General features: G+C 38.8%; 1 protein-coding gene and 2 pseudogenes across 3 annotated transcripts; all 3 read left to right on the top strand.

The window, feature by feature from the left end:
* The first annotated feature begins 53808 nt into the window (after positions 1 to 53808).
* Positions 53809 to 54639, top strand: LOC307105099 (small ribosomal subunit protein eS4-like; annotated as a pseudogene). Its single transcript has one exon. The product of its transcript is annotated as a small ribosomal subunit protein eS4-like (transcript).
* A 39111-nt stretch (positions 54640 to 93750) lies between these two features.
* On the top strand, positions 93751 to 94236 carry LOC307110759 (nuclear distribution protein nudE-like 1; annotated as a pseudogene). Its single transcript has one exon. The product of its transcript is annotated as a nuclear distribution protein nudE-like 1 (transcript).
* A 4065-nt stretch (positions 94237 to 98301) lies between these two features.
* WDR36 (WD repeat domain 36) lies at positions 98302 to 138868 on the top strand. The gene is made up of 23 exons (XM_079788457.1): positions 98302 to 98566; positions 100958 to 100985; positions 102885 to 102985; positions 104327 to 104444; positions 106487 to 106619; positions 109437 to 109491; positions 110631 to 110763; positions 111019 to 111194; positions 111527 to 111647; positions 112179 to 112244; positions 113442 to 113528; positions 114551 to 114696; positions 118132 to 118246; positions 118714 to 118879; positions 119125 to 119233; positions 121261 to 121340; positions 128159 to 128266; positions 129683 to 129780; positions 130159 to 130304; positions 133003 to 133122; positions 133310 to 133391; positions 134503 to 134690; positions 135831 to 138868. Exons 1-23 carry the CDS (start codon positions 98405 to 98407, stop codon positions 135981 to 135983), a joined length of 2691 nt encoding a protein of 896 aa, XP_079644583.1. The 5' UTR covers positions 98302 to 98404; the 3' UTR covers positions 135984 to 138868.
* The last annotated feature ends 5311 nt before the right edge of the window (positions 138869 to 144179 follow it).

The raw sequence follows: 144179 nt of genomic DNA, 5'->3' as shown, positions 1-144179 counted from the left end.
CCTGCAAATATGGATTATGCTTCCGGTCCTTTTTGTGGGCCTTGCAAGAAGGCCCCCAGGTGTTGGGGGTCTCCAGGCCATATCTGATGGTTTGGCCTGGCGCCAGTGTTTAATAACCCTCCCTCTGGGGCAGTGCACTGTTCACAGTTTATGGCCTCTGCAACAGGTTCTGCAAGACCAGTATCTGGGAAGGAGGTAGTGACTTAATTATAGGTTATCAAGAATATATACTGAGCTTTCTGGAATGGATTCTAATTGCTATCCCCCAAATATCAGGGTTGCATTGGAATTAGCCTTTTTTTAGCCTTCTCATCCTGACCTCCCATATGTATCCCCACGACCCCATTCACAACAAATCTCATTATCCTATTGAATTCTCTTTAAATCCTTATCATTATCTGAATACATTTTAGTACTTTATTTAGTTTTCTTATTTATCTTCAGTCTCTCCCAGTAGAATATGAAATCCATAAGGCAATGATCTCTAGTCTCAAAATCTATAACAATGTTGGGCCCATAGTAAGTGCTGAGGAAATACTGATTTGATGACCAAATGAATGGAAGAATTAACCACAATCAATTGGAATTAAAGATTGAACAATAATTATCTATTAATTATTATTATAAAATAATGTATGGAATTCAATTTTTAATATAAAATAAGTGAAAATTTTAAATTTTAAATTTCAGAATTGAAGTTTAAAAATTAAAGTTAAAATTGTCCTTTCTCCATACTTTACACCAATCCTTTCCTTATAGTAAGCCATTATCTTGTTTTCTCTTTTTGGTTTTTATTTTGATTACCTTCTTAAATCTAAATAATATTCTTATAACTATACTTATTTATTTTTTAACTTCTGTCAATATCTTTTGACTCTCTGCTAGAAAGGATTTGAAATCTCTTATTATAATGCTTCCTTTATTCCTGCCATTTGTTTTTACATATATTTGTAATTATTTTTCCTATTTATCACTTTCACAACTGCATAATAAATAAAAGCCTTAATTTTCTATTGTTTTAATTTCAGAGAATAACTCCTAACTGTATTATGTAACATGATGAAAGTAGCATATTTATACCTCTTTTTATGTATAGCTTCTTCCCCTTAACACTTACAAAATTCTGTCAACTATAATGTTTTTAATATTGTTAGGTTTTCTAATATTTGCATTTTGTAATATAGTCATAACTATTTCTACTCTTTTATCATAGGTTGATTTGAGAAATCAAAAGCAAATAAACCACATAAAGAATATTACGACAGTAACTTCATGCATTATTCACTGCAACACCAGACAATATAATTGAATCTAAGAGAAGGATGAATGTGTCCTATTTCATGAAACCCTGTTCCACTTGAAAAGGAATATTTCACATAAAAAACTCAAATAGATTATCTCTAGTTATACCTCATTAATCATGCCTTACTTTGCTTTTTCCATAGTTGGACCTTGTGTGTTGTTGTTGTTTTTTTTTTAAGGATTTTGTTTGCCTTTTATTTTTCTTGACTGAAAAAAAAAAAAAATGACTTCTCTTAAATCACATCACTAAGACATTCCAAAATGTTACACATACTATTTGTGGAAAACTTCAATATGTACAAACTTGACTACAAGAACTGTCAATATGAGATTTTTTTTCATACCTACTGATTTTTGTATTCCATATTTATTTGTTTCTGATTCCTTCTTTGTCTTGGAGAGTATTTCCACAAGGATGTTTTTTGAGATAAGAAGCATGGGATAAAATTTTGAATGCATGCATGTTTGAAAGAATGATTTTGCTTTCACATTTGATTGAAAATTGCACTAATTATAGTGTTTTTTTTATTCAAAATAAGTTTTTGTCTTAACTTTGAGAGAATCCATTGTCTTTAAAGATCCAAGGGATGTGTCCACAGCCTGAAGAGATGTCTGATAGAAGCTTGACTCCTCTTCCTTTGTATGGGGACCTATTTTCGTTTGTTTCTTATGGAAAATTTTAGAATTTTCTCTTTATCCTTGTTTTCTAAAAGTGCATGAAAATGTGATCAGGGGTGTGTTTTGTTGTAGTTGGTCATTTTGCCTTCCTTCCTCTTCTACACTCTATGGTCTCTTTTATTAACTTTTATAGCACTCACCTTCCTTTAGCACTGGGAACTTTTCTGCTACTTCTTTGATAATATTATTTCCTGCTCTCATTTTGAAATAAAAATTTTTATTCTAAATATATTGTTATGACCTTGTGTCTTCTAGATCGAGAGCTCTCAACATTTTCTCTGATTTTATCTTATTTCTATATGTTGTTGATCTTAAACAAATAGACAGTCTGATATTTCTCCAGAATATTGATATTTGGGAGGAATAGGAAAGAATTGCACCTCAGGACTTGCAGTCTAATAGCAAACCACATACATGTCCAGAAAAACAATGGAGAGGAACACTGTTTTATGGACTTGGGAGGAATTGTTGTAAATTAAGAATTACATTGGCTGAGCTATGGCAGCCTCCCATTGGCTAAGCTGTTACTAAGCAAGGAGGAATCTTTTCTTTCTCATGCTGAGGTAGTAAAATAGTATCACTTCCTGTCATAAATGCAAGGTACTGTCTTTTTGTTGGGGTCAATAGTGTGCATTGAGTGACACATTAGTGAGAGTTTTCTCTTCCAGCCTCTTGACTCTATTTTAAATGAGGTTTCTATTTATTAATTTTCACATATCCCACTTTTTGATCAAGATCTTTCTCCAAAAGCATTACTGATCAAGAGTCAGGATTTCTAGATTCAGTGGCCTTTTGTTCCTCCATGTGGGGAAGGACTTTTCCTGGTGTCCTGTCCCATGTCAGAGGGAAAGTGCACAGGTATGAAACCTATTGTAGTCACATCTGAGTAACACAAAGGGGTGGGAGGGAAACCTCTCAGGTATTTTCCATCTAAAGTCTGTATCTTAGTTTAAAAATGGGCAAAGGACGTAAATAGACACTTCTCCAGAGTGGACATACAGATAGCCAAGACATATTAAAAAATGCTCAGTCATCAGAGAGAGATGCAAATCATCAGAGAGATGCAAATTAAAATGACAATGAAATCTCACCTCACACCTTTCAGAATGGCTACTATCAAAAAATCAACAAATGACAAGTGCAGGCAAGGATGTGGAGACAAGGGAACCCTAGTACTGGGTGGTGGGAATGCAGACTGGTACAGCCACTATAGAAAACAGTATGGAGTTTTCTCAAAAAATTAAAAATGAAACTGCCATTTGACACATTCCCACTTTTAGGAATATATCCTAATGAAAGGGTTAACTAGCTAGCTTAATTACTAGGCAGGTTTAGGGAGCTTTAGGAATAAAAATGGTCCATGGGAAGGAATGAGACTTGAAAGCGCCAGGGTGTTTATCTTGCACAGAGGATAGAGAAATGTCACGGGCAAATAGAAGTACATCTGGCCTAAGCAATTAAGACAGCAATAAACTGAGGACAGACAGAGGTATGTCTGTGTATACAGAGGTATTAAAGTGACCATAAGTTAGGCCAAAAGTAGATCTGACCTGAGTAGCTAGGAGGGCTATAAAATAAGGCTTTCTCTAACAGCACAACTGGGAGAGCTATAAGATAAATCAAAAGTGACCCAACCAACAAGATAAGGGGGAGAGAAAATAGGGGATATCACGTAGGGTTTAAGCTCTGAAGCTGCTATAGTGACCAATCAGAGGGGTTATCAGAACGCAAAGAACTGCAGCCTTTATAAACCTTAGGAAAGAGAGACTTAGATCCACGTGGGAGTCTGTGCTTATTTTCCAATAAATGTCCTATACCACCATTTTGTCTGTGGCTTCATTCTTCGAACCTGGACAAGAACCCAGGGAAAGCAATCTCTCTGCTCAATAAAACAACCCAAATCACTAAGAAGCCTGAAACACCAATCAGAGAGAATAAATGCACCCCTATGTTCATAGCAGCATTATTTACATTAGCTAAGATCTGGAAACAGCCCAAGTGCCCATCAGTAAATGAGTGGATTAAAAAGCTGTGGTACATTTACACCATGGGATACTATGTAGCTGTAAAAATAAGGATCTCTTACCCTTTGAGACAGCATGGAGGGACCTGAAAGTATTATGTTAAGTGAAATAAGCCAGTCAGAGAAATACAAGTATCACATGATCTCACTCATACGTGGAATTTAGTGAGCAAAATAAACTGATGAACAAAATAGATCCAGAGACATAGAAGCATGGAACAGACTGAGGAATCTCAGAGGGAAGGTGGGAATGGGTGGTGGATGGGAAGATATTAACTGGGGAATTTATATGCCTATATGCATAGCCCATGGACAAAGACAATAGTGTGTTGAAGGCCTCAGGGGCCGGTTATGGCCTGGAGGTGGTCAATGGAAAAAATAGAGAACATCTGTAATACTTTCAACAACCGAAGGACTTGTATGCATGCATATAAGCATAACCAATGAACGCAAAACTCTGGGGGTGAGGGCATGTATGGGAATGGGGTGGGGGTGGAGGGGCAATGGTAAGATATGTACACATATAATACCTTCATAAAAACATGGAAAAAATAAAAAATAAATAAACCTAGGTTTCTATGAAAAAAAAATTTTTTTTAAATAATAAAATAAAGTCTGTATCTTAGAAGGTACACTAGAACAAAAAGAATTGCCCACTTTGGGAAGATGCAATGCAAGATAAAACATGAAGCAATTAAACATTTTGTTATCTCAAAAGAAACTATTTGAAGTAAAATGTCTTATGAATAATACAGCCTATAGGTTGCATTCAGAGACTATGAATTGTGTAAGAATCCAGAGTCAGTTAATAATCCAGATGAAAGAGACTTCTATGAATTATTAACCTCCTAACTGTCTGGTCTGAATATGTTTTGTTTTGTTTTTTAAATATATTTTTACTAGTAGCCCATTTGCAGGAAAATCCTGCAAGCAGCTGTTGGTGCGCTGCCGCTGCCGCCGCCTTTGCGGCCACTGCGGCCACTACGCCTGCACCCACTCGCCACTGCTGCCTGCCCAGCTCCGCCCCGTTCCACCCCGCCCTGCTCCGCTCTGCCCGGGCTTTCCCTCTGGCAGCCACCTTGCTTTCCTCTTTTCCTCCCTCTTCCTTCTAAGTTGTCTTCAGTCTTCACTCCTCCCTCTCTCAGCGTATGCAAATTAACCGCCATCTTTGTTGGGTAATTTGCATACACACCCTGATTGGCTGGTGGGTGTGGCTTTGACTGGTGGGCGTGGCTTGGGCATAGCGAAAGTGTGGTCAATTTGCATATTACTATTTTATTAGGTAGGCTTGATTTCAGAGAGGGAGAGAGAGATAAACATCAATGATGAGAGAGAATTATTGATCGACTGCCTACTGCACACCCCACACTGGGGATCAAGCCAGCAACCTGGACATGTTCCCTGACCAGGAATCAAACCATGACCTCCTGGTTCATAGGTTGTCACTCAACCACTGAGCAACCTGGCCGGGCAGAACATCTTGGGAAAGCGGTCTCATCAGATGTCATCTGCTTCAATTTCAGATTTTCTGAAATGCATTGATGGTGTGCAGGTCCAGTCAAGGTTGTTTTCTTTAGATGTGTCATGTGAATCCTGGAGTCTACTCCTGGGGGGCCTTTGAAGTGAGGCTTAAGAGAGTCCTGCCAAAAATGTCTTTATCAATAGACAAAAGTCTTCAGGTTACAAAGTGCGTTGCTTTAGGTTGTCCCCATGGAGCACACTCTGTAAAGATTGCTCTACCTGAACATGGTTAATTTTAATAGGAGCAATTTGGCTTTTAAAACATTGAAGTACGTCTGCTTTTATCAGCTGTAGATTAAAAGAGGCCAGGTGCATTGGCCATCCTATGGATTCCTCGAAGGGTGAGAGTTTATGAGTTTCAAAGGGAGCAGATCTGAGATTTAGGAGGACCAATGGCAATGCCTTTGGCCAATGTATTTGGAGGGTCTCTACAATTTTTGTCCATTGTGTTTTAATAATGCTGCTAATGTGTTTGACTAAACCTGAGGATTGAGGGTGGTAAGTGCAGTGCGTGTGTTGTAAAACTGACCAAAAATCACAGGCATGTTGTAACACCTGACTGGTAGAAAGAGTTCCTGATCACTATGGAGCTTAAGAGAGGTTTCCAGTTAAGGGTAATCTTTTGCAAAAGAACTTTAGCCACAGAAGAGGCAGTAGCCTGTCTACATGGGAAACCAAACATATTTATATTCATGAGACAGAGAAACTTCTGAAACCCACTTGCCAAACCTCAAATGGTCCATTAGGCAATTTAAAATGTCTGGGAATAGTGCAGTCTTCCCTGGGTTGTACTTTGAACAAGTGGTACAGTGAGGTAGGATATTTTTGTGGCCTAATTATTATTTCCCATCAATTAATTTACTAATGCTATTGTTTTGTCAGTGGACCAATGGTTTAATACATTAGAAGTGAATATTTTAGAATCTCTGATAGGACTGAGTTGTTATTTAGCCCAAACCAGAGCTTTCTCTTTTTATCAAACCAACAACATTGGTTTTCTAATCTTGTTTTTCCTTTTCTGAGGCCAATTGTTGGACTTCGTTAGCCAGTTTTTCTGTTATTACATGGGAAAATATCCCTCAGAGGAATGACAGGTTTTACTGCTGTTGGTTTATTTAAGGGCAGCATTCCTTATGGAAGTATTAAAAAGGTGATGATTTCCTTTAGCTTCCAGACAGCCAAGTTTAGAATGCCCTGGGATTTTTTAATAATAGCTTAAACATCAGGTAAAAAGTATAGCATCCAATAATTTCTGAACATACTGGCCTTTTAAAATTTTATTTCCACTGGAAGTAAGTGAGCCACGTTGCTTCCACACATTCCCAAAATCATAAGCTACTCCAAAAGCACATCTATTATCAGTATAAATGTTGACAGTTTTGGCCTTAGCTAGGGTGCGGACCTGTGTGAGCAAGTATAATTCAGCTTGTTGGGCTGCAGTCGCCAAAGGAAAAGCAGCTGACTGAAAACATGTTGCGTGTGATGATACAAAGATAGTTAAAGAGGATTCCACAATAATTTCCTCAGTGGCCTTAACCAAAATGACAGTGAAAGTAATAGCTCTAAGACAAGGGAAATATTCCTGGCCACAGAGGCCAGTTGCTGGCTACAATACCCTATGGGTTGATGGTGTCCTCTCGGTTTTTGGTTGAGTTCCCCAAGAGCATTCTCATCCTTTTCATTAAAAAAAAAAAAAAAGAAAAGAAAGAAAGAAAGAAAGAAAGAAATTTGATCTTTAAGATGCTCAAGGGAAGGTGAATTCATTAAAGTCTCTTTTAAGGCTTTAAAGTTATGTCCTTGAAAAGGGGCTTGTGGGGGTCAAAGTATTTAGATAACAGGATTCCATTTTTCAGAGGCTTTTTCTCTAGAGCAAACGTTTAAACAGCCTGCAGAACAAGTATCAGCATAATTTCACTAGAAGAGTCCAATCATCTGACATCAAACCAAAGGCGGAACCACCCTGGTTCCAAAGGGAAGGAGACTGAGGCAGCTCAGTTTTTGCTTAAGCAGCCTGGTTCCTAACGGGGTCACACTGAAGGCCAGTACAGTTTCAGCGGAACAGCCTGATTTTAAGAGTTAGGCTGAAGTTCCAGCTGAGTTCTCACAGACAAAACAAGAAAAGGATAAAGCCTTAAATTAGATCCCAAATAGAACCTGGAGAGCTATAACACACAAAGAAAGCTGAAGCTCAGATCCAGAAGGGGGCATGCAGAAGGCAGTCGATTGATGATGTTTCTCTCTCATCGGTGTTTCTATCTCTCTATCCTTCTCCCTTCCTCTCTATCTAAAAATCAATAAAAACATATTTTAAAAAAGAAAGAAATTCTGAGCTGGGCATGGAATAGAGGTAGTAGATGAGGGTAGGTCACGGGGGTTTTCCTGACAGAAAAAAATAAATAGGAAATATATTTTAAATTAATAGTAAATTAGAAAACAGAATAGGAGAGAACAGCAATAGAGCTTTTGCCACAGACAGAAGGCAAGATGAGGGATAAGCTATGCCTGGCATTTGCTGTTCTGCTACAACCTACTGACCATTGCCAAGGAGATGCGACCACCAGGACATTGACTACAACAGTAATAGATTCATAAAGGCAAGACAGAGGGATCCTGGAGGGCATGTCTCTGAGCTATGAGCCCAATGTGTTTGTGGCTCATGTTCCCCTCAGACTACTTTAACCTAGTGCATTGCTAATCTAGGTCACTGTCAACCTAGTTCATTGACAAACACTCAATTTTTTCAATGAAATAAATGGTAAATTTTTAGCTTGACATATAATCTGAAATATAAAAACTTTTAATGAATATAAAGTGTTTAGAATTTAATTATTTACCTGTGTGAATAAAGTTTATTTTTATTTTTCAATTACAGGTTACATTCAATATTATTTTGTATTCGTTTCAGGTGTACAGCACACTGATGAGGCAATCATATACTTAACAAAGTATCCCCCTTGATATTTTCAGTACCCACAAAGTTTCTTGTTGATGATAATCTACAAGAATTGAAAAAGAACATCACCAAGCCTTCATCAGGAATTTGTGAGCAACCATTTCAAGCATAAATCCTAATATATATTTACAAAAGGAAAAGTAATGTCCATGGCAGCAAGAGGAACTTTCTCAATAAAAATTTGGAAAATGTTCCTTTGCAAGTTCAAAGTTTCATTCAAATTCAATGATTAAAATGTTTCCCAATGCATTATATTTTGTTTTTCTTATAATATAAAAATATAACACTTTTTTCCTTCGTATTCCATATAGACAGCCAAATGGCTAGGAGGAGAAGAAGGCTGTATAGAGAGGTTTGAAAATTATAACTATCTGTCTGCACTTTGAGAAACCATCGGGAATCTAGTATGCACTCAATCTGAGAGAAAAGAATGCTCTAAAGTGAGAAATATGACAAGAGTAACTGCCATCCTACTATATAATTGTAATATCATTATATCATGTTTATTTGCCAGACAAATAAATAACTTATTACAACTTTATGTATGAATTACTACTATTTTCTGCCTTACACTGGCGAAGATTAAAAAGGATGATCATTACAATTTGGAGTCGTTATGATAAAAGAACCACCATGACACACTTCTGTATACTACCTATAATTCCTAAGAATTCAATTTAAAATAATAATTGGACAAGCGCACTGACATGTATGTTCAAGGTTATAACAACTAAAACTTGAAAGAAGAAAAAACAAACACCTCCATTTCCAACAATAGGAAACTGGCTAAATATAACATACACATAATATTAAGAGAGATTCGGTGGGTGTGTTCCTGTTGATATGTAACAAAACATCCCTAAACTTTATTGACTTAAGACAGCAATAACATTTACCTACAATTTGTGCAGGGTTCAGCAAGGACTGCTTGTCTCTGTTCTACTTGGTAGCCTTGGTTGCTCGAAGGCCCTAGGGGTTTATGCTGGAGTGAGCCTCCCTGCTCCCTGCTTGTTACTCCACATGTTCTCTCCAGCATGACTGCTTCAGGATAGCCAGCCTTTTTCCTTGTCATGTGACTCCCAGATGTCGCCTTCTATAACCTAGCTTCAGAATAAACATAGCATCCCTCTGCCATGTTCTATTAGTGAGAATCAAGTCACTATGGAGGAGAATTAAACCCCAACTTTGGATGGGATGGGACTAACAAATTTACAAATATGTCTTAAAACATCTACATGATGCAAACTTACTGACTTTTTAAAATCCTTATATATTATGAGTAAAAATGTTACAAAGCATACATACATATTAATCACTTGCTATGTATATTTGAATGTGAAAAATATCTAGTAAACTAAATATCATCTCAAGGTTATGCACCAAAGTATTAGCAATCTTTATATGTGGGTAGAGGGTTCAAATAGCAAGTCCATTTATTTAGGTTGTTCTGTACTTTTTCTGTAAAATCTTTAAAACACTAAGTTGCTAGGCAAGCCTCTGGAGGTGGGTTCAGAGTTCTGCTTCTTCATTTTTACTATGGAGCTTCTACTTAATCTTTAACTCCTTAAAAATATGCCAGCTCTTATTCAATCAATGATTTGGACAACAAATATTTATTAAATTCCTAAAGCTTCAAGGTTCATAGAAAACTTTAAGTAGTGACATATCCTTAATATATTTTAAGGGAAATAGCAAAGAGAATTAATAAGGACAAAAGGGACAAGGATTAAAATATATAAAAAATTTTAAAAAGAGAAATAGCAGGTATTTTTATATAATTAACTAGATTCTCTGTTCTAATTTCTTGCAAATTTACCTTCTGTTCATCACCAATATTTCTGGTGGATAAAAGGAACAAGGCATTAAGCATAAGTGTTTATGCAAACTTCCAGAAAATATTACACATTGGGAATTTTCCAGTGTCAAAGGGTTTGTTCCAGAAAATGACCCTATTTGGAACCAACGTACAAGCTTCAGGCCTATCCCACACAGACCTGAGCCGTTGGGAAAGTCTGTTTCAGGTGCCTTGCCTCAACTTCTTTGACTGTACTTTTTCCCAAAGTCTTTCTTCTATGACGCCTCAGCCCAATGATCACATGCTGTATACCAGGATCTTCCCCTGCACTGCATTTTTTTAATGCCTGCCCTGATTTGGGAACTTCCCAGCCCAATTATTCCTTCCCATGGTCACCAACAAGCATTAGTTGTCAGGTGAGTCAGTTTCCTCAGGGTCTTTTTTTTACTCAGTGACATCCAGAGGTAAAAATGAGCTCAACATCTGTAACGAGTGAGAGGAATTCTTCAACTCTTCACTTACATCTTCATATATTGAATTAGTGTTCAAATCCCAACTATTTTCCATGTTTAGAAGTGAAGACATGGAGTTGAATGAGCCTGGCAGACAAACATAATTATAATGCAATAAAGCTAGCATTAAGAGATCAATATTAATAAAGATTTATTTTAAAACAGGAAATAGCTATGCCTTTTGGCAGGGATTTTTATTTTTCTATTTTTTTTTAATTTAATAAATCTTTATTGTTCAGATTATTACAATTGTTCCTCTTTTTTCCCCCCATAGCTCCCTCCACCCGGTTCCCACCCCACCCTCTGCCCTTACACCCCCCCCCACTGTCCTCATCCATAGGTGTATGATTTTTATCCAGTCTCTTCCCGCACCCCCTACACCTTTCCTTCCCCCCCCCGCAAGAATTGTCAGTCCATTCCCTTTCTATGCCCCTGATTCTATTATATTCACCAGTTTATTCTGTTCATCAGATTTTTTTATTCACTTAATTTTTAGATTCACTTGTTGATAGATATGTATTTGTTGTTCATAATTTTTATCTTTACCTTTTTCTTCTTCCTCCTCCTCTTAAAAAATACCTTTCAGCATTTCATATAATACTGATTTGGTAGTGATGAACTCCTTTAGCTTTTTCTTATATGTGAAGCTCTTTATCTGCCCTTCAATTCTGACTGATAGCTTTGCTGGGTAGAGTAATCTTGGTTGTAGGTTCTTGCTATTCATCACTTTGAATATTTCTTGCCACTCCTGTCTGGCCTGCATTGTTTCTGTTGAGAAATCAGCTGACAGTCGTATGCATGCTCCCTTGTAGGTAACTAACTGTTTTTCTCTTGCTGCTTTTAATATTCTCTCTTTGTCCTTTGCTCTTGGCATTTTAATTATGATGTGTCTTGGTGTGGTCCTCTTTGGATTCCTTTTGTTTGGGGTTCTGTGCGCTTCCTGGACTTGTAAGTCTATTTCTTTCACCAGGTGGGGGAAGTTTTCTGACATTATTTCTTCAAATAGGTTTTCAATATCTTGCTCTCTCTCTTCTTCAGGCACCCTTATAATTTGAATGTTGGTATGCTTGAAGTTGTCCCAGAGGCTCCTTACACTATCTTCATATTTTTGGATTCTTTTTTCTTTTTGCTTTTCCAGTTGGGTGTTTTTTGCTTCTTTGTATTATAAATCTTTGACTTGATTCTTGGGATCCTCTAGTATGCTGTTAGATCTCTGTATAATATTTTTTATTTCAGTCAGTGTATGTTTAATTTCTAGTTGGTCCTTTTTCATATCCTTGAGGATCTTGCTAAATTTATCAACCTTTTCTAGAAAATTCTTGAAAAACTTTATAACCATGGTTTTGAACTCTATATCCAGTAGTTTGCTTTCCTCCATTTCTTTCATTTGTGATCTGTATCTTTGTCTCTGCATTTTGGCTGCTTCCCTGAGTTGATAGAGTGGCTTTGTGTGCTAGGTGTCCTATAGGACCCAGTGGCTCAGCCTCCCCAGTTACCTGAGGTAGACACTCTTGGTGTACCCCTTTGTGGGCTGTGTGCACAGTCTTGTTGTAGTTAAGCCTTGATTGTTGTTGGTATCACTGGGAGGAATTGACCTCCAGGCCAATTGGCTATGAGGATCAGCTGTGTCTACACTGGGAGAACTTCTGTGCTGGAGACACCCTTATGAGACAAGACTTGCAAAAGCCTCTGTGCTCAGCTTGGATGGGGCAGAAGTCTCAGGGTGGAGCAGACAGCATTGGTTTCCTGTCAGCCATGCCCTAATAGGCCCCTGCATCTCAGTGTCCTGTGGTAATCACTAAAAGTACCTCTGAGAGAAAGCTGCCCTCGAGTTCTGCCCACTGCCAGACAGTCCAGTTTCTCCCCGAATGCGTCTGGGTCCCCAGAGTCTTGCCCGGAACTGGAGTTCAGTGCAGTCAGGAGCTTTTGTCTCCCTCCCGCTTGAGAAAGCCAGCCGCATACTCAGTTGCCCACCCTCTCCGCACGCGCGCCTCAATACCTCTGCCTTCTGCAGGTCCTCTGAGTCTCAGTGTGCTTTTCTCTTTCCTGACAGTCCAGTTTCACCCCGTATGAGTCTGGAACCCCGGAGTCTCACCCAGAACTGGAGTTCAGAGCAGTTGGGAGCTTTTGTCTCCATCCTGCTTGAGAAAGCCAGCCGCGCACTCAGTTGCCCGCCCTCTCCGTGCGTGTCTTAGTACCTCTGCCTCCTGCAGCTCCTCTGAGTCTCAGTGTGCTTTTCTCTTTCCCTCTAGTTGTAGAATTTCCATTCAGCCAGACTTCCTGTGGTACTGGATGATGTCCGTTTTGTCTTTTAGTTGTAGTTTTGAAATTGTTGTGTGAGGAAGCAGTTCAGGTGTTTACCTATGCCCCATCTTGGTTTCTCCTCAGCAGGGATTTTTTATAAAGATTGCAAGCAGAAAATAATTGAGATGTGACTAGAAGGATAATTTCTTTTAATTTATTATTCCTATTGTAGTTCAGTATTTTTGAAATTATGAAGAAAGAATAAAATGGATAAGGATATTTGAGGAAGAGAAAATTAGTTTATAAGCATGAAATAGCATGGCAAAATCAAATCATTACAAGTATTCCTGTGTGGCCCAAGGGTATAAATGGAAATCCTAAGAGAGGAGTATGATAAAGTAAGCCAGAGCCAATGGTACCCATTTGGACACTATAAGGCTTTATTAACAAAAGAATGATATTAAAGGATATATTTTAATGTATTTAGTAAGTGAAGAAACTTAGATATTGAATGTATTGTAGTAGTTGAATTAGAGGTAGCAGTTTCCAAGTAAGAGAGAAAAGTTAAGAGGCTGATGGGATAATCTGAGTAAAAGATGGAAGCCTGAAGTAAAGCAGTGCAGCGAGCGAGAGAAGTAGACTCAAAATGTTTAAAACCTGAATACAAGAACACTAATGATGGATTATATATACAGTATGTGAGGATAATTTATTATGTAAATAATCCATAGAAAAGAACATATTCAGAAAGAATGAGAAGAGTTTGATTTGGATCATGCTGGATTTGAGATGCTTAATAGACATTCACATTGAGATAGCTGTCATGCAATTGGAAGTGTAGGTCTGTAACTCAGGGGAACAGTTAAAAAGGAGATACAGCCGAAACCGGTTTGGCTCAGTGGATAGAGCGTCGGTCTGCGGACTGAAAGGTCCCAGGTTCGATTCTGGTCAAGGGCATGTACATTGGTTGCGGGCACATCCCCACTAGGGGTTGTGCAGGAGGCAGCTGGTCGATCATCGATGTTTCTAACTCTCTATCCCTCTCCCTTCCTCTCTGTAAAAAATCAATAAAATATATTTTTTTTTAAAAAAAGAGATACATTTTGGGCATTAATCATTAGGCAGTAGATGGAACTATGGAACAGGATGAAATCACCACACACACACACACACACACACACACACACACACACAAATTGAAAATTCCAAGAAGAATTATAGGGAACACCAATATGTATGAGGGAGGAGAATGGTCACTCAATGAAACATATCATGATAAACCAGAAACACAGGAAATCTAGAAGAGTGTGTCACTGGAGTATCAGGGAGAAGAGAATGTCAGAAAAGAATGGCCAGCAGGCTATAATGTTCAATGACAGATGAAGAATGATAAGAAACAAAGTCTTCTGACTGCAACCTGAAATAAAAAAAAACTTCAGTGAGAGCCATTTTTTAAAGAGGTATTAATAGAAGCCAGAGAACAATGATTGAGAATCTATATATATAAAAGCCTAAGCAACCATTATGACCAAATGACCAGACCAACCGGATGACCGGCTGATAGCTATGATGTGCACTGACCCAGACCTTGCTGCTGGGGCCCTGACAGCCCTGAATCTGGTTCAAGTGCAACCGGGACCCAGACAGGAAGGAGGAGGGAACCTAATTCCTTGCAGAATTGGCCATTGGTTAGCTTGCTAGTAGGGCCAACCTCCTGCGGTCCCTCCCCCTGGCAGGCTGCCTCCCCCTACCCCCGATCAGCCCCAATCACCAGCCAGGCCGAGGGACCCCACCCATGCACGAATTCATGCACCAGGCCTCTAGTTGAATATAAGCTGAAGAAAATGAAAAGGAAAATGTGGGTTACTAGTGGAGGTAGGATCACAAGAAAAACTTTTACAGCATTAAGACTGAAGTTTTCTGATCTATACCAAAAAAATGGCAATAGAAAGGAGAAGATTGAAATCAGAGAAAGAAAATATAATTGACTAATTAAGATCTTGGAAGAACTAGAAGATAGGTTCAAGAGTTTGGAGAAGCCCGACCACTGTGGTTCAGTGGTTGAGTGTTGACCCAGGAACCAAGAGGCCACCAGTTAGATTCCCAGTCAGGGCACATGCCTGGGTTGTGGACTCTATCCCCTGTAAGGGGTATGCAGGAGGCAGCTCATAGATGAAGTTTCTCTCTCTCATCAAGAGTTTGTGTTTTGTTTTGTTTTTTTTTGGGTGTTGTGGGGCGGGGGAAGCGGGGGGAGGCAGAGGCAATAAAATGGGAAGCTAGGAATTGAAAAGCAGGAAAGGTAATGTTACTCATTTCCTGTGGTCACTGCTTTCTCAGTTAAGTAAAGGAAAAACTAACTTTGAAGAATGAGGTATATAAAATAATGGGATTTCTGAAGTATTTGGAATATCCATTTAGGGGAAAAACAGGAAAGTGACTAGGAGCAGTTATAAGATTTTAAAAATTTTTCCATATTTCCAATTTCATAAATATGGCATGTCACTCAGCTACACACTGTGGGGGTTTTCTTTTTCTTGCAAAGTCCTAAGGCTTTGGAGCAAGAAACAGAAAAGCAGATAGTTACTGGGAGCCAGCATTGGGTGTGGCAGAACACTGGAGAGAGAAATTGAAAGTGCTAATGAGTTTTCCTGAAGTTATTCATGAGGGCAGACAGTTATTTAGCTTGGGGTGAAAATGATGTCAACTCAAAAAGGGAGAATAGGTTAGGAGATTCTAAGAACTCAAGAGTTCAATCAATTTCATTCAAAATTTACCTGCTGTTCATGTACTACATCCTGAGCCCTGTGCTAAGTACTGAGGAAGGAGCAGAATCCCTCCAGCGATGTATAGTCCAACAAGAGAAATAAACATAACAAGTTAGTGCCAAGATAAAAATACATTTGGAGTGTAAGTTAGAAACAAAGTAGAGAGTTCCTTACTTAGGGAAGAATAAAAAAGGAAGGTAGTTTAATGGAGACAAAAAAAAAAATTGAAAAAAATGTGGACAGCAGTTTGTAGTTGTATAGTTTATGTCTCCTTTTTTTTTTTTTGTAGATTTACCTATGTGATTCCAGGTAGCCTGTTAGGAGGATTATTTGAGGTTAGGATTTTTTATATTGGACAGTGAATATCTAGCAAAAAGGATTATTTTACTACTTGCTTCTGATGCAGCCATGCCAATATTTTACTAAAGTTTCAAAGCAAGAGAATGAAAGTTAATAATTATTAATATTAATTATGTGGTAGGCAGGATGCAGAGACCTATACATATATTAGCTCTTTTAATGTTCATAATTCCTTTACAGTACTATTATTATTACACTGATAGCACTAATCAGGAAATGGAGGAACAAAGAAGTTAAGTAATTTTCTCCTGATCACACAGTGGCAGAACCATGATTCTATCCCAGATAGTTTGGTCTGAAGAACATGATATAGTTGCCTCACAACTCATCATGTAGAAAACTGAGACCAATAAAGGTATTTCCAAAAGTGAATTTCCAACTTTGATGGAACTGAGGTGTTTTTAATTGTTCACTGGCCTCCCATTGTGAGAGGAGAAGAAAATCCTTTATCATAATCCTAAGTGGTTTAGTTAAGGAACAATAGCTAATTGCTAGTTTGCGTTCCAAAAAGGATGATTTCTGTTAACTTCGTTGACTTTGTTTTGGTGAGTGAGGTTTGCAAGTATAAGCTAGATTGCAAGACAGCTGAATTCTGGGAGAAGTTAAGAGCTACCACCCATAATCTTCCTTTTTACTCCTCTCTCTCTAGGCAGCCCTCAGCTTTCCCTCTAAGTAAATATTGTTAAGGTAGGAAACATTCAAACTTATGAAGAATTTTTGTCAGTTTATTTGAGGCAAACTATCTACAAATGCCAGGAAGCAGAATCTCAATGAATTGAGACAATGCTCCAGAGAATATCAGTTTTGCACCTTGTTTTATACATTACAGTAAAAAAGGAGACATAAGTGGATTACATGAAAGCCTTTGGTGATAGATTAGGGAGGTGGGGGAAAGCAAAGCGGAGAAACTTCTGGGAGTGATAAAAAGTAAAATGATATACACATGGTTCTTTTATTTAGGTGGCTGCAGGATACTTAATAGTCAACAACTAGCTCAATAACAATGAGGGGATTTGTGGTCTCGGCAGAGTGGTGCCTGTGCTTTGAGAGGTCCAGAAAAAAGAAAAATTACTTTGACATTCCAACGATATGTTGTCATAGATGCAAAAAGATGACAAACAGGCTCAGTTAAGGTACAGATTACTTTTGTCAGGGGAGATACTGGCCTAAGACATGACTACCCACCATAAATTGCTTTTAGTTGAAAAAATTTAATTTAAGACCACCCTTTGTGGTTACTTTAGGTCTCTGAATTTGCAAGGCCACCATGCAGGTCTTTCCTGAGCTAGTCAGGTTATTATGTGGTCCCCTTTTTGTCCACCAACATAATGGCAGATAATTAGCCTTTCTAGGAAGCCTATATATTTCATCTAAGTCCAGCCTCCATCAGTAACCACAACTCATCACTGGACACTTGTTCGGCATGGAACTTGTTTGGTTGGCAGAGTGACTTCCTTAAAATGCATTCACATTGATCCTCTGTTCTTGCATCAGAGCTCTGCAGTTAGGCTCTGGGCCAAGGCACAGGCACCATCTGCCTGAAGCCAAACAGGTCAAGATACCTGCTCACCCTTCCACTCTCACCCACTCCTTGGAAGAGTACCTGGCCACTACCTTCAGCTCTCTGTGAACCTGATGGAAACACCTTCTGCCAGAAAGCATCAAAACCCATAACTGGCGCCCTAGCTGCTTTGGCTCAGTGGATAGACCAAAGGGTTAGGGTTTGATTCTAGTCAAGGGCATGTACCTTGGTTGCAGGAGAGGAGGCAAACAATTGGTGTGTTTCTCTCGCATCAATATTTCTCTCTGTCTTTCCCTCTCTTTTCCTCTCTCTCTAAAAATCAATGGAAAAAGATCTCGGGTGAGGAATATATATCTATATATCTATATATCTATATATCTATATATCTATATATCTATATATCTATATATCTATATATCTATATATCTATATATCTATATATCTATATATCTATATATCTCCATAACTGGCAACAACACAACTCATCCCCACTCACCTAAATACTCAACCCAGGTGCACTTGAGGAAGAGGCAGCAGTGGCAAATGGCTGTTGTTTGGGTATTTTGGGTGTGTAGAGCAAAACAGACATCCTCGGAGCCTTCAAGTCTCTGGGTGTCTTAGCCTGCCTGCTCTCTTCTCTTGTGAATCTTGCAGAGGCATCTGGGAGGCACACACCTATTCACCCCACCACTCCTCCAACCTGAGGGAGGAAGTATTTTCCTCTCCTCTCCCATATTCTCTCTGCTGATCATATTTCATTTGGAAGCAGTACTTAATTAATAGTTTACTTTTCTATGGAACTGTTAGCATTCATAGGTATTATAAATCATGCATGTTTTCTAGTAAATGATAAAGTGAAATAGAGAAAGGAAGTTGGAATACAACTCTAAAGTACATGGAATTTACCCAAGTGCCATATATAGAAACAAATTTATGTTCAAAAGGTAAACCTATTGACAGAGCCTTTATTATCTGTTTTCAGATCATTTAATTTTTTAATTATTATTTCATATAAGGTGACACTTTCTTTTTATATTTTGTCTCTAATCTTTTATCTACCCTTTATTTTAGGCCAAGGTTTCTGGGACACACTACAAGACAGAACAAAAACAGGAATGGTAAACCTGAAATTTTTTTTTACCTTTGAATTTTTTGGAAGGCTTAAGGAAATTATTAGTTTGCAAGTTTTCTTAACTTTTCCCCCTACAAGACTTGCTAAGTATGAGGCAATCATGATGACAAATACCCTTTATTAATACTGTGGCCTCATTACAACAAGAAAGATCCCTTTCTTTGTTCTGAATTGAGAAGAATTTTCCAAATGGCAAAGGGTAACTGTTGAGTATGCTGGCAAGGGTTAGGCCATGTCTCCTAGCAATGGAACCTGAATAACAATATAATGACTGGCTACAAAAACACTTGGCTGAAGCATACCAGGGACATTCCCAAAGAGACAAAAGGCATAATTTTGATAAGTTGCATAGTTCAATTTTTACTAACCCCTGTGAAAAAAAAACACATTTTATTTTCTTCATGCTAAATATACAATATAGTCTTGTGCGAGTGCCCCACGTTGGGCACCAGTTGCGAGTGTCCCCCCTCCATGACCCATGTCGTTCAGGGTTCAGGTTCAGGGTTCGGGTTCTGGAAGAGGCCGCACACAAATGAAAGCGACTAGACAAGAAAGTATAAATTTGGGAATTGGGGGCCAGGCAGGAGCCCAGCTCAAGAGGAAGGACTCCACCCCGCTCTGGCCTTGCTATCCCTTTTATTCAGATTGTGGGATACACCCATAATCTTAGGCAATTTCAATAATAGCCAAACAGCAAGAATTTACATAAAACTAAAAGAAAACTAAAAGGTGGGAGTTGCTTTAGCTACCGCTGTCTCAACTAAACAGTGGGTGGTTGGCTCTGACCTTTCAGAGCTTCAAGGTTGACCAGCCTTCCAGGTTACTTGTCCACACCCCTCTGCTAGTGAAGGCAATGGGCGGCTTCCAACACTCTTGCACTGAGATGATCGGAAAACAATTATTTTTTCAAATACTACATGGATCTATGACAATTTTGAAAACTTAGGGAAGAAAGCAAAGGAAAAAGCATTCCATTAAATTCAAAATGAGTTCTTTTAAAATGAGTAATGTCTTTTAGAAATGACCAGATTGGAGGGCATATAATTTGAAGAAAGAAAGAGATGAAAGTAATGATATTAGGAATTTCCCTGGAACAAGAAGACTTAAAAGAATTATAGACCATTCATGAACACTTCAATAGAAAATAAAGAAGAAACAGGTATCTGTTGTGGGAGAACATATTTTGATCTTAGATTAAAAAAATATATATAGATATTATATTTATACAGTCATACAAATAGAGCAGTTCCTAAAATAGTCTAAATCACTCCTTCTCATCAAAGTTCCTATACGAGTTTAATAAAATTGGCCTCTTCAAACACCTGTGGTACACTTTTACTCTCCCTTGCAACTTGCATCCTATACTAGGCTGTTATTCTCTCAAGGTTTTGTATGTGTAAGCCTAACTTCCACAACAAATTGCAAGCTATTTAAGGTCAAAGAATATAACTTTGATAATTCGCACAGTATCTAATATAGCTACATAATAAACATTATATTAAAAATATTCTTTATCCATTCTTCCCTCCAGAAAAATTCCTTTTTAATAAACTCCATATCCAAAGTGCTATAATGTGATGTTAAGATAAATTTGTGGCAAGAAACTACATTCCCAGTCTGAAACACCCTAGGGATAAAATGGTTTCTGATCATCACTGCTGAATTTAATGAGTACAAAGAAGTATACACTCTCTCATTCACTGAAACCTTCAGCATCTAATTTAATGTCCCCCTCTAACCCCACACTTGCCAGTAACCTGGCAGACACGTATCTACATGAGTGACCCACCAAAAGCTTAGCATATGTTTTCTAACCTCTTCCTTTCATTGTATTTATTCCATGTTAGTAAACTACTTCCATGGCCAGGTACTAAAACTTCCTCTCTCACATAATTATATGCTTTTGAAACATTAAGTTTTCCAATTCTCTGACCATGACCTCTGACCATTTCAGCTCCATCACATATAATTTCCCAATAATCCTTTTATTGATCCTATGTTTTCTTTCGGGTGTTCCTCCTCTCTTCACCTCCTTTCATATGCACCTTTAATTAAATCATCCCCCATCTCTTCATCTTCTATTTTGCCAATATTACCAACTGTCTTGCCCCACTTTCTTTTTCCGTCACATCTCTCTGAAAGAAACAAATTTGGACCAATGTAAAAGCCCATCTGTATCAGAATTGCTGAATGTTACTGTTGAACATCATATAGAAATATATGTATATATTCTATTATTTTGTCTGCCCAGAATAGTATCTTCCCTTCTGGTTCTGGGTGCGCCACCCAAGAACTGCAGCTGCCAAATCACCACAGCTTGGCAGTTCCTGCACTGAGTGTCTGCCTCCTGGTGGTCATTGCGTGTCATAGCTACCGGCTGGATGGTCAAATGGTCGAATGGTTGCTTAGGCTTTTATATATAAAGACTAGAGGCCTGGTGCACAATATTCGTGCATGGGTAGGATCCCTAGGCCTGGCTGGTAATAAGGGTCAATTGGGGCCTTCCAGCTGCCGGCCAGGGCCTTCCTCCAGCTGCTGGCCAGGGCCTCCCTTCCCTGGCTGCCAGCTGCCAGCCAGGGCCTTTCTTTGTTCTGTGCTGCCCTGTGATGGTCAGTACGTGTCATAGCGAGCAATTGGTCTCCTGGTTGAACTCCCAGGGGGACAATTGGCATATTTGTTGACATTACTTATTTGTTGATGTCCTTTGCTCTCGTATTTATCGGAATATAGCAATTATTATGAGCAATGACTTTATTACTGCATACTATTGGAGAACATCAGTCACCAGATTAAACCTCAAACCAAACCCTCTCTTTTGGAATGAGCAGTCCTAGCTTTAGAGAGTCAGATAAGTACAGGTTTCATACCTCATTAAGTAACAAGTGTTTTGCAATATAGACCACCTTCTTGTTTAAATAAAGGAAACACATCTAGCTAACTCAGTGATGGGCAACCTTTTGAGCTTGGTGTGTCAAACTTCGCCAAAAAATGAGCATAACTCGGGTGGTGTGTCACTTTGAGGAAAAAACATTATTTCGCAAATGTTTCATCCTCAGGAGCAGCAAATGTTTCATCCTCGGCATGCGGCCGCCTCAGCGGTCGCGTGTCATCAGAAATGGCTATGCGTGTCAGTGCTGACACACGTGTCATAGGTTCGCCATCACTGAGCTAACTAGTTGACATGGCTGAACTTTCACAGGTAGGTTTTGTGAACAAGAAGAAATACTCTATTTTTTTAAACAACCCCTGTAAATCACAGCCACCTGGGTTTTTAGAGAACTTCTGAGTTAGAAATTTAAAAGTAATTTTTTCCTAGAAGTCTGCCACCAGCCCCCATGAATTTCATAAGGATTGATATTTTACTTCCAAACATTTTGGTTAGTCAAGAAGAGGAAATTGGTCATAATTTCTAATTTTTCCTGGAACAGTTTTTATGAGGTTGTTGTTGTTTTTTAGATCCTGATAGTGAAAAGAAATGTCTGTGCTTAGTCCGTGATACTATATTGAAATATCCTTTATTTTTATTTTTAACTGGTTCCTTGTTGGGTTGAAATAACTTTTTCCCAAGTAAATCCAGTTGTATTAATGCAATTAAGAGGTAAAAATGTTCAAGTCTTATCATCATACATTGGATTAATTTCTGATTCTGTTGGATAATTTATCATTCAGAATATTTTATCTCTCCTATTTATTCTTTTTATTTTTTTAATATATTTTATTGATTTTTTACAGAGAGGAAAGGAGAGGGATAGAGAGTTAGAAACACCGATTCAGCTGCCTCTTGCACACCCCCAACTGGGGATGTGCCTGCAACCAAGGTACATGCCCTTGACCGGAATCGAACCTGGGACCCTTCAGTCCACAGGCCAACGCTCTATCCACTGAGCCAAACCAGTTAGAGCTCTCCTATTTATTCTTTATACCCCACCACAACCTTCAAAGTTTTTGTGATAATTTGTATTAAACAATCACACCCCAAAAAGGTAAAATATTAAAAAAATAAAATAAGACTCATCTTCCCAGCACACATACATAAAGATTAGACAATTAGGCCCTGGCTGGTTTGGCTCAGTGGGTAGAGCGTGGGACTGCAAACTGAAGGGTCCCGGGTTCGATTCCAGTCAAGGGCACATGCCCGGGTTGTGGGCTCGATCCCCAATGGGGGGCATGCAGGAGGCAGCCAATCAATTATTCTCTCTCATCATTGATGTTTCTATTTCTCTCTCTCTCCTCTCCCTTCCTCTCTGAAAAGAATAAAAATATTTTTTTTAAATTAGACAATTAGAATAATAGAAAATGAAAATAGAAACACAGTTATGTTAGCCATTAAAAATTATTAATTGCTCTCATTGTTAGAGTGAGATAATAGAAAAAAAAATATGTATATCTCTGCACTCAGTTCCTGCAGAGTTTCTGAAACCCTTGTAATTTCCAGAGATAAGAGCACTAGGAAAATCTTTTGTTCTATTCAGATGACTTTGCGTGGACTTGTGGATGGGGGCTGGTCACCAGGAAGACCAAACCATGATTAGAAACTTAGAATTTGAAACTATGATGTTTGTCTGTGGTCTGTCCATATCACCTGCCCTAGAAAATAGAATAGGATCCTACATGCTGAAGACATGGATTTATTGTATAAACTAGGTAAGGATGACCTCAATTCAGTTTCTACCACAGAACTGCTGCAGCAGCAACAACAACAAAAAGCCTTAAAACCAGTTACATCAAAGTTCAAAATCAGTATTTTGAGTAGATATCCTCCAATACATAATAGACATATATCTAACAATCTAATATGGCAGGTCAATTTCATTATGAATGAAAAGGTACGTTTTAAATCTAAATCAACTTGAAAGAATTACCTAGAAATTATAATAACTAAAGTTAGCTACTTTGTCTTAGATTACTTGTGACCATGTAAAGTGTTTTTGAAATTCTCTTTTGAAAATTTAACAGCTAAAATTATTTTAACTGTTTTTGAAATGAAAATCAGGAGATGATTGGCAGTCACACTCCAACATGCTAGCATAAACCCAGAAACTAGTTGGACCTTTGCCAATCTCCATGTAGCAACAGATGGTCATTCACTATGATATAGATCTTAGATTAACTTAAATAAATATACCCCTGATTTTTTATAAAAACATATCAACCTTACTTTTTTCCCATTGATAATAACATTAATGGACAATGTTTGCTGTCTGCTTAAGTGTGAGACATATTATTCTTGGAAGAGTGCCTAAAATAATGTGTAATTTATACACTTCCATTCACTAGATTTTGTCTTGCATCCAGCCACAGCATCAACAAACTATACCTATAACACATTGCTTTGGCTGCTTAAAGATAATTCTTTCTGTATTGTAAGTTCAGATGTTTTCTAGTTTTTTTGTTTGTTTGTTTTTATTTATTTTAAATTTTTTACAATATACAAAATAATTCTACTATCAGATTGTAGATACAAAATAATTAGCCATTTACATACAATAAACATAAATATTTCAAGAAAAATGATTTTAAATATAACAATGCTACATGCAATTCTAGTTATTTTTGAGGAATAATGAAAAGCAACAAAATTCGTTATATTTATCATAGTGTTTAGTTGAGAATTTGCCCACCACATCACTTGGCACCTTATTGGGGAAGACTCATGGTAGAAATGCTTTCAAGTATGACATTGTCCAAAAGCTGAATTAAGCATCAAATAAAAATTGGCCTTCTCCTCAGTACATGGTTTGTGCTTAGTCCATGAACATTATGATTTCCCTAATGGGCTTGTTTCTCTGTTTTGTTATAGGGAAGCTCAGAACCAGGTAACACCATTAACTTTGATTACAATGTGAATGGTGGCCCCTAGGGAGTTGCATTATAAAGCTTGCTTAACCAAATGTGATGGTAGTGGGTTGGGGATGTGATAGGAGGGAGAGTGACATCCATAAAGCCTTGTTATTCACTACAAGGAAACTAAAATCACTTCACTATAAATTTGTTATTTGTAACAGCATGCAACTTACTGAAATTTTATCTGTATTACATTGCTTTGTCAATAGGACAAGAATCACAAATATCTAAAAACACATGACTTTGATTATACATCACCATCTAATCTGGTTGAAGCCGAGACCCAGGTCAAACCAGCAGTCATGCCTTGTTCATGACTTTCCCTAAAAATCATTCAGCCTCTTCTTTCTAAAATTGTGTACAGGCTGAAGTATAGTTCAGACAACATATAACCAAATGCTCTGACTTATCTCTTAGTAAACTGTCCAGAATTCAAACATCCAAGTGTGGGCCTGCTTTCCTTGGAGTTTCTAAATTGATCCTTACAACATGCTTGTCCTGCCTGGCTCTCTGCCCCTGAGTTTCTTCAGATCCCATTTATCATAAGCATGTTGACTCAGCTCTAATCAGAAAGAATAAATGCAACTATGCCAGGTTATTCTTGTAAACCTAAATGTGGAGGTTAAAGTCACAAGGTTATTAACTCATTCATTCAACAAATGTTTCGCACCTATTATAATGCCTTTTGGGTTTGTTTTTCCAATATCCTTTTTCCTTTTCTAACAGAAATGTGATTTTTTTTTTTGGGGGGGGGGGGCGGTGAGGGGGGAAGGAGGAATTACCTCTTTCTTACTTAATACAATCTGGTTAGACTTTACTTTGTATCATTTCCTCTCATTTGCATATTAAGAGACAAAGATACTCAAAGTGGTTGAAATGCCATCCTGACCAGAGGCAGCTTTCTGATCATTGAATGGAGGACCTGTGGGGCCTGTGGTTCTCTAGCCACCAGCTCCAAGAGCTCCCCAAATCCTTGACACAAGTTTTGCTTTTGCTTATATTAGCCATGGTTGTTTAATCTTGTTTGGAATCAAGGAACTCAGCTGATAAACTAACTCTCATGTATTCACCACTATGTTTGATGCTGGAAAAAGAATGTAAAATAATTAAAAGGCAGAGCCCCATTCTTCCAAAAACATCCTGTACAACTGAAACAGCAAGATATGCATATCAGGAGAAAAATACATAGGTCATTTATTACCAAATTGAAGACACCACCACTTTATTAAAGGCTAGTTAATAGAAAATGAGGACAAACAGCTGATGTGAAGAATGGAATGCTCACAGGAAGGTGGTAGGAAGAGGAAGCCAGCAAAGAAGCCAGAAAAATAAATAGAAATAAGATAGCAAAAAAACAAAGACTTTTGAAATGGACTTTAAGACAAATCCTTAATTTAACTTCTCCAGTCCTCAGTTTCCTCCTCTGTAGAATGGGGGTAATAATGATGCCACTTCATAGAGTGTGGTGATGACAAGATAAGTTCATATACATAAAACACTTAAAATATTTGGACTAGATTAACAAATGATACAGATCTGCCTTTTCAAGAAGAGCATCATTTCCAGCTCAAGTCTCCAAGAAGTTCAAGCCAAGAACATTCCATGAATTTAGTTAATAGTTGTCAACTATCAAAAAATACAAAACAGCCCTAGTCAGTTTGGCTCAGTGGATAGGGTGTCAGCTTGCGAAATGAGGATCCTGGGTTCAATTACAATCAAAGGCACATGCCTTGGTTTCGGGCTCGATCCCCAGTAGGGGGCCTGCAGGAGGCAGCCAATCAGTGACTCTCTCTCATCAATGATGTTTCTATCCCTCTCTCGTCCTCTCTAAAATCAATTAAAAAAAATTTTTTTAAAGAGTCTGTGTTATCACATGATTATGAAAAAAATTATTTAAAAAAAAACACAAAACAGTTTTTAGATAGAAGTGAGATTACAACAGGTTAAAAAGAGAATGAGTGGTGAAAACAAGGAAGATGTAGACTTTTGATTCAAAAGTTTGTCAGTGAAATGAAAGTAAGAGCAAATGTTTTATAAAGAGCAGGCATATACCACATTTGGAAGGCACAGCAGAAGGCTCAGGAAGGAGGAAGTGATAAGGACAAGAACAAAATGAGTCTGAGCCAAAGATTTTCATGCTCAATAAAAAGATTCAGGAAAAAGTTTATCTTAGGAAAGTGAAGTCTTCCTTTGAATCTGGAGGGGAAAATTAAAGTATATTCATGGAGAAAATGATACGTTGAAGTGGAGAGTAAAATCCATAATGAAATTCAGGGTCAGTGAACATAACCTTATCAGGAAAGTAGGAGAGACCAAAAGAAGTGAAGATGATGAAGTTATGAAAAGCAGGGAAATGCTAAAAAAAAAAATGACAAATTTTTGTGCCCCTTATTGAGACTCTATCATCTCAAGAATTTCTAATGGGAAAATTATAAGGAAACTATCCCTAAAAATTGGGAGAGTAAATTAAAAATTATTTTAAATGCCCTATTGAGTGTTCAAAACTAAACTAATTGGGGAAGAGAGAAACAAACGGTCATTGGAGGGTTCAGATTGGATAAAAGATATTGTGGAGTAGATTTCTGCACAGAATAGAAGGAAAGGAAAAGAGAACTTCCAATGTCCCAGACATTTATTTGATACTATGAATTTATATCAAGAATAGCAAATAAGATTTTATATGAGGAATACCAAATAAAAGCCCCTGGGAGTCAGGGGCTTTTGTATGATGCATGAATCACAGGAAAAGGAGTCACCATTCCCAGGAGGAGAATGAGCTTTTTTGATCTCACAGCAAGGCTTGCATGTTGCTAGCTATTCATTATTACATCGCTTTAATCCAGCGGTTCTCAACCTGTGGGTCACGACCCCTTTGAGGGTCGAACGACCCTTTCACAGGGGTCGCCTAAGACCATCAGAAAACACAGATATTTACATAACGGTTCATAACAGTAGCAAAATTACAGTTATGAAGTAGCAACGAAAATAATTTTATGGTTGGGGGTCACCACAACATGAGGAACTGTATTAAAGGGTCTCAGCATTAGGAAGGTTGAGAACCACTGCTGTAATCTGACCTACTAAAATGACATAATAAGGCTTTCCAAGATTGGCTAAGAAAAGGAGGCTGCCAAAGGACATATGACCGAAATTAATTTTACAGATGACTCTTTCTCTAGGATTAACAAAATTGTTGTTGGCCTCATTTTACAGAGAAAGAAAGACAGGATGATGGTGGTCACCTGACTAGTAACCTGGTGGAGTGAGGTCTGCCTATCAGTCTTTCTGCTATACTTTACTGTTTCACATAAATGAGGTGTCAGAATTCATTTCAGCAGTGTCAAGGACCATGCAGGCTTGGTCACCCCCAACTGCTCTCCCCTGCCTGCCTGGTCACCCCTAACTGCCCTCCCCTGCTGGCCTGGTTGCCCCTAACTGTCCTCCCCTGCAGGCTGGTCACCCCTAACTGCCCTCCCCTGCTGGCCTGATTGCCCCTAACTGTCCTCCCCTGCAGGCTGGTCATGCCTAATTGCCCTCCCTTGCCAGCCTGGTTGCCCCTAACTGCCCTCCCCCGCCGGCCTGGTCTCCCCCAACTGCCCTCCCCTGTTAACCTGGTCAACCCTAACTGCCTTCCCCTGTAGACCTGGTTTCCCCCAACTGCCCTCCCCTGCCTGCCTGGTCCTCCCCAACTGCCTTCCCCTGCTGGCTTGGTACCACTCAATTGCCCTCCCCTGCAGGCCTGATCCCTTCCAACTTCCCTCCCCTGCCGGCCTGGTTCCCCCCAACTGCCCTTCCTTGCAGACCTGGTTATCCCTAACTGCCCTCCCTTGCAGGCCTGGTCCCTTTCAACTGCCATCCCCTGCCGACCATCTTGTAGTGGCCATCTTGTGTCCACATGGGGTCAGCCATCTTTGACCACATGGAGGCAGCCATCTTGTGTTGGAGTGATGGTCAATTTGCATATTACTCTTTTATTAGATAGGATTAAAAATAGAGCAATCTGAACATCATTTTAAAATAAGTATTTTTGGTCCTTGGGGAGAAAAAAATAAAGTAAAAGGAGGAAGACTATAAGAAATGAACTAATATGAAATCTGCAAATTGATTTTAGATATAGTTATCAACTGAAAGTATAATGTATGGGACAAATATTGAATAAAGTTCAAAGAGAGAATCATCAAAATACAATCATGTAATAATGAATTCACTAAGAAAAAATCACAGAGAGACAAAAAGATTAAAAGTTAAGAAAAAGCACTCAAAATATTTGAATGAAAAACATGTTGAATGTATTTTTAACAAGCATTCCAAAAGAAGAGAATAGAGGGAATGACGAAGTAACAATATTCAAAAATATAGTACTGAGAATGTTCTAGAAGGATGTGAGCATTCATATTAAAAATGCATGATAGAAAAACCATCTACACTAATAAAATAGAAACATGCAAATTGTCACTCTGCTACGCTACCAGCCAATCAGAGTGAATATTCAAATTAACCCAACAAAGATGGTGACGCCCCTAGCGGCCAGGTGGTGCTGGGGCTGCTGTGTGCGGGGTGGTGGAGGCAGTGGAGACACAAACCCGCAAGAAACCTGTGGAAAGGGAGATAAACTATCATAACTTTATCTTTCTTTTCACAAGATGAGAAAACTGACCCTGATTTATTTAGTGATGTGGCCCACACCTTTCTACAAGCACAGGGTATGTTATGACCACTCCCAGGAAGGTCTGGTCAGAATACCGTCTCCAGGGAATAACACTACTGTGGCAAATCATCTAAGACAGGAAACAAGCTTTTGTTGGGTTTATTCTGAAGGTCAGAGAACATGCCACCCCAACATATGCTGTGTTGTTATATTGATGATCTTGAGCTGCAGATACTTGAAAAACAGCAAATGCATGCAGAGGCTTTCACTGAAGTCTCCTGATCTGCCTAAAATTGGACCCCCTAAAAGTAGCTTAAATGTCATAGGTCCCCTTGACGGGAGAAGTGTCATCAGGCAGAGAAGACTGACTCCTGTCCCAGGACAGGAGAGTAGAAGTTGACATCACACCTAAACTTTGTTACAAATTGTTTCCCCCCACCCCCATTCATCTTTCCTAAAAATCATTTACTCTTCTCTAAGAGGCCTACATCTCCCGTCCCCTTTCCCTAGGAAGAAGGTATTTAAATCTGCATATTAGCCACCTTGGGGAGTTACTCATTTTTCCCATCTCCCACATATACATGAGGTACACATGTTAATGAACTTTTGTTTTTCTCTTGGTGATCTGTCTTTCATTACAAGGGCCTCCACTAAGAACTCAGAAAGGTAGAGGAAAACTATTTTTCCTCCTCCATAATTCTATCTTGGGAAATCAAGTCCCCAGCTGAACAATGAGGTTGGCTCAAGTACCAAGAAGTCCTGGCTGATGGGAGGGAAGTTTCTAGGGAGAAATCAATGATATTGGCATCAAAGAGGGATGGAGGGCACACGCATGGTTGCTGGTGGGAGTTTAAAGTGGTTCAACATTTTTGGAGGATGATTTGGCAAATTCGATAGAAATGTTCAAGGTACATCCAAGAGTCTTCTTCTAGGAATTGTATCTGCTGAGATAAAGCACAAGCGCATAAGCCCTGGTCAGAACCCAGGATGCTACTGCGGGCTCCCCTTCCACTATAGGAAAACCTGGGAACAACCTGCATTTTTAGGACAAGGTGGCATCTATACTAATAAAAGGGCAATATGCTAATTAGACTGAACATATTCTGGACGACCTTCTGGAAGTCCTTCCGGACGTCCTTCCGGACAAAACCATGTTGGCGGGGCCAAGGCAGAGGAGGTTAGAGGCAATCAGGCAGGCAGGGGAGAGCAGTTAGCGTGAATAGGCTGTCAGGGGAGAGCAGTTAGGGGGATCAGGCCAGCAGGGGAGAGGCAGTTAGGGTGAATAGGCTGTCAGGGGAGAGCAGTTAGGGGAATCAGGCCAGCAGGGGAGAGTAGTTAGGGGCATCAGGCCAGCAGGGAAGAGCAGTTAGGGGGATCAGGCCAGCAGGCAGGTGAGCAGCTAGGAGCCAGAGGTCCTGAGGGGTCCCAGATTGGAGAGAGTGCAGGCCAAGCTGAGGGGACCCCCTTCCCGTGCACGAATTTCGTGCAACGGGCCTCTAGTAAAACTATAAAAGCATAAAGAGAGCTTACAAAGAAATGACCTTTACACAGAGCAGTCATGTCACCAGCAACAAAAGAACATAGGAGGAAATAAATCATTTTTATTCAAAATGATGAATTTATAAAACCTGCCAACCTAAATAAATAATTATATTAAGTCAATGGAAAATAAATACACTTTTAGGCATCTCATCTGAGAGGGTTTATCGTCCACAGAATTTGCTCAAAGAACTATTAATGGGAATCCATCACAAGAACATGTATTATAGCATTGTTTATAGAAGTAAATGTTAAAGCAAACTAAGATGCCTTTCAACAGAAAAATATGTTAATAAATTTTGTTGCATTTGCAAACATGGTATCCAACACTAGCAGTGAAAATGAATGAGCTATAACTAAAGAGTCAACTATAGCCCTAACTGGTTTGGCTCAGTGGATAAGAGCGTCGGCCTGCAGACCAAAGGGAACAGGTTTGATTCTGGCCAAGGGCACATGCCTGGGTTGTGGGCTCTATCCCCAGTAGGGGGTGTGCAGGAGGCAGCCGATCAATGATTCTCTCTCATTGATGTTTCTCTCTCATTCTCTCACCCCCTTCCTCTCTGAAATCAATAAAAATATATATTTAAAAAATTAAAAAAGAATCAACTATAACTACAGATTCTTACAAACTGCCAAGTGAAGAAAGAGTCTTCAAAGATTATATAGGATGTGATTTCATTGTTATAAAAATCAAAGGCAAACAGATATACAATTGTAAAGAAATCTGAATGCAAAATCTTCTTAGATTTTATTTTTTTCTTTTATAGCTATCTTGCTCATACAAATGATTCAACTTATGTGTATCACTATTACTCAAATTTTCTCAGCATTCAATCTAGTTATGAAATTGATGACATCCTTTCTTGCTCATATTTCACATAAAAGCTAATTATATAGTTTCATACTTAAGAACTATGTTTTCTAAAAAAAGAACTGATGATTCTTAACTGGAGGGAGAGGGTGTGTTCATAGTCTGCTAGCCACCCTTCTGTAGAGCACCATGACAATGAATATTATGCTGTGTAGAAGAAATAGGCAGCACCAATAATCTCATTCAATGAATCTTCAGTTAAGAGGAATTCGATTAAGAACTATCCTATTTGAACCTAAAATGCTAACAGTGGTCATTTCTAATGATAGTACTTTCATTTGATATATTTTTTTGCACAATTGTATTTCCTAATTTTGCAAAATTATATTTCCTAATCTATGAATTGAACATACAGTGCTTCTGCCAAAAGTACCATCTGTGGACTTACAAAATGCCTTTGCCTTTTCTACTGTCATCATATTCCAGACAACACTGCTTCTGATCAAGGAACTCATTTCTCGTAAAAAAAAAAAAAAGTGTGGCAATGGACCCATGCTCTTAAAATTCACTGGTCTAACCAAGTTATCCACCATTCCGAAATGGCTGGCTTCATAGAACAGTATAAGGATTCTTTGAAGACTCAGTTACACACCAGTTAGGTTATAATACCTTGCAGAGCAGGGGCAAGGTTCTTCAGAAGACCTATGCTCTTAATTAGAGTCCAATGCATGGTGCTATTCCTCCCATAGTCAGGATTCATGGATCTAAGGATTAAGAGGCAGAAATGGGAGTGGCACCATTCACGATTACTCCTAGAGACCACAAGAAAACTTTTTCTTTCTGTTCTGCAATCCTATGCTTTGCTTATCTAGAGGTCTTAATCCGGAAGGAGGAAGACTTCCCCCAGGAGACATAATAATGATTCCATGTAACTGGAAGTTAAGACTATCATGTGGCCACTTTGGGCTCCTTACGCCTCCAAATGAATAGGCAAGGAAGTGAGTTACTGTGTTGTCTGGGGTCCTGACCACCAACAAAAATTTGGATTACTACTCCACAATTACAGCAAAGAAGAACATGTCTGGAATGCAAGAGATCTCTTAAGGTAACTCATATTGCATTATGTTACCTCCTCTGATTTCTGAATCATTCCATCAGAGCCAGCCCAACTGATCAGTGTTTCTCTCTCCTCCCTCCCTTTCTTTGGCATCAATGAAAAAGAAATATATCCTCAGGTGAGAATTAAAAAATAAATTAATTGAAAAAAATACCCACATCTAGAGCCTAATTGTTAGAGATTCAAATTTAATTGGCCTGTAGTATGGCCTGGACATTTGAATGTTTTTAAGGTTTCCTGAATGATTCCAATAACATTGCCTGAGTTGAGAGCCATATCTTACTTAGTGCATTCCTTTATATTGACACAAGACAAGCATTGTGAAAATTCTCACCAGCTCTTAATGTCAGAGCAGACACAAAAAGGCTCCTTGAGATAGAAGAAAACATACTACCTCTACCTAGATCCAAAAGTGGAGGCCTGGTAATTGAGAACATTAAAGCCTTACATTCTCAGGACAGATGACCCTTAACTTTGAGGCCACTGAGTGACACTTGGGACATAGTCAGTGGAAATCTCTGATAGAGGCACCTATTTTCCTCTATTTGTATTTTCTGTTTTCTGACCATATCCCCATTCCTTCCTTTTCACACCTTTCCAGCCTAGCCTTTAGCTCTACCATTTCCCACCATTGCTTTAGACATTCTAAAGAAAAAAGTGGAAAATTGAGTTTGTTGTCCCTATTCTAGAACTTCTACACTTAGGAAGATGTCATTGATTCAGACTTCTCTAATTCTGACTTATGCTAATTGAGAATGGGCCTGAACTGATGACCAATGTGTGAAGAGTAAAAACATGATTATTGGGGTTCTTCAATCAGCTATATTTTATTTTCTGAATTATTTCTAATCCATCCCTATCCTATATAATAAAGAGCTAATATGTAAATTGTAGTCATACCCTCGTGCCCTTGCTCTGGGGCCAGGGCAACTGAGGCCAGGCCAGGGGACCTGAGGCTGCATCCCCTGCACTGCAGGGCTTGACAGGGGTGGGGCCAGCTGGGTCTGGGTCTTGCACAATTTCAAGGCACGCATGGGTGGGCAGGGACTTGACTCTGGGTCCCACGGCACACCCTAGACTCTTACAGGAGGGAGATTTTCATATACATTTTACTAATTTTCTTTCATCTCTGATACTTCTATTATAGAGAAAGGGCAAATAGCAATATTAAATATTTTCTCTAATTAATTTTCTTTTAATGTGCATGAATTTTGTGCACTGGGCCACTAGTTTATTATATAAAAATGTCAAAATAGCCTTCCAAAAAACTAGCTTTACACAATTTAAGATTGGCAGTTCTGATCCACTGTTTTAACATTTGTCTCTCTTTGGTTGTTACTAATATACTTCTTCCACATTATACTGTTATCGGAGGTCACAACCAGTATTGTAGAGATGGGTGGGTGAGAATGATTCTGTGGTCAAAGAGTTTGGAGATTCTTGTTCAAACACAAATTAAAGAGGTTTTTTATTGCAAAATTTCCCAAACATTTACAATGTTAGTGTGCATCACCATTGTCCAAAGAGGAGATATTTGACTGGTTTTGCAAACTTCAGTGACCACCAGGGGAACCTTGAAAGACTGATACTCCACAGCAAGCATGTCAAACTCAAAGGCTAACATGAGCCAAATAAACAAGGTTTAAGTTTATGTGGGCCGCAAAAAAACAAAAGCTTCAATTTTCATAGAAACGTAGGTTTATTTCAATAAAGACATGCTGAATAGAAGGGGGTGAAATAAATGGGTAATTGTTAACAAAATAATAGAACATTTTAATAAAAATTAATATTTTTCTTGAACATCAACTTACCAGACACTGAATAACTGCACAAATTAATAAGTGTAACCCAAATAAACCTATTATTGTTGCTCTCTGAAAGCAAAATATTTCCTGTTGTGCACACCAAACAAGTCAGTCCAAGACTAATGACGTGGCAATCGGCTGCTAAAATATTCGCTGCTGGTATTAGTGGAGAGAAATGGTGCACCTGCGCGTAAGGCGGGTAAGGGAAATGAATGCAACACGATTATAATAATCAGTCATTAGCGAACATTGTAGTTCATTATTAATAATTATGTATAACGGGATATTGTAAAAATTAAGTTATGAAAACATTTCTTACATACCGTTATATAGGCTGGGCCGCAAAAATATTCGTTGTGGGCTGCATGCGGTCCACGGGCCACATGTTTGGCATGCTTGTTCCACAGAATATACTTATGAAATTCTTCTTAGAGTTTTATAAAGATGAGAAAGAATATAGTCATACGAGTCTCAAAAGCTCTTCTTGGATCTCCCAGCAGAGAATCCTTCATTCCCAGGGACCTTACATCCTGGGAGGATGTGTAAACTTCCATGATGGGTTTTCATTGTTCTCCCCTCTCCTGTGCTCCATTAGCCTCCCAGGGCAAACTGCATTTTCTTAGAGTCAGAAAGGTAGTAGAGATCTGAAGTGGTCTTGTGGTCTCCATTTTAGGGAACTAAATATTGTCTCAGGTCCCAAGGACAAGGAGAGACAGAAGATTCTGGGGAAATGATAGAGATGAAAGGCTAAAAGGCATGAGTGCAGAAGAGAGAAGAGAGGTGGTGTTAGATGTTTGTGTGCATTTAAAGGTATTTATTTATTTTGAATAGGTTTATACTTCCAAATAGTACTAGACTCAGAAATACACAGGAGTATACAGTGGGAAGTACTAGTAAGTTTCTCTCTTTCCCATTCCTCCAGTTACCTTATTTCCTATTTCCTTTGTAAAAGTCATTACTATTACTAGTTTGTTGTGTATCCATCCAGACACTCTGTATTTTAGCAAATAAAAGTTCAGAAAATTTTTAATTAAGAAATTTTAATGTTATGATAAGAAAAACTAGAAAATAATATGATAATTTAATATATAACAGAGGTAACATTCCAAATTTGTGGGAGTAAATTGGATTATTTAACAAAGAGTATGAAGTCAGCTGGGCAGCAAACTGGAAAAAAAGTTGATGTCAACCCCAAAAATGTTTAAATTAAAACTACAAAAGTGTTAGAAACTAATGAGCAAGGCTTCCAGCTTTTCTGACTCATGGAATAAAAGATTATTAAATTTGACTATGGAAAAAAATTTAAAACAATATTTATAGATTAAATTCAATTAACAAACTGAAAAGACATAATGGCAAATAAAAAATATTTTCAACTTATCAATGAAAGAAAAAACTAGTTCAATAAGAAAATACAAAATGCCAAACAAAAACAGGCAAAGGAAATAAATAGGCATTCACAGAAAATGAAATACAAATAGCCAATATACACATGAAAACCTCATCTACAATTAGAGAAGTTGGGATTTTAAAGGGGAAAGAGCAGTGAATCAAAGGGCATAATTAGCAGAGTGAAAAGACAACCCAAGGAATGGGCAAAAAATAAGTTCAAATCATATATTTGATAAGGGTTAATATCCAGAATATGTAATAAACTCCTACAACTCAACAACAATAAAAACACAAATTATTCCCATTTTAAAAAACAGGCAAAGTGCCAGAGGCTGGAGGGTGGGGGAAATAAACTTTTAGGTATAAAATAAGGTCTGAGAATCTAATGTAAAACATCATGACTATAGCTGATAGTACTGGGTTGTGTAATTGAAGTTTGCTAAGAAAATAAAACTTAAATGTTCTTACCAAAAAAATAAAATTAAATAAAAAGAGGTCAAGGACTTACACAGACATTTCTCCAAAGAAGATACACAAACCATCAACAAGATAATGAAAAGATGCTAAATATTATTAATCATTAAGGTAATGCAAATCAAAGCCAAAATGAGATAACACCTACATCCATTAGCATCACAGAAAGAAAGAAGAAAGAAAGAAAGAAAGAAAGAAAGAAAGAAAGAAAGAAAGAAAGAAAGAAAGAAAGGAAGGAAGGAAGGAAGGAAGGAAGGAAGGAAGGAAGGAAGGAAGGAAGGAAGGAAGAGGAGAGAATAAGGGAGGGGAGGAGAGAGGAAGGGAGAGAGGAGGAGAGAGAAGAAGAGGGGAGGAGAGGGGAGGAGAAGAGAGAGGAGGGAGGGGAGGAGAGAAGAGAGGAGAGGGGAGGGAAGAGGAGAAGAGAGGAGAGGAGAGGAAAGGAGAAGAGAGGAGGGGAAAAAAGGCAGGCAGGAAGGGAGGGAGGAAGGAAGGAAAGAAGGAAGGAAGGAAGGAAGGAAGGAAGGAAGGAAGGAAGGAAGGAAGGAAAAGAAGAAACAGCAAGTAACAAATGCTTGCGAGGATGTATGCTTATGTCCAGCACACAGAATGCCTGGTATGTGGAAAAAAAACTCCTATATTTGCCTCTTTTCCTTCCCACTTTATGAAGTTTCTCAGACACCTATTGAGAAAGTAAAGATGGTGATAGTTTTTCAAATTTAGCATGAGATGAACAAGATATACTAGCAGTCTCATGTTAATCACTCAGTATTCTTGGGCTGTCTCATTCTTCCTCAGCTCACTTCCATGAGGCATTGGGATATGTGATGATAATTATGCAATCTGGTCACATTAAAATGACTATAATGCATAATAGGCTAGCTCACTCTCCCCAACCTCCAGTCCCGCTCCACCTCCCACCTTCATCACCCACATACAAACAGAGGAATCAATGTCGGGTAATGAGTAAGTTTAAAGACATAGCTCTGTTAGAATTCCTAAAGGTAGCTATCATGGCATTTATGAAGATTACTAGAGGCCTGGTACACGAAATTTGTGCACGGAGTGGGGGGTGTCCCTCAGCCCAGCCTGCATGCTTTCCAATCTGGGACCCCTCTCACAATCCAGGACTGCTGGCTCCCAACCACTTGCCTGCCCGCCTGCCTGATTGCCCACTTCTGCCTGCCAGCCTGATCACCCCCTAACCAATCCCCTGCCAGCCTGATCAATGTCTAACTGCTCCCCTGCTGGCTGATTGCCCCTAACTACCCTCCCCTGCCTGCTTGGTCACCCCTAACTGCCCTCCCCTGCTGGCCCGGTCACCACTAACTTCCCTCCCCTGCCAGCCTGGTTGCCCCTAACTGCCCTCCCCTGCTGGCCTGGTCCCCCCAACTGCCCTCCCCTGCAGGCCCAGTCACCCCCAACTGCCCTCCCCTGCTGGTCTGATTGCCCACAACTGCCCTCCCCTGCTGGCCATCTTGTGGAGGCCATCTTGTGTCCACATGGGGGCAGCCATCTTGTGTGTTGGAGTGATGGTCAATTTGCATATTACCTCTTTATTAGATAGGATAAATGCCAAAGAGAATCTTAGAGTGGGAAGAACTCCTGGGAAGCCAGCCAATATTTTTCCTCCTTTACTTCCCAGTTGTATTGCCTTGAACTACCCCAAGAAAATATTTAAGATGTTCTTCAAAGTGTCTTGAAATATATTACCCAGGGAAGGTCATTCATTACCAATGAGAGCAATACCTCTAATGAGGTGAAAAGGCTCTCTGCGAATAAGTGTGGTGTGAAGGTGAGGGAGGGAGTGGGGGTGCACAAAAAAAATTGTACTCTCTTTATTTAAAAAGCACAGATATACATACAGTACCTAAACAGAAATACAGCCCAAGCTGATAGCTCAGTTGGTTAGAGCATCTTCCCCATACTCCAAGGTTGCCTGTTTGATCCCAGGTAAGGGCACATACAAGAATCAACCAATGAATGCATAAATGAGTGGAACAATACATCAATGTCTCTCTTTCTTCTTCTCTCTCTCCCGCTTCATCTTTCTCTCTAAGATCAATCAATAAATTTTAAAAATTAAAAAAACACAGAAATATACTATACCCATAGTATTAAAATTTCATAATTAAAATTATGAAAAAAATATAAGTCTACTTTGAGAAGTAATAATAAAAATAATGCCAAGAAACAGTAGAGTACACTAAACTGTTATAAGTAGCACCCGCAAAATGTCAGTGGATTTACAAAATAAATATTTTTTTATTGATATCACAGTCTCATGCTAATTAGTGGGAGCTGTGAAGTGTGTTGTCTTCCACATAGTCATATAGGCTCCTTCCAGCTGGTGGCTCCATTATTCCCTAAGACATTTGAAGACCTTCCAGGATCCTCTACATTCGGCTTGTGAGAGTGAACCAACGATCTTTTCTGTCAACAAAAGAAGCTCTCTGCCATCTTCAGTTCTGCCATTTTGATATGACTTTCAGACTCTCAGGGGGCTGCCATCTTGGGCCCCGTCTTACCCCTCCCCTTCCTCTGAACTAGCCAATCGTGCAATAATAGGAACCCGAGCTCAGAGCCCTGACCAATCAAGTCAGGATCAGAGTGAGGGGCAGGGCAGACCCACGTCAGGAAATAAAAACCAAACGGACTTCCTATTCAGTGTGCTTTGCCAATGATTTCCAGCTGGCAAAAGCACCTTTCTGTGCAGAAGTAAATTTGCCTTTCCAATCCAGTTTCGAGTGTTTATATCATTCCCACAACACTGTCTATGAGCATTTCTAACAATTTGGGGGCTCATCCAGGATTTTGCTGCTCAAGATAGTCGTTTAGACCCTCTCCCTAGGGGACGTGAGCCCCATCGTCTTATTATGGTGACCTGTGGGAGAAGGGAACCTAGGACACTCCAAGCCAGCAACAGACTCCAGATCGAAGGCCGATCAGCAACACAGGGGGGAAGGACCCAGGAAGGGAAACTGGGTGACCAGGTAACTCTATGCATAGACCAAGGTTCGAAAAACTTCAGAGGGAAGTAAGTAGGGGCCTTGGCGGTCGAACATCCCAGAGGTTGTGTGTGTGTGTGTGTGAATAAGATGCATCCCAGACAGGAAGTAAGTGCAGAGTTCTAATCTGAAGTTCCATTCTCCCATGAAGGAAGTGGCCAGAGAAGGATGAAGCAGATCTTGGGGAGTGTAAGAAATCTCTAGTATGGGGGATTGAGTATAGTGCAAGAAATCTCCAATATGGGAGGTTGAGCACAAACAGACACAAGGAACTTTCTAAGGATGGGAAACAAAAATTCTAGGCCTAAGGAATACATCCCCTAAAATAGTCCATTGGGAGAATGCTGAGGTTCTGGGGAAGGGCAGTCCCCAAAACAGGGACAGGAGACATTACTCTGTTTTGGTGTTTTTTTTAATGCAGGTCATTCTGTGATGTCTGTGTGCGCCTGTAAATATTGTATATAAGAGTGTTTCTGTTGATGTTTTGTATCTCTTTGTTGTTTGGTTCAATATGTTTAAAGATGAGGCACATCCCACTTTGCCGGGAGCCCAGCTGCTTGTGAGCAGGCTAAACACGTGGCAGGGATTGCAGGAACTTTAAGTCATCAGTGGCCAGAAATTCAGGGTTTGAATTTTGAGAGACTTCTTATCTGTGTATCTGTAATGTAACTTTGTTTACTGATGTTCTTTGCTAGCTTAGTTTGCTATTTGCCATTTTATGAACATAGGGAATCCTCTGTCTCTGTGCTGTATGGCTTTGTGCCAATAAGAGAACCAAAGATCATTTTGCTGTGCTGGATTAAGATTCTAGATTCTAAGGCTAAAGTCCCAGTCCATCCTCTTGAGAGTACTCATTTATTTACTTTAGGGGTTTTTTGTTTGTTTGTTTGTTTCTATTTTTAAGATCTTATGTTGTTTCAGTCTACTCAGAAAGAAAAATATGGGAAATAAAAGCTTCTAACCCCCAAGTCTTTTTCCAAGGAGGACCAGCACTGCAGACTGCATAAATAGTAAGGAGAGGGGAGCACTCCTATTTTGTAAAGAAAATAAGCCTGCGAGTTATCCCTGTTTAAAAAAATGGTCAAGAAAATGCTTTGGGTAATAATAATTGGCTTTAAAATCTCAAAGTTGTTAAGATATAATAAATAGATGTAACTAAAATGAAGGGCTTATGACAAAGCTTTTCAGTATAAATATGTTAATAATAAAAGTTCAGGCACTCAAGAGGAGATTGACTATGCTCTCTGTTGGAGGAAGGGGCCAGTTGTCCTTCTCTCTATAAAGGCAGAGAAGCCTAAAAGAGAACAAGGGATCCCTTGTCTTGCCTTCCCCCTCCCTATGCGACAATATGAGGGAACATCCAAGATGGTCAATCTGCAATCCCAGACTGCCCCTCAGGAGGAGGGCTATCCTGATAAGGTTCTAACAGGCCAGGCCAAGGGACCCCACTGGTGCACGAATTCACCAGGCCTCTAGTATTTATTATAATCAGCAGAGGTTTGTCAATTACACTAAAGATGTTATCAAAGGAATAGCTGAGCAATTAGAGGCAACCAGCAGAATGACTCGGGAAAACCGATTAGCCCTAGGTATGGTTTTAGCAGGAAAGGGCAAAGTATGTGTAATGATAGGAGGTCAATGCTGTACTTTCATCCCTAACAATATGCACCTGATGGCACCATAAACCTCTCAGGTTTAACAACCGTAGCCCACGAATTAGCAGAGAACTCAGGTATAGATGACCCCTTTTCTAGTCTAATGGAGCAGTGGTTTGAGAAATGGAAAGGAAAAATGGCTTCAGAGAATGTGGAGGAAAAGGTATAATTACTACTAGTACAAATTGAAAACAGCTGTGAAGGACATCTTGGCAATGTCTATAACAATTTTGAATGCACATGCCCATCAATATAGCAATTCCTCTTTTAGAAATGTATTCTAGAGAATATTACCTGAAGTAAAAGTAGCTCACTCATGCATATTGTTCACAGTGTTTCAAAAGGCACAGAGTGGGTAGTCACTTACTCACTAACTAATAATTGGCCTAGCTGGGAATTTGCAGTCATCTCTGCAAAGAATGGAAAACAACCTAAATGTCCATTAATAAGTAAATTATAATATCCAAACATTCAACATACTACAAAGCTATTAAAAATATTGAGGCAGTTTTATATGTATTGATGTGAAACAATCTCCAGGATATTTATTTAGCAAAAAGATTAGAGTGGAAAACAATGCATATAGTAGACAATCGTTGTGTAAAATATTTAGAAATGAATCTCCTTGGGGGGAAAAATCACAAGAAAAGGGTAATATTGATAGACCCTTCAGAGAGGAACTGAGAATTTGGTGGGAAACTTTCTCGGAATATCATTTTGTACTATTGGAATTTTGCAATAAGTGCCAGTAATTTCCATTTGAAATAAAAATAACCTTTTTATTTATGTATAATATTCAAAGGTGATTAAAAGGATGACAATTATACATATAAGCATTGGTTTAATCCTTCCCAACCTGTGAACTTCCTTTGCCCAATCCTGCTAGAAACCCAGTCAACTAACTGATATTCATTACCTTCTCTTTCATCCCATTACCTTTAAAGTAGTAATTCACAGTTCCATTACACTGGGGAGTGCCTGGGGCTTTGAATTACATCTGCCCATTACACAGCTCTGACTTATTGCCTCAGCATATTTCTCATTACCTCAGTCATTTTTTTTAATCTGTGGTACCTACTAGCTCAGACCAAAATCCTAGCTGGGTCCTCTCAAACCTCTCCATTCTAACTCCTGGGGTTTCCCAAGGCCTGATTCATATTCTACATAATTCAAAAAAAAAAAAACTTCTTCCTATGAGTCTCTTCAGCATGGGTAAAGGCTTTCCTTAGAGTTGATAGGATGTGAATCAGCACTGGGTAAATCCCCTTGGATTAGGGTGAGCTTTTTATTTACACATTTTTTAGCATGTTATTTTTTTAAACCCCACAAAAATTGAAAAACACAACGTTTGACAGTGTTTTCCGGAATGGAGCACAGTTTTCATAAGGTGGGGACAGATCAAACAGAAGGTCAACATGAGGGACAGAAGAAGTAAATATCTTATAGGTTAGGCCAATTGGATAAAACCTATGACATCTTCTCTTTCAATAAGATCCCAACATCGCAACATTCTGAACGTGTTGCAAAATTCCTCTTGTAGACCCAGGAAGCTGAAGACATAAGAAGCATCTATGTTTGCTAAGAAATCTTCCTCACTTTTTTATTTAAGAAATGTTATACTGCCTTTCCTCTCCAGGTCAGAGCTGCTAGTGTTTTATGTGTTTTAATAGCCTTTGGAGTGCCCTAGCAAACACAGAGCACGCACATTCTGAAAACCCAAGCCTCACTTGGATTTTAGGACACAGCCAGTTTAGTAAAGCAGCTGGGAGTATCAGTAAACATATTACAGCACCTCAAACAACTATGAAAATTATCTCACTTTTCTAATGAAAATAATGTTCAGAACATTCCTTGGAGCATTTCTTTTGTTTCTTAACAAGAAACAAAATTTGTGCTGGTTTCTACATTGAACACTTCACTACCCTTCATGGAAGTTTGAAATGTCTTAAAAAGTAACACTGTTAAAAGTAATATAATTATGCCTTTCAAAAATATGTGTATTTATGGAGATTTTCATAAAATGCATTTTCTGCTGACATACCTCAACGTGGGGTTGGGGGGGGGGGGGGCGAAAAGAGATAAACCAAAGAACTTATATACTTATAAGGCCTAGCCCATGGACATGAGCAATAGGGTAGTAAAGACATGGCCGGGGGGGGGGGGGGGGGGACTGGGAGGAGGAGGATAAAGGGGGAGAAAGGGGACATATCTGTAATACTATCAACAATAAAAGGTATATTGTTAAAATGCGGTTTCTGAGTTTCTGATTTAGTAGTCCTGCATGGGACCTGGGAGTGCATTTCTATCAAGTAGTGCCAATGCTGCTGATCCACAGACTACACTTTGAGTAGGAAGACCCTAGCATGACCTTAGTGTTAAGAAGTCACAGCAAGCAGTACCGTTCTGAGTATGTGTGGTTATGTGTGAGGACATAGAGAATAGAAGAGTAGTACATAGTCATACATAAGGAAAAGTTCTATGGAACAGCATATGCAGGAGAATAGCATTTTGGTTAAAAGCATGAGGTCTTGAGACTGACAAACTTTTTTTTTTTTTTTGCCCTTTCACCTTTTTATTATTTCCTTTGGCTAAATTCCTTAAAATTGCTGAATCAGACAGGATACACACTTAAAAATAATACAAATTACCCTATAAAGATTATCCTATATAATAAAAGGCTAATATGCAAATTGACCGAATGGTGGAACGACTGGTCGTTATGACGTGCACTGACCATGAGGGGGCAAATGCTCAACTCAGGAGTTGCCCCCTGGTGGTCAGTGCACTCCCACAGGGGGAGTGCCACTCAGCCAGAAACCGGGATCATGGCTGGTGAGCACAGTGGTGATGGCGGGAGCCTCTCTCGCCTCCGCAACAGTGCTAAGGACCCCTTGGGGGATGTCTGCCTGCCGGCTTAGGCCTGCTCCCCATGGGGTCCCAGACTGTGAGAGGGCACAGGCCGGGCTGAGGAAGCCCCTCCCCCCAAGTGCATGAATGACATGCACCGGGCCTCTAGTATACTATAGGCAGCCCTCTCTATGGAGCATGCCCTGGCCTTTCTCCACCCCCTTCTCCATCCCCTTTTCTCAATCTATTCCCTCAGACCTATTTTCTTTTTTCTTTTTTATCTTTATTGTTGAGAGTATTATGGATGTCTCCCTTCCTTACCCTCTCCCCTCATTGCACCTCTCTACCTGGTTCCCATCCCACCCCAGGCCTCCACCACCCTATTCTCTGTGTCCATAGGTAATGCATATATGCATATAAGATTTTTGGGTAATCTCTTTTCTGCCTCCACCTCCCCTCTTCCTTCTGAGATTCATCAGTCTGTTCCATGTTTCCATGCCTCTGGTTCTATTTTATTCATCAGTTTATTTTATTCATTAGATTCCTTGTTTGTTTATTTTGATTCAATTATTGATAGATATGTATTTATTGCCATTTTATTGTTTATATTTTTTATCTTTTTTTCCTTCTCATTCTTCCTCTTAAAGAATATCCTTCAACATTTCATGTAATACTGGTTTGGTGGTGATGAACTCATTTAGCTTTTTCTTCTCTGTGAAGCTCTTTATCTGAACTTCAATTGTAAATGATAGCTTTGCTGGGTAGAGTAATCTTGGTTTAGGTGCTTGCTATCCATCACTTTGAATAATTCTTGCCATTCCCTTCTGGCCTGCAAAGTTTCTGTTGAGAAATCAGCTAACAGTCATATGGAAGTTCCTTTGTCGGTAACCAACTGCTTTTCTCTTGCTGCTTTTAAGATTCCCTCTTTGTCTTTAACCCTTGGCATTTTAATTATGATGTGTCTTGGTGCAGGCCTCTTTGGGTTCCTCTTGTTTGAGACTCTCTGCAATTCCTGATCTTATAAGTCTATTTTTTTCACCAGGAGGGGGAAGTTTTCTGTCATTATTTCTTCAAATAGGTTTTCAAGATCTTGTTCTCTCTCTTCGCCTTCTGGCACCCCCATAATGCAAATGTTGGTATGCTTGAAGTTGTTCCAGAGGCTCCTTATACTAGCTTTATATTTTTGAATTCTTTTTTCTCTTCTGATTGGGTGTTTTTTGCTCCCTCATATTTCCAATTGTTGATTTGATTCTCAGAATCCTCTACCCTATTGTTGAATCCCTGTAAATTACTCTTTATTTCAGTTAGTGTATGCTTAATTTCTGCCTGGTCCTTTTTCATGTCTTTGACATTCTCACTAAGATTCTTATAAGTCTCTCTATGTCCCTTGAAGCTCTCATTAAGTCCCTTGAAGCTCTCATTAATATCCTTGAGCAACTTTATAACCATTGTTTTGAAATCTGTATCCAGTAGTTTGCTTGCTTCCATTTCTTTTACTTGTGGCATGTTTCTTCTCTTCTTTCATTTGTGACATGTTTCTTTGTCTCTTCATTTTGGCAGCTTCCCTGTGTTTATTTCTATGTATTAGGTAGAGCTGTTATGTTTCCTGGAATTGGTAGGGTGGCCTTATGTAGTAGGTGTCCTGTAGTGCCCAGTGGCTCAGCCTCTCCAGTCACCTGAGCTGGGTCCTCTGGGTGCATCCCTGTGCAGGCTGTGTGCACAGTCTTGTTGTAGTTGAGCCTCGATTGTTATTGGGGTCACTGGAAGGAACTGACTTCCAGGCAAATTGGATGTGAGGACCAGCTGTGACTACAGTGGAATAGCTACTGTGCAGGAAATACCCCTATGGAGCAGGACTTGCTTCAGTAGAGCGTTGGTGCTCACTGGGTTTTCCACATCAGTTGTGGATGTGTAGAGTTGTAATCTGGTTTGATCTGAAGTTGTTCACTGCATGCACTGGCTCTGGGGCCTCCCAGGAGGTGCAAAGTCAGTCACTGCCTGGGACCACCCAGCAGTAGCTACAGAGAGATCAGCAGATGGCTGCTATTTGTATTGGGCTCAGAAATGCCCAGGCAAGGCCCATCTGTGAAGCAAGGCAGGCTGGTGCTAGTTTTAGGTCTTGGGCCTCTTATTGATAGGTTTGGGGCATGCTGATACCAACTGCTGCTTGTTTGAGAGATTTTAGAAAAGTCTGAAGCCTGAGCCAGGATAGGTCATTCATATGCAAAAGCCAATGCAAACGGTTTTGGGTGTGGCTGCAAATTGGACGGGGTGGGGTCTCAAGGAATCACCAGGGCGGAGCAAACAGTGTGGACCAGGCTGATGGAAACACAGATATGGGTGCCAGTCAGCCCTGGAATGGGGGAGGTCCCAGCACAGAAACAATGACTCCTGTGAGCAACCCCATCTGGGGGAAAGTGCCCCTGAGTTCCTGCCTCAATGTCAAACAATCCAATTCCTCACCCTATGTCCGTGGGACCCCCAAAGTCACTGCCCCAGCGCTGGAGGCCAGAGGGATTGAATCTGAGTAAATTCGTGCACCGGCCCTTTAGAGGAACTGCTGGGTCTCCAGCAGCCCCTGTGTCACTCAGCCACAATCCCCACAGTTTTTATGCCCGAAGTTATGGGGCCTTCTCCTCCCATCTCTGGAATCCAGGGCTGGGGGTCTGGTGTGGAGCTGGGACCCCTTGCTTCTCACAGGGGCCTCTGCAGCCTAGATATCCCACCTGATGAAAAAATGCCACATGTTGGACCAGCCTGTTCCGCACCTCTGCCCCTCCTGCATTCTTCTTTATGTCTCTGGTTGTAGGACTTCCATTCAACCAGCTTTCAAGTGGTTCAAATGATGCTTGTTCTATATTTGAATTGTAATTCTGATGTGGTTGTGGGAAGCAGTGAGTACTGGCATTTACCTATGCCATCATCTTGGTCTTGAGACTGAGAAATTTATTTCAGGCCAGCAGTGCCATCATTGGCAAACCTCGTAACCTTGGAAAAGTAACTTAACCATGTTCAGCTTCTGTTCCTACTGTAGTTAAAGGTAACAATATATATATATATAGGCGTAACCTTATGATATTGTCATCTTTGTAAGTCAGATATAGTCAAATGTGGGCAATTTTGTATGGTTCAATCTAATAGCACCACTTCCTAGAGTAGTTATGAATATTAACTTAGATAGTGTATGTGATGATCATAACACAGTTCCAGGCCCAAAATAAGAACACAATAAATTCTAGTAAGTGCTGCAGGTCTTTGAATAACATTGTTTTATTCAATGTCATTTTGTTCAACATTGTTTTGTTATAATGTTGGTGAAACTTAACTCTTGTTTACATCAATTAGCCTATGGTTAAATTGGTTTTATTATGTCTTTTCACCATCTAAGACCTATCAACCATGTTAAGTGAGGACTTACCATATTACTTTATTCTGAATTGTATTTATGTGAACATGTGCCATTTTAAAGGATGAAGATGGAAAGCAAGTGGATGTTTCTAGCCTTTGTCCTTTATTGCCTGAAAGCTTCTTGGGTACTTTTTTCTTTCCTGTTTTTTTTTTTTAATCAATAAAAAATTGTACTCAAAATCTCTAACTCTAGAGCCAGACTGCTTATCCAATAGATGCTAACTGTATGCCTTCTAGAAAGTTACTCTATGTCTCAGTTTTCTCATCTATAAAATGGGAAATAATGCTATCTACTTAATAAGATTGTTGTGATACTAAAAGAGCTAATATTTATAAAGTGATTATAGCAATGTCTGGCACATAATAAATGTTAAATAAGTAGACAGATAAATAGACAGACAGATAGGTAGATAAATAGATACATGCATGCATGCTCTACCTCTGACTATTTGACTCTTCTGCCCAAATTTGCCTATTGGTTAATTTCAATAAAACAATTACTGATCAATAAAACAACTGGCTAGTAACCAATACAAACAAGATAGTAAAAGTTTAATGTTTTTCCCTATTTTCTAATCCATTTGAACACAAATATAGAAAAAAGAACTATAAAAACATAGATCTGAAATTTGAAAGGCAGTCTGTTAAATATCTTCATTTTATAGTTAAGAAATCTGATACATAAGAAAATGAGATCTCTTTGAATATCCACCTAAGTGACTTGGGGATGGGAGATGTCCATGAAGTCATCCTAAAGCTTTCATCTTCCTTTATTTATCACTGTCATCTTCCATTCCCAACAAGTCTCTGACCAGGAACAGAATTTATTTATCTCAATTTTACTTCTTTCTCTACTTTTACTAATAACCCTCTGTGGAAACAGCAGAATAACCATTATATAGACTTTGAAATAAATCTCCTGCAGTCATATGTCAATAAGCCATACAATTTATGTGCATGTACTCAAAAGCAGTCCTGAGGTCCTGGGGGACTGCCCGGGACTGATACTTCTGGTTTAAATAATGTACTTATTTGTTGTTGTCTGAAACTGCTGCAAAGAAACAGTCTGGACTGGAGTCAATATTAAAATTACAAGAGAGAGTCTTAGTCATTCAGTACAAGTACAGTTTAAGGCATTGGTCAAAATTATTTCCTCTTCTTAAATGATTTATAATAAACAGTGTGGCTCAGAGGAAAGTAATAGAAATAAAAATCAACAGGAAGCACAATTTAGAGCTGAGAAGGAAAGGTACACTCGGCTCCTTTGACTATCTTGAGTTGAACGAGTTATTGATGGTGGCATCCATGATTCAAATCCATGAGATTTGAAAGAAACAGGTAAAATTAGTGTTAACAATTCTCCAAATAGAACATATCCCACAAAATTATATCAAAACATATAACAGTCTTACTTATCTTCGAGCTAGAGGATTTATTCTATACTTGTACTCTGTTTTAGTAGACCAGCAGCTGGAACAGAGATCATTCACATAAAAAGTAAATAATTTATTTATTTTCCATATAACAGCACATAGTATGCCTAGCTGCAAGGAAATACAGCTTATAGCTGATACTTTCCAGTCACACTTTTATTAATTTTAAAAAGAAAATAACAAATTTTGGAGAAAAACTGGAAGTCTCCACTATATTCACAAATAGGATTTAATGAAATGGTACCTCCATGAATCATAGTGAGAATTTTAAAATCATCTGAGAGTTTAAAGTCATCTGAGAGATAGATATCCTTTAAGATCCACATCTTCTAAGTGTTTTTGTAAACTAGTTTATATCAGAATCCAGGATACTGACCTTGAATCCAGTAAAAGTAATTCCTCCAATGCTACTCTTCACCAGTATTAAAAGTGGTTTGTTAATAAATAATTCCAATTCACATTGCTCTTCATTTTTTCTTATCCTATAATATTTATTCATACTAGTCTCTCCGGTGCTTCATTAGATGTTGTTGTCCTGCACACACCTCTAAAAGGCTGGAAACTTCTTAAAGATACCTTAATGCCAGTAGTACTCAGTGAGATGAAAATTTAGAGTGCACTTAATAAATATTTATTGATTTGAAGCAAATGAATCTGAGCCAGAATCTTTCCACTATAAACAAAATGGAATAGCTGCTAACATTCTAATAAGTATGGTAAATAATTCCATGCTACTAAATAGGAGTGGAAATAAAATGAAGATCAAAACCAAGCTTGACCACAGAGTAAAAGTTGGCCTAGGAAAGTAAAAAGCAAAAAAAAGAAATTACAGCAAAAATAAAGAACAGAAGAAGGAGGATGTGGAATTGAAACAGTAAAAAGCAACTGGCAAAGCAAAATGGTTCAACACTGTTAGGTCTGATCAAATAATCACATTGATATCCCCTTCCCTGGGAAACTGACCTTTAAATCATTTCTTTCTTTTTTTTTTTCCTGCTTTACTTTTTAAAAAATTCTTTATTGTTTGAAGTATTACATATGTATCCTTCCCCACCCCCACCCCCATTGACCTCTCTCCCAGCACATGCATCCCCCAGCACATGCATTTAACCCTTTCACTTAGACCACATTCCATTTGCTAAGACTGGTATCTTTCTCCTCCAGACTTGCCCAGGATCTGGACCCGCCCAGAGAATTCCCCTGCAGGAAAAGCCCGCCTCGAGTCCTTTAATACCTCTGACTCTCAGGTCCCTGGGTGCTGACGCCATTTAGGGACTCAGCCCATCTGTTTTCCAGATGACAATAAATTCATAATTCTTTACCCCTTTCAGCCTCGTGCATACCTCCTTTAGCGACCCTAACAAACACAATCTGAACTTTGTATAATACAAAATTAAACTTGGTCAAATCAATCTGAAACCAAATTCAAGAAGACAACACATATTTCAAAAAAGGAGTAACAGATGTTGAATAAATTTTAACAGTAATTTAACATAATTGCTTCCTTTCTATCCACCACTGTCTTTTTGGCAGCAAATAACCCTTTGAATCCTATGGGAGGAGGTGGAGATGGGGAAAAGAATAGTTGTAATGCAGTGACCACAGATGGAGGGAGAGGCAAAAGGGTGGGGTAAGAGATAAAACAATCTACGTTAGAACAGTTGAAAGCCAGAGTGACAACCATCGCTGTCATTGTCTATACACCCTGAAACAGTGCTTGCCTACAGTGAAAATAAACATCAGCCAACATTTGAACGGAAGTAAAATAAAGCAAAGCAAGAGAAGAACCAAAACATAGAAACAAAACCAATGATAATGGCTTAATAGTCAATGTTGGAATGAAAACAAACTGAGAAAGGAAATTTTTATAATCAAATAAAGCAGGATAATAAAGCAGCAATAAGATCAAATTTTTAATTCCAAATATGGCAAGGTAACCAGGCAAAGGTGCAATGACTGAGACAACATAAAAACAATCTAATGCTCTTGGGAAATTAATATTAAAATGAATTACTTTTTAAAGTAATTGAACATCTTTAAACAAACAAACAAGAATTCCACTTTCTCCAGTCAAGCTGATTCGAAATGCAGAAAGATACCTGAATTGTAGTTTTAGTTCTGCCATTGACAATTTGTGGCCACTAGTAAGTAATTTAAATTTACATATATATATATATATATATATATATATATATATATATATATATATATATTTACATAAATTTATATATAATAAAATATTTGGAGAAATATAAAACACTTAAAAACTACATTTGCTGACGGTAAAATGAATAGTTGTACTAAGATTCAATGAACCTTCAAAGTGAAAGAGTGATTTTCTTTTTCCTTTTATCTCTTTGGCACATCTTTAGCAGGAGGCTGAATTGGAAGGTTATAATCTTCTTTATATAATCAACTACAGATTATCGATCTCTGACAAATTTTGAACAGTGTGCTTCACTTTATTTAATTGCATTCTACTAACATTATTCAATACTTTAATTTACTTTTACAGTGGCATTTAAAACTTGCCCTGTGCCAGGCACTGTACTAAGCCCAAGCAATACTTATCCTCTCAGGCATCCTGTACAGTCATTACTACTGTGATTATTTCTATTTCACATAAGTTATTATTATTCCCATTTTACAAGGAAAAACGTGAGTCTAAGAAAATTTAAGTGAGTTGACCAAAATTACACAGCTGGTAACTTGCAGAACTGATATTAGAATACAGTATTGTATAACTCCACAGCATATTCTCTCTTTTAAAATATATATATATGTGTATATATATATATATACTAGCGTTCCCGTTGCAGGAAAAATCCTGCAATAGGGTTTCCTGCTGCACTCTACCCCACCCTGCCTGCTCTCCTCCCTTGTCCCCCACCCCGCGATCTCCGCCAGCCCCCCTGCTTTTGTAACTTCTCCGCCAGCCCGCTCTCCTTCCTTCTTCCCTGGCCCCGCCTCCGCTCCTCCCTTCTCCCCTGGCCCCACCTCTGCTCCTCCCTTCTCCCCCGGCCCTGCCTCCGCTCCTCCCTTCTCCCCCAGCCCCGCCTCCGCTCCTCCCTTCTCCCCCGGCCCCGCCTCCGCTCCTCCCTTCTCCCCTGGCCCCGCCTCCGCTCCTCCCTTCTCCCCCGGCCCCGCCTCCGCTCCTCCCTTCTCCCCCGGCCCCGCCCCTTCTCCCCCGGCCCCACCTGCTCAACTTCCTTCTCCCCCGGCCCCACCTCCGCTCCTCCCTTCTCCTCCCCCCGGCTTGCTTGCTTCTCTGCAGCTTTGCTCCCTTCTGCAGCTCTTGGCTTCTTTCTACGCTGTCGCGATATGCAAATTAGCCGCCATCTTTGTTTGGATAATTTGCATATTCGTCCTGATTGGTTGGTGGGTGTGGCTTGGCTGGTGGGCGTGGCTTGGGCATAGCAAAGGTGCGGTCAATTTGCATATTTGTCTATTATTAGATTAGATATACATATATATATACACACACACACATATATATATACACACACATATATATGTATATATGTATATTTTTTTTTTTTTCAGAGAGGAAGGGGGTGAGAGAGAGAGGTAGAAACAGCAATGATGAAAGAAAATCATTGTTTGGCTGCCTCCTTCATGCCCTCACTGGGGATCGTGCCAACAACTCAGGCACATGCCCTGACTGTGATGGGCCTGGTCTATAGGTCAACGCTCAACCACTGAGTCACACCAGATGGGTGCATGTTCTCTTTATATGACACTATCCTGCTCCCCCTGGAGCCTTCAGCTGAGTACTCATTGGCACATTGCCACATGCATATAAGAGTAATACCAGATGTCAGGAAAACAATCACCCAAAAGAAGCAGGAGAAATAATCCCCTGTGCTCACACAGGGTCAGGAAAAACATGTAACCAAAGCGGAAAAGCTCATAATCTGTAGGCCATCAGGTAGAATACTCAGAAAGTTGTAGCCATTATGCTGAGAAAGAAAAAAAGAAAAAAATAACCCCACTATCTGATTCTGCCTAACAAAGCTTAAATATAGGTCAAAAGAATTAAACTTTCCTATTAATTATGTCCCAGAACAAAGCACAAAAATATTATTGCAGAAATATTCTAACAAGGTAAAATCCACAATATTGCTCATCCAATCCAAAATTACTAGGAATACAAGGAAGAAAAATGCTACCCATATCAATAGAAACAAATCCAGATATGACAGTTAAAAAAAGAATTGGTAGCCCTAGCCAGCTTGGCTCAGTGGATAGAGCTTCAGCCTGCAGACTGAAGGGTCCCAGGTTTGATTCCGGCCAAGGGCACATGCCTGGATTGCAGGCTCGATCCCCAGTGGGGGCATGCAGGAGGCAGCCGATCAATGATTCTCTCTCATCATTGATATTTCTATCTCTCTCTCCTTCTCCCTTCCTCTCTGAAGTCAATAAAGAAATATATTTTTTTAAAAGAATTGGTAGAAAGAACATTAAATAGGTAATAAAACTGTATTTCATATTATCATTAGATAGAGAAAAGATTGAGTTTGTTAAATAGAAACATAGAAAATTTTTAATCAACTTTCTAGAGATTAAAAATGCAACATCTTCAATTAAAAATACACTGGATGGCATTAATAGCATATTAGAGTTCAGCAAGAGAAAAATGGTTAACTTGGGGATATAAAAACAGAATCAATAAAAATGAAACAGAAAATATTGGGGAAAATGCATAAGGAATCAGTGAACTGCACTACAACATTGTAATTAATAATACTGTATTATTTACTTAAAAGCTACTAAGAGAGGAGATCTTAAATTTCTCGCCATAAAAAAGCAATGGTAATTATTTGAAGTGATGTAGGTGTTAGGTAACACTATGGTGGTAATTATTGGCAATATACAAATGTCTATCAAATCAACACTTTGTACACCTTAAACTTACATAATGTTTTATGTCAATTATATCTCAATAAAGCTGAAGGGCAGAGAACAGTGATGAAGAGAATACCTGAAAAGCAGCTAGAGGCCTCTTTCTTTGCCTAACGCAGCCATGGCTCATGGTCGCAAGAAGCATCTGAAACGTGTAGCAGCTCCAGAGCATTGGGTGCTGGATAAACTGACCAGTGTGTTTGCTACTAAGCCATCTACCTGTCTCCACAAGCTGAGAGAATGTCTCCCTCTCATCATTTCCTTAAGGAACAGACTTAAGTATGCTCTAACAAGAGATGAAGTAAAGATCTGCATGCAGCGCTTTATTGAGATCGATGGCAAGGTCTGAACCGATATAACCTACCCTGCTGGTTCTATGGATGTCATCAGCATTGACAAGACTGGAGAGAATTTCCGCCTGATCTAGAAGGGCCACTTTGCTGTCATTGTATTACACCTGAGGAGGCCAAGTACAAGTTGTGCAAAGTGAGGAAGATCTTTGTGGGCACAAAAGGAATCCCTCATCTGGTAACCCATGATGCTCACACCATTGCTACCCTTATCCCCTCATCAAGGTGAACGACACCATTCAGATTGATTTGGAGACTGACAGAATTACTGATTGCATCAAGTTTGACACTGGTAACCTGTGTATGGTGACTGGAGGTGCTAACCTGGGAAAAATTGGCATGATCACCAACAGAGAGAGAGACACCCTGGTTCTTTTGATGGAGTTCATGTGAAAGATGCCAATGGCGACAGCTTTGCCACCCGGCTCTCCAACATTTTTGTAATTGGCAAAGGCAACAAACCGTGGATTTCCCTTCCCCATGGAAAGGGTATCCGCCTCACCATTGCTGAAGAGAGAGATAAGAGACTGGCAGCCAAATAGAGCAGTGGGTGAAGTGAGCTCTAGGTGACATGATTGGAAAAGTCTTTGTACTTAATTAAAGATAATACAGCGTGAAAAAAAAAAAGCAGCTAGAGAAAAAGGACATTATATGTTCATCAATTTGTCATAAGGATAGCAGTAGATTTCTTTTTAAAAATAATTCAAGCCACTTGACTTTACAGAAAATCTTTAAAATAATGAGGGGGGGGAATGGTTTCTATATCCAAAAAAATATATTTGAAAATTGAAGGCCAAAAATAGGTGAAGGGGAGCTTCAGACATACAAAGCCTGAAAGAATTCATTACAGCAAATCTGAACTACAAAAAAATGCCCCTAAAACCTCCTTTATTGGAGGGAAATTTGGATCTACACAGCACATAAAGAAGGGCAGAGGAAATAACTACATGAGTAAATATGCATGGTAAATTTTTCTTATTTTAAAGATCTCTTTAAAATATAATGACTCTTGTCCTCGCTGGTTTGGTTCAGTGGATAGAGTGTCAGCCTGTGGACTGAAGGGTCCCAGGTTCGATTCCAGTCAAGGGCACATGCCCGGGATGCGGGCTTGATCCCCAGCAGGGGGCGTGCAGAAGGCAGCCACTCAGTAATTCTCTCTCATTATTGATGTTTCTATCTCTCCATCTCCCTCTCTGAAATCAATAAAAATATATTTAATATCCTATCTAATAAAGAGGGAATATACTAATTTACCCTCACACCCTCACAAAGTTGGTGATGCCCACAGCCAATAAGGAGGGAATATGCTAACTGACTGCCACGCCCTCAAAGATGGTGGCACCCACAGCCACAGATGGTGGCGCCCAGTCCCCTTAACCCCACTGGGGCAGCAGGAGCATGGCACAGCAGGGCCTGCTCCCAGGCAGGTCTGGCTGCTCCATGCACCTGCTCTGGAGTCCCCCAGTCCCCTCAGCCCCCCAGCCGCCCAGAGCTGCCTTGGATGGCGACTGCCCAGCCGCCCAGGGTTGCCCAAGGCTCAGGTAAACAGGGCCGGCTGAGGCTTGCGCTGCCAGCAGTGGCAGCAGCAGAGGTGTGATGAGAGTGTCGCCTTCCCCTGATCGCCGATTCGCCTCCTGCCCCTGAGGGCTCCCAGACTGTGAGAGGGGGCAGGCCGGGCTGAGGAACCCCCCACTCCAGGGCATGAATTTTCATGCACCCGGCCTCTAGTATATATATAATTGACTCTTTAAATAGAGTACATAGCAGCAAATGGAGAGAAGCTAAGAGGGGGGAAATAGAAATACACTTTTATAACACACACACTAGACATGAAATGGTATATTACTTGAAGTTAGACTATGGTAATCTAAAGATATGTACTGTAACTCGAAAGCAGCCACACACACACAACTATACAAATAAAACAATAAAAATAATTATTTACAAAATATTGAATTAATTTAAAAGAAAGCAGCAAAAAAAAAAAAAAAAGAAAGAAACAAAGAAAAGATGGCAAAATAGTTTTCACTTAAGGAAATGCTTCTTTTCTGCAACTTATCAGATAGATATGCATGCTATGGACTGAATGTCTGTGTCCCCCTATAGTTCAAGTGTTGAAGCCTTAACAATGCAATGGTATAGAGATGGAGCTTTTGGGTGGTAATGAGGTCATGAGTTTGTGTTGCCTGCATGGTGGGTGTTGTGTCCCAGCCCTAATCAATGTCCTAAGAAAAGACACCAGACAGATGACCTCTCTGTCTACTATGTGAAGATATAGTCACATGCAAGCCAGGAAGAGAGCATTCACCAGAAAAAAGAAAAAAAAATCAGCCAGCACCCTGACCATAGACTCCCCAGCCTTCAGAACTATGACAAATACATGTTTATTTTTAAGCTTCCTAGTTTTGTGGTGTTACGTTATAGCAGTCTGAACAGAGGAAACTTAGCCTCACTCTGCAACTGAAAATAATGACTCATGAAGGTTTTCACTCCAAGCTCTTTGCAAAAGAAGATACCAATGCCTGAGGCTGCTCATTACGCAATTGCTCAGGAACACTTTCTCAGGTGCCTGTGATGCTGTGCATTCCCCCTGAGACACCTAGTGGTGGGCAGTTTATCTGAAGATGAAAGGAGGCCTGTACACTCAGTGTTTTGCATTTTAACTAATAAGATGTACAAATGGGCCTCTCTCCATATACTCAAGGGGTTTTGTATATATTAACATCTCTTCAAGTCATCCCAGTGAGACATAAAAAGAAAACAAAATGTGTAAACAAATAGCTCTGGATCAAAGTTGGACCATATGCCTTCATCTCTAGATTTTTGTACAGACTACTAATTGACACACTAAATTTTAATTATTTTTAAATTAATAATTTTATTTATTAGTAATGAAATAATAATTTCAATTATTAACTCGTTTCTTTTAAAAAATCATTTATTTATAAAACAATAAAAACACACCATAGAACATTATCTGAATCTTTGGATTTACTTCTGTGCAACTAATACTTGTTGCTTAATAAATATTAAATATAATTGAGTTACATTAAGATATCAAGAGACAATGTGATATGCCCTAAACAGAATGTAGATATAAGCATCATAGATGAATTTAAATACATAAGTTTTCAGCCTTGACTGAGTCGGTCAGTGGTTAAGCATTGTCCCAATATGCCAAGGTTGTGAGTTCAATCCCCCATTAGGGCACATACAAGAATCAACCCTGCCAGAGTGGCTCAGTTATTTAGCATCAACCTATGAACCAGGTCATGGTTTGATTTCTGGTCAGGGCACATGCCCCTGTTGAGGCCTCAGAGGAGGCAACCAATCAAGATTCTCTCTCATCATTGATGTTTCTATCTCTCTCTGTCCCTCTCCCTTCCTCTATGAAATCAATAAAAATATTTAAAAATATATAAATATATATATTATATGTTTTAAGAAAAGAATCAACCAATGCATAAATAAGTGGAACAACAAATCAGTGTTTCTCTCCCTTTTCCTTTCTCTCTCTCTAAAATAAAATGCATAGGTTTGAAGTTATCAAGATTATTTACAAAATATTGTCCTGTAGAAGAAATCACTTAAAGAACTGTCCTCAGTAAAAATAAAAAAAACCTCTGACTTTACAAAAATACGAATGAGAAAGGTAATTCAACTCATTGTATCAGAGAAGTGTGGATTTAGAGGTAAAGTAAGTATTCTTCATTGACTGAAGTTACAATCTCTATATATAAAAGCCTAAGTGTTAGTTACAGCAGAATGACTAATGACCAGAACGACCAGAACAACCGGTCACTATGATGTGCACTGACCACCAGGGGGCAGACGCTCAACACAGGAGCTGCCCCCTGGTGGTCAGTGCGCTCCCACAGGGGAAGCGCCACTCAAGCCGGGCTCACAGCTGGCAAGCGCAGTTGCAGGGGTGGGAGCCTCTCCCAACTGCCGTAGCACTACTGAGTGGTGGTAGCAGGTGCAGCGGGCCGGGATGAACATGAGCGGCATGGCACCCAGCCCTGGTTTGGGCTCCTCCCTGGCCGCCTGCCACTTGGCATACTGCTACATCCCCAAAGGGTCCCGAACTGTGAGGACTGCAAGGAGAAAGAAAATTAATACCTGGATGCATTAGAGGGAAACTACAAAACACACACACACACACACACACACACACACACACACACACACACACAAAAGGCAGAGAACATCTTAAAAGTAGTCAAAAGAAAACCAGCAGTCGGACATCCCCCAAGGGGTCCCAGATTGTGAGAGGGTGCAGGCTGGGCTGAGGAACCGCACCCCAGGCATGCATTTTGTGCACCAGGCCTCTTGTGAAGTTATCAATGGGCACATTCATCTAAAAGAATACACCTACACTACAATTCTATAAATCTCTTCTTTCAAAAAGATGAGAGTAGACTGTATTCTCTGAGATATGGAATTATTGAGGCAATTTCCAGGTTTTGTCAAATAACAAAGTACAGACAGTCCTTGGGTTACGCCAGACTTGATGTACATCATTTCATGGTTACGTCACCATCTCCCATTTATTTATATATAAAAAAAGTTCCATCATTTAGACATATGTACATATGTGCTTTATGTTTTTTATTATTTATTTACCACAAGTAAAGGTCAGGAATTGTTAACCTTCTTTTAATTTTTTTTTTTTTTTACTGTTTCACTTCGTTACTGCTGTGTATGTGCTCCATGTGAGTGACATGGGTGCTTATGTAGATGGGTTCTGACTTACGGCGAAATTCGCATTAGGTCGCGCCATAGGAATGGATCTCCGACGTAACCTGAGGACCTACTGTATGAAATACTTACTGTAAATCTTTGTTTTTAGATTTCATCTCTTCAAATGCATTTTACAACAACTATTCTCTAAAAGAGATTTGAACCTTTAAAACTGTTAGGCATAGATGAGAAAGGTCTTGGGAATTTGGGAGTGTAATTAATCAATACTCCTAAGTACTTAGTGTGAATTAGGAGTTTACACTACAAATTTTGTTGAACAGAGGTGGATGTAAGAAGAGAAGGGAAAGATTCCCTTGATTTAAAGATTGTATTCATGAGAGATTACTGTTTTGGAGACACAGGACCTTAGGTGCTGGTGACAGTCTTTTTGATAAATGAATTGTACAGGTATAGAGAGTCAACAACCAAATCCATTATAAGGTTAAGTGGAATGAACCTCTAAACCAAAGGTCTATAAATTTTTTCTATAAAAGGCCAGATAACAAATATTTTAAGCTTTTCAGGCCATATGATTTCCATTTCCACTATTCAATTCTGTCTTTGCCGTGCAAAAAGAATCAGAGACAATGCTGAAAACAAAAGGTTATGGCTATGTTCCAATAAGCTTTGTTTTTAAGAACAGTGGACAAGATTTGGTCTACAGGTTATAGATTGCTGATCATCTGCTCTAAATGCCCAACATTTTTTCTAAATGACAGTCCCACCTGAGGACATGCCCCAGGTCAAACTCTTAGACACTATATGTCTTTTTCTTTTTTAATTATCTTTATTGTTGAAGTATTACAGATGTCACCTCTTTTTCCCCATTGATGCCTTCTAGCCCGTACCTGCTCCTCACCCGAGCCCTTCACCACACTATTCTCTGTGTTAATGGACACTATATATATCTTTGTTATCCATTTCTCTTCCTCAACTTTCCACAGTCTCCTCCTTCTTGTTTTTTTCCTCCCTTCACCCTCACCATGAGTCTGGAATTCTCAGGCAGCCCATTCTCAGAAAGTAGACCATAATGTAGCATGATTATAAAATGGCTGTGAGGGGTTTATTACATTTGACAGAGGAAATACTTGGAGTGATTGCCTAACTCAGATATTATTATTGATAATAGTGGGACTCACCATAGGGGAGCTACTCGGAGGACCTCAAACATACCAGATGAGAAATAAGCTAATGCCTACCACTTGACTCACATAATGGTCACTTTTCTGATGACGCTTTTATATATAAACAATGAGGGTTCAGCTACTAAGCAAGTTGCACAATAGAGTTAAGTAGGTGTGTAGCTTTCTTGCAAATCCAGTCTAACAATATTACTAGGAAAGGATGTCATTTGGCAATAAAAGGAAAACTGAAAAATTTCTTATATCTTTCACTGTTGAGAAAAGAGCAAGAACTTTTTTTAAAAAAATTATAATTTAATGATATATTAAGGATCACTGTTTCCTCTATAAAAGTTATAGAACTAGTCTGATCCCACAAGGTAAAGGACAGGAATGTTAGCTGATGGCTTCAAGTGATCACATACTGCTGACAACTGTAGGTAACTTTATGAGTCAGGAGGCCCATAGGAAACAAATGGCACACTCAAATTGGGTAACAAAGGAATTATTTATAAAGGATATAAGTAGGGAAATCATCAATATTAATAAACTTATTATTTAAATGGTGCCACTTTTGAGGGTAAAATGAAGCTTTATTAATAAATGTTGTCAGAACAATGGATATAACCTGGATCTGGCCCAGCCAAGTTGTGATGTTTAGAATGGAACAGTACCCCCAGGCTAGCAAGAAGAAGAAGCTATTATCACCCTTAGCTGATAAAGATACAAAGAAAGGAAATGGTTACCAGAACCTAGAATGTAGCAAGTTCTAGAGGTCAGCTAACAGGGGTTGGGGCCTTTAGGAAAGAAAAGCATGCAAGCTATTAGGAGCTAACACAAAAGGAGTGAGGGGATTAAAATCCCAATTTACTGTCCTCCTACCTTCTGAACTCTTGCCAATATTTCCAATTGGCTGAACCCAACCAGAAACTGGAGGTTTAGGGAGACTTTGATGCAGTCCTTATAGATCAGGGCTTTTGTCATTTTAAAACTCTACTGGCATTGCCGGGGCATGTCCTCTAGCCGCCTTTGAAGGCAGCTAGGCATCCTCTCTGGCACTCTCCCTGACTCACTTCCCTGAATTTAAACTCTCCTTGGATGAGTTAACAAGGGGTTGCCAATTCAAATACGTGCCCTCCATCTCGTTGCTTCTCGCGTTCCTGAAACAGGTGAGGGTGCTTAGGTCCCAACGTGGACCAGAGGCAAGCAAAGTTGTCTAGGCTTGCAGCGTAGGGCACAGGGCGCTTGAATAGCGCAGCCTCTGGGGTACAAAGCAAGATAGGGAAGGGTGGAGAGTATATCTAGAGGGGAAAATAGAAGATACTATATTTACAACTATGGTAACTATCCTTGCAAAAGTATCTAAAATTGGAACTATTTTTGAACTCTGGCCTCTTCTACAACTCTTTTGAAACATTCTAAGAAAACTCAATAACTACCTTTTTCTTGAAAAATCTTCTCCCTTTTTGTTTCCTATTAGATTGCAGAAAAACAGTAAAGCAAGCAAGATTTTTTACCTACAAACAGAGTAATGACTGTAAGCACTAGGCTTTTAGGCATATACTGGAGGCCCAGTGCATAAAAATTCATATGACCCCTCTCACAGCCCGGGAGCCCTCAGGGGCAGGAGGCAACCCAGCGATCAGGGGAAGGCAATGCCCTCATCACACCTCTGCTGCTGCCACTGCTGGCAGCGCAAGCCTTGGCCAGCACTGGTTACCTGAGCCTCGGGTGGCCCTGGGTGGCTGGGCAGCCGCTACCCAAGGCTTGCCTGTGCCTTGGGCCCATCCTGGGTGGATGGGGGGCTGAGGGGACTTGGGGACTCTGGAGGCAGGCACACAGAGTGGCCAGACCCAAGTGGGGGTGGGCCCGGTCATGCCATGTGCCTGCCACCCTGGCGGGGCTGAGGTGACTGGCGCCGTCATCTTGTGGCTGTGGGTGCCACCATCTTTGGAGGCGTGGCAGTCAATTAACATATTCCCTCCTTATTGGCTGTGGGAGCCTCCATCTTTGTGAGGGTGTGATGGTCAATTAGCATATTCCCTCTTTATTAGATAGGATTTAGTCTCTTTCACTCCCTGATCCATAGGCTGACCATGCAGGTATCACTGGCCTGAAAATGAAACAAAGTAAAAGGTATGTTTTTCACATTTGTCATAGTTAACTCACTTCACTTTCTGGTCTACAAATCTCCCCAAAGAATATTAGAGGATGTATGGAATTTGATGAATCAATGGTTCAGACCAACAAAAGGCTGCTTGAGTATAAATGTACAATGCAAAATTAATGGGTCAAATAGATATGTAGCTGCTGCATTGACCTCACATTGACATACTTTACATTATATAAATACTGTACCTAACTATGAACAATGTAGGTAAAATTTCAAGAGAGAAAAAATGTTTACCCTTGCAAAGTATAGCCCTTCCTTTTTGGATAAGTATACAAAAGCCAAGAGATAGAGTGATTATATAACCAGCAATCTCTTTTTTTAAAAAAATACATTTTATTGATTTTTTACAGAGAGGAAGGGAGAGGGATAGAGAACTAGAAACATCGACCAGCTGCCTCCTGCACACCCCCCACCAGGGATGTGCCTGCAACCAATGTACATGCCCTTGACTGGAATCGAACCTGGGACCTTTCAGTCCACAGACAGACGCTCTATCCACTGAGCCAAACCGGTTTCAGCAATCTCTTTACTTCCAATCCTCCCAAAAAAACCACCCATCTGCTGGGGAAAGTCCATTGTTACACTTTCTAAAATATTACCAAGATAAGGTTGGCATCATCCATGTTTCTTACTCCACAGAAGGAAATCTCTTACATTTCATCAAGAGGTTTCCCATTTTCTCAACCTACCTGGTATCCATTCCATGATTTAATACAATTTTAAAATATAGAATCCTTTTCCCCCTCCCAGTCAACTTCAATGTACTTAAATTTTCATGACAGTTAAAAGAAGAGGAGGAAGGAAGTAAATTTAAAAGGGGGGGTAGATAAGGAAATGAAAAACAAAGGGAACCATTACTTTAAAAAAATAAAATATTAAGGAAATAAGTGAATGACAGATCTTTCTAGTTTGGGTAGGAGAAAAGAGAGTTGTGTCGTAGGTCATTTTCTGGTCCATTCATGGGTGAGAGAATTGCATAAGCTCTCTGAGTAATCACAAAGTGATACAAATGATCTCACTTCAATTCTTGACATAATCTAGGATTTCCCAAACTACACATGTAGATACTGTTCACACATTCAGCATTCGAACAAATGAAAAGAGAGGGAAAATGAGAAGCTCTTTAGCCCATCATGAATTTTCAGAGATGCCCTTACCTGAATGGTTTCCACAGGCAAGGCATAAGTAGGTTATAGGATGGTGGCAGCAAAAAGCTAGAAAAAGGAATCTTTTTAGAGAGATTCTTTTAATAGGAAATGATTTGCTTCCTGACAATGGTCTTAAAAGAAAATTAATATACTTCAACTTATTGAGTATCTTTAAGTATCTATTATTAAATATAGCATATAAGACTAGGACCTATGGTGGCTATGATGATGACCACAAGTCCTAAGAAAAAAAATGGTTTCCCTAATAAACTTGTAGAGCCCATTTTATGTTCTTCTTTGCAATGACTGGAAGATCAGAACTCACTTATGAACTTGTCTTAATTCTCCAGTTCTTAATAATGTTTTCCTATGGCATTCCTTGTAACTGAGCCTCACCTTCTTTATTTTTTGTCCTTTATTTTGCCTCATCTTGACTGTTTTTTACCTTCTTGCACCAATGAAATTATTGCGCATCACTTCAAATGTCTTTGGAAAAAGTAAATGGATATTGAACAAATACCTAAATATAAAACATTGCTTATTTCTAAGGAAACCCACAGTCTAATAAATAAATAAAGTAGAAAGTATTTTTGAAATATTACATAATGAATTGAGGTCGTAAGAGGGAAGTCCAAGATAAATATGGCTTAAAGGAAAATGAGGTCACAGCCAGGTAGGAGACCACTTTTGAGGAGATGGCCAGTGAAATGAGCATGGAATAACAGGAGAAAGTTAAAATCTGAGGGTTGAGGGCTGAAAGAACAAAGATTAGGGCACACTTAGAGCATGTTTACTTTAGATACAATTTGGAGATAAGGGTAGAAAGATAGCATAGAGCAAGCATGTCAAACTCAAAGGTTAACATGGGCCAGATAAACAGGTTTAAGTTCATGTGGTCCACAAAAAAACAAAAGCTTCAATTTTCATAGAAACGTAGTTTTATTTTGATAGAGACATGCTGAATGCAAAGGGCTGAAATAAATGAGTAATCATTAACATAAAATAATAGAACATTTTAATAAAAATTATTTTTTCTTGAACGTTAACTTACCAGACACTGAATAACTGCACAAATTAATAAGTGTAATGCAAATAACCTATTTTTCTTGTTCTCCGAAAGTAAAATATTTCCTGTTGCACACACCAAACAAGTCAGTCCAAGACTAATGACCTGGCAATTGGCTGCTAAAATATTCGCTGCTAGTATTAGTGGAGAGAAATCATTCGCCTGCGCGTAAGGCGGGTAAAGGAAATGAATGCAACACGATTATAGTAATCAGTCATTAGCGAATGTAGTGGTTCGTTATTAATAATTATGTATAACAGGATATTGTAAAAATTAAGTCACGAAATTTTTATTATAATGTTTCTTACGTACCGTTATATTGGCTGGCTGCAAAAATATTCATTGTGGGCTCCATGCAACCTGCGAGTTTGACATGCTTGGCATAGAGCCAAGAGGGGAGAGATGATTGTAAATGGCAAGGCAACTGGGAGTCTACCCAGAGTTTTTAAGCAGAAATGTGATATAATTGGAGCGATTTAAGAGGTCACACAATTACAGACAAAGAAAGAGGGTGTCCCAGAGACAAATGTTTAGCAGTGTGTTTAACAGTCTAAGAGCCATCCTCTAGAATGCCCGAGGAGGAGGCACCCTGTCTGCCTCATCTCAAAGTTGTCATAGATGTAATGTTTTAAAGGAAGAAATAAAGAAAAGGAAGCAGCTCGGTTACACCCTAGAAAAATGGAAATAGAACCTCAGCCAGGGACGCCTTTCTTCCGTTACTGCCCCACCAGCCTATCTTCACCCAGGGAAGAGATCTGTGTCTTCATCTCCTGTCTGCCTGTCCAATGTCCGGCTGTCCACCAGGAACACCTCTCATGTCACAACAGATGGTTTGGGCATCATCCCAGGACACCCTGAAAAATTGGTGATGGGGGCGGGGGAGCTTCTTTACCCAAGGATGCTGCCTGGCCTTCAGCCCTAGACTTCCAGGATGCCAGAAAAGCCCACCTTTGAAGTCAGCGGTGAATCTGAGGCTTTCCCACGCTGCTGTTAGAGCCACAACCTTTATCCTCAGGCCTTAACCAGAGAACTGGTATTGGTACAGCAGCTGAGCGCCTTCTATGGAAAAAAAATTCACTTCTGGCTGGAGTCCCAACCCCCAACACGGACGGAGACTGTGCTTTTTTTCTCTGCCCTTGCCACCCCTCCTCTTGTGCCCAGGTGCCTTGTGGCCTGTGACATTTGCCAGGACTCACGCGGGTCACCCTGCCTTGGGGGCTCCGGTGATGACTACTAGGAACTTCCCAAGGACCAGGGCTCTTCAGGCTCCGACAGGAAAAAGGGGAGGGGGGAGGAGGGAGGAGAACTGGGCGTCAGGAGAGCCGGGGCGGCCGGGGGTCACGCTCAGGAGAGCGGGATTAGTCCTGTAGCAGCCTGCTAAGAGGCGGGCTTTCGTCCTTTTAACACTCTGCTGGCACTGCCAGAGCCACAGGCAGCTAGGCATCCTCTCTGGCACTCTCCCTGACTCACTTCCCTGAATTTAAACTCTCCTTGGATGAGTTAACAAGGGGTTGCCAGTTCAAATACGTGCCCTCCATCTCGTTGCTTCTCGCGTTCCTGAAACAGGTGAGGGTGCTCAGGTCCCAACGTGGACCGGAGGCAAGCAAAGTTGTCCGGGCTTGCGGCGTGGGCTGCAGGGCGCTTGAATAGCGCAGCCTCTGGGATCGCGGCGCGCTGGACAGCACCTTCCCGCCGCGCCGTCTGCTCCCACTGCCGGAGTCTAGCGTCCTAGCTCTTAGGTTTGGCCTGAGGGGTGAGACTGTGAAGGTGACTGGACGCTGGAGTTAGTGGTTTGAAACCTGTGGAAGTACTAGAGGAGACCCTAGCCCCTGAGACCCTCCCCCCCCCTCCCAACCCCCGCCAGCCCGAAATTTTTAAGGGTGCTTTGACCATCAGACTTTTCCCCACTCATTTCAGCATTTTCTCGTTCCTGCCTCTAAGATTCTGGTCACTATGGCACATTTAATCCATTCACATGGAAACTCAGCCCAAGCCTCAGGTTGCACCCACACTTTAAAGCATCCCATTAAGCAAGCACATGAGTTTTCTCAGTGGCCACAGGAGAGGGAAAGCAACAGTTGAAATTGGCCAAAGGAAATGCTCAGTGTGTGTGGCATGAACCCAATCCTCAGAGTGGATGCTGTTTGAGGGTATTTTGTCCATCAAGAAAGGGGCTTGTTGGAAATGGCCCTGTAGAAAAAAAGGTGTGGGTATCTCTTTTTTAAAGCACATACAGGCACATATCAAGGATTTAGGGCAAAGATCAAAGGAGAGGGAAATTCCTGCTTATTTTACTAAGGTTAAAATTCCATAGATTTGGCTAGTCCTATTTTTTTTCTTTCATGTCATCAATTCAGAATTCTATGAAGGAAGCAAATGACATCAAGGAAAATCATTGGCCTAGGAGAAAAGGGCCCGTAGGCGTTTAGGTATTATATATGTGGAGCCAAAAAGCTCTGGAGCATCAGGGAGACTCCAACCTAAGGCAACAGCATGGGTGAATATGGGCTTCTGTACACTGGGACTAAGAGGCAAAGAGTAGTTAGTGCCTGGGCACTTGCCTCTGAGGCTGGCCTTGCATATCTAGAGGCAACTCGGTGTGGGTGGAAAGAGTTTAATGTGAAACTGGGGTGGAACTGGGTTTTCAGATACATTGCCTGATGCCTTCTTATTTGTTCTGTCAGTTTTTTTCAGGAAGATCTTCACTTTGCAACTGGTAGGGTTGGTGCTAACCAGCAATTTCACTGATTGTGACTTTGAGAAGATTAGAATGGATTACCAGAACATCATTTCTAATGACCTGACGAGGGTAAGTGAAGAAACCTTTTTAAAAACAATGTGTTTTCATCAGAAGAGTACACACACACACACACACACACACACACACACACACCACAATTTCACTTTCAAAAAAAAAAAAAAGAAAAAGAATATTGGGAAAAGATCATGACCCAGTATTATGTCAAAAAAACTTTTGCAAGTGGTATTGAAATATATCTGCTTCTAAAATGACAACCTAGAAAGTGTCACACATTAAGTGTGCAGGTGCTGATGAGGAGCAGATACTGATAGGTAGCACATGATCCATCAGGAGGAGAGGAGTAAAAGAGGGAATCCTGGTGAGCTGAGTCCTAACCAGTGAGGTTGCCCTTCAGGTCTGTCTCGTGTTCTAGATGCCTTGGGATGCCATGATGGGATAAGATGTGCTTCAGATTGTTTAGAACACAGTAGTAGTCGTTCCCTTAATTATTCTAATCTCTGGATAGATCATGCATGTGTGAAATGCGTGAATGGCTCGCTCTAGGACAGACGTGGGCATTCGAAAGTGGCATATTGCGCTCCTGTGCAGCCCTGCTTTGTATACAGGTACACAGGTGTGCCTACTTTGGTGGGGAGGAGGAGTCTCCCTCCAGGACCAGGATCCATTTGATACTGTTTCAGATAGCCGAATCTTCAGATCTGAAGATTCCCAATGTTTCACTACTCTGTCAGTGACAAGAACAGATGCATAGAAAAGAAGTGCGGAAGTAGAAGCTGCTTTCAGGGCACCTTGAACCCCTGGGAGCGACAGTGGGGTGGAGGGGTTTCTCCTGTGAACACGTCTTTACCCTCTCCTCGGATGCTTTTTCCCCCCCTTTCTTCCAGTGTGCCCACTGCGACGCCACCGTCAGCTGTGACGATCAGGTGAGTAGCTGCCCGGGGCTCCCGGCTTTCAACCCAGAGAGACGCCAGGCATCCCGGGGAGGGGCACCCAGCCGGGGGCAGAGCCCCGGGCGGTCGTTGGGCTCCCAGGCGACGCCGACCCGGCAAGGAAAACGGGGTTGCCGGGACTTCTGGGCTGGTGCCCAGCTGGGGACACCACGTCTGTCCCAACTTAGGGCGAGGACGTCTCTCTCGAAACCCAGCGGGATTCCGGAAGAGGCTCCCGGCCCCCCCACCCCCACGAAAGGGAAGGCAAATAGGAAACTGGGATCCGGGCAGGACGTCAGGGGCACACCCTTCACCCTCCCCCCGGGGGCGGGGCGGTACCTCCGCCCGCGGCGCCGCCTCCCGGCTGTCCCCCGGCCCCGCGCCCCGGACGCGGCGAGCGGCGGCGCAGGTCCTCTCTCCTCCGCGCCTTCTGCTCCTCTCCCGAGGCCCCCTTCTGCGTCCCCGTTAGCCCTCTCCCCACCCGAGTCCCATTTGCTGCGCCCCCGGTTCCTTCCCACCTCCCCCGCTGCCCCTTCCACCCATGGCTCACCGACTCTATTTCGCTGTTTTTTTATACCCCCCCCCCACCCCCACCCCGTGGCCTGTCCTCCTTTCCTCGGAAACGTCGCAGCCGGATTGCCTCACCAAAATCGAGCACCTCACCTTCCATCCTACCCCCGGCTGCAAGTCACTCCCCGAGGGATTAACCAGAAGAACGGAAGCTACGCTCACACGCTCTTGCCCAGGCTTCTACCCAACGCAGGTAAGCCAGCGTAAAGCACTCTCGCTTTTTTTTATATCTTGGCGCTAACCTCGAATTCAAGAGGGGCTATTCGTGCAGTGCCCAAGTGTGTGGTTTTTATTCAGGTTCTTCTTTTGGAGAGCACGTGAGCCGGAGCTGTAGATTGTCAGTTAGTCCCTAGGTTGATAGATACCTCGACCGAAACCCACTTATTTCCAGGGCTCTGATTCTTTTTACAGAAGTATGCTTCTAAGCCTTAGGCGAGTGTGGAGCCTCCCGCATCAGAATGTCCCCTGGCTGCCTGAGCATGGGAGGTTCCTGGCCAAAATGCCAATCCCCAGGGACCCAACCTAGACCTTCCAAATCACAGTCCCTGTGTATGGATGGGCTTCTTATGAGATGTTTGCCCATTCTACAAATTTGAGCAGCATTACTGAGGCTTATCACTTAATAATTGTGCGTTCTTTCTTAAAATGATAAATCGTACATCAAATCTTTACCCTGTGTTTGCTTAATTGCTTGTATGGGTGGTATTGCCGCCTCTTTACATAGTGGCTTTTGCATGTGCAGTTACATGCATTTGAATGAATGCGTAACTTTAAATATGGAAACAGTAGAGTGCAGAGTTAGGAGCAGGAAGTCTGGAGACAGTCTTGCGTGACTTTGAGTCCTAGCCCCATAACTTCTAACTGTGAAAACTTGGATAAATTACTTAGCCTCGGTGTGCTCAATTTCTTCTGCAAAATGAGGATCATATTGACAGTCCCACCTGGAGTGTTTATAAGGATTAAATGAGTCAGTATTAGTAAAAGCACTTGGAACGGTGACGGGCATGTAACTAGTACTCAATAAGTATTTATTTCAGCATGCAAGTGAAGCAGAGGATTTATCTTCTGGATGACAAATTTTTAAAAGACAAAGAGAAACAAGTGCAGATATGTATGATTGCTATCTATTAACCAATGGACTCTATCAGTCTGCACACTGAGGAGTCTGTGTGGCAAAGGCTGTCACTTTTTTAGGGACTGGAGATTGAAGCCATAGGGTGATTCGGGCTACATGTGAAAAACTGGTTTGGTTCTATCCCTTCTATCAAGGAGACTCTAGTAAACCTACAGATGGCCACAGTGAAGTTTATCCAGACAAGGAGAGCATAGAGAACAGGCTAGATCAAGTTCCGGACAGTAAGAAAGGGAGAGTGTGAAGTACTTTTTAAAATTTTACCTTTATTGTTGAAAGTATTACAGATGTCTCCCTTTCTTCCCCCATTGACTACCTCCTCCTTACTCCCATCCCCTCCCCAGGACCTCACCCCACTATTGTTTGTGTCCATGGGTTATGCATATAAGTTCTTTGGTTGATCTCTTCCCTCCCCCACACTTCTCTCTTTATTCAAGCCTGAGGAAAGAGCCTAAGACCAATAATACTGACTTATGATTTAGCAAATTTTAGATTCTAAGATTTTTGCTTATAACCTGGTAAACTTTCTTGACCCAAGTCCAGTCTGTCACTACTCAAGAGTAATTTAGATAGAGGAAAACACCAAAATATCATTGCAATCTTTTTCCTTTAAGTTTAGTCTCCTCTTCAGAAAAACCTTCAGGTGTCTGTGGCACAACTCAGTGGTAGAAGGGATGGAAGGCAGGGGAATCCTGAATTCTATCTGTAAAGAAGATGTAGATGTGTCCTATTTTAGAGGAACTTACGATTTTGTCAAGGAGATCATGAAGTCACCAACTGATTCACTTATTTAGTCATTCAACAAATATTCAATGTGTCCTATGTATAAAACATTCTGCTCAACACTATGGGGAATACCCATGATGCAATAATAAAATTTAAAAAAAGCATTTAAGTGAGAGCCAAGATAAATTAAACACACTGCGAAACACTAGAAGAGTTTCCAACAGAAAGGTCTGAGCAATTAGCAGAAGCCTTGTAAAGGAGGTGGTGCTTGGCCTTGGAGCATGAGTAAGTGAGTGGAAAAATGGGAGGGCATTCCTCTGTAGAAAGTACACAGGCCCAGACAGTAAGCAGGTGTTAGGGGAATACATTGAGAAATAGGTTTGCATAGAGAAGACAATGTAACCTGCCATTAAAGATAGTGACAATTAATTTTAATTACTGATTCTCTTATTCCACAGAAAAATAATACCCAGGCAATGAAGAAAAGGAAGAAAAGAGAAGACAAAATAAATGAATGCCAGAAAGTAGTCTCAAACTTAATAGGATTGTGGGGTCGTTTCATGCGTTTTTACTAGAGACAAAGTGAACCTTCATTGAAGTCATATTTCATAGAAACAAAATAAATCATCCTTATTAGGTAGATGGAATGTTAATTCTATGACATTTAAAAGATCACTACTAATTATTTTTTTAATTACAGAAGGGTTTCTTAACTTATTTTTGTAAGCTTTTATTGTTTAATATTGGTTTATAATGTGGGGGAGATATTACCCCTCAAATGTCAGGGACACTTCAGTAGCATTGATGTCTGAGCCACTGGCTTTGTGACAGTAATTCTCAGCTGGAACTACATGGGCCTTATTCAAGGGAAGAATCTAAAAGTATAGTAGAAGGAGAGCTATCTCCCTTCTAAAAGAAAAAAAAAATTGAACTCAAGAGCATATGAACCTTTGTCTAAAAGGCAGGCATTTCTTTCATACTAAAAATTTACAAAAGAAGGAAATACGTAGAAGCAAAACGGTACACACAAAAAGCTGTACATATAGTGGAGCAATTTGAAAGAATTTCATATTAATATTGTGAAAATATTTAAGTTACATTTTAAAAATTATGCAACAGATAAGAGTGGTATATGCAAGCAGATCATGAAGAAGTGCATTTGTTAAAGCTAAAATAATATATATTTTTAAACTTATGGAATACATTTTTAATTTATTGTATAAGCACTTTTTATTTTTTTATTAAATTTATTGGGGTGACATTGGTCAAAATGAACAGTAAGCACTTTTTTAAATGTACATATTGTTTTGTAATTGACATGATACATTTCTTAATAAAATAATTCTCAAATTCATTTAGTATGAATGTGTTATTTTATGTAGCTAGATGATTTTCAGGTACACATTTTTCTAGGGGCTTCACTTTTCTGCAACTCTTTCCCTCCCCTGATCCTTCGAGCCCATTGACTACTTCCCTCCTGCCCTGGGCTGCTATAGAGAATATTTGGGGATAGATAAGTGGCATCAGGATACTTTCCAAAAATTCTTTTCTTAGATCATGTCTGTAGTCTTTCCTAGTTTCCCAGGTGGACTTCACACCTGAAAGAGACAAAGGAGGCAAAGGTAAACAAGAGATGTTAAACTCATCCTCCTATTCTTGAACACTGATGCAAGCTAGGGCCACAGGCACCCTCTCACTCCCCCTGGACTCAATGCTCTGAACATCAGTGGGAGGGACCAACCTAGCTCTAACACTCAAGGCCGCGAGGGAGCAGATAGGAATACATTGATTGGTCCTTTAAGTGTAAACTTCCTCCCCCGACCCCTCCCCACCACTGCCCTGAGGGATTGTGCTGAGCAACAACAGAAAAGGGGGAGTTCAATATCCTTAAATCCATTTTACCTGCTACCCGGTAAGAAGAAGCTTACATTATGTATCCAATAAGCATTTACAGAGCACCTATTGTGCGTCAAGCCTTCAGCCAAGGACTGGGGATACAAAAGGAAATAAGACAAAGCTTTTATCCAGAGAAACTCAAACTGTAGCTGAAAGTAAAAGGAGTTTTTTAGGGGTAAAATAGGCAGGTTTAGGAAGTTTTAGGAATTGCGGGGTCTATGGGGAGAACCACAGGGCTGCAAAGCTGGGAGCTGCCCAAAGGAATACATTCACAAAATCAGGGAGCTGCCAGAGGGCATACATCCACAGAAGACTGGGAGCTGCAGAAGGTATACATTCACAGAATAGAAGGATCATACCTCAACATAATGAAAGCCTTATATGAAAAACCTACAGCCAACATCATACTCAATAGGCAAAAACTAAACTCATTTTCCCTGAGAACAGGAACAAGACAGGGATGACCACTCTCACCACTCCTGTTTGATATAGTACTGGAAGTGCTAGCCATAGTGATCAGACAAGAAGAAGAAATAAAAGGCATCCAAATTGGAAAAGAAGTAAAACTGTCCTTATTCGAAGATGACATGATACTAAACATACAAAACCCCAAAGACTCTATCAAAAAACTACTAGACCTAATAAATTAATTCAGCAATGTAGCAGGATACAAAATTAACACCCAGAAATCTATGGCCTTTTTATATACCAAAATGAACTCACAAAAAGAGAAATTAAAAAAACAATCCCATTTTACCATTGCACCAAAAAAATTAAGATACCTAGGAATAAACTTAACTAAGGAGGTAAAAGACTTGTACTCAGAAAACTACAGGACATTGAAAAAAGAGACAGAGGAAGACATAAACAAATGGAAGAACATACTGTGTTCATGGATTGGTAAAATCAACATCATTAAAATGTCCATACTACCCAAAGCAATCTACAGATTCAACGCAATCCCCATTAAAATGCCAATGGCATATTTCAAAGATCTAGAACAAACTCTACAAAAATTCATCTGGAATAAAAAAAAAAAAAAAAAACCTGAATAGCCACAGCAATCCGGAGTAAGAAGAACAAAGTTGGAGGGATCACAATACCAGATATCAAGCTATATTACCAAGCCACGGTTCTCAAAACTGCCTGGTACTGGCCCAAGAACAGACATATAGACCAATCGAACAGAACAGAGAACCCAGAAATCGACCCAAGCCATTATGCTCAATTAATATTTGACAAAAGAGACAAGAGCATACAATGGAGTGAAGACAGTCTCTTCAATAAATGGTGCTGGGAAATTTGGTCAGATACATGCAAAGAAATGAAACTATATCATCAACTTACACCATACACGAAAACAAAATGGCTAAAGGACTTAAATGTAAGACGGGAAACCATAACCATAAAAATCCTACAAGACTCCACAGGCAGCAAAATAGACATATGTCCTAGCAATATCTTTATGGACACAGCCCCTAGGGCAACGGAGACTAAGGAACAAATAAACAAATGGCACTACATCAAAATAAAAAGCTTCTGCACAGCAACAGAAACCATCAACAAAACAACAAGAAAGCCCACTTTATGGGAGAACATATTTGCCAATGCTATTTCAGATAAGGGTTTAATCTCCAAAATTTGCAGAGAACTCATACAACTTAACAAAAAGAAGATAAATGATCCAATCAAAAAATGGGCAAAGGATCTAAATAGACACTTTTCCAAAGAGGACATACAGAAGGCCAAGAGACATATGAAAACATGCTCAAAGTCACTAATCATCTGAGAGATGCAAATCAAAACGACAATGAGGTACCATCTCACACCTGTCAGAATGGCTATCATCAATAAATCAACAAATGACAAGTTCTGGTGATGATGTGGGGAAAAGGAACCTCATGCACTGCTGGTGGGAATGCAGACTGGTGCAGCCATTGTGGAAGACAGTATGGAGTTTCCTCAAAAAGTTAAAAATGGAACTCCCATTTGACCCAGTAATCCCACTTCTAGGACTATATCCCAAGAAACCAGAAATACCAATCAGAAAGGATATATGCACCCCAATGTTCATAGCAGCACAATTTACAATAGCTAAGATTTGGAAACAACCTAAGTGCCCATCAGCAGATGAGTGGATTAAAAAACTGTGGTACATCTACACAATGGAATACTACGCTGCTATGAAAAAGAAGGAACTTTTACCATTTGCAACAGCATGGATGGAAGTGGAGAACATTATGCTAAGCGAAATAAGCCAGTCGGAGAAAGATAAATATCACATGATCTCACTCATATGTGGAATATAATGGTCAACATAATTTGATGAACAAGAATAGATCCAGAGACAAATGGCAAGAGAGGGTGGGTTAGTTAGCAACCAAAGGACTTGTATGCGTGCATATTAGCATAACCAATGGACACAGACACTGGGGCAGTGGGAGCTTGCCCAGGGTGGGAATGGCTGGGGCGGGGAGGGTCAAGCAGGGAAAAAGGAGACATATGTAAAACTTTAGACAATAAATACATAATAATAATAAAAGATTGGGGAAAGGAAAATAGAAATAAAATACAGCTATGTTTTTTGACATCCATTGTTTATAGAATACCAACTAATAAAGTTTCACTGATTACTATTATGTAAAAGTTATCTGTGCCTAAACAGATAATCGTTTAAACATGAGGATAATCGCTAATTAACTTTTTTGAGTCTCAGGTTCTGCACCTCTGAAATAAGGATGATGAGGTCTACATTAAAGAATTATTGTAAGAATTAAAGTACATAATAAATACAAATGGTAAAAAATATTTTAAATTAAGTATACAAGTGCCTATTTCATTATACAGATGAGAAAACTTGTTGCAGAGTTTGGTATATCTCTCTTTAATTTTTAGCTTTCTGTCTAGGACTGCTTTGTAGCAATGGAAAGAAGGCTGTTCAGAAGAGTCTTATCTCAATAAAGGAGAATAACTAGACCAAGCCTAACAGCTGCAAAAATCTTAACTATAAGACTTGAAAGCATCAACCTGTTTCCAAGTAACATAGCTAAATTTCATATAAACCTCAAGAATATGTATAGGAATAAAAATATGCAACAAGGCAAAATTCACATATTTGTGAATTTTGAAATTCACATGTTTGGCATGCGATTTAAAATGACTAGAACTGAGGAAATAGGGAAATAGAACACATGCTGAGGAGAAAAAAAGAAAGAAACTTATCCACAAATAGAGGTTAAAATGGACAGGCAAGAATTTTAAATAAATTTTTACAAATGTTTCAATATGTCCTAAATGTTAGAGAAATGGAAAATATAAAGAAGACTCAAATCCAAAATATAAAGAAGACTCAAATCCAACTACAATGTGTGAGATGGAAAAGACAGATGGCATTAATGGGAGATTAGACATTGCAGAAGAAAAGATCAGTAAACTCTCACATCAAAGTATTAAAGCCTTGGAGATGGTAGTTAAGATGCTACTTTTCTTCAATGTGCTCTTCGAGGACCCTCCCCCCTCCCCTTCTACTCTCTCTTCCACCACCTAAATTCTTGTAGAGAGAGGAATGACAGGGATTTCAAATTGTATTGAGAATGAATATAGATTGTGTTTCTTATATATCTTAGATATGAAAAATTGCAGAATAATTTGGGGCAAATAGACCACATGAATGTGTAATTTGAAGGAGACCTGGTGAAATCTTATATGTAGTGCTCATACTTTAACCTGGTACAATACCTAACATATAGTGGATTCTCAGTAAATATGCTGAGCAAATCAATAAATGAATTAAAATGAAATTAAAAGTTAAATGTCTTTTTCCCAAGAATAAACTCTCCAGGCCATTGTGAGTCAGGAATTGGCAGCAGCAACTATCAGATGAAATATCAGATGTCTGCCACTTGCTTTCCTCCCCTTTATTTCTGCAGGTATGTAAAATAAAAAGAAATTATCATACCCCCAAATTACCAATATTATTGTAGTCTGCCACTGTTCCCCTCAGGCTTCTTTTCCAACAAGCCTCCGCCACACACCTCCCACACACACACACCAAAAAAAAAGGAATATAAAAATTAACTTGCATTTATTCAAGCATCAAACATCCACGGAGCCTTTATTTGTATCACCCCTGGGCACACAGCTGAAAACATAGATAATTTGAAAATTCTAAAATCATACCAAGGATATTTATCATTTGTGAATCTTGCACAACCCCCTTTCTATAATGCAGCTTTACTACTTCTATAAAGAAAAACAAACTATCTTTTTTTAAATTAATTTTTACGTGATAACTTCCACACATTTCTCCAGAAATCATATAGGCTTTCACCAGGTTATGATGAGAAAATAGACAAAGTCTGAAGGCTTGCAACAACAGTTAATTCTCACTCATGTTACAATTGGCAATTGCAAGTCAGCTCCCGGTCTTCTCCATATACCTTGTCTTCCAGCCTGAAAAAGCAGCCCCTGTCTGGGAAATGCTTTTCTCTGGTACAGAGGAAAAGAGCAAGTGAGTTGGCAGAAACATGCAGTGACTTTTCCAGCTTCTGCAAGGACACAGTGCACATCACGTTAGCTCATGTGCGATGACCAAAGCAAACCAAATGTTCCCTTCCCCGTCCACAAAGGATTTGCTACAAGGCACAGGCAAAGGACAGGGATACAAATCTTTTTTAAAAATATATATATTTTATTGATTTTTTACAGAGAGGAAGGGAGAGGGATAGAGAGTGAGAAACATCGATGAGAGAGAAACATCAATCAGCTGCCTCCTGCACACCTTCTACCGGGGATGTGCCCTCAACCAAGGTACATGCCCTTGACCGGAATTGAACCTGGGACCTTTCAGTCCGTAGGCCGAGGCTCTGTCCACTGAGCCAAACCGGTTAGGGCAAGGATACAAATCTTTTTTCAAGTTGGAAACATAAATGCATATTGGGAATGCTAAAGTAATATACACAATTTATTAGAAGGAAACAGTTCACATTTTTAGCATTTTATATATTTAAGTGTAGGTGGTTTTTTTCTTCCTGATAAATATTTATTGAGCACCTCTTTTTTTCTAGGCACTGTTCTGGATGTGTGTTATATATCAACAAGAAAAAAAATACCCAGCATTAGGCATAGACTTAGAATAAAATAATAAACCAATCATGTAATAAGAAGCTGTTATTCTCTTTTTGAATTTGAATAAATATTTACAGATAATTAGCATATTGATCATTGTCAAGGCATACCACAAACATGGGTAGAAATATGCACTGCTATTGAGAAATCCGGAGCAAAAATGAAAGTTCAAGTAAGTACAACATGTCAAGAACCAAATAACAAGCTATCATTCTTGTTAGCATCTGCTCTTTAATTACCCAAATGTCCAAATGTTTGATTTTTGTGTGCCAAGTATTATAAAACAAGTCATTCTTGCTTCAAGAATGCATGGGTTAGATACTCAAGTTAGCTAACAAGTTATTCTCGGCTTCATAATAAAATAATGACACTTTAGAACTGGAGGAAACCTAAGAGATTATTTACTCATACCTCTGTTCATTAGATATAATTGGTGAGACTTCTCATTACTGTCAAGTACAAATAGAGACATGCACATTTTTACTTATTATATAAATCACATGTCCCAAATCTTATTAGGGTGCTAATTTTTTTTTTCATAAATGAAAAGCATATGGAAATAATAATAAAAAAATAAGAGGTTAATTTGTATGTTGAACTTTGGTCCTGGATTTAAGGTCACTCAAGGCTGTTTCAGTTCACTTTCACATGCTCAGACATTGTTGCTCAAACCACATCCTGTTAGGACAGCTGGCTCCTGAGAGGTGGAGCCTCTGCTACCCATTATAGCAGAATCAGCCCTCTCCAGGATTCTAAAGCACTTCTTAGTTCTACTCATCTGCCCAGACTCCCCTTCCCATCAGAATGGGTTTAGAGCCCTCTTGTCTTCTTTAGAGTCTACTGTATGGTCTTGACAGAAGAACTCAGAGTATTACTTCAATCCACAGATCCTGATAACATTTAACTTTGCTCCTATATTTTTTCCAGGAGGCAACTGAACTCATCCAAGTTGCCCAAGTAACCAGTCCCATCCCCCAAGTCATCAGTTCTATTCAGCAGGCAGTCTATAAGGGCTCCCCTTTATGGAGTTTGAAATGTCCCATGTAGCTTTCACCCAGGACAAGCCAACATACTGGCCTCCCCTCTACATTACTGAGTTCATTCAGCTGACTTTTAGCATAATGACAAAAAGCTGCTCCAAGGGTACTTGCTTTCTATAGAGAGCCAATTCCTGAGCACCAATTAGAGGGAACCCAGGCCTAGAGAAGTTAGGTGATGTGAACCAAGTTGTTATCTGGGGAAGTGGGGCTCTTGGGGGTACTGCTGGAATAAGAAATTTCCGAGGCCCCTATGAGAGGATGAGGTATTGAAGAAAGCTTTCTTTCTGTGGAATTACACCCCTGAGTTTCCAAAGTGCCCTTTCCTTTCATACCCCCACGGAGGAAGTGTAGCTTCGGCGTCAGCAGAGCTGGAATCGAAGTCCGTGTCCAGAGTTTTCACTCAGTGTTGGAGCAGTGCCCAGTCTAGCATCCCTTCCCCTATTAACTTGTGCTGCCAGTTGCAGTCCCACAGTCCACTGCATGTGTGGTCTGCATGGCTACATGGCTATGGCGGGGGGGGAACATGGGTGAATGCAAGGAAGCAGGTGTAAAACAAACAAACAAACGAAACAGAGAACCAAGAGAAAGAGCTCCTTTGTTTGGGGGATTATGAATCCCCACATTTTCATGGGCTTACAGTGGCCCTGCCTACTCTGGCCAATGATCTGTGTTCCCAGGTCTGACTGACAGACACCTTCCCTAGTCACCCCAACTTCACTGCACATGTATCTATCTCCCCTTTATTGGACCCCTTCCCCCATTCATTTGCAGGGAATGGGCCAATGGTTCCCTGTGGAGAGTGAAATTGCAGTTTCCTGGTGAAGCTGCCCCAATGACGTGCCTGGAATGTCTAGCCTTCCCTTTGCTCCTTTTCTATTATTAATAACTAGCTCATTACAATGGCATCAAAATAATGGATGAAAGGCAACACCTAATTTAGTGTTCTTTCTATTACACTGCACTGTCTTTCTTATTTGACTAAAATGTCCATCTTCTTATAACTACGTCTGTATTCCTGAGGCTCTCCTACATGGTTTGGGACCAGGCAAAGTCAGTCCATGGAGTTCTCCCAGGCTGCCTCATGATGAATCACCACCCTATCAACACTGCTGGCACACACTTGGGCCACACTGATAGCCTGGCTTGACACACTACACAGGTGCCGTCAGCTATGTTGCCTCTAACAATTTATTTACTTTGGCAGGTTGTCTGCTGGGAAAATCATTCCTCTACCTAATTCTCTGCCTTCTGAGAAGTCTCAGTTCTAATGTGAGGATCTTTACTCAATATAGGATATTTCCTGCATATGCCCTACATCCATAAGAAGGTTTGTAAGAATCATGGCATGACCTATTTTTCTGCTTTTCTTTTTTTTTAATTTCTTTATTGATTAAGGTATTACCTATGTGTCCTCATCTGCTTTTCTATTAATAGCAGTGTCTGCAAATGCAAGCAGATTATTTGTACTCTCACATTGATGGGGAGCATAAGACATTTTGGGGGGGCTAGCAATCTGAATTTGTTCCAGTAACCTGCCTTCTACTGCATACTCTTGCTAGCCAATAATTAACTCCGTTTGTGAAAGAATGTAGGAGACTAGCAGCCGGACTCTGTACCTAGCTAATCAGTATCCCTAACGCACATTCATGATAGCCTATACTGAAGTCATTGCCCCTTTCTTAATCATCTGGTCTTGCAAGAGCTATATACCTAAATACTTCCAATTTACAAGGGCCATAAACCAAGGATGTAACAGCTTAACTAGAGGGAGGTCGGACGTGCCATCCAGGATGGCCATTAGATACAGTCTACTAGTAAATTAGCCATTCTAACTGACTCGAGGGGGGCTGTGAGAGTCTACTACAGAAACTTGGTAGTTAGGAAACAAAGAAACTCAGAAATATATAAGGAGAAAATCTCATTGTCTCAGTTGTTCAGGACCTGGATCTTTGAGTCCCCTGAACCAGCAGTGCTGCTTTGAATAAAGGCTTTCCTGAACCTCCCGCGTGTTCAACTGTCTTCTTCCACGCCAATTCCGTAACAACATACTCTCTTTACTACTAAGCGGGAGTAAATCATCGGGGAATTTTTTTAGTTTGCTTCTAATTATTTTCTATGTCTACATATTAACTCACCTCAGAGAACTGCAACCATGAATTATATGTTCTAGACCAAATCAGAAAGGTATTTATTTATTTATTAAATATATTTTTATTGATTTCAGAGAGGAAGGGAGAGGGGGAGAGAGAGAGATAGAAACATCAATGATGAGAATCATTGATTGGCTGCCTCCAGCACGCCCCACACCAGGGATTGAGCCTGCAACATGGGTATGCCCTGACATTGAACCATGACCTCCTGGATCACAGGTCGATGCTCAGCCACTGAGCTATGCCAGCTGGGTAGCAAGATATTTAAATTATCATAATACTACATCACTTATATTCAAAATTCAAAAACAAATTTTAACAAAAAACAAGGATGTCTATGTAGTAAAGCAAAACAGAAAAACTATGGTAATTTTGTACTTTTAATGTATACATTTTATAGAGCAAAAATAATTAGATTTTATATAGAAGCACATTTCTAAAAAATGGAAGAAAAGGAACAGAAATTAATAGCATGAAATTGACATTGAATGTTTAAATATATCTTAAGATGTGTCTGAGAAATGTATTAATCTTTCTTCTAAATGAGTGTTTTGAAGCAGCTAAACATTCCAAAATGCAGTTATATTGTTTGAACATTGTTTGGGGTGATTTATCCTGTTTTTCCTGACACTCTGTTTTGGACCAAGAAACTGATTTCCAGACAGGATCAAACATGTAAACTTAACTGCATATTCAAGTTTAGTTCTTGAAAAGATAGCCAATTTAGATAAAATAAGTCATAAGAACCAAAGCTGTCTCTTAAAATTCAACTTTAATTCATGTTTCCTGTCTTTGTTTTTGATAAATAAATTTTAAAAAAAGAAGCCTGTATACTTGTTGACTCTCAATCCTGTCTCCATTTTACCCCCTGACAACTTGTTTTGTCTTTCTCTGCCCTAACTCTACTTTTAATTTTTACTAACAGGTTATATTGTATGTATCTTTTTATTTATTTATTTTTTTAAATTTCTTTATTGATTAAGGTGTCACATATTTGTCCTCATCCCCCCATTCCCATCCCACACCCCTCCCCATGGATGCCCCAACCCTCTGTTGAACTTAAGCATTGGTTAGGCTCATATGCATGCACATAAGACCTTTGGTTGATCTCTCCCCCCTCCCCCCACCCTCCCCTATCCTCCCTCTGAGGCCCGATAGTCCGATCGATGCCTCCTTGTTTCTGGTTCTGTTCTTGTTCATCAGTCTATGTTGTTCATCATTTCCCCTAGATGAGCGAAATCATGTGTCACTAGAGATATACTTATAAGAATTGAATGTGCGACGAGCAGTAATAGTTATGCTGACAGGCAAATGAATCAGTCTGTAGTGAGTTTCTTTCTGGACCAACAGTTCTTTTGAGACCCAATATCAATGTCCACCAGTTCCTTATGAGTACATATCAGCACTGACCCCTCAGCTCTGGATGGTGGACAAATGGTGGTAATGCAGGTCCGACTCCCTCTGGTTTGGTCTCGGCCGGACCCAGGGGCACGGCTTCACCCGGATCCAGGGGCCCACGACCTCACCCGGACCCGGGACCCAGCCTCACCCGGATCCAGGGGCACACGGCCTCGCCCAGACCCAGGATTCATCCTCACCCGGACACAGGGGCGCATAGCCTCACCCGGACCCAGGGGCGCGTGACCTCTCCCAGACCCAGGGGCGCGTGGCCTCACCCGGATCCAGGGGCCCACGGTGTATGTATCTTTTTAAACCTCCTTTAAGATGTCTTGCAATAAGGACATAATAAATAAAATAGTAGCATGTTTATTCCTTTCCTTTTATAATTAAGAACAGTTCTGGGAAAAATGCCAACAGAATTTTTTTATCAACCTTGTTGCTCTTCATCACTATCATAGAGTGTTCCATGAAGCCATCTATGTTCCCTGACCTTGCAGGTGGGTGACCTATTTGGAAAAATTAACAACACAGATGGTGGAGCAATTAAGTTATTTTCAATGTTCAAGAGATCCAGCCAAATACTTAATTAGATGTGGAAAGAAGAAAAAGAATAGCAACAAGTATGGGCCTCAATGTTTATCTTAGGAGAAGATATGATAAATATAGACTTTTTAAATCCCTCCTCCAGAAGATCTTACTCATTTTTTTCCTACTCCTATCTTCCAAAGAAAGGGAAAACTAGAAGAATAATTTATCTCATTTCTTTATCTTTTGCTGAAAAAGTCTCCTAAAATACCTTTGGAGTGATAACTAAGGCATTTATTGAAACTACTTGTTAAGTCAAAGGTAGAATGGATGTGATGAGGAGGATAAGACATTGGCCCCCCATCCCAATACTTGGGGCTTTTTGCAAAGCCTACAAAAGGTCCGGAAGTCTGATCCATATATAGGGGACAAAGAAACCAAAAGGTATAAAGAGAAAGCTTCCTCCATATTGGTTTGCTCAGGATTTGCAGAACTGACCCCCTGAGTCACTGTACTAGTACATGTGAAACATCCTGTGTATTTTTCAGTCGCTTGGTAAATTCTGTAACAGATGTGTCATTATGAATATTCTAAACATCAAGTGTCAAATCTGATTAAGTAATTATCATTTAACACCTGCCTTTCCTCAATTTCTTACAAATTGTAACATCCATTTACAGCTTTCAAGTAATTTTTTAAGAGAAAAGACAATATCATTAGTTTAAACACAGTTTAAATCTACATTAAGCACAATTGTACACACATTGTGATCTCCAAAAAAATTAAAATTCAGAAAAATGAGCAACTTAGAATTGAGAAATTATAGAACTACTAATTCAAATGTAATTAATTTAAGTGATTATTGTAAGTTTTAAAACTATAGCCTATCCCCAATTTTAGGTATTATGCTATTTATTCAACATTTCTTTCTTTCAAAACTGGCAGAACAAAAAAACCATCAAATTGTTTAGGTGGCCATTGTATGAAGAGTTTCAAAACTGCAATGTTTTTGTATCAATAAATACATTTTTATTTAAATTAAGATATAGAGCTGACAATGCTTAAAATTTCCCCTGTAGTTATTCCAAACCCACAGTTTAAATGATTATTGGTGCCAATAAATGAAGACTAACATTGCAAGTGAAATTTCAGATTATGAATATTTTTTGCTTTAGTACATAAGGACACTTGCTGGAACTATGAGTCAGAGTTCAACACCTCATCTGCAAAATAAAACAGTATCCTGTTCTTAAGTTTTGGTGTGAAAAATAATGCCAACTGCAAAAGCATTTTTGTTTTCTGTAAGTAGTATTAATATATCTTTATACTAGAAAGAGAAAAAATTATTTCTCCAATTAAATCTACAAGTAAAGTTGTGTTCTATAGATAATCTTTGTGCTGTTAATGCTAACCAAATGAAATCTCAGAGTCCAGCTTTAGAATGCAATTTTAAGGGGATTTAAAAAAATATTATCAAAGGGGCTTTAGAAAAAAATGAAGGAGCTCTTTCATTCCTGCACCCACAGAGGAGAAGAGATCATTCTTTGTCATAAACTATTCCAAAGAATCTTGACTTGATAAAACAACATATTGTAAATTTTTACAAGAACAATCTGGTTTTCCTATGAAATATATGGACTTAAGTAAATAATCACAAAGTTTTATCCATTTCTTTTTTGTCTGTTACTATAAATTGTTTTTAGAAGTAGTTTGTTTGTTTGTTTTTGTTTGAGGGCTCTTAAGACTGAAGATTTTAGAAATTGTCCATTCTGTTACAATAATTTCTAAAAATAATCTGTACTTCTAATTTGTGCCATTTTCACAAAAAGGAGTAATATACTAGGAAGGAAAATCACTAAATATAAATTACAATTTTTAATAGAACAAGACACAAAGTTTAGTGGGATTATTAATTAATATTGTTGTTAAAGTATTGTAGTTTGTTATTTTTAGTTTAGAACCATGAGAGTTTTAATTTCCTACAAGGACATAGTACAAAAAGGTAGAACCAAGACTCTTCTTCTAAGAACTTGCCCTGTTTTATTTTTTTAAAAAGAGCTCAACTTCCATGTTTACCTATTACGAATGGCTCTTTGGATTGGAATATGTCAGAATACAAGGGGAAAATCTATTTACTGATATGCTTCAAGGATGCTGCTTTGATTGGTGACAGAGAACATCTCCCTCTAGAGATGCTGAAAATGCCAAATAGTTATTTTTCCAGTTTCCCTTGCCACTAAAACGTGAATATACAACACAGTTTTGACCAATACGACTTGTTTTGATCAATAAGACTTGTTATATTGTGCTTTCAACCCAAACATTTTCAACCAATTAAAAAAAAATGGTACTAGGGTAGTAAGGGAGGATGGGTAGGGGCAAAAATAAAAGAGTTTACTTAGGAAAGCCAGTTTCTTATTTTTTTAAAAATATTCTGATACAAGCTTTATTTTGAAAAATAACTTCTGTAGAACTCTACTGTTTTAGATTAACCTCTTCACACAAGCTCCTTTTTTGGAATAGAGCCAACCTCCTTAACATTATCACTATTGCAAATTTCCCTTTGAAAATCACAATATCTGATTTATAGTCCATGTGACAAAGGGGAAGTGAATAGTTAGCACATGTTTTCCTTCGATCCAAATCAGACTTTTCAGATAGTTTGAGCATTTGACATAGGGTACTTTTGTTTTCTTTTGTTTCCTAAGGACCAGACATCATGCAAATTCACCAATATTTTCTTCAGATAAAAAGATGACTTGTTTGAGAATATAACCTTTTAAACATTTACTCATTCACACACTCATACACTCATTCGTTTATTGTTCTCTTGTTAATTTCTTCGTGTGTAGTGAGCAAGCATGTGATTCATGGGAAAACTGAAGAGTAATAATAGTTACGCGAAGAAACAGTAGCTTAACCAGAATTACAATCCAGGGATCCAAACATTACAGAAAGACAAGGGCACGCTGACCTGCAGTAGAAATTCTGAATAAATGCCCACGGACACCCCAGCTGTGCAACTTCAGTGCCAGGGCCCCTCAGAGTGCATCAGAGCTCTGCACAGCAAAGGCATGTCCATAGATGCACATTTCCAACAGGCAGGCCTCCTGAGCCCATCTATCCACAGCGGGCTCGGGGGAGCAGCTGTGAGACTCGGCTGGGTGTGATTCTGCACAGACAAGGGCGCACTGCCCCGCAGTAGAAATTCTGAATAACTGCCCACGGACACCCCAGCTGTGCAACTTCAGTGCCAAGGCCCCTCAGAGTGTGTCAGAGCTCTGAACCAGCAAACGCACCCCCACAGATGCGAATTTCCAACAGGCAGCACCCTGAGCCCATCTTCTCAAAGGGCGCTCATGGGAGCCACTGTGAGCTCTCCCTGGGTGCGATCTTGGACAAACAGGGGCACACCACCCCCTGGCAGTAGAAATTCTAAATTCACTCATCCTGGATACCTGCCCACAGGCGCCTCAATTACACGGCTACGCTGCCAGGGCCCTTGAGAATGCTTCAGTGTGCCTCTGCAGGCAAACGTACTGTGGGTGCCCCTGTGAGCCGCCACTGGGAGTGAGTGCCTATCCACCACAGGTGCAGCAGCAAAAGCTGAGTCTGCCCACCCCACAACTACAGAACTCTGGACACCACAGTCACGCCCTTCCAGAGTGCAGGGCCCCTGAGCCCCATCACTGCAACAGACGGTTCCTGGGTGCTACTATGAGTCCCCACTGGGCATGTGTGATTTCAACTAAGGGTGCAAGACAGCAAAAATTGGGACACTCCCCTCCACAGCTGCTGACTTCTAGACACCGCAGTTGTGCCTCTCAAGCTCGCAGGCCTACATCAAGAGAACCCAAATAGCCCAAGTAGGGAGCTACACTAGATTACCAAGCCCAGGAGAACTGAGAGATTACACCAGTAGCACCATCCCCAAAAGAACCTGGGTAGCAAAGCAATTGGATCTACAATTAAAACATTACGGGAAGACATGGGAAGACAAAAAAGCAATTCCCAAAGGAAAGAAAAAGAGGAATCACCAAAAGGGAGGAATTAAATTGAGGCTAGCAGCTTAACAGAGAAAGAATTCAGAGTAATGGTTATAAGGATGTTTAAACAGCTGGGTGACAAATACACACAACTCAATGAGAATTATAAGGAGCTGAAATGAGAATGTTGCCAATATGAAAAAGAACCAAGAGGAGATGAAGAACAACATAGATGCAATAAAGAACACAATGGAAGGCTGAAAGAGTAGACTAGAAGAGGCTGAGGACCACATTAGCGAATTAGAAGACAAGGTAGGAAAAAACACACAAACACAGCAGCAACTGGAAAGAAGACTTAAAAAGCAATAGGAGAGCCTAAGGGAGCTTTGGGACAACACAAAACGAAACAATATTCACATAATAGGGGTATCAGAAAGAGAGGAAGAGAAGCAAGGAATAGAAAACCTGTTTGAAGAAATAATGACAGAAAACTTCCCTGATATTGGCAAGAAAAAAACCATGCAAGTCCAATAAGCACATAGAGTCCCAAACAAGATGAACCCTAAAAGACCGAAACCAAGACACATCATAATTAAATTGGCAAACACCAATGACAAAGTAAGAATCTTAAAGGCTGCCAGAGAGACAGAACGTTACCTACAAGGGATCTCCTATTAGAATATCAATGGATTTCTCAACAGAAACACTCCAGGCCAGAAGGGAATGGAATGAAACTTACAAAGTGATGCAAAGCAAGGGACTGAACCCAAGAATACTATATCCAGCAAGGCTATCATTCAAAATTAAAGATGGAATCAGGAGCTTCACAGACAAAAAATGACTAAGAGAGTTTATCACTACCAAGTCAGCAATGCAAGAAATGCCAAAGGGACTGCTGTAAAAAGAAGAAAGAGAAAGGCAAGAAGTAACACAAACATTAAGGAAAAATATGACAACAAACATGTACTTGTCAATAATAACATTAAACGTAAATGGATTAAATGCACCAATCAAAAGACATAGGGTAGATGAATGGATAAGAAAACATGACCCATATATTTGCTGTCTGCAAGAGACCCACCTCAGAACAAAGGATTCACACAGACTGAGAGTGAAGGGATGGAAAAACATTTTTCAGGCAAATGGAAATGAGAAAAAAGCTGGGGTTGCTGTACTTATATCTGATAAAATAGACCTCAAAGTAAAGGCATAACAAGAGATAAGGAAGGCCACTTACATAATACTAAAGGGAGCAATTCAACAAGAAGATATAACTCTGGTAAACATATATGCATCCAATACAGGAGCACCCAAATACATAAAACAACTTCTGGAAGATATCAAGGGAGATATTGATAGCAATACAGTCATAGTAGGGGACTTTAATACCCCACTGTCACCACTGGATAAATAAACTAAACAAAAAATCAGCAAAGAAACAGCAATCCTAAATGACACACTAGATCAGATGAGCTTAATTGACATCTTTAGAACATTCCACCCCAAAGCTACAGAATATACATTCTTCTCCAGTGCACAAGGAACATTTTCAAGGATAGACCACATATTAGGACACAGGCAAAGTCTCTTCAAATTCAAGAAGATAGAAATCATATCAAGCATCTTCTCAGATCACAATGGGATAAAACTGGAAATCAACTACAATAAAAACAATCCAAAAAAATCAAACACTTGGAGACCAAATAGCATGCTATTAAACAATGACTGGGTTACCAGAGATATCAAAGAAGAAATAAAAAACATCATGGCAACAAATGACAATGAAAACACAACAATCCAAAATCTATGGGACACAGTGAAAGCAGTCTTGAGAGGGAAGTTCATAGCTCTACAAGCCTACTGCAAAAAAACAAGAAACAATGGTAATAAATTATCTAACCCTACAACTCAAAGAGTGAGAGAGAGAGCAATAAGAAAAGCCCAGCATAAGCAGAAGGAAGGAAATAATAAAAATCAGAGCGGAGACAAACGACATAGAGACCAAAGAAACAATACAAAAGATCAACAAAACCAAGAGTTGGTTCTTTGAAAGGATAAACAGGATTGATGGACCTCTAGCCAGGCTCACCAAGAAGCAAAGAGAGAGGACCAAATAAACAAAATCAGAAATGAAAGAGGAGACATAACAACAGATCCCACAGAAATAAAAAGGATTGTTAAAAAATATTATTAACAACTTTATTCCAACAAACTGGACAACCTGGAGGAAATGGACATATTTCTAGAAAAATACAACCTTCCAAAACTCAATCAGGAAGAATCTAAAAATGTCAATAGGCCAATAACTATGGAAGAAATTGAAGCAGTCATTAAAAAGCTTCCAGCAAACAAAAGCCCGGGGCCAAATGGCTTCACAGGGAGTCTTACCAAACATTCAAGGAAGAACTAAAACCTATCCTCCTCAGACTATTTCAAAAAATTCAAGAGGAAAGAACACTTCCAAGCTCATTGTATGACGCCAGCATCACCCTAATACCAAAACCAGATAAAGACAACACAATGAAAGAGAATTATAGGCCAATATCCCTCATGAACATAGATGCCAAAATCCTCAACAAAATTCTAGCAAATTGGATCCAGCAGTACATCAGAAAGATCATACACCATGACCAAGTAGGATTTATCCTAGGGATGCAATGATGGTACAATACCCGCAAATCAATAAAAGTGATACATCACATAAACAAATTCAGAGATAAAAACCATATATTCATATCAATTGATGCAGAAAAAGCATTTGACAAAATCCAACACCCATTTTTGATAAAAACTCTCGACAAGGTGGGAATAGCAGGATCATACCTCAACATAATAAAAACCATATATGACAAACCCACAGCCAACATCATACTCAATGGGCAAAAACTAAAATCATTTCCCTTAAGAACAGGAACAAGACAGGGATGCCTGCTTTCACCACTCCTGTTCAACATAGTACTGGAAGTACTAGCCATTGCGATTAGACAAGAAGAAGAAATAAAAGGCATCCAAATTGGAAAAGAAGAAGTAAAACTGTCTTTATTTGCAAATGACATGATACTGTACATAGAAAACCCTAAAGACTCCATCAAAAAATTATTAGACTAAAAAATGAATTTGGCAATGTAGCAGGATACAAAATTAACGCCAAGAAATCTATGGCATTTCTATACACCAACAGTGAACTTACAGAAAGAGAGACTAAGAAAACAATCCCATTTACCATCACACCAAAAAAATTAAGATATCTAGGAATAAAATTAACTAAGGAGGTAAAAGACCTCTACTCAGAAAACTACAAGACATTGAAAAAAGAGATAGAGGAAGACATAAATAGATGGAAGAGCATACCGTGTTCATGGATTGGTAGAATCAACCAATAACTGCCCACGGACAGTTATTGGTTAGTCATTTTTTGTCTGTGAAGCTCCTGATTCCATCTTTAATTTTGAATGATAGCCTTGCTGGATAGCATTAACTGTTGATATGTCTGTTGTTATGTTGTCTGTTGTTATGTCTCCTCTTTCATTTCCCTGATAACTATTTAACGTTGCAACTCTGACACTTTCTATTCCTCACCATGCTTCTCCCCTCCCTCCTCCCCCCTCCCCCAGAACATTTACCAACATCCTTCAAAGTTATTGTTTACTTCTTTTTTTATTGTCTGTCTCTCTTTCATAGAAGACAAACTCCATGAGCTCAAGTTTTTGTATGTCTGAAATGTCTTGTAAATCTGTTTTGATTTTAGCAATATCAGAAGCATCTGGAAGTGTCTGGTATTTGTTAGATGTTAAATACTTTTTGAATGAAATGTAGATCACTCAGGTGACAAAAGACATGTCAGTGCAAGATCACCAAATGGCAGCTTCTGTCTGTGTTTTCTCTGGACTGTTGAGTTTTCCTCAATCTTCTATTGGAGGTAAATATAGGCCGAAAGGTTGGCTTTCCGGGAACATAGTGTGGAAGGCACTAGGAGGCCCACTGGTTAGTGTGTGAGGTTCACTTCATCTTCCAGTCTCAGCTGCAACACCTCTTTGAACATGCTTTCCAAATCTGGATTACTTAGGGTTCATTTCTCTAGCAAGTAAACCCTCGTCTCCATAAGAGTAAAATAATAGCCTCGTTGTTCTTATTTTAAAGAGCTGTAAATAATTCTTAAATGCGATTTAGTTATTCCTTTCTCTGGAATTTACCTGAAGACTTCAGAGTGAATGTAATGAATTCAGGACCACATGTGACTGAGGTTTTCCATCATATAACACTGTGTTATTTCAGTGATGCCTTTTTCAACTGGTGCCAGAGAATTTGAGGCCCTGATAACATGTACTGGCAGCACACATTCCATTATCTCATCCATTTCCAGTATCAAACAAACAGCATCTCTGTGCCAGCCATTTCCTTAAAGGTCAATAGGTCTCAAAGTGGCTTGTGGATTACTGGCATCAGAATCACCTGAGAAGCCTGTTTATTTTTTTATTTAATAAATATTTATTGTTCAGATTATTACAATTGTTTCTCCCTTTTCCCCCCATAGCTCCCCTCCATCCGGTTCCCACCCCACCCTCTGCCCTTATCTCCCCACCACTGTCCTCATCCATAGGTGTACGATTTTTGTCCAGTCTCTTCCCGCACCCCCCACACCCCTTTCCCCCTGAGAATTATCAGTCCACTCCCTTTCTATGCCCCTGATTCTAGTTTATTCACCAGTTTATTCTGTTCCTCAGATTTTTAATTCATTTGATTTTTAGGTTCACTTGTGGATAGATATGTATTTGTTGTTCATAATTTTTATCTTTACTTTTTTCTTCTTCCTCTTCTTAAAGAATACCTTTCAGCATTTCATATAATACTGGTTTGGTGGTGATGAACTCCTTTAGCTTTTTCTTATCTGTGAAGCTCTTTATTTGACCTTCCATTCTGAATGATAACTTAGCTGGGTAGAGTAATCTTGGTTGTAGGTTCTTGCTATTCATCACTTTGAATATTTCTTGCCACTCCCATCTGGCCTGCAAAGTTTCTGTTGAGAAATCAGCTGACAATCGTATGGGTGCTCCCTTGTAGGTAATTAACTGTTTTTCTCTTGCTGCTTTTAATATTCTCTCTTTGTCTTTTGCTCTTGGCATTTTAATCATGATGTGTCTTGGTGTGGTCCTCTTTGGATTCCTTTTGTTTGGGGTTCTGTGCGCTTCCTGGACTTGTAAGTCTATTTCTTTCACCAGGTGGGGGAAATTTTCAGTCATTATTTCTTCAAATAGGTTTTCAGTATCTTGCTCTCTCTCTTCTTCTGGCACCCCCATAATTCGATGTTGGTATGCTTGAAGTTGTCCCAGAGGCTTCTTACACTATCTTCAACTTTTTGGATTCTTTTTCCTTTTTGCTTTTCCAGTTGAGTGTTTTTTGCTTTTTTGTATTTCAAATCTTTGACTTGATTCTTGCGTTCCTCTAGTCTGCTGTTGGGTCTTTGTATAATATTTTTTATTTCAGTCAGTGTATGTTTAATTTCTAGTTGGTCCTTTTTCATATCCTAGAGGGTCTCACTAAATTTATTGGCCTTTTCTAGGAAATTCTTGAAAAACTTTATAACCATGGTTTTGAATTCTATATCCAGTCGTTTGTTTTCCTCCATTTCTTTCGTTTGTGATCTGTTTCTTTGTCTCTGCATTTTTGCTGCTTCCCTGAGTTGGTAGGGTAGTTTTGTGTGCTAGGTTTTTTATATGGCCCAGTGGCTCAGCCTCCCCAGTTACCTGAGGTGGACACTCTTGGTGCACACCTTTGTGGGCCGTGTGCACAGCTTTGTTGTAGTTAAGTCTTGATTGTTGGTATCACTGGGAGGAATTGACCTCCAGGCCAATTGGCTGTGAGTATCAGCTGTGTCTACGCCGGGAGACCTGTGCTAGAGACAGCCTCATAGGACCAGACTTGCAAAATTGCAAAAGCCTCTGTGCTCAGCTTGGATGGGGCGCAGTCTCAGGGCTGAGCAGACAGTCTTGGCTTCCTGTCAGCCCTGCCCCTGCGCACACGCCTCCAGACCTCTGCCTTCCACGGCTCCCCTGAGTTTCCGCCTGACAGTCCAGTTTCCCCCTGTAAGAGCATGGGTCCCAGGGGTTCACCCGGAACTGAGGTTCAGTGCAGTCGGAACTGGGGTTCAGTGCAGTCAGGAGCTTCTGGCTCCCTTCCACTAGGGAGAGTTAGTGGCAACATCCACAATCAGTCTACTTTGCGCACACTTGCACGTGCGCGTCTCCAGACCCCTGCTCGCCACGGCTTCCCCGAGTCTCTGTGTGCCTTTCTCTTTACCTGACAGTCCAGACTCACCCCGTATGAGCCTGCGTCCACGGGGTTTTGCCCGAAACTGGGGTTCAGTGCAGTTGGAACTTGGGTTCAGTGCAGTCGGGGACTTCCTTCCTCCTCCTGCCAGAGAAAGCCAGCCAGGCACTCAGCCGCCCTTCCTCTCTGCGCGCATGTCTCTGTACCTCAGCCCTTTGCAAATCCTCTGATTCTCCATGAGCTTTTCTCTTTCCTTCTAATTGTAGAATTTCCACTCAGCCAGCTTTCCTGTGGTTCTGGATGATGTCTGTTCTGTCTTTTAGTTGTAGTTTTGAAATTGTTGTGCGAGGCAGCAGTTTAGGTGCTTACCTATGCTGCCCTCTTGGTTTCTCCGAGCTGGGAAGCCTGTTTAAATGCAGATTCCTGTCCCCCCTTTCTTTCTGAATCAGAATATTATTTTGTAGGGTCTCAGTATTCTTTTGCATATTGGCCACCACCAATGACAATTTAGTCAGATAGCCAACCATGTATTCAGTTATTTAGAATTTTAAACTGACCCTTAAATATAGTTTAAACATATGGTCTTTTGGGGTATATGACAGACAAGGAAAAGAACTACAAGAACCCATTATTCCTTAAAAATTTCTACTTTTAGAGGGGTCTTTTATAGTTAGGGTATTGCTTCTGGGGAGGCCATTTTTGCAACCATGGGTACTGATTCTACACCAATGAGATAAGCATGGGAAATTATGCTTTCTCACCTCTATTGGAGAGAGAGAGAGAGAGAGAGAGAGAGAGAGAGAGAGAGAGAGAGAATATACTTACCCTCCAAAAAAAATTCACACAAAAAAGTAAAAAAAAAAAAAGGTGGAACTCAGGCTGGAGAGGCCAGTGGAGCAGAGACATTGGGTGGCGGCGAATATGTGCTTTTGATACGTTGGAGGCTTTCTTGATCATGGATGGTGAAGATATGCCAGATTTTTCAAGTTTAAAGGAGGAAATTGCTTATTGGATGGAACTGTGCTTAAAGTATAAACAAAGCTTCCAGGTAGCTCGGGATGAGCTAGTTGAATTTTAGGAAGGAAGCAGAGAATTAGAAGCAGAGTTGGAGGCACAATTAGTACAGGCTGAACAAAGAAATAGAGACTTGAAAGCTGATAACCAAAGGCTGAAATATGAAGTGGAAGCATTACAGGAGAAACTAGAATATGCACTGAGCTACAAGCAGGTCTCAGTATTAGAAGATGATTTAAGTCAGACTCGGGCCTTTAAGGAGCAGTTGCATAAGTATGTCAGAGAGCTGGAGCATGACCACCTAGAGTGAGCATCCATAGATTCACTGGAAGACTTTAAACAAAGGCTAAATCAGGCCATTGAATGGAATGCATTTTTAGAAAGTGAACTTGATGAAAAGGAGTCTTTATTGGTCTTGTTATTCTAACAATTCTCCAGATTGGTGGACACCTATAATCATAATGTCTTCATTTTGTGCGCCTTTTTTTTTTTTTTTTTTTTGCTACTCTTAGTCCCTTAGTGTCAGAAAGGTGTGGTAATGAATGGAGAATAAAGGCTCTATTTCCATCAATGTAGCATGGGATATTCTTTCAAATCAGGATGAAAGAAAGGTAGTAGTCTCACTGTCAGTGAGTCTACATGGGTCTAATATAATACCAAAAATCTATTCAGGAAAAATACTGTATAACATACTTAGGAAAAGCTGTTACATGAAAGGCAATGTGCTTTGGGAGCTTCATTTTATAGATCATTTGGTGGGGGGGGGGGGGCGGTGGAGCTAGATTTCTGGCACTCAAGTCACAAAAGTCCTTAAGAGAACAGCAGAACATTGAATGGCATTTCTGTAATATCATCCTCTGATGTCCTTAGCCTACATGTCCTATTATCCAAGCTCATTACAATGGAGTATTTCAGCTTTGAGCTCCCAGCGTAATTGAAAAGGAAGTAAAAGGATCTTTAAAACCAACAGAATTTATCCAGCCAGACTATTGGACAGGATACTGTTAAATGGACACTGATAGTGATAGCAAACCTAAGCACACTCCCTCTGGGGAGCTGACTCTTCTTCAGGCTAAGTGCATAGGTACTATTGAAGAACTGTTTCATTTGCTGTTATTTTATCAGGCAAAGTTTGTTTTGAATTTTGGGAAAAGCAACCACCATCCATTTCCATGTTAAACTTTAATAAAGGAAGCAATGTTGATAATTCTCAGAACTGACTATGTGGGTAGTGCAATGTTATCAAAGTAAGTGATTAGAGAAACAGTCGAAGCAGATCTGGTCATAGACAAAACTGTGAAGCAGATTAATTTAAATTCCTTATTACTTTGAAAGCAGAGAGTAGTGTTTGATATGTAAAAAAGGATTTACATGAAAAGAGTTGAAATAAATGGTGTGCTAGTAAAGAGGTTTTTCTATGCAACATTTAAGTGACATTTATCAAGGAGGCTGGCTAAAACAAGCATTTCCTATAGTCTCCAAACTCCAGATCAGAATTCACATGACAACATTTTAGTGATATGTACATGCTTTTCCATGGAAAAGTCAGTTTTGATTTCTTCAGGCAACCTCTTCTTTCTACCCTGGTTAATAATATGTTGGTGCAATGTATATTCTAGTGGTACTACTGAGCCAGTAACAGACATATTCTCATACATCTTCCACCACCAGGGAAAAAATGAACAACTCCCTAAAGTGGAAAGAGTCTTGGATTGAGAATAAGGAGAACTGACATGTGGTATCTCCTCTTCTACCACCACATTGCACATTAGTTCACACATCTATGAATTAATGGGATGGACAAGAAAGATCTTGAAGCTTTCTTGTATTTCCGACATGCTTCTGTCAACACAACGAAGTGTAAGAATTTCTAAATTTGATTAGCAAGCTAACCATAAATATATTAGTTATGTATTAATGTGTAACACATTACCCTCAAAATTAGTGGCCTAAAACATCAATAAACATTTATCATGTTACACAGTTGAGACAGAAATACAGGTGTGGCTTAATAGCGTGGCTCTGGCTCAGAACCTTTCATGAGGTTGCAGCCAATATGTCAGCACAGTTGCAATCATGTGAAAGCCTGGCTAGGGCTGGAAGATCTGCTTTCAAGGTGCTTCACTGGCACATCTAGCAAGGTAGTGCTGGTGGTTGGAAGAGGCCCTCAGTTCCTTGGCATGTGAAATACTCCATAGGACTGCTTGAGTATCTTCCCAGCAGGGCAGTTGACTTCCTTAGGAGCAAATGACCCAAGAAGGAACAAATCAAAACATTCAGTGTCTTTTATGACATAGCCTAGATATACATGCCAACCCTATTTAGTATGAGAGGGGACTATACAAAGACATGAATATGAAGAGGTAAGAATTATTGAGGGCCATCTTGAAGGCTGGTGATCACAATACATGAAGTTAGTAACAAAAAGGAAATGGTCATTATTATATAAACTATTCAAAAACCATCCTATTTAACCTTTTTTTAAAAGTTAGAAATGACATAGCTATATATTTAATTTACCTGAATATTGTGATGCCCCAATGCATTGAATAAAATTGAAAATGATCATCTATATATAGAAAAGCCTAAGTGATCATTCAACCCTTCGACCGTTCGACTGGTAGCTATGATGGGCACTGACCACCAGGGGGCAGACACTTAACACATAGGCATGGAAACATGGAAAAGACTGATGAATCTCAGAAGAAAGTGGGGAGGGCGGGAAGAGATTAACCAAAGAGCTTATATGCATACTAGAGGCCCAGTGCACAAATGGGTTCCTCAGCTTGGCCTGTGGGGATAGGGCCAAAACCAGCAGTCCAACAACTCCCAAGGGGTCCCAGATTGCAAGAGGGTGCAGGCCAGCTGAGGGACCCCACCGGTGCACGAATCTGTGCACTGGGCCTCTAGTTTGTTAATAATATACTACATAAACTTTTTCTTTAAATCTTACTTGGTATCAGCATCCTTGGGGACATCTCTAAATAAAAATAATAGCTATTCCTTTTCTCCCAACACACTCTCATACAATTTGCTGGCAGCTGAATAGCAAGTAACTCAGGGAGGTAACTGGTAGGAAGAAATGAACTCTCACTGGCTATTAAAACTAGAAAATTTACAATCAGTTCATAAAATCTTCCCTTTAAAGGATCACAGCACAACAGCCAACATGTATACCAATTGCTACTAGGTTTTTCATGACAGTTCTAATTTTTAAATTGTGCTTACTGTCCAGATGTAGGTCAAAAACCATAAGTCTGATTGTCAGACAGGCCTACATTCAAATTGCTATACTACCTTTAATTAATTGACAAGTTAGTTAATCTCCAGGAACCTCATGTCCCTCATCTAATGTGAATCTACACCCATCATTAGGCCCATTTCATCTTGAAAATATGATTGCTGAATGCATATTTCTCCCATCCTCCAGCTGCCCTTCAGTGATCCCCCCTCTCCTTTTCTAAACACCGTATTACTCTGATTTGGGGCATTAAATAATCTTGGAACTTTGGACAAATCACTTATCCTCAATGAATCAATTCCCCGTGTATTAAACAGCACTATGATTTTTGCCATAAATACCTCTGAGCCTTAATTTGAGGGTTATATTAAGATAAGTGTCAAAGGCTCCGTGAACTGTAGAGCCTGGTTGGGAAACTTTTCAGTTTTCTCCCTAAACTGCCAATAGCTGCAGAAGTCTTTGCTTCTGATTATTAAAACAATATGTGTATTATATACAATTTAAAAAATTCTTTAAAAATGTTAATCTAGCAATTAAAATTGTGTGTGCATGTTCTGTAACAGAGAGGTAAACAATTACTAATCAGTTACTATTCCAGTCTTTTCCACTGTAAACAAACTCGGCAAAAAGCAAATAAATAAATAAATAAATAAATAAATAAATAAATATTTTTATTCTGAAAATTTTCCATTTTATTGGAAGTATCAGGATAGTATTACAAACACTCATATATCTATTCCCTAGATTCAACAATTATCAATCTGTTTCATCCAAACCCGACATTATATCCCTAATTATTGGAAAGCAAATACGGGTATATCATTTTATCCGTAAATATATCGATATGTATATCCAAACGATAAGGGGCTTTAAAAAACATAGTAACAATACTACTATCACATAAATATAATAATCATCAAATATCCAGTTAGCGTTCAAATTTTCTCAATAGCCTCATGTTTTATAAGTTTTCATATTCACATGTTTAACCTGATTCATTTTGGTTTTAAGACTTTGGTCTCCCATTCAACCTCCTGGACTTTAGCGCTCTCCTCCCCGAGGGTCCTGCTGAGAAGTGACTGATCAGCCGCACCAGAGCTGGGAGCACCGCTAACCCTCTGGAGACTGTGGCCCGCGGAACCGGAACCGAAGTCCCGCCTCCACTGTGAGTCCCGGAGGGAGCTCTTTAGCCATTGCACTGAGGACCGTCTTCGCTGACGCGATTGGCAGGACGCACCGGAAGCGCTTGTGAGTCTGTAGCCCGGGCCCCGGCTTGCCCCACGAGTCGCGCGGATCACCGGGTGCGTGGTTTCTCTCGGGGCTGGAGCCCAGAGTCGACCGGACCCCCGCGGCGATGGAGCGAGACGCAGGAGGCCGCACGGCCAGCGCACTGTTCGCGGGGTTCCGGGCCTTAGGGCTTTTCAGCAACGACATCCCACACGTGGTGCGGTTCAATGCGCTGAAGCGCCGCTTCTACGTGACGACCTGCGTGGGCAAGAGCTTCCACACCTACGACGTGAGTGACTTCTTCCTTCACCCGCTCTCCGGGAACCACCCTCCCGGGCCCCCAGGTCTGGCCTGGGGTCATCAAGCTCTCCATGCCCCCCCCCCCCTCCCGCCCACCGAGGACTACACTTTCTGCCCTTCTCTTCCTTAACCCCTTCCTGCTGCTTTTCACCGTCGCTTCACCTCCAATGCTGGTTTAGACCTTGCAGTCCGCTGGGGGCGAGTTTCCGAGGCAGCCTGGTTAGGGGAAAGCACTAGAGAACATTTCAGTTCTAGGGTAATATGTTTTTGTACGGTAGGTCATTCTTTTAGTTCTCTTGAAGATGTAAATGTGATTGAGACAAGTCCTTAGACCCCGCACTCTTAATGAGGAAGAATTGCAAGGCATTTTATCGTGCAGTTGATGACACAGCTGGATTAGAAATTCACTAACATATATTGAGAGTGATGGAGAGGGTGAGATTATGATTTAGGGAACTGTCCATATTTGATAGCAAACTAATTTCCCTAAACTTCCCCCGAGCATCTGTTTTCCACCAGTGTTGAGGGCCTGGCATCTCATATCTCATGAGTGATTGAAATAGTCTTCTTTGCTGTTTACTTGTTTCTTTTGTCTTCTCCAAATGAATGTACTCTGTGAAAATTAAATTTATTGGGGTGACATTGGTCAATTGTGTCATAGGTTTCGAGTGTTCATTACTATGATGCATGATCTGTATATAGCATTGTGTATCCACCCCCATAGTCAAATCATCTTCCGTTATCATATATTTGGCCCCCTTTATCCTCTACCTCTGCTGTCCGCCTTCCCTCTGGTAACCACCATACTGTTGTCTATCTGTGTCTCCGAGTTTCAGTTTTCTATCCCACATATAAATGCAATCATATGGTTCTTAAGCTTTTCTTTTATGAGGACGATGATAATGGCAGGTGTTAAGCACTTTTTCTGGAAACCATACTATAAAGTTCTCTTCCTTGATGGATTGTGAAGATCAAATGGGTTATTAGCAAAAAGAACTGGTTGTTGGTAGCCTGTTGAATTAGTGGAATAGGAAAGTGAAGGCAATGCTCAAGGTGGAGGTGATGGTTATAGTAGCTAACATTTATTGAGCAGTTATTGTATGACTGGCTCCATTCTGTTTTACACAAAGTTTACTCATTGAGTATCATGATAATTTCATAAAGTAGGTATCTATATTCATCCTTGTTTTATGAAGACTTTGAGGCATAGGGAGCTTGAGTAACTTTCTCAAGGTTACACAGCTGGACCAGTAACCATAGGTTAGGGTCAGCAAACTATGCTCACCATTTATTTTTGTATGACATCTTATTTTTCTCCATGTATTTTTGTGTTTATTCTAACATAACATGACAAGCTCCAAGTAAAATTTGCACAGTAGTAGGATGCAGTATAATCAAATTTGGCATGGGATGGAGACATGCATCTATTGGTTTTTTTTTAAGAAACATAGGATATTTAATTCATCACTAAGGGCCCTTTCAATCTTAGCACTCTTGCATCTCTGGGGTTTGATTTCACATATACCCCTCTGGAGCTCTGTGCTTCTGAGATGGGCAGTTTAGACATTTTTAAATGTTTAGGGGGAAAATCAAAAGAATAGTATTTCATGTCATATGAAAAATAAGATTACGTTTATTGGAATACAGCCACACACATTTGTTTATGCATTATATATGACTGCTCTCTTAGTACATTAGCAGTTGAGTAGACACAACAAAGACTACATAGCCTGCAAAGCTCTAAAATATTTTCTATGTGGCCCATTATAAAAAAACATTCACCTACCCTTTCCTTCACCATTCCTGATGAAATAGTTGAAATGATAAGTTTTCCTAATAATGAAATTAGAATCAGTAATTGTCTTAGGAAGGACAGCATATCAAATTTATGTATGAGATTATATTTTGATCTTCAAATGTTAGATTATTATAATTACTAGAGGCCTGGTGCACGAAATTCACGCATGGGGGTGGGGGGTCCCTCAGCCTGTCCTGCACCCTCTTGCAATCCAGGACCCCTCGGGAGATGTCCAACTACCAGTTTAGGCCCTATCCCGGCAGTCAGACATCCCTCTCACAATCTGGGACTGCTGGCTCCTAACCGCTTGCCTGCCTGCCTGCCTGATCATCCCTAACCACTCTGCCTGCTTGCCTGATCACCCCTAACCACTCGCCTGCCTGCCTGATCACCCCTAATCACCTCTGCCTGCCTGCCTGATTGCCCCTAACCACTCTGCCTCGGCCCCTGCTGCTGCGGCTTCATCTGGAAGGATGTCCGGAAGGTCGTTTGGCTGTCCTGTCTAATTAGCATATTATGCTTTTATTATTATAGATTTTTGTTAGTGATAATTTAATCATTTTTTTTTCTCTTTTAAAACAGGTTCAGAAACTTAGTTTGGTTGCAGTAAGTAAGTGTAAACTTTATTCTGAATCTATGTATATTTTGTATCTTTTTAAAATTTCAACATAAATGTAAGACTTACAGAACATACAAGGAATCCAGTATGTATTTCTGATAAACTTACATAGCAAAAAAAAAAGTCAGGATTATGTGCTACATTTAGTTGTCATGTCTCTTAAATCTTCTTTAATGTGGAATAATTTGTTAAACTTTCACTATGCTTCACATCATTGACATTTTTATCTTTTTTGTTTTGTTTTACATCATTGACATTTTTGAAGTCTATATAGGCTAGTTCTTTTTTAGAATATCTGTTAAATTGATTTTTTAAAAATTTTCTGTTATGATTAAGTTCAGGTTATGTACTATGTGGAGAATAACAAAGAAATGATGCTGAATTCTCAGTGTATCATATCAGAACACACATGCTGTTGGTTAGCCCTTTTCCTGACAGTGATACCTGATCGTTTTGTTAAGATGACATTTGTCAGGAGGCTCCATTTTAAAGTTTTGCCCTCTGTAATTAATATGTATCTTGTGGTAAGATAAATTGAGACTCTATAAATATCCTGTTACTCTTAAAAGTGTCATCCGCTGCTGTTATCATTCAGTGATATTTCTTACCTGAATCAGTAATCAGTATTGTGATTATCAAATAGTGCTTTTCATATTTCATCATCACTTTTACTGTAAGGAAGACATTTTCCCTTTTCACACATTTAGATATTTTTCTAATGGAAGGAATATTTATTTTTTTGAAACTGTTTAATAAAATAAAGGGCTTGCCAGGATGCAGAGATTCTAGGTTTACTATCAATTATGAACTTTGTAAGAGAGACAGAGGAGAACTGTAAGGAATCTATTGGATATATCTGATAAAAACAAAATTTTTAAAAGATTATAGGAGGCAGAAGAAGGACAATGTAACCTCAGTTGAATACAGAAGTAAATAGTAAACCTATAAAAATAGCATTTTGTAAATGAAATCCCAAAGTGTAATATGCAGCATAAAAAATGCTTAATCCTCTATCTTCTAATCCTCTAACCCCCTAAGCAGAAAATTTAAAGAAGGCCAGGCTGACCATGACAGTGAGAGAGAATCATATCATATGACAAATGACAACAGTTGATAGGCATATTTACCTTGGAGAAGACGGAGTGGAAGCCAGATTGTTCATTTTAAGGGTCAGCATGTAGAATATCATATGGAGTATTTTTTTTAAAATATATAATTTTATTGATTTCAGAGAGGAAGGGAGAGGGAGAGAGAGATAGAAACATCAATGATGAGAGGGAATCATTGATTGGCTGCCTCCTTCACGCTCCCTCCTGGGGATCAAGCCTGCAACCCATGCATATGCCCTTGACTGGAACCTGGGACCCTTCAGTCCGCAGGCCAATGCTCTATCCACTGAGCCAAACCAGGTAGGGCCATATGGAGTATTTTTGAGGGTACTCCAAAGTGTAGAGTTAGATGGGGTTCTAAGTTTTTATTTACTTTAAAAATTTTCCTGGAATTATTAGTAAACTTGATGTTCTTGAAAACATTCACATATGGGCTGAATGACTGTTTGCATTTTGTGTATTAAGTAAGGATTTTTCCCAGATAACCTCAAAAAAGCTTCTTTTCACTTCCTTAGAATTATGTTTTTATGTCTGCAAATACGAGACATTAGTTCTCTTACTGAAGGTTAAGATGATTTCATAGTTTCAGCCTCATAGTTATTATTAGATGTCTAAAATAACATTAGAGTCAAAATTTTATACTCTGATGGTTAGCTTTCATATTTGTACACACACATTTTTAAATTATAACCAGGAAAAATGTTATATGTATACTTGAGGTTTCCATCTGTTTCAAGATCTTAATTTTTTTTATCACTTCGTTGTTTTTTTTTTTCCGTAGGTAACTCTCTTCCACAGGATATCTGCTGTATGGCAGCTGATGGGAGGCTGGTCTTTGCTGCTTATGGGAATGTTTTCTCTGCATTTGCCCGTAATAAAGAGGTTTGTATCACTGGACTATTGTAATTTGATTGTCTTTTGCAATTAGTAGTCAATTGTCATGATAGTGGAGAGAACTTTAAAGTTGGCATCCTTCTGGGACTTTATTCACATTGGCACCACTGCTTTATGAGAATTGGCTTTTTATTGTGGACAACTCAGCTTCTGATTCCTTTTCTAAGAACTAAGTGCTTGTTCCTTTATAGAGAAAGCTAGATTCTTGTGTTTGCCCCACTAATTACGAAGAATTTTTTTATTTTTATTTTTGTCTTAATCTACCAGTCTTTTTTGTCTTAATCTAAGTTTGTCCTGGGAAAACTAGAGAGATGATCTGGCTTTAGTGGTCCAGAAAGGGAAAGTGGCAGTAGGGATGCCTGGCCAAGTGATAGAATCATTGTACTTGTTAAGAGTTGAATGGCTGACATTTGTTCCCAAAGTCCTCCATCATCACTACTTGTGGTAGGATGGCAATTTACCTATGGAGTTCTTTAATGGGAGATGTTTGGGTTTTTAGAGAGTTAGGGAAAATGTCTGTTTTTTGCAAAGTATTGCAGTTTGTAGTTTTCTCTGAGAGATTATATATATATACTAGAGGCCTGATGCACAAAATTTGTGCAAGAATAGGCCTTCCTTCTCCCGGCTCCCGGCACTGGCTTCCCTCTGGCATCCAGGACCAGGGCTTCCCTCAAAGCCTCTCTTCATCCTGAAGGTTTTCCGGTCTAATTAGCATATTTTGCTTTTATTACTATAGATTAGGTGTGGGAAGGCATCAAAGACTATTAACTGTAGAAAGCTGTCACCACCACTAGGTCCAACGAGATAAGAAGAAGAAATAGTGTTACTGGAGCCTGGTGAGAACTGAAACCATAGTTACTGAGAAACACAATACTTCTTCCCTAAAACAAAGCTGTGGGAAAGAAGTACCCTGTATCTCTCTCCTTTCCTCATCTCATCTGGAAGCCAGCTTTTGATGGAGTCTGTGGAGGTCAGCCTTCTAGAATATACCTCTTTTCTAGGATGCATGGAGTTGTGCTGGTTGGATTAAGTGAGGGACCCCCGCTGTGTGTGTGCCTCCTTTCTGAGCTCAGTTGAGAGGCTCAGCCTCTCAGATCTCATTTCTGTTTCCAATCCATGTTTCCTTGTTATTGAACTGGCTGAAGAGCAGTTGAAAATACCTGATTCCTTGTTATTTGTTAATCTAGCATTGGATAGTCAGAAGTTAAATCACGTTTCCTTAACATGAGCATCTTCAGGATTAACCTGTTGTTGTGTTTTCTTGTTAATATGAATAACATTGCATGATGAATGAATAATATGAAATTCTTTTGAACTTTGACATTGTAGGTAGTACATACCTTTAAGGGTCATAAGGCAGAAATCCATCTTTTGCAACCCTTTGGGGATCATGTTATCTCTGTTGATACTGACAGCATTCTTATTATTTGGCACATATACTCAGAAGGTAAGAATTAACCAATTTATTGCTTTATCTTGGGATGGCATGTTTAGAGATAGAATTGAAAAAAATCTATACCAGATTTCACATATAAGCAGTAAAAAAATTTTAACAGAATTTGTAACATGTATAATGAAAAAGGTCCCAAGTAAAAACTGAATAAGCAATTTTAGTCAGCTAGTTGAGCTCTTTATAACCTGTTTAATGTGTTTACTAGTATATGTAAACTAATACATTTTCCATTGCAGCTCTTCAAGTTTAGTGACATGTTGTATTCTCTGTGGAATGAATTTTGATATATGTTTATACCTGTTAATTCTTGGTTTGTATTTTCAACTTTAGTAACAATAAACTTGAAGATCCTATAGTCCAGTGGTTCTCAACCTTTTTAATGCCGCAACCCTTTAATACAGTTCCTCATGTTGTGGTGACCCCAACCATAAAATTATTTTCGTTGCTATTTCATAACTGTAATTTTGTTACTGCTATGAATCGTAATGTAAATATCTGTGTTTTCCGATGGTCTTAGGCGACCCCGCTAGCGGTTCTCAACCTGTGGGTCGCAACCCACAGGTTCAGAACCGCTGCTATAGAGGTTCTCAGCAGAAAACACAGATATTTACATTACGATTCATTAACAGTAGCAAAATTACAGTTATGAAGTAGCAACGAAAATAATTTTATGGTTGGGAGTCACCACAACATGAGGAACTGTATTAAAGGGTCGCGGCATTAAAAAGGTTTAGAACCACTGCTATAGTCGGAAGGAAAATGTACATCCTTTTTCTAAGGATAAGTCAATGTTCTCTAACGATATTTTTACACAGTGGCACTGACCTATGTTTATGGGACTATATTATCTTCAAAGGTTAGGCATTCATCACCAGAATATCCCCAGCTTTCCTCAGTAAAAGACTGTGGGTCTCTTATGAAATAAAGCTGTTTTTAAATCTGAAATTTGTAACATGTATAATGAAAAAGGTTCTAAGTAAAAACTGGATAAGCAATTTTCGTCAGCTAGTTGAGCTCTTTATAACCTGTTTAATGTGTTTACTAGTATATGTAAACTAATACATTTATAATTTACCTTATATTACCTCCAAAAGTAGTCCCTATGCAGATGGATATTAAAAGGCCTTTTATAAAGTTTGAGAATCTGATTCTTAGGAGTCCAACTGGCTTTCCATAGATGCTGATGTCCAGGTTTTTATTACTGTTAGAGCAGCACATTGTCTTCAGGGAGTTGTTTGTAATGATTTTTAATAAAACTGTTAATTCATATAATGGTGAGAATCTTTTAAAAGTAGTATTTAAAGTAAACTTTGTATAATTTTTACCTGTATCTATGCTTCTTAGACTGGGATACACATACCAATGGAAGTGTGTAGCAGTGTGCCAGATAGTATGTGAACTAAAGATTAAGTGAAAAGTACCTGCTTGGATACTCAAATTTATTGGAAAATTTAGTAAAATATTGTTTTCATTATGAAGTAGAAAACAAAATTCATACATAGGAATTTTAAACATATATAACATTTCAAAACGTGTTATAGGTTCTTCTGTGGAAATATGTGAGGGACATGTTCTTAGTTTCACTGAGGTTTGCCTCTTACTTATTACATCTTTGAGGTTATTTGGCCCTTCATTTCCTGGAAGAGCTCAGAGCAAGCACTTCATGTGGAACATGCAATATTGATTATAAAAATATGAAGGCTTATTTATTCCTATTGTCATTTTCTTTAAGTTCTTATTTTTAATTTCTATAAACCAATTTGGCAGTGAGAGACATTTTTAGTAGTATTGATATTGGAACTTCTAGAAAATTTTTGACATTTTAAATTATATTTACAGGTTGCCCCCATCACATTTATTTAATTTCTTACAGAATGTTTATAAGTTTGTAAAAAAAAAAGTCTTTGATTTATATTAGTATATAAATCTTTGATGTGGTAGACTTATTTAAGTGCTGAATATATGGGTATATGAAAATATTTTGAACTAATTTATAAAAAATAATTACATGTTATTCATAACTTTTGCTTTTGTAGAAGAATATCTGCAATTGACTTTTGATAAATCAGTATTTAAAATTTCTGCAATTTTGCATCCAAGTACCTACTTGAATAAAATACTTCTTGGCAGTGAACAAGGAAGCCTGCAGTTGTGGAATGTGAAATCCAAGTGAGCACTTTATTTAGATTATAGTATGGGTGGCTCTTGCCTTATCTATTCCTACCTAATGGGTAACTTAAGTCTCTCAGTTCTCTCTGCCTTTATATGTATACTTGGAGGGCTTTCAATAAATATACATATTTTTGGAATTGTTACTTATGGCATCACATATGTGAAATTTGGCATGTGGTCATGGCAGACAGCTTCATATATGCCCATTGAAAGTATATACTAATGGCCCTAGTCATTATTTAAAAAAAAATAAAATAAATCCATGTAACTGTAGAGAAGGCTCTAGTAAAGTAACATTAAGTCCAGAAAATAATTATAAGATTGTCACTGGGCAGCTTCTAGTTTTTGATAAACTAAGAGTGTAAAAGAAGGCAAAGCAAATCGGTATTAATTTAGTGGTAGCATTTAAGAGTGGTTTCAGGTTAAAAGTACTCTTATCATCCATCACAAACATTATAGACATCCACTGTAATATTACTGGTATAGCTGAGGGCTAGATAAATGATTTTGAATACCTCTACCTATTATTTGAACGTTTATCCAGAGAAAAAAAGTGGCAGCTCAGGCTTCTTTACATAGTATTTAAAAAGCAAACAAAAACATAGGACTTCAAGCTCTGGCTGGGTAGCTCAGTTGTTTAGAGTGTTATCACAATATGCCATGGTTGTGAGTTCGATCCCTGTCAGGGCACCTATAAGAATATAAGAAGCAACCAATGAATGCATAAGTGAAATAACAAATCTCTCTCTCTCTTTCTCCCTCTCTTTCTCTCTCTCTCTCTCTCTCTCTCTCTCTCTCTCTCTCTCCCCCACCTCTCTTTCCCTCTCTCCCCCTCCCCTTCCCCCTCCCCTCTCTCCCGCCCTCCCTCTTCCTCCCTCCCTTTTTCCCTCCCTCCCTTTCTTCTTTTATCTCTCTAAAATCAATACTATATGTGTATATATATGTGTATGTGTATACACTGAGTGGCCAGATTATTATGATCTCTGAACACATAATAATCTGGCCACTCAGTGTATATCCTATATAATAAAAGGCTAATATGCAAATTGCCCCCTCCACCAGGAGTTTGGCCAGCAGGCAGGCTGGCCATCAGCCCATGTCCCCTCCCCCTGGCCAGGCTGGCCGGACCCCACCCATGCACGAATTCATGCACCGGGCCTCTAATATACACACACACACACACACACTGAGTGGCCAGATTATTATGCGTTCAGAGATCATAATATTATGGCCACTCAGTGTGTGTGTGTGTGTGTGTGTGTGTGTGTGTGTGTGTGTATATACACACACACACACACATCTTACCTAATAATAGACAAACCTGTAAATTGATTGTATCTCCACTACGTCCACAGCCAATCAGGAGTGAGTATGCAAATTAACCAGACAAATATGGCAGGTTAATTTGCATATGCAGGCGTAGAGCTGGGGCGGGACGCCTGCTATGAGGGGGAGGAAGGGGAGCGGAGGGAGCTACAGGAGTGGTGCTCCAGTCGGGAGCGAGGACTTGGTGGTTCCCGGGCGGCCAGGGAGTGGGGACTTGGCGGCTCCTGGACAGCCTGAGAGTGGGGACTTGGCAGCTCCCAGGCAGCCGGGAGCAAAGCCAAGGGAAGGAAGGCCTATTCTTGCATGAATATTGTGCAACAGGCCTCTAGTATATGTGTGTGTGTGTGTGTGTGTGTGTGTGTGTGTGTGTGTGTATATATATATATATATATATATATATATATATATAACCATTTAAATTATCCTTCCCAAAGCCCTTATAAATTCAAAAGAGAAAATAAGATAAAGTTTTTTTAAAATATGTTTTTATTGATTTCAGAGAAAGGAGGGAGAGGGAGATAGAAACATCATTGATAAAAGAGATTCATAAATCGGCTACCTCCTTCATGCCCCCTTCCAGGGATCTAGCCCACACCCCATGCATTGCCCTGACTGGGAAGTGAACTTCAACCTCCTGGTTCATGGGTTGCTGTTCAACCACTGAGCAACACCAGCCAGGCAAGATTATCAAGGTTTTAATATTTATCTTAGTTTTTAGTTTTAGATCAGCGTTTTTATTCAATTTAACAAATATCATTGACTGTAGTAGGCTCAGGGATGACTGAGATATTATCTCTGCCTCTATGTGTATCTTATTAGGCTCTTTATGTGATGTTTACATTTTTTAAATATCCCTTGGATAATCATTGAGTGAACTAAACTGTACCCACTTACAGAATTTAATACATGATTTAGTACTTCATTGATTATAACTGTTTGCTCCATGGGCTTAGTTATTTATGGCTTTATTTTGAAATTTAGAGCAGCTTCACTATTGTCATGTAATAGTTATATAACATACGAGGTATTGTAGTTATAATCCCTATTGATATGTTCCTAGAAACATTGCAGTGAAAAATGAGATTTGCCTATATTCTAAGATTGTTTTCTATTATAGCCTCTAATATAAAGTAGTTTTTACTCGTGTATTTTTTTTCTATTTGATTTTTTAAAGAGTTGGAATAGTATAGTAGTTATTAGCAGATTGGGATTTGAAATTGATCTCTCTGGGCTCTATCAATTATTAGCTACGGGACCTTAACTTAATTATTTCACATATTTTAAGTTTCTTGGTTTCTTTATCTGGAAAGTGGTATAAGTTTACCTCATGGGATTGTTTTGAGTATTAAATAAGTTAATATGTATTTTTAGAATAGTGTGGGGCAGAGTAAGAACGTAATAATTATCACTTGCTCTTTTAATTTTTAATGTGTAGTTGATTTTGTTTTCCTCCCAGAAAAATAGCTTCCAACTGTTTTCTTCTTGTAGTAAACTTCTATATACATTTCCGGGATGGAAAGTTGGAGTGACAGCTCTTCAGCAGGTTAGTATTTTTTTAAGTCAAAGAAGAAATGGATTTAGTAGTTGTATTTTTCAGTTTCAGGGGTTGATTATATTTTTAGACCTAAACACAAAATAATATATAGACTAGTTTATCTTTATGAATATGCTCAAAATATTGTTTTGGAAATGTAATTGAAAACAGATAATAAAGCCTTTGTCTATAAACTTTGTGGAAACTGTTTTGCCTGAAATTAGGTTCTTAACTAGTCGTTGCTGTGTAGCTATGTTTACCAATCATTCTGCAAGCATGTTGTCTAGTGCCTTGTACGGAATGGAGATGAGTTGTTCATTGTGGGTCACACAGACATTTGTCAGGTTGTTAAGATTTGTAGCTTGAAATAATTGGGGCCCAAATACTAATATTTTTTTCTGGGCTCTTCCAGAAATAACTGCTATTTGTTTTGAGTATAGACATGTCTGAATGAATGACTGACCACCAGGGGACAGCCTGTGTGTTGAGCGTCTGCCCCTTCGTGGTCAGAGGGCATCGTAGCGACTGGTTGTTCCACTGTTTGGTTGATTTGCATATTAGCCTTTTATTATATAGGAGGAGGATTAGACATTGATTTTCTGTGCTAAAATAGAGAAACATATTATAGAGCCTGTATGTAAGATCATTATATAAAATGAAGATTATAGTCATAGGCTATTCAAGCTGAAACAGACTAAGTATAAAACTTTTTTTGCCTTTTAATGTATTTTATAGGTTTTTCCTGTTTTCCTTGAGTAAACAACTCTTTACTTCCTTTGTAGTTGGCCTTTTATGTTGTCATGCATTGGCCTTTTATGTTCCCGTGCATATGGCAGGCTTTTATGTTTTCTAAGAATTGTCTTATTTTTCTGTTTACAACTATTCAATGATCTATAGTGATTTCAGACATGAACTTTCATTTCTGTTATGGCTGTTTTCTTATCAAGTCAGCCATGTTTTGGGGAAGGGAAGGTGATGGTAACTATCAGATTTGAAGGTGAGAAATTACTTGGGGAAACAATTATTCTTATATACTTTCGTGCTAAATAACTTGATTTCTTCTGATAACATGTAAATAAGGAAGCATATAGTCAGGATTATTAAAGCTGTTTGAAAATATTTTAAAAATTGAATAATTTAATTTTTAGGCACCAGCTGTGGATGTTGTTGCTGTTGGTCTTATGTCGGGTCAGGTTATCATTCATAACATTAAGTTTGATGAAACATTAATGAAGTTTCGTCAAGACTGGGGACCTATTACTTCTATTTCATTTCGCACAGGTAACTCTTAATTATTGCTATGACTTAAGAACACTTAAAGTGCATTACTCTGAAACTCACAGAAATTTTCTTAATAGATTTTTTTTGTAATTTAACAGAAAAGAATGAAATACTGGAGTATAAAGAGTTAGAGGAACATTGATAGATTCTTGGTGTATAGTCTTTTCTCACTTTATGGATTAAAAGGGTAGAAAGAAGAGTTGATTGATATTTTATGGTGCATGTTTTTGTTAATGTCTTTTATTTTAATAACAGATGGTCATCCAATTATGGCAGCTGGAAGCCCATGTGGCCATATTGGACTCTGGGATCTTGAAGACAAAAAATTTATCAATCAAATGAGAAATGCACATTCTACAGCAATTGCCGGATTGACATTTCTCCACAGAGAGCCACTTCTTGTCACAAATGGCGCTGACAATGCTCTTAGGGTATTATGATTATTGTTGTTGTCATCTTCCTGGCTCATCTATCCTACTCTTCAGGTTATTACAAGTCTGCTTTAATATTTTAGCCTGAAACCTAGAAGGTGGAAGGAATGTGGAATAAGATACTGGTAGAGATGAAACAAAAAACACAGCAGGTTACATTGATTGCAATGAAGTGAGAAAGCATTATAGTTTATCGCTCCCCTAACCCTCCACTGCAGGGTCAGCAGCCTGGCCAGCACTACCCACTGCCAGTTGATTTATGTCAAAGATGATTTCGCTGCTTGCAGATAACTTACATTGTGGGAGAACCTTACCATTTTATTTCTTGGCAGGTATGGATATTTGATGGTCCCACTGGTGAAGGCCGGCTTTTGAGATTCAGAATGGGACATAGTGCTCCTCTTACCAAAATTAGATATTATGGACAAAATGGACAACAGATTCTTAGCGCAAGTGAGTTTCTGTGCATACTATTAGTTGATTCCAGCAAGTATTGACAACAGGGTGCTTAATATGTCAAGTTTGGTATTTGCACATTTTAAAATTCAAATGTCTCTTTGATTTATTAAGTTTGGTATTTGCACATTTTAAAATTCAAATGTCTCTTTGATTTACTCGGAAATGTGGGGAAAGGGTTAAAGGAAGCGAAGAAGAATGTGTTAACTTGGAATACTCAGGAAACATTGTAGATGATAATTATCTTCATTTGGAGTGTCATTCTGTTTACTAATTCTGAGAGAAAATGGTCAGATTCTGAAAATGTAGCCCTTGCCTATTCTAATAATATACTGAGAATTATTAATATTTCATTCTATTCTTTGTTCTTAATAAGTATACAATTGAATACTGTAATGAAGGATGTAGTTGCAATCTGACTGTCCCAAACTATAACTTCTGTCTTTTCATAGAATCTATAAGATCTGTGATTTAGATGGTCCATGGTTTTGATGAGCTTGATTAGGCATTTTCTATATATGTCAACAGGTCAAGATGGAACTCTTCAGTCATTTTCCACAATACATGAAAAATTTAACAAGAGCTTGGGACATGGTAGGTCATTTGCAAGGTAGAAAAAAACACTATTGATCCCAAAAGAAACATTTCAAGATTCTGTGAGATGACCAGAAGAGGTTTTATTGATACATTTGCTCTTAATAAAATTAAAAAACCCTTGTATGAAGGGCAGTAGTAAGATTCCTAAGATCATTGTTGCTATAGAAATGGTTGAGGTGCTGCTGTAAGATTATTGAAAAGAGTTAGACATCTTGGGTGTAAAAACATATGGCTGCTACCCAAAACACCTTGATGGTCTAACTTGAGCCATCTGTAAAGTGCAGAATTTTAAAGATGGAAAGGAGCTTAGAGAAAGCATCCAAGTATCCCATCTTTTTGTAAATAGGTCTTTTGTTCTCTGTCCCTTCCCAGGGTTTCCCAGTATTTTAAAGATTTTGTTTGCTAAACAAAAATGTTTCCCAGTTTTATTCATAATTACTCTTTTTTGTAAGCTAATGTCCTGGCTCTTCATGCATGTATATACTTACAGATGAATTTCAGGATCATTTTAAAATCAGTATCCAAAACAATTTTTTTTAAATTGAAGAAATTTGATATCTTTAAGAATCTTCACATCTAGCAATATAATATCTCCTCATTCAAGTCGTCTTTTCATTTCCTGAGTGAATTTTTTTTTAGTTTTCCTCCTGTTGTCCTACATATTTAAGATCACTCAGTGGTAGTGTACATATTTTAATATGATTTTCTAATATTTATTATTTTGCTAACATGAATGGGATCTTTGTTGCAGTTAGAAATATAATGAAATACAAAAAATATATATTATTTATATTATAATGATATTAAATGCTGCATTGTAGGGAACTTGCTGATCTTTTTTTTTTTTTTTTTTTTTTTGTATTGGTTCGGTATCTGATCCAGTGGAACTATTATTACTTCTAATAATTATTTGGCTGTTTCTCTTCATTGACATGACTATATCACCATTATTTCACCTGCAAATAAAAGATATTTTTACCATCTTTTATAAATTATATATCATAGTTTAATTTTTCATGGCATTACTTAGCTAAACTTGACAAGCAATTTAATGACAGTGGTAATAACATCTTTATTTTGCCTCTGACTTAAATGAGAATATCTTGAACTTTATAGTTATGTGACAGTGAATAACTTTTATTACATTTCATTAAGAATGATTCATAGCTATATTCCCCTCTCCCTCAACCGTAGGATTAATAAACAAAAAAAGAGTCAAACGTAAAGGACTTCAAAATACCCTGTCAGTGAGACTTCCGCCCATCACAAAGTTTGCAGCTGGTAAGTAACTTCTTGCTGTGTTTTGAGAAGTTCTGCTTTGTCATTTATTTCCTACTATACATTTCTTTATTTTTTTTCTATTTTAAAAGATATTTTTGCAAATATTAATAAGATTTGGAAGGTAACCCAAGTGCGTGCTAATATTGTGTGAAGACTGAAAAAGAGTTATTTATAATTTGAACTTGTTATCTATTAATTTCAGGCTTGCTCATCTCTAAGAGCTATTAATAAACAATACTTGATATATCACTTTGTAGCCCTTTTTATTCTGTCATATGCCTAATATAATGAAATTATCTCATTTGAGCAGTGCTTCATTCAAAGAAGTAATTTGAAGAAAAAATGCATAGGTAATGGGATTATTGATTGAAAACTATGATAGAAAATCTATAAGCACCATTTTTACTTCAAGGTTATTTTAACAACCGGATGACTGATACTTTTTTTAAACTTTAATTTTGACCATCCTCCTTTCTGGTTTTTATCTTAGGACCGAGTGACGTTTCTAAAACATCTGAATCATGTCACTCATCTTAAAAACCTTTCTGTGGCCCCTTATTTCCTTTAGGGTGAATCTCCTTTCTTTACATGGTTTTCAAGACACTTTGCCATGTGGCCCCAGTTGCCTTGCCCTCCTCTCACCCCTCAAGAAAATGCTTCACTTACTTGCTGTACTTAATTTTGTTCAGATTACTCTTGGACCTGTGTGTACCCTTCTACCTCATCCTCCCAGTTAATTTTTACTTGTTTTGCTTCTTTCATGGAGCCATTTATTACTCTTCCCCAATTTCTTAGCAAACTTCCTGAGTGCTCTTATAAGGCACAATCATACTTTACCGTAATTTCTGCTGATCAGAATCTCTTGTTAGATTGCAAGCTCATTACTATCAGGAATTACATGTTTATAATTATGTCTCTAATGTCTAATGATAACATAGACGATTAGGTGCTTAATAAATGATAGGTGAAGAAATTAGTAGGGTAATGAAAGCAATTGGTTTATGATTTTAATTACGTTTTAGAGGAAGCTCGTGAAAGTGACTGGGATGGTATCATTGCTTGCCATCAGGGTAAGCTATCTTGCTCAACCTGGAACTATCAAAGATCTACAATAGGCGCTTACTTTCTCAAGCCAAAAGAGCTGAAGAAAGATGACATTACTGCAACAGTAAGTGAGCTTGTTTTAAAAGCATTTCCTCCCCATAAAACCATCTTGTAATCTTGTTATACTCAACTTTATTGATGATAATATTGTTGAAAGAACATAAACATTTTCAAATTAGTCCCTAATAGTATTAAGTTTTCCAGCTTACAGAGAATTACTTTAGGTTTAAGTTAAGCTTTGCTTAATCAGATGTAGTATGTTGGTTTCTTAAATTTTCTTACATAGGATTACTCAGAATACCCTTTGAAGATTATTTCAGCATTAATATATATATATACGTTTTAATATGTTTTATTGATTTTAAAGAGAGAGAAGAGGGGAGAGAGAGAGAGAGAGAGAGAAAGAAAGAAACATCGATGTGAGAGAAACATAGTTTGGTTATCTCCCACATCTGCCCCGATCAGGGATGTAACTAGTAACGCTTTGGTACACAGGATAAAGCTCCATCCAACTGAGCCACATGAGCCAGAACTATTAATATATTTCTTCACCTGAATTATGTTGAGTGTACAGTATTATATTCAATAAATATGAATCTGAAGGTTTCTTCCCCTCTTTATTTTCATCCTTCCTTACTTCCTTGATTTATTTCACTGTATGAGTAGGATTTAGGTAAATCTTTAATGCATAGTAGGGTAGAAGTTACTTAAATCCTTTATTTCTTGTTTTTCCGTGTATGTCTATTGTGATAAATGCCTTTTAGAGAAATTCTGATTGAGTACTGTCTAAGCGTATTTAAATACAGGTTTTAAATGCCAGTGTTTATTTTTAAGTTCTTATTCCTCTTTGAAATTTTATTTTTGTTTTCTTTTGTTAATATGTGAATCTTCTGTTAGGTTCAGTTTTAAGATATAAAGAAAAATGTCAAATTTGGTTTGCAGAAATATTACCTCTGATATCTAGTTGTTCAGCATCATTTGTTCAGAAGATTATTCTTTTACCATTGAATGATCTTGGCATCCTCGCCCAAAATCATTTGACATTATGTGAGGGTTTACTTCTGGATTCTCAGTTCTCTTTTATTGTTCTACTAGAGGCCCGGTGCACGAAATTCGTGCACGGGGGGGAGGGGAGAAGGAGGGGGGGTTCCCCTCAGCTCAGCCTGCAGCCTTTCCAATCTGGGACCCCTCAAGGGATGTCAGGCGACCCGGCTGATCAGGGGAAGGTGCCAGTCCCATCACCCTGCTGCTGCAGCCACTGCCAGCCACTGCAGCCGCCAAGGTGTTTTCATCAACACGGACTCTAGTCCCTTCACTGTGAAAAAATGACAACTTTCTTTAGGCATTTTCAAGATGTATCTTTCATAGGATATGACATTTCTTTTTCTTTTTTTTTTTTTTTTTAATCCTCATCTGAGGATATGTTTCCATTGATTTTTAGAGAGTGTGGAAGAGAGAGGGAGAGACAGAGGGAAACATCAATGTGAGAGGGACACTTTGATTGGATGCCTCCTGCATGAGCCCTGACCTGGGCCCCGGCCAGGGAGGAGCCTGTAACCTAGGTACATGCCCTTGATCAGAATCGAACCTGGACCCTGTGGTCATCAGGCCAAGGCTCTAACCATTGAGCCAAACCAGCTAGGGCAGGATATGACATTTCTTAGCCCCTCCAGTAGCGGACCTTCATTTTTTCCTCCAGGAGTGTGGTGGAAAAACCCTAGATCACCTTCTTGGATTCTTATAACACAAATTACCAAGAACACTGCAAGTGGTGGCCTACAGGGAGCTTAGCCAATGAGCTGTCAGAAAAGGTATTTACTCTCAAACCGGTTTGGCTCAGTGGATAGACCGTGGGCCTGCAGACTGAAGGGTCCCAGGTTTGATTCCTGTTAAGGGCATGTACCTTGGTTGGAGGCACATCCCCAGTGGGGAGTGTGCAGGAGGCAGCTAATCAATGTTTCTCTCTCATTGATATTTCCGACTGTCTATCCCTCTCCCTTCTTCTCTGTAAAAAAAATCAATAAAATATATATGTTTTTCAAAAGGTGTATCCTCTGCAGCTCATGCAGCCCCTGGGTTGTGTCCACTGGGCTAGGGGTGTGTCCCTGCCACCAGGTGGTAGACCCCGGGGTCTTGGCACACCCCAGAGGCCAGCAGCCATCCCCCTGTGGAGGGCGCTGGGCTGGGGGCGTGGACACGAACCGCCACTTGGTGCCGGAGCTCGGAAAGCCACTGGGGGTGGGCAGGAACATCCCCGTCGCCTAACGCCCCCGAGGCCAGCAGCCAGCCCCACCATGGGCGCCAGGCTGGGGGCATGCAGGGACCCTGGGCTGCACACAGCGGTGGCCGCCAGGGTCTCGGCACACCCCAGAGGCCAGCAGCCAGCCCCCCATCGTAGGCGCCGGACTGGGGGCGTGGACCCAAACCGCCACTTGGTACGGGAGCATTTGCAAGTGGCTGGGGGCGGGGCCAGAACATCCTGTCTCCAAATGCCCCTGAGGCCAGCTGCCAGCCCCACCATGGGCACCAGGCTGAGGGCATGCAGGGACCCTGGGCCGTATGCAGCGGTGGCCGCCAGGGTCTCAGCACACCCTAGAGGCCAGTAGCCAGCCCCCCGTCATGGGTGCTGGGCTGGGGGCATGGACCCAGACCGCCGCTTGGTGTGGGAGCATTTGCAAGCGGCTATAGCGACACGGGGATATTCACACCCCACCAGGCTGCTTGGCGCCTGCATCCATAGGCTCCGAGTGGCCAGGGGACGTTCTGGGACCACTGGCGCTCAGGACCTAAGCGCGGGCCTACAGGCTAGGAGCGGCCTGGGTCCGGAGGATGTTTCTGGGCCCATATGCAAATTAACCGCTATCTTTGTTTGGGTTAATTTGCGTATTCACTCTGATTGGCTGTGGGCATAGCGAAGGTATGGTCAATTTGCATGTTTCTCTTTTATTAGATAGGATATGTCTATCTTCATGCCAGTACCAAACTGTCTTGATTTTGGTATCTTTTACCTTTGTAGTAAGTTTTGAATTCAGGAAGATTGAATCTTCCAAGTTTATTCTCCCGCTCTTCTCCACCCCCCAAGATTGTTTTGGCTATTCTGGTCCCTTGCATTTCCATATGAGTTTTAGGATGAGCTTGTCAGTATCTGCAAAGGAATAAATTAAAAATTGAAGGCAGATGATAACACAATTATTCTGACTTTGTATATGTCAACTGAGTTACTTCAGTTATGTTTTATGGTCTTGGGTAATAATTTCTTCATACTTCTTAGAGAAAGGAGAATCAAGCAGATATTTCTTATATATCCAAATACGGGAATGTTTAAGAAAATTAATGAACTAATTAATTTATCACGCCATTGTATTCATCCAGAAGTCTAAGATTATTTTTAAAAAAGAGTAAGGTAATTAGTAGATAAAAAACACTATGGAAGCTGAAGTACAATAAAAATGTTAGTTATTTGCTGTGTCACTTGTGTTTAATTTTTTTTTCCCCTAAGGCAGTGGATATAACTTCTTGTGGAAACTTTGCTGTAATTGGTCTCTCATCAGGAACTGTAGATGTATATAACATGCAGTCTGGTTTACATCGAGGAAGGTTTGGTGAGGATCAAGGTATTGCATTTTTTCTTATTAAAAAAATAATATAGATAAGTATGAGGCTAATAACTCATTGGCATGTATTAAATGTTTGACTGCCAGCCATTTTGATGGGCTATTGTCAACTCTATATGACAGATACTGCCATTACATCATATAGCCACCATGTTGAAATACTCAGAGAATTAAGTCACAGATGTTATGGGAAAGTAGATAATATACAAATTAAAATTTTTGTTTTTTTGCTTAGAGCAGAAAATCTTAACTGTTTTTTGAAACTTTTTGTGTATTAATCTGATCAACTTTGTTTTTACTCGAGCAATATAATAATCTCCTACTCCCTAAAATTCAGAGTAATATCAAAATTTTAGGGAAGGTAAATAGTGGAACTTAGATATTTAAATAAAGGAATCACTCTGTGTAGTATTCAGAGAGCCAATATCAATTCTTACTCTTTTTTTCTTTTAACATATGCTTTAAAGCTCATAAAGGGTCTGTTAGAGGTGTTGCAGTGGATGGATTAAACCAGTTGACAATTACGACTGGTAGTGAAGGATTACTCAAGTTTTGGAACTTTAAAAACAAGATTTTAATCCATTCTATGAGTCTTGATTCATCTCCAAATATGATGCTGCTACACAGAGACAGGTAAAGTTTCTCTTTTAATGATAATGAATTTTCCTCTTGATGTTTTTGGTAGAAGTTCTTAATTTAAATAAAGTATATAATTTACCAAGTGGGGGAAAAATCATATTTTTAATATAAAAAGAACAGCATTTTGCTTATTCATAATCCAAAGGTACACTTGATTTGAAAAAATTACAATGCCTGTGAGATTTTAGTTCAAGTTTTTGTTTGTTTGTTTATTAAAACTGATGCATTTATCTTGCTAGTGGCATTCTGGGACTCGCCTTGGATGACTTCTCCATTAGTGTTCTGGACATAGAAACTAGAAAGATTGTCAGAGAGTTTTCTGGACACCAAGGCCAAATAAATGACATGGTAAAACAAACTAAATGTTTAAACAAAACTTGACTCATTTCTGCTTCTATTTAGTTTAAAAATGTTCAAATAATTGAAACTGTTTTCCTTAAATAGCATTAAACTACTCATCATACTAGTATGAGGAAATATTTAAAAGAAATAATTTGGAGACTAATTTTCAAAGAGATTTTTAAGGAAAATACAGAATTAAAAGAAAGTTTAATATATCTCAGAGAGTTAATGCCATCAGATTAAAATATATATCGCAGAGTTTATCTTTTTCTCATACACTGCAAACAGGACCAAAATATACTTTAGAGATTGAAACGTAAGTATATAATTTCTGACTTAATATTAAACTAGGCTGAAGGAACTTATTTCTGGTTTTCTACATGCATAAAAAATTAATACTAGGAGACTTGGAATATGTGGTACCTGGTATGTGCTAGTTTTGTTTTATTTCTAGAGTTTGTATAGCTTAATTCCAAAAGAGTTTAACTGATAATGTGATTTAGCTTACTATTGTATTCTTATGGAGGGATCTATGATATGATAAGAAGCATTCTTGTTTAAAAAGTGTATGTAGAGGACCATATTAAGTTTATATTGTCATTTTGCATCAATTGCAGATTCCTTGATTTATTTGAAAAGAGAAAAAAATAAAAATAAAATCCTAGCTACTGAATGCCAGTTCCAACAGCTACTTTTACTTATTCATTCTCATACCAAAAGTCAGAATTTGCAATGCTTACCCATTTCCTTAAAAATAAGGAGAAATGGTCAGGAAATGGTGTTGTTCTGGAGATTGGAGATTGGTAGAACTACCCATCAACAGAATTTGTTGTGACAGTATCTACAGAAATGAGGGTGGGAATGGAGTAATTATGATGAAATAGCATTTTTTAAAACATCTGTAAGTGCCAACAATCTTCCTGTTTTTGTTTTTTTCCTTCTCACATTTTCAGCTTGTGTGTCTGGAGTTTCTAGTACTCAGTATTAAATTACTCCTCTTAAATTAAATCTATGAGGTTTACTTATCAGATCATTTTCCCCGTCCTCTAATAGCTTGTTCTATTCTGTAAATTGATCTCTCTGTACCTTAAGTTTTGAGTTTCCACAATATTACTGCAGCCCTGATGAACAAATTAGAGTTCAATTATCCAAATATCATGTGCTAATATGGATAGTCATGATCCCTGTGATGTGCTTAGACTTCTGGATGAATACAATCTACTGCCATTATAAACCCTAAAGTTTTCCTTTTGGGCCTTCTTCCACATCTGATGTGATTTAAGCCTCAAAACACTTGCTACAGGCAAGGAGATAGCTATTATTACTCATTTTTACTGATAGAAAAGCTATACCTCGTTATGAGTAGTTTATAGTGTAAATTTATTTTGAAACTCTTTTTGCAGATTTAAGTTATATTTTGGAAATCAAACATGATTAATGAAGAAAAGATTTTTAACTGAAACTATAAGTAAAAGTATAATGACTTTTTTAGTAACGTTAATATTTTAAGATAATTTGCATTCAAAATTAGGTTTATTCTTAGAAAGCTAGTCTAATATATAGACTCTTTTTAAGAAAATGTAGTTTTTTGTTGCTTCACAGATACATTGTAATCAAATTAGGTAACAAAATATTTCTACTAGTAATTGAATGCTCTCAGAACAGCAGCTTTATATTTTAAAATGATTTGTAGTTAAACACAGTTTGTTAATTGTCTATAAATATAGGAGATTCTGGAGTAAATATTTAATTTTTACTGTTAATTTTCAAAAGTTTTTATAATTCCTGTAAAAGCCTAATCCTTATCTATATCCAAATCAGTGGTATATAAGAAATGGTTTCTTTTATATAAAATAAGGTAGTCTAAATTTTACTCAAACTTAGTTTTTCATGTAGTCTGCATCTTTTAATTTATTGCATTCTTTAAACTGTTAAAAATTCAGGCACAAACATTACAAACATACGTATACATGTATACACGCACACACACACAGATTATGTATGTACTCTTCTTTATTTTTTTTAACTTAAAGGCTTTCAGTCCTGATGGTCGTTGGTTAATAAGTGCTTCAATGGATTGCTCTATCAGAACTTGGGACCTTCCTTCTGGGTGGTGAGTTTATTTTTAAATCCCTAACCTCTATCAGAAAATTTCTCAATCATTTTACCTGTAATTAATGGATTATGTGCTTTTAAAAATATGACTCAAACTTTTATTTTGTATGTTTTTTTGTTCATACTGAATTTAGTTAAAAGGTCAAAAACCTTAACTTTCCTTGATGTATGTTATATATTCTGTCTCTAACATAATTCTTGAAGGAAGACATTTTAGATACCTTCAAGAATGAAAAGATTTGGATAAAACCCAGTAGGGTTCAGAAATCTATCTGATAGACTTAGAGTGCTTTGTTGTTGTTAAAAATTATATAGGAATAGCCCTGGTCTTTGTGGCTCAGTTGGTTGAGCATTGTCCCATGCACCGAAGGGTCGCAGGTTTGATTCCAGGAACATACCCAGGTTTGGGTTCAATTCCTGGTTGCGGTACATAGAGGAGGCAACAGATCAATGTTTCTCTCTCTCACTCCCTCCTCTCTCTCAAAAAATCAATAAAAAAATACTCTTAAAAATTATATAGGAATAGATGCAGTTTAAAATCATATTAACATAGAATTGCTTAGGAAGGAGTGATGGGAATAGCAAATTATCTAATTAACAAGAATATACCATAAGGAAAGACATTGGTGAGAAAGAAGATGGTACTTTTTAATCTTCTGAAATATTTCTAAATTACTAAGCTCTGTCCAATTCTACTTACTTTTTTTTTTTCTGAGGAATTAGATAAGCTCATACTTGAAAGCACTTTGACCTTTAGAAAGGAAAAACCCTGATGTAATCATTTCCTTTCAAGCTTGCTATAGGAATGAGGCACAACTATTTATCCAGCATAGGCACCTGATTTGGAATATGTGCAACAAAAGAGTGTTACTAATTAGTCCATCTCTAATAACTAGGAACTTATGTCCACACATGTTTCTCTTTTTCATTTAAAATAGAGTAAAGCAAAATTTAGTTACTGGGCTGTGTCCTCTAACTTCAAAAAGTTCACCTAAAGTTGGTATTTCCTTACTTTAAAAAAAAGGCATCATTAGAAATATTAGTTTAGGACTTCTGCTATTTTTCTAAAAATGAACATTGTAATTTGAATTGCTTTAATTACAGTAGGAAAGGTGTACAAGTAATAGAGTTGACATGTGCCCTTGTCATTTCCTTTTTAGTAGTTTTAGTTCACATTTAGATGGGAGAGATAGCTTAATGTTCAGTAGTGCTAAATTGGCAAAATATTTTTACAAAGTGGCAAGTTTATCTTTGGAATGGAAAAAATAGGATCTAGAAGCATTTAAACCTATCAGTCTTTGACTCAGCATTAGTCTTTCTGCTAAATCTTTTATTTCAGTAAAAAGTTGTGCAGATTTAAATTTGATAAGTTTTTGATTCTGATATCTTTAGGTGAACACTGGGGCAATTTTAAATGAATATAAAGGCATGAAGTTGGCAGAGACACAAAAACAAGAAATGAGTCACACAGGGATTATTAAAAGAAAATAATTATATCTACACTGATTGAACCAAAGCCTAATTTTAATAAAAACAAAAATAAGTACTACTTTGGCTAAGATTGGAAATGGAGTAAATGAGGAAGCTTGAAAAGCCATGTCACACAACTGTCGCTGTCTAATTACAACTAAATTAGCATTTACCATTAGCTACTAAGCACTTTATATACTTTTATTTTTCATCTTCCCTCGTATTTGAATGGGTGTAGGTACTATTACTGTTATTAGTTCCATTTTACAAATGAGGAAATGGAGGCTCAAAGAGAAGCGACGTGATTTGCCCATGGTAGCATATTTCATAAATTACATTTTGCTGCAATAAGCATTGGAGGAAAAAACATTTCCCAACAGTTTTGCTTTCCACCTTGCTTGGGCTGTGTCATATGTTATTAAGAATGAACTAATTTTCTTGATGTAGAAGATAATAAGGAAGTGAGGATTAATGTTTCATCATGCATCCATATGTAATTGTTGGGGTTTTTGATTCCCCTGTTTTTAAATCATAAGTTGTATAACAATCTTTGGAGATTCCTAGTTCTTTCTTCAGTATGCAGCTTCATCATTTACATAACATGTTAAATATTTAAAGAATGAATATGCTCATTACGTAGTCTGAAAAGTGAAACTATTTATGAGTAAACCTTTGGGTGTGGTAACATACAGGTGTATCTACCTGGAATTGTGCCTATCTAAAACAATTGCATAGGCACTGAACTGTTTCCTGTAAAGTTGTTTTAAAATAGAGAAAGTTTTCTTATTTTGTAGGGTTCTCAGAAGCAGAGTTGAAATTTTTTGTCATTCCCTACCACTATCATCTTTCTTTCTTTTTTTTTCAATCTACTGGACGTTCATGTTGAACTCTTTTGGGGATGAGAAAAGTATAAAATAGCTTTAATAGATTTTTAAAAATATGTTTTTATTGATTTTGGAGAGATTAAAGGAGAGGGAGAAAGATAGAAACATCCTATCTAATAAAGAGGAAATATGCTAATTGACACTCATGTCATCGCAAAGATGGTGGCACCCACAGCCCCAATAAGGAGGGAATATGCTAATTGACTGTCACACCCTCAAAGATGGCGGTGCCCAGTCCCTCAGCCCCGCCGGGGTGGTAGGGACCCAGCTGCTCCACGCACTTGCCTCTGGAGTCCCCCAGTCCCCTCAGCCCTCCAGCTGCCCGGGGCCTGCCCGAGGCGCAGGTAACCAGGGCTGGCCAAGGCTTGCGCTGCTGGCAGTGGCAGCAGCAGAGGTGTGATGGGGGTGCTGCCTTCCCCTGATCGCCAGGTGGCCTACCACCCCTGAAGGCTCCTGGACTGTGAGAGGGGGCAGGCCGGGCTGAGGGACCTCCCCACTCCAGTGCATGAATTTTCATGCACTGGGCCTCTAGTCAATGATAAAAGTGAATCATCGATCCACTGCCTCCTGAATGTCCCCTGCTGGGGATCAAGCCTACAACCCAGGCATGTGCCTTGACCAGGAATCGAACTGTGACCTCTTGGTTCATGGGTCAATGCTCAACCACTGAGTCATATAAGTTGTGCAGCTTTAGTAGAATTTTGCATTTTGTTCTGTCTCATTGCTGTTTTCTGAGGAGCATTGCATGAGAATAATTGGAATAGAATATTATATTGCATTTCTCCCTGAGGCAAAACCATCCCTTTCTTCTACTCATTAAAGATTTTTGTGTAAGGTGATTCCATTACTTTGGAAATTGATCATCTACACACTGTCTGCATTTGTTCAGGATATAACCCAGGGGTGAGGAACTTCCGGCCTGTGGGCTATATAAGGCCCTCGAAATCATTTGGTTTGGCCCTGGCAAGGCATTACGAGTGAGTTAATTAAATGTTTAACCAAATATAGCAGGCTAATTTTTAAGTTGACAATATTGTTTGACCCCCAAATGATGTTATAAATGTCCAAATGGCTCTTGGCAGAAAATAGGTGTCCCACCCCTGATAGAACCAGAAATGACTTTTAGTATACAGGGCTCTGTGCTTGAAAAGCTGATTTCTTACAGTGAGGATTTTATTAATGTTCTCTCAAAAAGTATATACCTTATCTGGGACTTTTCATTCTGTGATCTTGGCAGGGACTATATAGTAGTTAAGTCTGGGATTAAGCCTGCACACTTATGCTTTATGAATTAATATGGCCATGTAAAATATGCTTTGTATGTGGAAATCATCTTCCTCAATTTGATGCTTTACATAACGGAAGGTCTGTCTACCCCCACACAACAGCTGTGGAATCAAGTTGCACAATGAATTTGACAAAATAATTATAATATTATATAAAATAAATTTGCTCAAGCAGTAGATTTTAGATTCTCTTTTTAGCAGACATGTTAGGACGTTTCACCCCTCACATAGTTAAGTTAATGCACAAATATTGATCAAGACAAGAAATGGTAAGATCTGAAACTGCTGTGTTTAGGATTAATTTTCATCTATATACATTGGAGTAATGTTTCTGCTCTGGGTTGTTTGGGTTAGATAACATAAATAATTTAACAGTCTTTGGTATATAATAAATGTTTACCAAAGTTTTATTTTTCCCAATTCTCTTGATTCTCAAGAGAAGGCATTCTTGTGAGCTTCCAGAGTAAGTTTGAGCAGAAATCAGATGGGTTATTATTCACCTTTTTCCCCATAAATAAGAATTAAAAAACAGTCATTGTCCTAAGCACACTTTGGTGTGTGTTTCCAGTGTTCCTAATTTTAAGGAACATTATTTAAGTTGTACAGTATTAATTACACTCTGAACAAATTGAGAGTGTAATTAATTTTTTTTTAATTAATCCTCACCTGAGAGTATTTTCTCATTGATTTTTAGAGAGAGTGGAAGAGAGGGGGAGAGACAGAGAGAAACATCAATGTGAGAGAGACACATTGATTGGTTGCCTCCCACCTGCAGCCAAACCACAGCTGTGGATCATGCCTACAACCTAGGTATGTGCCCTTGATTGGAATTGAACCCAGGACTGACCCTTCAGTCCATGGGCCGATGCTCTATCTACTGAGCAAAACTGGCTGGGCGAGAGATTTTATTTTGGACAAGTCACTTAATGTCTCCACTGGAGAGACTTCATTCATGTCTGCGCTGCTCGTGAATCACCAGTGTAGACATTCCCAGCATGTAAATGTGCTGTTGAGCTGCTTATTATACTTTAGTTTCAGCAGTGGTTTTACTGATTTTATAGTGATTAAGAGTACAGACTGCTTATGTGACATTCTTGGCTCAATTTTCTACCTTGAGCAAGTTTTTAAATCTTACTGGGCCTCATTTTCTGATCTATATATATAATCTATATATATATATATATATACTAGAGGCCCAGTGCATGATTGAATCATGCACGTGTAGGGTCCCCTACACACTTTTCCGGCTCGGCGGAGGCTTCTGAAAGGCCTGGTGCCGGAGCAGACAGGCACCCAGCTCCCCCGCTTTTGATAGTCTGCGGCGGGACGTGAGCTCGCTGCCCCAGAGGCCCCTTCTGTTCCGAAGCACAGCCATGGTGCAGACGCTGGCCCAATCAGCTACCTCGGTCACCCCGAGTCCTGCCCCCTGCGCCTCCCGCTGGCCCAATCGCGGGCATAGTGGAGTGATGGTAATTTACATATTACCATTTTATTATGTAGGATAAGGTAATGTGCAAAATAGCTGGGAGTCATGACCGGCTCAGGAGGAGGCTGCATCACCACCACTCAGGCCGAGCTGTGCGCTGAGAGGCGACTGCATGCTGCCCCCAGCCCCAGCAGACACACACCAGGGGAGGGGAGCAGGGTGTGGCTCTGAGTGGCCACGGTGTGGCTCGGAGCATGCCCCCGGTGGGTGGCGGCAGCCGCCTGAGTGAAGCAGCCCAGGTCCTGGGTGCTGGAGGGAAGCCGGTGCCGGCAGCCAGGGAAGGAAGGCCTATTCTTGCACAAATCTTCATGCATCGGGCATCTAGTTTATATAATAAAGACAGATCTGCCTCATAGGGTAGTGAGGATTCAGTTAGCAGACTCAAAGGCTCAGGATACTTCCTAGCATAGAATACTAAAAAAAAATTGTTAACTATTGTTATTATTTTTCTTGTAATGATGTTTTATTTAATGTAGATTCTGAACTTCAGTCATTTTCTTGTGCCTTCCCATGGATAATGTACTGCCTTCAGTGAATAAAATAGTTTTTAAAATATCTGATTAAAACAGTATATTTTCTCTTAAAGTACACAAAGTATTCACACCCTTAGCCAACCTAAGAAGCTTCCTTTGCAGATCTTTCTCTTTGCTCATTAAATTCACTCATGTCACTTCCTGCTATCACCATCCTAGTTCAGATCTTTAATGCTGTTAGATGACTGCTAGCACAATTTCACTCTTCTTCCTGTTCAAATATACTCTACATTCTGATGGCAGATTTTTTTATGAAAGTGAAGATTACATTACTGTCTGCTCACAAGCCTTCAGTAACCTTTCATTGATTAAAATAAAAACAAACTTAGGTGTTTTGTATTCAAGAGCCTGTATGTAGCCTTATGCTTATGTACCAAACTGCACTCCTCACTAAACCCAGTTGTGTTTTCCTTCGCCTTGCCCTCCACACTTCCCTCGGCCAGGATACGCGTTCTCTGCCATCAACATCCATTGAATCGTATCCATTTGGAAGGCTCATCTCCAACACTGTGTTTTCTGAGAAGCCTACACTGAGCCTCTTACCTGGGGGTGATCACTCCCCCTTCTTCCCCAACTTTTCAACCCCTCCAATTTTTCAAGCTGTGAGACTAGTTTTTATACACTGCTTTATGGTTATGGTCTGTAGACTGAATTCTTTCATATGTTTCATGTATAGTGTGGTTACCTATTTGAAAAACAGACTTGCTTGAGTTTTTTTCATTACTGTTTTCTTTTTCTTATAGTCATTTTATTTTATTTATAATATTTATAGTCATTTTATTTTAATTTCTTCTGTTGCCTAAGCCTTTTATTATTTTCATTGGGATAATAAAAGTACAAGAGAGTACTGATAATTAGATTTATTTAAATGTGTGACATCTTCAGAAATGTTCCCAAGTCAGTCTACCAAAATGGCATTCCAGAAACTTTCTCTGGCTAACTGATCAATTTGATATTCCGGGTCATTCTCATTAAGAGAGGTTATTTTCACATAGTAACATTACTGACAAAGCTCTTTGTTATTGATGCCTTTCTGGTATTGGTGATTATTAAAAAACAAAAATGAAACTTTTCTGTATTATCTCATATTATTTTAACAAAAATAAATTTGTGAATTAAATGTTTTGGTAGAGTTTAACATCTTGATCCTTTTATAGCCTTATAGACAGCTTTCTGTTGGACTCAGCTCCTCTCAATGTTACTATGTCCCCTACCGGAGACTTTCTGGCCACTTCCCATGTGGACCACCTTGGAATTTATCTGTGGTGAGTTCATTCATATAGTTCTGTTTGGGGTAAGGAGGAGAAGGAAGATGATATTGTCAGACAACCATAGTTGCTAACATCACCTTTTTTTTTTATAATTTATAAAATGGAAATGTCACATTGTTGACAGAGGGTTAATTTACCATAAGTTTATGGCTGATTCAGCATCTGCTTGATAATTTAGAAACCTTTGTTCAACCACACAATTGATTTTTATCTGTTATCTTATTTAGCTTTTATTTTGCAGAAAAGACATGTAAATTTTAAAATGTTAGAAAAATGGGAGTCCCTAGCCAGGTCCTAGCCCTCCTGCTACTACCCCAATACTGCTTTATAACCTTAGTGAGTCACCTGTAAACTTCGACTACTTTATCTATAAGGTATTGTTTGGGAAAGGTGCTTGCTAAGATCGTTCTAGTTGCATAACTCTTCACACCCAACTCCATTGTGATGAAAATGTAAGAGGTCAAGGTAAATGGTCCATCATCTGGGCCGAGAAAAAAGTGTTGGGTATTTCCTAAGGTCAGATGTCTATGTCTTTTAACTGTTATTAATTATTGAGGAAGAGAAAAAAACTTACCTTTTTTTTCTAATTACAAAATTTTCTAATTAAATTTTTATGACACAAAAGTAAATTCAGTTTGCAATTGAAATACACTCTGGCCACCTTAATAAGCAAAATGGAGTATCTCCTGGAATCTGTGAAGCTTGAACAATCAAGATAAGAGGAAAATAGTAGCTATGGGACCTTAGCAGCTATGTAGTATCACTATTAATATAGCTCAGAACCTGATTTCCCCAACTTTTATTTTTCATTCTAAATTCATTATGTATGGAAAACAGAATCTGATTAACTCACTTTGGGATTGGAAGCTACATCTTGATTAGTCATTCAAGGTCATGGTACAGGGTCAAGGTAGCAGAAACATGGCCACTTAGAGGGCCATTCTAGGGAAGGAGAAATCCATGACTGTTTACCATCTCAAGAATCTGATTATCTTACTCTGGGTCTGACTTAACTCTCTGAGTCTGTCTTTCCTTCAGTTAGGTATTATTTCCTTAACTGAAGGTTGGCAATTATCAAAACAATATAAGGATATGGAGATTATGTTACTTTATAAAAGTACTACCTAGTACTGATCTCTCAAATATTTTTGTGTACTACATTAATAATGTTTATGTACAGCTTTCTTGTGGTAACATCTATGACATGAATCAAGACATTTTCAAATTATTACTATTTTATTTATCTTTGAGGTTGTTTTTAAGTTGTACGTGATTGGAATCTGTAGCCAAATTCAAAATTGTAGAGTAATTGAAGTTTTTTTGTTTGTTTTTTAGACCAGTAATTAAAGTTTTTCCCAAAAAACCTATATTTATAAGTTTTAAAATATGGCTTATGTTTTTATTTCCCAGGTCCAATATTTCCCTGTATTCAGTTGTTTCATTACGGCCACTTCCCACAGATTATGTTCCTTCAGTAGTGATGCTTCCTGGAACTTGTCAAACCGAAGGTAATCACAAAATAGTAATTTTTTGAAGTGTAATATCATAAACCTAACATGGGGGTATTGCTACTGAAGGCAAAGTTTAATCTATTCAATCGAAGTATTATTTAACTGATATGAAATATTTTGAATGACTTCATAAATTTTTACAAAAATGTGATTGATAAGATTATCCTGTGGTATTAGGGAGAAGTGTTTTAGGTCTTGTGATGGGAATTATAGTTAATAATGAGAAGATGAAAAAATTAAATAAGAGTTTAACAAATCTACATTGAGTAAATGTGTTACGAAATACTAATGGATTTGGTCTGAATTAAATTTCTTTTACGTGATAAAAATATTATTCTGTATTAATTTTTTTTTACCCCCAATTTTTGTTTTCAGATGTAGAATTATCAGAAGAAACCATAGAACCAAGTGATGAAATGATAGAGTATGAATCCCCAGAACAGTTGAATGAGCAGTTGGTGACTCTATCCCTCCTTCCTGAATCACGGTGGAAAAACCTTCTTAATCTTGATGTTATTAAGGTATTCACCCCTAAAGACACATTCCAGAAGCATTTTCTTTAGTAGAAATAGCTTCCCCTACTTTGAGAGCTTTAGGAGGAACAATTAATACCTAAGAGCATGCCATTTATTTGAATCCTGTTTAATCTAAGTGTGATTATCCAGAATTCTCTTTATATATATTAATTTTGAGAGCATTCAGCAGACCTTTGGATACAGCAGAAGTACAGCCTACAACTGCAGAGCTATTAGAAATTTGATGTTTTTAATCCCGTCTCTATACTACTTTTTTAACTTCTAAAACAAGAAAAAAATATTGCCACCACGTGTGATATCTGTCTATCACTAGTCATTTGGAAATAAAAAGACTTTCAGTAGTCTTTTTAAAATTAAGCTTCAACTACCATTTATTATTCTATATGCTACTCTGCCAACTATAAGAAGATGTTTAGAGCTTGCTGTGTTGGATCCAGGCATGTAAGTTAATAAGAACTAGGTACTAGGTAATGTCCTGTGACAGTGCCAGTGAAAAAAACCTGGTCCCTTTGTATTTGAGGAAATTATAATTTTACATGAAAAACAGATAATATATTAGTGTTTTTCAAAGCATGTTTCATGATCCTCATTTGTGAGTAGTGAAAACAATTGAGAGGAATAGACTAGAGTAGAAAATTTTAGAGGCCATCCTGTGATAATGCTAAGCATTGATTATGAAGCTTGGTTTGGTAAGATATACACATGCATTCACTAGAGGTCATATGTATGCAAGTCATATTGTGGGCTGGCCATAAAAAATGTGTGTAAGGACATCGATAACTATGACAAAGTAGTAAGTATTTTTGTAACTAATAACTTAGTAGCCAACAGATTTGAGTGTCTTGGGTAAGGAAAGTTTTCACATGTTAATTTCCTTAAAGCTTTTGCCCAATCTGTCAGCTAAAGGTAGTGCTCCATGGACTAGCTTTAAAAACGACGCATGAGCCCTAACTGGTTTGGCTCAATGGATAGAGCATTGGCCTGTGGACTCAAGGGTCCCAGGTTTGATTTCTGTCGGGGGCATGTACCTTGGTTGCGGGCACATGCCCAGTGGGGAGTGTGCAGGAAGCAGCTGATCGATGTCTCTCTCTCATTGATGTTTCTGGCTCTCTGTCTTTCTCCCTTCCTCTCTGTAAAAAAATCAATAAAATATATTTAAAAATAAATAAATAAAAAATAAAAGTAACTTGAAAAAAAACGATGCATGAAAAAGTGCAAATAGTAGATGAGTGAAGGGAGCAATCAGTAATGCCCAATTAATAAGCTAAGTTTTTGGACTACTCTGTTCCTTGCTAAGACATAGTTTGTTCTGCGTAAAAACTTAAATAGAAACCTGAGTGAGTGATTTTATAAGAGAAGTGCTCACTTCCAATATTTTTATATCCTACTGAATGAAAAATGTTACAATTTTATATTTGTTTTGTGGCAATTTTCCTACTTTTGGTTTTCCGTAGGAGATAGATAATCTTCAGAGCGCTGTGGTGCTCCTCCAAAGCCTTTTTTTTTTACTTACAGTTCTTGGACTGTCTCCCTTGTCACTCTGTAGCAGTGAGTTAGAAGTGAAACTGTGACTCTTACTCCTCTACCATCTCAAAGAAGGGCTGTACTTACCCTGTAATTTAGCAGTACTTTATTCTGTTTTCAGGTAGTAACTTTCTTTTATTCCATTCCTCTTTAAGGCCACCAATATCCCTAGTTTTCTCAAAAAGCAAATCTCCCTAAGGTTACAGAGCTCCTGGAATGGCAGAGGAATAGTGCGAGGTAAAATTGTGAGACCCCTCTATCAGGCAGTTTACCATACAAAGGCTCTTCATCAAATGCTCTTGAGATAGTGATGTGTAGCGTGTTGTCATCAAAACTAAATTCTGTTGGTGGGAAATCCGATAGTGATTTTCCTGATTGAATTTTACTAACACTTGAAACATTTTATAAACAGGCTAATAGTATTCTCTTGCTTCTTAAAAAACACAGATTGCTAAGGAAAAATAAAAAATTTCAACAACGTAGAAGAATTAGGGATAAGCTTCACAAAAATATTACACCTAATTACTTCTAAAGGCTCTGGGCTCTAGGAAAATATTGAGAATTTGTAAATTTTGCTTTCTAGCCCATTTTGATAAAAAGATTATATTTTAATATTAAAGAATTTCAGAAGTGTTTATTATTTCTTCACCTAAATATTCATGTTTCAGGAAAATGAGGTGTGTTTGTCCTAGGGCAGTGGTCTGCAAACTCATTAGTCAACAGAGCCAAATATCAACAGTACAACGATTGAAATTTCTTTTGAGAGCCGAAAACCGACTTCTGCGCATGGGCCACAACGTTTCAGTCGCACTGTCCGTGCGCGCCCGCACGTGGTCTTTTGTGGAAGAGCCACACTCAAGGGGCCAAAGATCCACGTGTGGCTCGCGAGCTGCAGTTTGTCGACCACTGTCCTAGGGCTTCTCCTGAACCCTGTCATTTCTCTTCTGCCTTATTAGCAGGGGTTCTGGAGATTTGCATTGGGAAACCCACTTTAAAGATATCTGTGATATTGATTGATGGGATTTTATTTTAACATTCTAATTGAAAAATTTTCATTCCTTTTTGGATTTTTTAAAAAATTTCTTGAGAATTAAATATTAGTAACTGTTAGCCAGATGATTACTTGCTTTTGTCTTTTTATTTTTTTCTCTTTAATCAGAAAAAGAATAAACCAAAGGAACCTCCCAAAGTACCCAAGTCAGCACCATTTTTTATACCAACAGTTCCTGGCCTTGTACCCAGATATGCTGTGCCTGAGCAAAATAATGACCCACAGCAGGTAAAAACCAAATTGGAGCATTCTAAGAATATGGGGCGGAGGAGTGTTTGTATTATACAGTTGTAGTTTTTTTTTACCAACACCCAGTTTTATGCACATAGAGTAAATTAATGATAGCTTTTAATTACAGACTATATATATTTTTGTTACACTTGTGTTTTTTGAATAATGTGTATTTATTTTTAAGTCTAAAGTGGTAAATCTTGGAATTCTGGCTCAAAAATCAGATTTCTTCTTGAAACTTGAAGAAGGACTCGTGAATAATAAATGTAAGTTAAATTATAAAATATTTACCAAGTATCTTTAGCTTATTTTACTTTCTATGAAAAGAAATTGAGTGAAATACTAACAGTTTTCTCAGTAGCTAAAAGAAGATAGTAAGAATTAAAAGGGTTGAAACTTGGGTTTTATTCTGAAGGAACTTTAGCTTTTCTACTGTTATATTAAACTAGAGGCCCGATGCATGAAATTCGTGCAAGAATAGGCCTTCCTTCCCCCAGCTGCCGGCACCGGCTTTCCTCTCATACCTGGGACCCAGGCTGGCTTCTCTCCGGCCATCGGCAGGCACCCGGGACCCAGGCTGGCTTCCCTCCAGCCCCGGCTTCATCCAGAAGGACATCTGGTCTATTTAGCATATTACCCTTTTATTATTATAGATGAGTGACACTAAACTAAGATGATATTAATATTAGAATAGTCTTTTGAAAATCTTCACACTTTTTACATGGGAAATTAGATTTTTTCTAATGCTTTTGTTTTTATTTTCAAATTTTGTTTTTGTTTTTATTTACAAAAACAGTTTGCCATACAGTTTGGGAATGTAACAGGCTTTTGTCTTCAATGATTTTACATATTCCCAAATTATCTCCTCAAAAGATAATTTTAAAATTTATTGAGTTTGTTAATAGTAGACTTATCTTTTTGAAAGCTATAGTCTGTAGCTAGTAATGATAAACAGTAAGAGCTGTAAGCAATTACAAAATCACAATCACTCTCTTATTTGATTTATCCTCTTGTCTGTTCCAAATCCTTTTGTTTTTGTACTAAAATCACTTGAGTCTACATTTGCAAAGTCAAAGAATGGTACTGATGACTAAAGAATAGCAAGCTCATAAAAGAGTTTTATTTTAGGGGTGGGAGACAAAGAAGGGAAGCACTAGTGTAGTTTAGTGTTTTTACTACTTTTTGTATTGCTCTCATTATTTGTACTGGTTTTATTTAACTTGGTTTATTCTACTACTTAACAGAAAAAAATTAACCCACAGAAAGAATTTCCTGTGCAATTTATGTGTATGTTGCTTGGGGTATGAATTGGAAAATCTAGTTTCCTAAGTGAACTGATGTAGGTAATAACTGGATTCTTTTTAAAACTTAATACAGATGATGCTGCTCTTAACCTTCTGAAAGAATTGGGTCCATCGGGAATTGAAACAGAGCTGCGGAGCTTGTCTCCTGAATGTGGCGGGTCTGTAGAAGTTATGCAGAGTTTCTTAAAGATGATCGGAATGATGTTGGATCGAAAGCGTGATTTTGAGTTAGCGCAGGCCTACCTTGCATTGTTTCTAAAGGTAAGTCTAATGTAACACAGAGCTTCCCAGCTTGCCTTCCTCTGAAGCAGTGTTTTCTCATTGCGCTTTCTGCAAAGATGGAAATGTTCGATGCCTGTGCTGTCCAGCATGGCAGCCATTTGTCTGTCACATGCGGCTACTGAGCACTTCAATGTGGCTGATGTGACTGAGAAACAGAACTTTTCATTTTATGGCAATTTAATTAAATTTAAACAGTCACCTGTGCCTCATGACTACCATACTGGGCAGTTGGACTACACAGCTTGGTAGTTTTTAATTTAATTATTTATTTATTTAAATTTTTTACTCAGAAGAATTTTGACTCAGCTGTGAATTTTCTATGACATCTATTAACTTTTTAAGTAGTTACATTTTGGTTGTCTTTCTGTGATCATGAAGAGAAAGTCAGGTTTTATATTCATTTTTTGCTTTGTCTTTTTCTATGCTAAGGTAAAAATATTTTCTTTTGGTTGAAGGAGTTTCAAGTGATTTGGCAATAACAGAGTTGCTATCATGACTAATATAATGGAGCACTCATGTTAATTTCAGTAGTATGGATTGAAGGAGGTAGATTAATGCTGATTTTCAATGATAGCAGATATGATTCTTCATCAATATATAATATCTTTTCACTTGATATGATTATTTAAAATTATTTATAAAGTAGATACTTAGTTGGTAGTATGTGGTATGAAAAAAAATAGAAATGCCACTAATTGTTTCTATATCCTTTCCCAAATTTATCAAAAAAAGAAAAAGTTACTTAAATCTTTAGAAAACAAAATAAAGAGCCCATCTGCGTGTATTACCAGTGGGTTACAATTGAAGGAGAAACTTAAAGAAGCACGGAAAAAGGATTTAGTGTAAGAACTATGCCCTTGCTTCTGGGTCTATTTGAGGACTATTCTTAGTGGAGGGGAATGAGGACCACTTCACTTCTGCTAAGGGTGTGACAGTACATAAAGGAACTCAAACTAAGAAAAGTTTGATAGAGTAGAGGGGTATGGGAGATGGTAACAAATCAGCAATTAAGAAAAAAATAATCAGAATGGTGTCTTCTGACATTCCTTAGTAAAAACGTTGAGTCCAGAATAAACAAAATTTAATTTTCTTAAATGTTCAACTTTTTTTTTTCTACAGTTACACCTTAAAATGCTTCCTTCAGAGCCAAAACTTCTAGAAGAAATGACACAGGTGTCATCCCAGGTGGAAGAAAACTGGATTCATTTGCAATCACTCTTCAATCAGAGCATGTGCATTTTAAATTATATTAAAAGTGCTTTGTTACAATAAAAATAAATTTGTGACTTTTATAAACTGAAGACTTTTATATATATTTTTTAAATATATTTTATTGATTTTTTACAGAGAGGAAGAGAGAGGGATAGAGAGTTAGAAACATCGATGAGAGAGAAACATCGATCAGCTGCCTCTTGCACACCCCCTGCTGGGGATGTGCCCGGAACCAAGGTACATGCCCTTGACCGGAATCGAACCTGGGACCCTTGAGTCCGCAGGCCGATGCTCTACCCACTGAGCCAAACCGGTTTTGGCTGAAGACTTTTATATTAACCCTTTGCACTCGCTTGCTTTTTTCTCGATTCCTTTATTGTACTCGGGATTTAATTTTTTAAATACCCCAGATTTTACAAAGCGCAGCAGTAGAATAAAAAACTGGAGTTTCTTTTCATACAAACTTATTTATTTGGATTTTTTTTATATTTCAAATTATTGATACATTCAAAGAGTATAAAAAGAGCTGCTACCGATGCTAACCGTGTCGAGTCAGACTCGACATCTGAGTGCAAAAGGTTAAATGGGTTCAGTTTAACTCCTATTTTGTTTTCCAAGTTTCATTGTAAGAGAAAATAAATGCTAGTAGCATTACTGACTGGTCAGTCATTTTCCACTTAAAAGATAAATACTTTCTTGAAATAAAATTATACCAGCCTTTCATTTTAAAAACTTAAAAGAATCTACTCAAATAATTTATTTTCTGAGCCTCTTCACATTAGTTACTTAGGTATGACTTTTTAAAAAATTGTACTCACAAGCTCGTTTTTTTTTAATATTTGTAGCATATAAGAGATTCTGGATATTTCATGTAAAATGTTGCTAAATCATGTTGAATATAAAACTGATCTATAATCCTATATAATAAAAAGCTAATATGCAAATTGACCAAACAGTGGGACTACCGGTCGCTATGATGCGCACTGACCACCAGGGGGCAGACGCTTAATACAGGAGCTGCCCCCTGGTGGTCAGTGCACTCCCACAGGGGGAGCGCCGCTCGGCCAGAAGCCGGGCTCATGGTTGGCGGGCGCAGGGGTGATGGCAAGAGCCTCTCCCACCTCTGCCACAGTGCTAAGGAGCAGCAAGCCTAGCAGTAAAGGAGCAGTGAGCAAGGGGGCAGTAAGGAGTGAGGGGTCTCAGACTGCCAAAGGGATGTCTGACTGAGGGATTAGCAGGGGAGCAGGCCTAAGTCATCGGTTGGACATCCCCTGAGGGCTCCCAGACTGTGAGAGGGCGCAGGCCAGGCTGAGGAATGTCCCCTCCAAGTTCACAAATTTCATGCACGGCCTCTAGTACAGATATAAAAGCACCTTTATGATATGAAGTAAAAAGGTGTTTTTCCTTTATTGGTGGCCTTTGCTGAACATGGGGATCATTGATCTTAGAGCTGGGAGGCTGTCAGACATTAGTGCAGCCCTCTTGTAATCAGAGGAGGAATCTGCTAATGTCAGCTTGCAACCTCAGTGTCAGAGCCAGGAGTTCTAACACTGCCCTAGTGCTCTCACCTATGTAACCTTTCTAAATGTTCTCTTAGGAATGTGAGAGGCACTTTAACTTGACAAATTGCTGTAGGAGACAGTTGAACAGATACCTAGGATAGATGAGGGAAATTCCAAATTCCATTGAAGATATCCTTCAAAGGTTTTTCTTTACTGATGACCTCTTTATTTAGCAAGAAACTGCTGACTCAATTTTTCTCTCATCACCATTGTGAAACCAGATAGCTCTGGCAATTCCTCCTTTCTCACCATTATTTTCCTTTCATGGTTCAAAACTGTAACAATATGTAAATTAAAAATAAGCAATTCTTAAAACACAGTGCTCTAAAAACAATTTTTAGCCCTAGCTGGTTTGGCTCAGTGGATAGAGTTTTGGTATGTGGACTGAAGGGTCCCAGGTTCAGTTCTGCAAGGGCACATGCCTAGTGGGGGGCGTGCAGGAAGCTGCCAATCAATGGTTCTCTCTCATCATTGATGTTTCTATCACTCTTCCCTTCCTCTCTGAAATAAAAATATTTTAAAAAGTAAGAAAAAAATAAGTAAAAGCAATTTTTAGTTTATATACTTAAAAGTAGTGTAATTCACAAAATTCACCTGGTTGTATTTGAATGCCAATATAATTCTCATTAGGGTAAGAAGGTTTTACAGAATAATCTCCAGAAGGAACAGTCCTCATAAGGAGTTGTCAGTGATAACATATCAAGCATATAGTTTAAATATATAAGGTAGAATTAGTAAACTGCTAAAGAAATAAGCCAATCTGATTTTATGGTTTTGTTTTTCTTTTAGAAGTGTCTATAAACTTACAGCCACTGATCAAAATATTAATAATGACTTAAGTTCTAACTTTAGAAACTGTATTTCCCTCTGGCCCAATACTATATTATAAAGTTGTGGCAAAATTCCAAAATATAAGCATGTACCATGTGAAAATTATAAATGACTGAAACAAAATAAGAGCTCTAAACTGAAATTGCATTGCTCTTATAAATCTTGAATTTTTTTTTTCTCTTCAAATGAGAATACAGAAGTTGAGTGTTTTTATTTGAGATATTGTTTTATTCAGACAGTATTACATCCTCATTTTTAGGTACTCTAGAATCTTTCCTGTGTGTTTGCCATCAGGGAAGGGAGAAAGAAGGGAATACAAAGTATAATTTGTGTGTATATTTTTTCTGAAAATGCATGTCTTTGCATACTGCTTTTCCTTTAAAATTTAAATTACAAATGTATTATATGGCATTTGACTTGTAAAAACATCAGAGACAGTTCTATATTTTTACATTGACCTTCAATCTCAATACCCTCCCTAGAAGTTTGTTGACTTTCCATCTATACCCTTTTTTATACCTTTTCTATGAATGTATATAGATGTTATATATAGCCACATGAAATAAAATGTGTGTAATTCTTGTTTTTTACATAAATATATGTATATCATTTAGCAACTTTTCTACTTGGTATCTTTCATTTCATTATAATCCTACCTCTTTTGTATAGTAGTCCACAATCTATATAGCCTATAATGGAAACTTAGGTTAGATTTCTTTTCCTTTTTTTCTAATAATAGTGCTGAAAGAATATCATCCTGTATTATTCTCTCTGCATATAAGATTTGTCTGGGTACATACACACAATGAAATACTACTCGGCCATAACAAAAAGGAATCTTACTTTTTATGACAGCATGGATCGACCTAGAGGGTATTATCCTAAGTGAAATAAGTCAGATAGAGGAAGACAAAAACCGTATGATTTTACTTACATGTGAAATCTACAGAACAAACTAAAATAGAAACAGGCTCAGATACAGAGAACATACAGAGGGGAAGGTGCTTGGGGGTCTCAATGAAAACGGTGAAGGGCTTAAGTACAAATTGGTAGTTACAGAAATGTAAATTACAGCATAGAGAATATACTTAATAACTATGTATGGGGCCAGATGAGTACTTGAGATAGGGGGACCACTTTGTACACAATTGTCTAATCACTGCTGTACACATGAAACTAATACAGAATAATATTGAACATAAACTGTAATCTATAATAAAAGCATAATATGCTAATTAGACCGGATGTCCTTCCAGACAGCCGGGGCTGTGAGGGAAGCCCGGGTCCCAGGTGCCAGAGGGAAGCTGGTGCCTGCAGTCAGGGGAAGAAAGGCCTACTCTTGCATGAATTTCGTGCATCAGGCCTCTAGTTGAAAAATAAAAAGTAAAAAGATTTCTCTGTAGTATATGCTTAGCTTTTGAATGGCTGGGCCAGAACTAGGCAGTTTTAAAGAGAGATACTTCAGTTGGCTTCTAAAATGACTGTTAACAATTTATAGTTTCTCCTCAGCAATGAATGAGTACCTGCTCCCCATATCATTAAGGATATTAGATAATTTTAAGTTTTTTTATTAATCTAATGGGTGAAAACTTATTTTTATTGTTTTAATGTAAAAATTTCTGATGAAGTGAGAATGAGCATCTTTACTATGTTTATTTTAGAGCATTCTTCTATTTCTCATGTGAATTATCTTTTACACTGCTGATTTTTCTACTGAATGATTTGTCTTTTCATCTCATGGGTTTGTTAGGAGTTCTTCACATAATTTAGATAGTCTTTGATGTCTGTTAGTAGTGTTGGTCTCAGTTGGTTACTTGTCTTTAACTTATGGCATCATTTTTGTAGATGTTTCATATTTATATATAGTCAAATTGATAAATAATTCTTATGGCATTTCAAAATACAAAGCATATTCTGTATTTTCTAAGACATTATTTTTGCACCTAGTTCTTCATCTGGAATTGAATTTTGTGAAGAGTGTAAGATACATTAAAAGCATTTCTTCTGTAAGAGCTACTTTTATTCAAAAGTCCAAAATCTATTTTCCAAAGTCCATTTTTCCTTTACTCACTGATTTGAAATCAGTGTTGTTATGTGCTAAATTCTTTAATTGATAGCTCTAATAAATAATATATTGCTTTTATTATAATTTTCTGGTATGTTTATAGATTTGGTTGGGGAGAAAGCCTAATGATTTTTAGAAATTTCTTGGCTATTGGTGAGCATGTTTTGAAGTTTTTATTTTGGTTGCACTAAAATTATAGCAGAAGTTTCAGTGTATTCTTAGAAAATCTAAGAAAATCCCACCTTCTGAAATTGTAAGACTTCATTTCCTATTCAGTATTGGTTTTTCATTTAATTGTTTTGTTAGAATTGCTTCAGTTATGATCTGGCATATAATGTTGAATAATAGCAGTGCTTAGCAGAAATTTTTGACTAATTTCAGTGGAAATGCTTTTAATGTTCTACCATTAAGGATAATGTATGCTCTAAATTTCTGGTAGATACCTTTTGTTAAGTTCTATTGTATTAGTAGTTTGGTACTTTTTAAACTAGAGGTAAATATAGAATTTATCAAGAGATTTTTCAGCCATAGCCGGTTTGGCTCAGTGGATAGAGCATCAGCTGCTCATGGTTTTGATTCCAGTTGCAGGCTCAATTCCTAGCCCCATTAAGGGCGCATGTGGGAGGCAACCAATCAATGTGTCTCTCACATCGATATTTCTCTCTATATCTCTCCCCCTCCCTTCCACTCTCAAAATCAATAGAAAAATATCCTCGGGTGAGGATTAACAACAAAAAATACATCAGTGTCTGCAAAGTCCAGGGATAAAAATTGGCTTTACCTACTGCTAGATCTAGGGGTTACTTGGGAATCAGTTTCTCCATCTCCCCCTTTTGCTTTCCTCATTATTGGGTAAATGCTCAGTCAAGATGTCTCCTCATTCCTTGATTCTTCAGATACTTATTGAGGATACTGTTTGCCAGAATTTCATTTGTGCTGTGAGATGTACTTGATTAAAACTTGAGGCAATTCAACTGCCAGCAGCTCTGAATTTATATATTCCCCCTAAACTAATTAGGAAGTGATTATCTTTAAAAATATATATTTTTTATTGATTTCAGAGTAGACGGGAGAGAGAGAGAGGGAAGCATCAATGATGAGATAGAATCATTGATTGGCTGCCTCCTGCACGCCCCCCGACTAGGGATTGAGCCTGCAACCCAGGTATGTGCCCTTGACCAGGAATCGAACTGTGACCTCCTGGTTCATGGGTTGACACTCAACCACTGAGCCAGATGGTTCTCAGGCAGAAAGTGATTATCTTTTTTAAAATCCTGAAATAGAATCTTATGAGCCTACTTAAACTTTGAGCCATAGTGGAGGGGTATGGTAACATATTTAGGCAGAGGGAGAGGCTTGCGGCAGCTCAGTTTTCCATGACTGCATAATGTTGGGAGAGCTCTGGAAGTTTCCACCGGCTTCCTTAGGGCAACAAGGGAGGGAGCTGAGATATAATGCCAACAGGCTGGCTGTGGAGCCGCTGTGGCAGAGGGAGCCATGACCCTAGGGTGGCAGCAACACCCTAGCCTGGGGCCCAGTTGGAGCGCTGAGACAAGGCATAGGATGGTGGTGGGTGGAAGGAGGGTGAGGGAATGATCTGGCAAGACAGAAGGCTTCTCTTTATCAGCATGGCATCTTGGAAAGAAAAAAGGAGTGGACTGAACTGCTGAGAGGAAAGAAACAGGCTTAGTTGAAAATTTGGATATAAATTTTCACTAATATTCAAAAGAGTCTAAACTAAAGTGAAAGAGACTGAGAAACTATTTGGTAATTTTGCACCCCTCTCCTCCAAATCCAGCTGTTAGAGGGCTTGTGATGAAATATAATCAGTTATATCAAGTAATAAATTCTGTAGGGATTTTCTCTTGTCTACTGAAAATTTCTACTGAATTTCTACTTCCAATTATGCTAATTTCCAATTTCAGCTGAATTCTACTAAATGTCCCTAAGGAGTTATATAAAATTTTCAAGTTTTAATTTCCAGTTTTTAAAAAATCTCCATGTGTTATATCCACAGCCATATAGATAATGATTTAATAAGACTCGCTGAAAAAAAGTAAGAATGGCATAAATCCTAATAATTAGCTATATCACTTATTTGTTGTGGCCAGGAATTTCAAATCAGCATTTTTTTTTTGCTACCATTTAAAATTTTCCACTATTTGACTAAATTTTAGTCTTTACAACTTCTTCATTTTGGGCCCTTTTTCCCACTTGAACGTTCCAATCTGACCTCTGTCCCATAACTGGTTCCTCTTTCCTCACTCCTGACCACACCCTGCTTTCTAGAGTAGTCTCTAAGAAGTTGACTGATTCATTTAATCAAAGACGAGGTACCTATACTGTCTCAGATGCTGTTTTATGCTCTTGAAATATAGCAGAAAACAAAACGTGCAAGGATTCCTGGTCCTTGTGGAGTTTAATTTTAGCAAATCATTCTTTTATATTTCTCCCCTGGCCTCTTTGTTCTTCTTTAGACAAAGATGGAAGAGAAACTGTTTCTAAGCCTTCACACTTTCCAAAAAAGGGATTGCCAGGTGTTTCTCATTGTTTTTCAGTGTGGAGTACATGTGCATGTGTGCATGCGTGTGTGAGTGTGTATATGTGTATGCCTGCAGACAGAAGGTCTCAAGTAGCTTCTAAATGTACACATATCTGCATGGAAGAAAGTACAGTATGACAAAAAGCCTGCATGCTGTTTTACTGCCATTCTTGTTTTAACAAAGAATTTTATTACAGCATAGAAATCAATACATATGAAGAGATAAAATGAGAAAAAAACAATCCTACTCTTTTATCTCTGAGGGCACCACCTCTTGCATTCTCTGGAGGAAATGGGTTGGTACTAGATGGTCATATTTGGGGAAGCAAAAGCAAGGAATTGGCCTTTCGGTGTTTGTTAGACATAGCTTAGGGAGCTGAGGGACACTCCCCAGGGGGCTGAGTGCCCGTGTTAGCTGTTGGCACAGTGAACAGTCTAACCCAATGGGAAAGTGACAGCAAGGGACATGCTGAGTTGTTTATGCCTGTGGCTGTGGTGATGAAGGGAAGTGAAGGGCAATGCACAACCATGAACTGTAATGGGTGAGGAAATGCCAGGTGTATATGGGAACCCATGTGCCTCTCTCCACCCACCCCATTCCCTTTCCTCAGTGTTTCATTCAGTATCCTTGCATAGGTTCCACAAGACGTTGGAGATATTAATGCTAATGAGACAAGGTGCCTGACTGTCAACTCCAGGTGAGCTATGCAGGAGGAAAGGCAGAACAGCATGGAGAAGAGGACGACTATCTTGGATCTTGAAAGAGCGGTGGGGGAAGGGGGTATACAGAAAGACAGAATTCAGAAACCAAGGGGAAATGAAAAAGGCAGTAGGAAGGCAGGGGCGGCTAACTGCATGCTAGTTATTAACTCTGGGAATGTGTGGGTCCATGACCTAAGTGCAAAGGAAACAAACTTTTCTGCATTATTGCATGGTAAATTTCTTTTTAATTACACAAAATAGGATAAACTATTGATTCTGGGCCTTGATATATTCTAGTACATCCCAATACTTTTTGTATTGAGTTGTTTTTTATCCTATTTTACTTTATTTTTTACTCTTCCTTAGGTTTTAAAATAAAATTTATATATACTTACAAATAAATTTATATATAAACCACCATCCATATGTACATACACCTGTATGTACATATATCCTATGTGGTTGGCCAGAATGTCACTTCTGGAAGACCACCCCTGAAAGTTACAACTGTATTTATTGCCCGGGTCACTGACCCTTCCCAGCAACCTCTAGGT

Source organism: Cnephaeus nilssonii, assembly GCF_951640355.1.
Source record: "Cnephaeus nilssonii genome assembly, chromosome: 2".
Lineage (NCBI taxonomy): Eukaryota > Metazoa > Chordata > Mammalia > Chiroptera > Vespertilionidae > Cnephaeus > Cnephaeus nilssonii.
The sequence above is the reverse complement of the archived record's forward strand: the minus strand, read 5'-3'. Positions and strand labels throughout refer to the sequence as shown.

What these genes read in the sequence shown, in the direction of transcription:
- WDR36 (XM_079788457.1), top strand. Translation starts at nt 98,405, where the DNA reads ATGGAGCGAGACGCAGGAGGCCGCACGGCCAGCGCACTGTTCGCGGGG. An exon ending in AAGATGACATTACTGCAACA is followed by an intron (nt 114,697 to 118,131) that starts GTAAGTGAGCTT and finishes TTTTCCCCTAAG; the next exon opens with GCAGTGGATATAACTTCTTG. An exon ending in ACCTTGCATTGTTTCTAAAG is followed by an intron (nt 134,691 to 135,830) that starts GTAAGTCTAATG and finishes TTTTTTCTACAG; the next exon opens with TTACACCTTAAAATGCTTCC.